General features: G+C 42.1%; 3 protein-coding genes across 7 annotated transcripts; 2 read left to right on the plus strand and 1 right to left on the minus strand.

The window, feature by feature from the left end:
• Positions 1 to 41479: 41479 nt before the first annotated feature.
• UGGT1 (UDP-glucose glycoprotein glucosyltransferase 1) lies at positions 41480 to 82018 on the minus strand. Its single transcript, XM_066556336.1, has 41 exons — positions 81974 to 82018; positions 79428 to 79563; positions 77584 to 77666; positions 76909 to 77039; positions 75941 to 76053; positions 74551 to 74725; positions 73152 to 73248; positions 72489 to 72567; positions 72183 to 72283; positions 71294 to 71393; positions 70138 to 70198; positions 67985 to 68076; positions 67190 to 67340; positions 66823 to 66942; positions 65960 to 66045; positions 65408 to 65543; positions 64341 to 64472; positions 62869 to 63033; positions 62561 to 62681; positions 61766 to 61864; positions 60450 to 60473; positions 59816 to 59910; positions 59005 to 59211; positions 58265 to 58396; positions 57148 to 57278; positions 56404 to 56499; positions 55951 to 56053; positions 55417 to 55496; positions 54810 to 54999; positions 52948 to 53106; positions 51210 to 51295; positions 50777 to 50861; positions 49671 to 49759; positions 49108 to 49212; positions 48451 to 48535; positions 47718 to 47900; positions 46436 to 46596; positions 45835 to 45949; positions 45478 to 45594; positions 45058 to 45217; positions 41480 to 44659 (listed from the first exon to the last, which is right to left on the minus strand). Exons 2-41 carry the CDS (start codon positions 79550 to 79552, stop codon positions 44634 to 44636), a joined length of 4596 nt encoding a protein of 1531 aa, XP_066412433.1. The 5' UTR covers positions 79553 to 79563; positions 81974 to 82018; the 3' UTR covers positions 41480 to 44633.
• A 1708-nt stretch (positions 82019 to 83726) lies between these two features.
• On the plus strand, positions 83727 to 103827 carry SAP130 (Sin3A associated protein 130). 5 transcript variants are annotated; one of them, XM_066556818.1, is made up of 21 exons: positions 83727 to 83809; positions 84281 to 84397; positions 85150 to 85385; positions 85880 to 86038; positions 87083 to 87194; positions 88724 to 88848; positions 89617 to 89741; positions 90322 to 90472; positions 90675 to 90765; positions 91042 to 91146; positions 92164 to 92305; positions 92500 to 92621; positions 94903 to 95205; positions 96176 to 96353; positions 97588 to 97692; positions 98452 to 98813; positions 100135 to 100383; positions 101067 to 101192; positions 101899 to 102002; positions 102672 to 102785; positions 102980 to 103827. In XM_066556818.1, exons 2-21 carry the CDS (start codon positions 84286 to 84288, stop codon positions 103136 to 103138), a joined length of 3180 nt encoding a protein of 1059 aa, XP_066412915.1. In that variant the 5' UTR covers positions 83727 to 83809; positions 84281 to 84285; the 3' UTR covers positions 103139 to 103827. The 5 variants fall into 5 exon arrangements, with proteins under 5 accessions (XP_066412915.1, XP_066412917.1, XP_066412916.1 ...); XM_066556820.1 differs by having other exon boundaries at positions 100138 to 100383; XM_066556819.1 differs by having other exon boundaries at positions 96179 to 96353.
• Positions 103828 to 106126: 2299 nt separating this feature from the next.
• Positions 106127 to 121561, plus strand: AMMECR1L (AMMECR1 like). The gene is made up of 7 exons (XM_066556840.1): positions 106127 to 106312; positions 108321 to 108765; positions 113853 to 113963; positions 114448 to 114562; positions 115277 to 115367; positions 116337 to 116433; positions 118166 to 121561. Exons 2-7 carry the CDS (start codon positions 108359 to 108361, stop codon positions 118275 to 118277), a joined length of 933 nt encoding a protein of 310 aa, XP_066412937.1. The 5' UTR covers positions 106127 to 106312; positions 108321 to 108358; the 3' UTR covers positions 118278 to 121561.
• The last annotated feature ends 335 nt before the right edge of the window (positions 121562 to 121896 follow it).

The following is a 121896-nucleotide window of genomic DNA, read 5'->3' on the forward strand; positions in this document are numbered from 1 at the left end:
AAACCCACTCATTTTATTTCTTACACTGCCTAGGGGAGGAGAGGAAAATACAAATGAAGTGGTGAAGGTGAGAGTAAAGACTTTATGGAACAAGCAGTGGTAAGCACAAGGAATTAAAGCTGTGGTAAGCAGAAGCTCCCTGTGATCAGGGAAGTGAAGATTTTCCTTCACCCCAGAAGCTCCTTCTTCTCACCAGCTGAGAAGGTTTATCATACATGTAAAAGAAAAGTAAAATAAGTTAGTTTTAGAAGAACTTGTGAAGAGGGAAAGAGCTCCCAGCAAGGAAATCAACAAGTGTAAATGCTTCATCTCTAATTAAACTCTGAAGACAACGCTTGCTGCTCCCCTGTGGAGAGGACAGAGAACATACCTGCCTGCATGCACTGCACAGCTGAAAAAGCTTCTTGAAACAAAGTTTTTTGCTGTGAGTCTAGTTTGCACTTGAATTAGGGCTGGAACTATTGTGTCACAAACAGTGAATTTTCAATTTTACCTACAGTTTTGCAGCTCTCGGGTTTTTTTTTTCCTTCTTCTGCCCCTATGCTTGCTCTGTGCTTACCTCTTGTGCATTCACCCTGACTGGACAAAAGGTGCCCACCAACCTCTCTATCACTCCCCTCCTCAGGTGGACAGAGAGACAAAAAATAAGAAAGGCTCATGGGCTGAGGTAAGGACAAGGAGACATAACTCAGAATTTAAAAGACCTTCCCCTCATCCCTCCCTTTTTCCCGGGCTCAGCTTTACACCTAGTTTCTTTTCACTTTCAGTTTCTTCCCTTGAGCGGTGTAGGGGGACAGGGAAGGTGGGTTGAAGTCAGTTTATCCCACATCTGTCACTCCATTCTCCTCACATTCTTCCCCTGTCCCACTGTGGGTCCTTCTCTCCTTCTCTCCCCTGCTCCTGCCAGGATTCTGCCTCAGTGCAGGCTTCCCATGGAGGTCACAGCCTCCTCCGAGGAGAACCATAGAATAGTCTTGGGCTCAAAGGGACCTTAAAAATCATCTTGTTCCAAATCCCTTCCATGGATGGGACACCTTCCACTAGGACAGGTTGCTCAGCCCCATGCTGAGCCTGGCCTTGAATTCCTCCAGGAGTGCAGGCATCCACCTATTCAAGGTCCTGCACTGGCTGCAGGTGGATGTCTGCTCCTCCCTGTCTGTACCACCAGCTGCTGTGGAATCTCTGCTCTCACTCCTGAAGCAGCTCCTGCCCCTTCCTCTTTACTGACCCTGGTGTTTGTCTCACATGTTGTCACTCGTCTCCCCAGCAGGCTGCTTCCCTTCTCCTTGATTGTGTTCTCCCAGACGCGCTCCCATCATCACTGGCTTTGGGACAGTGGCAGGTCCATCCTGGAGCCAGCTGGCAGTGCCTCCACTGGACACAGGGAAGCCACCTGTGGGGAGCTCCCCACCACGGAAACCTTGCCACACCTTTTGTGTGAGAATGTCAGAGAAGTGTTTGTGTTACTGCATGAAGCTTATCTCTACCAGATTTCTCATCAGTAGTAACATAAAGGATGCTCATCTGATGAATAGCATTTCCCACTGCAAATTTCACTATCTATACCACAATAGACAGTCCTTTATTGCTGTTCCTTCTGTTCCCTATTTAACTTTTGGACATGTCTCTGTCTGGTGTTTTCAAAAGGCAGAGGGTTTTCTTTAAATGTCCTCTGTCCTACTTTATATAACACAACAGGAGTCAACAAAGTTTCCATTGTCTACAGTTTTTACTTAACAGGGATTTAGAGGATGAATGCTTCTGCCTAAAGGCTTAGGTTGCTCTACCAACTATTTAAATTATTTTTCCCTTATTTTCATTACTGTATTACAGTAGGGCACCAAAATATATCAGTAAGTGAAAAATGATGCAGCATTTGCAATCATTTGGCTTACATTTAGAGGTGATGATAGTGGTGATTATAATTAACTGAATTTGCTGTTCATTGTTGGCTGCAGAAAATAAAGTGCAATTATTATCTAATATGCTCCATGTCTGCCTCAGATCCACAGACATTGTGGACTTTACTAGTTACACATGACTTGGTGCAAATAGATGTAGTATGCTTTCCATTTAAGAAACTTTATGGAATTAATCCTCTTTTCTTCCAATTAATTAATATGACTTGGCCAAAAGGCTTGTATTGCAAACTCCAGTGCATATTCCACCTACAAGCTGTTCACTTGCAGCAGGTACTCCTTGCTGGGAGAACATAATGAGTCACTTAAATCACACCTCCTTTCCCCCTCTCTTAACAGAAGACAACTGCCATAGAGATGGCAACAGAACACAATTTCAGACAATTTCCTTGTCAGCCCAGGACACCAAGGGATCCCCACAGGAAGTAGCAGTGGTTTCTGTGGCACTGAAGCAGCCAGCAATAGAATACTGACAGTGCAACGTGGGGAGCTGTGCTTGAAGAGCAGACTGAAACTTTAAGATGTCACAAATCTAGCTCTTTCTATATACACACGGGGTGTGTTTTGGATATTGCTTGGATAGCTTGATGTTCTTCTTTTTAAATTAGCAATCAGTCTTATAGAAGGCTGCACCTGATTATTTTATTATTAGAAATGGAAATTTGGCTCAATACCATACTGCAGTATTTCATACACTTCATGCTCTTGAAATGTCATGCAAGCTATGTACCTGCACAAGTTTTTTCTTTGGATAATCTCATTATTAGTTAAGAAAAAAATCTCCACATAAGCCAAACGTCTCTGAGCTAAGGAGCTAAATTTCATTCAGTGATGTGTATCATGTATGTCAGTTCCAGCAATGATCATTCTCCCTTTCTTTTACACTTGTCTACATTCAGCTGGCTTTTCTTTCAATCAATTTTTATCTTATCATACAATTCTAATAAAGAATTTGGTTCATGACTGGAATCTCAAAGGACCAAATTATGAAAGCTGATATAAATAATTTTTCTTTCAAATATGGAAAAAGAAAGGCTCATTTTTTCCTGTTGCTTGTGAAACTCCTTCTATGTTCTTACACAAAGCAGTTGGTGGCCAACTTACTTATGTTCATGGGCTGATCTCAAAAATTCCATCAACTAATGATGAATGAGTGGAATTCAAGCAGAGGGGACTTAACAGCACAAACTTCCTGGATGCAGCAGAGTGCAATGGGGAATGAAAATATCTTCCTTTTCCTGATCCATGATGATGAATGACAATTATTACCACGAATTGGAGACTGTTTCCCACAGCATTCCCCTGGAGAACCTGGAAGCTTATGGCTTAGACAGGCGTGTTCTTTACTGGGTGAAAAACTGTCTGGGCCCACGGAGGGGTGGGACTAAATCCAGCTGCTATAAAACTGGATATTCAGATCTTTTGAGAGGATACAAATAGCAGAATATGTTTTGATAGTTTTGTCTCGAGCATAGTTAGTCCTAGTCAGTAGAAGATAATCTTCCTTCTGCATTTTAGGCTGGATTCTTCCCTGCCTACTCTGTGATATCTGTGACTCCTTAGCATTGGAGGTGTTTACTACTCAAAATTTACTCTGGTTTCTTACAGCCAATTTAGTTTTATTGAAATCCTCCCTCTTTCCTTTTTTAGCTTTACTTTTATTTTTTACGATGCTTCTGCCTTAGAGGGAATAAAGCTTGTTATGCCTTGTGAAAATAAATTCCTTTTTTGTTACAAATGAGTTCCTGCAAACTCCACAGACTGGGAGAACACCAAAGGTGTTCTTTGTATTCAGTGGAACAAGAATAGTTTTGGCTTTAAAGGTGGCAAATTTGAGTGCTCTTTTTGTGCAGAGGGCAAGCCTGGATATTGCCAAGGAGACATTTCTTCTTGTGCTAAGGGAGCACTTGATTTCCTATTCACACATGATATTGAGAAAATGTGGAGTTGAACAAGCCAAGTTACTGCCCCAGAGTTGCAATTTGTGGTACTGGAACTTGACTAAATAGCAGATGTCAGATCACAGTTTTGTCTTAATTCTCATTTATTAGTGTTTATTTATCCCTAGAAAGGAATTGTCATAATTCTTCCTTTGTCCTAACCAGATTTTTTTTTTTAAGTATCTTGAGCTTTGTGAAGAAAAAGGTTGCCTTCCCACATAAAAATGTCAGTACTTTGAGTCCTTCTTACAAGGAGGACCAGAAGGGATTATTACTTTACCTAAATAGCAGCAGATGAAAAATCAGGCCAGCATCCATCACATGAACATATCTTCATTTTGTTGTAATAAATTTTTCCTTCTGCTTTCATTTTCTGCTGTGTTTTCTCTTGAGAATTGGAAAGCAAAGTTTTTGCTACCACGCTCAGAAAATCAATCTGGTCCACCTAAAGAAATAACTCAGACACCAAGCAACATTTACAATCATCTTTTTTCCTTGAGAAATCTGTTGGAGTCTTCAGACTATGATTATCATTGAACTTACAATTGGGTAAATGGGAAGATTCTTTTATTTTTGACGTACCTGGAATAAAAGTGACAAGTTAATACCAGCTTTGCTTCTATTCTGCAGACCTGTTTCTTGGGTAGCTTTGAACAGAAATTAATGACTTCAATGGCATCCGCATATGTGTCGCAGACATCTTTTCATTAAAAAACTTTCCTTAGGATTTTCTTCTTTCTGAGAAGCTGAGAGGCCTCAGGAACAAAATGTAACCAATGGTTATCTGCTGCTGTGGAATGCAACAGGTGCAGCTGGGATTGGGCTCATGTGGTTGTTTCTAATTAATGGCCAATCACAGCTGGCTCTCTCTCTGTCTGAGCCACAGACCTTTGTTATTCATTCTGAAGTTTTCATGTAATATATATCATAAAATAATAAATCAAGCCTTCTGTAACATGGAGTCAGATCTACGTCTCTTCCCTCATCCTAAGACCCCCTGTGACCACCATCACAGCATATGTTTATACTAAACTTCCCTTAAGTTTATTTCATAAAACAAGCATTATTTGGAGCAGAGAGGCTGGCCTGCTCTTTGTCCAAGCTTGTCATGCTCTACAAGACATATGAAAATGTGAGGAGGAATCACTGCATCTTAACCAAAAAACTGTGGGATTCTGTCACATCTGTGCTGGGAGTGAAGGCTCAGATCTCTGAATTCCCCCTGGAGTGAGCTGCAAGTCCAGACCTGAGCTGTAGAGGCACAGCTGCTCTGTTGCACTTGGAGTTCAGCCCTTGTCAGCTCCCAACACAGCTGCCACTGCAAACCAAGGTGTCCAAAGGACTGAGCCACTCAAACTGCAGTTTGACACCTCTAAGTGCAGATAAAGAGCAGAGGGCATTTTGGCCCTGTTAAAAGCTGCCAGCTTTGGAGTTCATAATTGGTTACCATCTGGGATACATTTTTTTTAAAACTACAGCTCAGTAATTTTACTTTGTGCATTTTAAAGAGATGACTGAGCATACAAGTGAGGTGTAGACAGAAGGTAAATAGAAAACAAAAAACATATATACGAAGAAAGTAATCAAAATAGAATGATGCAGACAGTGAAAGATAAAATAACATCACGATGAATAACAGATCAAAACATTATTCACTTGAGATTGGGACTATCAGGATTAAAGTGAATAATCCTCAAGGGAAAAAAGTGAGCATATCATAAAATATTGCCATATCTGGTAAAGATAATTGAATTTACGTAGTGTAAATCTAAATAAGAATACATAGAAAATGAAAAGAAATACCCCAAAACAACTGGAACAGAAAAAGAAATTGCAGAAAGAAACTGTGTGAGTGGAGAAAGTAATAATGATATATGGCAAGGCAAAAGACCAAAAACTCCCCAAGGAAATGGCTCAAGGGAGCAAGCTGTTCAGTTACAAGGATAGCCAAAAGTAACCCTGCAGAAGTTTGAAAGAAAGCTAAGAAGGTGAAGGTGAATAAGTTATTCTGTTGAACATTTTCCATACCTCTCCTCCATTGTTAATTTAGTTAGAAAAAAGTGAATTGCCTTCCATCGTGTTCTGGAATGTGATATGATTAGACAGTGTGAAAGCACAAGATGAAGCCATTAAAAACACATCATTCAAGGGAAAATATATATTGCTTTTGACAGTCAGAACCTGTGGAGCCAAGCTCTGGTGGGTAATGATGGGGCTGTCTTTTGTGATCTTCAGCCATCTGATCCATCTCTCGCTGGGACAAGGTTCTCCCTTCCCCTAGACAAGCTCTGAACTGCATTTCCAGCAAAAGGCATCTGGGTGATAGCACAGATCATCCTCCACAAACAGCTCTGATCACGCTCCTGAGGCCGAGGAGATAGTGAAGATCAAAGCAAGATAAGTCTATGTCTCTGTTTAAAAGCCAGGGGTCTGTTAGGGAAGGCAGGAACCTCCCTTGGAATGGAGAATACAAACCCCCTCCATGGGAATTGTGAGGCTGGCTTTGGAGCGGAGTGCGTTGGAGACAGAGAGACCACAGACCCCAATGGTCATGAGGCAACACAACGAGTTTATTCTCAAACAATTCCTTATAAAGGGCATTTGAAAAACCCAATCCAGATATTTTCACTGTTCTGATCTTTATGGCCCTTCAGGTTCTGGACCAGTGAAATGGCTGCAGCCTTAGGAGAGTTGTGATTGGGTGAAGCCCCTGTCAGCCCAGGGGCTTGTTAGTTTGCTTAGTACCAACCAGCTTGTACTGTGATATGTGGCAAAACTGAATTATTGTAATATTGAAATTAAGGGACTCTCAGGCAAAAACATATGAGAATAGGAATAACAGTTCTTTACTATTTACACTGTCTTGGCCCTGCTATAGTGGAGATGACCATACAGCCAGCTTTGCAGTCAAGATACTCCTAAAGCTGGAAGGACAAGCTAAATACAGATCTAACCCTGAACTGATCATATCAAGTCAGAGCTGCACATCAGGGAAGGCACAGAGCAAAGTTGACAATAAAACATGGGTGAGGCTGAAAACCTATGGATGAGCAAATCATGCAAATACACAAATTTAAAGTCCAACAATGGTCTTTTATAAGTGAAAAGTCTTAAAATGCAAACAGGCTTGAACCAGAAGCCATTATAGAAAGTTTCAGAATAGCATGAACATACTTCAACTTTTGAAGCAAGTAATAATTCCAGTAGTGGCATTTTGTATTAATTGAAATATTTTCACCAATTTCTTGGGCACTTCAATTAGGAGAAAACTGCAATATTCAAGTGGAAAAGTAATAAAACTATAAATCTCAATATATCTTAAAGTCACAGAGGCAGTCCCTCAGCAATTAAGAATAAGTTTTAAAGGGCTCTCAATTACATAAAGGAAGTTACTGCACATTTTATTGGAAAGATGGCAGATACTTGTCAAAGACAATATCAGAAAGAAGTTGGAAGAGGTAGGAAAAGGGTCATAAATTGGAATGGGTACAATATTTAAAAAATAAAAATATTAAATTCTCTAACTTTATTTGGTGCATTTAGGCACCAAAGTCTGAATTTTGGCTCATTATATATAAGATGACAATGAGTGTCAACTCTAAACAATGTTCATTACAGAGAAGAAAAGAAATTACAGAGGAGGAAATACCACAGTTAATTATGTCATTGAATGTAGATCTGCAAACTGTGCACAGTTCCTGAGACATCTTTGTGTCCTGTCCTAACATTGCTCACTATTCTTGATGTGGTGCAGGCAGAACATGATATAAAATGGATGTGGGCCTGCAGCAGCACTCTGCAGTCTGGTAACAATTCTCTTAATCATTATAAATAGCACTGATAAACTCTGCTATCAGCTGTATTCCCATCTCCACCTGTGCAGGGATGTAGAAGATAGGTTCACCACTTCTCCCATCTATCCTCTCTTCCCATTAAAAAGGGCAACACAAAAACCACCTTAGGAACTGACCATTACTTTCAGAATTATTCTTGCAGCTCAAAATGATTCAAAAAACTTTTCATAATATTCATTTGAAGTCACTCCCAAAATTTTTAAATTGTCCACCCACAGAATTATGTAACTGTCCTACCTGTGTAACTTAACACACATTAGAAGAAATTACACCTCTTTGAAAGACCCTGTTGTTCTGGAACCACTTTTCTATTTCTGACATGTACATATCTAAGTTAATTTCTATGAACACAGCTTTGACTAAATAAATTTTAATTCAAAACAAAAAATAAACAATAATTCAAACACTAAATGTGATACTAATTCTCATTAATTCAGTTGTATCATTCTAGTCTGAATGTCCCAATTCTTCTTATCACTGAGTAGCAGGTACTAACATATGAAAAATTTCATACAAAAGAAGAGTAGGAATATGGCATCCAAATAACAGCTAAAAGCATACAGATGGACTGTGGCTTCGGTGGGAGCTCTATCCATCTTCTGTCTCTCAGTTCAGGACATGCACCACTTTAGACAGAAGATCATTAAATTTCAAATTCTAAAACTCCAAAATTTAAAGGCCTGGAGAAGAAAAGACATTGCAAAGGAGAGAAAAAAATTTCACCTTAGAAGGTTGTGTCCAGCTGATGACTCAGCTCTTGTGTAACTGATGATAACCCAAAGCATGAAAAAACTGCCTGTACACGGTACCACTCAACAACTGGAATGCCTCTAGGAAGAAAATATTCATAAATACAGTCTTATTATCTGGTTGAGAAGATTATGTAAAGGAACCAATATAAAACATAGCAATCGATTTCATTTTTTCTCTTAGAGATTAAAACCCTCAAAATTTAGCCTACTGTCATGGTGAATTACATTAGATCTGTTAGAATCTTTCTGGAGATCAACAGTCTTGGAATCTATAATTAGCACAAACTGAAGCAGTCATGACTTTGGATAAAAATCCTCATCCCAAAAACTGTTTCTTTTTAAATTTCTACAGGAGAACTTGTGTGAATGAAGCATGGCTTCAGACAGAAAAAGGAAATGCCTAAATGAGAATTATTACTGATATGAAAAAACGAAATTCTTATTGAATGGAATTGCTGATCACTTCCATTATTTTCAGATACAGAGCTGGGAGGGGAAGGATAGCTGGATGCAGAAGTAGGAGAGACCTTTCTAAGGAAAGCAGTGGGTAACCAGACTCAGAGAGCCTTGTAACTGAGGGTCAGCCTGCAGGAGGATGTCAGAACTCAGTGCATCCCTCTGGGTGTCCAGAGCTGCCGGGGCCCCTTACACAGCCCAGAACACCTGGGGGTTTGATTATCACCTGTGGAGCAAATTACCAGCTTTGTATGAAGACCTGAAAGCCACAGAAGTTTAAGTAGTGTAATAATAAAATTATCACTAGGTGAAAAAGTAGATTTTGGGGTTTTTAGAATGGGGGTTTTGGGGACAAGATGGAGGGACTTGGGCATGTCCAGCCTTTCTTCTTCTTCTTCTTCTTCTCTATCTCCATCTTCTGCTGTGATGTTGGCACTTTTGGATTGGTCTAGAGTAGAAGCTCACTGTCTAACATAGGTGATAGGTATAGGAAAGTAATTGTAAACTGTTATCTGTACAAATGTTATCTGTAGTTTATAGTATAAAGAGATAACACCGCCCCGGGGGCAGGCAGAGCGCCGCTGTCTGTCCTGCTGAGCGCACCTTGGCTGGACAGGAGAAAAATTTTTATAGATAAGGAACAATAAACAACTCTGAGACGGAGAACTGAAGAACTCCGGCTCATTCTTTGAACGTGCAGGCCGAAACAGAGACTTTGCACAGGGTGTCTTGGGGCTGCAATAAACTGCAGAACTCCCGAGAGGAGGACTGGCTCAGAATGTCCTTCCATGGCGCCCCAAAGCAGGCACCGGCTGCGCTGCCCGGTGCTGCCCTAAAACAGCAGAATTGGGCAATCTGCCACAAAGTCTGGAGGAACTCCTCAGAAAGGTTAGCATAAGCATCTGATATTTCAACTACAGAGGAGGCTTTAAAGGTTGAAGGAAAGGTGACCAGACTTACCATTTTTTCCCATTAAAATGGAGAATTTTGGGACCTGGATGGCAGGGGTGCTGCATCAGTTATTGACAGATGATGGCTGATGCCTACTTATTAGGATAGATTTAAGGCTGGCTGTAGAGTTTATTGAATACCAGACAGGAAAATAAATTATTCAATGAACTGTAGAAAAATTAATCAATCATTTATAATAATATTTTTGTAATATTTTTGCAGATATTTTCCAGCTGTACTGGATATGATGTCATTCACCTGCAGGTCAGAAGTAGGAATCCAAACCAAGCTGCCTGTGTCAGGAAATGGTTAATGCTGATAACACTGAGAAAATATTTAAGCAGAATCCTGAATATAACATAAAAGTGGTAGAAAACTTGAATACTGGGAAATTCTAATCAGTTCCCATGACTGCCTTTTAATATAGAAGAGAAATATGTGTTTTGCCCAAAATGATTGTCAATTAATTAAATCCTGATAACAAAACATGTTTGAGGGGAAACTAACCAAATATTTCTAGTAAATTAGATTCAAAATGTTTTCAAGCTCTGAAGTATTTCCAAAATTCTTTCAGAAATTTGTACAAATACTTATATTTTTAATTTTAAAATATTGGACAAGGTTTATTATTTCTAGGTGCTTTAGATTTGCTATTTGAGTATTCAAAATCAGAAGTACTTGAAAAACACCATTTATATACCATAGGAAAAAATGTACTGTTTTAATATCTGGTTTACATTCAAATTAGAGTATTTTTAATTCAATGAAAATAGACAGGAAAAAAAGTCCTATCTATCAATCAGAGAGCCAAAAGCATTCCACAATCCTGACTGAAGCACGTATAAAAGTTTGAGTGTATGTAAGTCACAGTGAAGTTCATGGAACTTTCATATTTAAGTGGTTTCCTAAGTCAGAGAAAGAAATTCTGCACAGTATTACCTTGTTATTCAAATTGTTTACTTAGGACTGAAGCCAGAGATAACTAAACCATCTAAAGCATCACTAATTTTTTATTTTAGACCCAAATCCTTGTTAATTTCTAAACTTTCATTCAAACGGTCTCCTAAACCTGCAGATTTCTTCAAGTCTGTGTACTTATGTAGACATAAACAATACAGGTGTAACTAGAAATGTTTGTATATGTGTATTCACATGAGGGGTCTCAGACGCCTGCACAAACCTAGATGTTTTACTGTGGCCAGTACCCATGACACATAAACTGAGAATTTCTGTAATTATATCACCCACTGGCTTTCACTGAAAGACATTTAACATGCTGTGCACTGACTGTTCTTTACTTTTTTAAATCATGTGAAAAACACATTCTTTTCCTTCCAATATTCAAGATGCATGGCCAAGTTTGTAGAGTATGCTTAGTAGGTACAACACAGTCCAGCCATATCAGCCCTTCTGTACCCATGGTGCTCAGGCACACGCTGATTTCTCAAGCAGAAATTAGAGAATCCTAGATTGGGAACCCTCCTGGGCTCCTCCAGTGAGGATAAAATCCTGCAGGGCCTTTGTTCTGGCACCAGAACTTCTCCATCCTCTGACCATTGGCTTGGAGTCCTGTTTTTGCTTGTTCACTCTCAGGCAGAGACTCTTGGACCGCTTCACATGAGGTGAAACAGGTGTGATGGGAACAGACTGTATCTCCTTCACACACCCCTGGGGGGTGTTCTAGGCATCAAGGAACTGATCATCACAAGTCGGTGCAAATTGAAAGTGATGGGATCAATCTCTAGTCCGAAGGGCTGGGCACTGTCCACAGCAATGAACTTCACTGCAGACCAAATCCTCTCCTCCTTCATTTAGCCCCACAGCAGGGTGTTAATTACCTGGTTTGGGATGCCTGCACCCAGAAACAGATTAAGTGTCCACATACACTTGGTACACATTTTATAGCAGAGCTTAATTTTAAAGCAAATACCAGGCAGAAAACTTGGGGGTTTTTTCCCTCCTCCTTTGTTTCCTTGTCTCTGAATCCCCATAGCAGACTGCTCAAGTGAATAGGATCTTTTATTTAATTGTATGTGCACTTCATGAGGAACCCCATGCAGGTCTAAAAGGGAGGACAAGGTCATGACAACGAATTTATCATATGGACTTCCAGGTCAGAATGCAGAGTGTTCTAGTTCTTAGTTCAGTGCTTACTCCAATAGTAATTCCTCAACAATGAGGAAAATCCTGGTTCTTTTAAAAAAGTTAACAATTTTTACTACTGCTTTTCATGCAGCCAGGATTCCACCTTTACCTCTCAGGACTGAGATGTTCCAGTTTCACCTCTAAAAGGGACTCTGCCTCTGTAAAGACAAAATTCACTGTGCAACACTTTTATAAAAATTCCCTCTTACTTCTTGGTCAGTGTCTTCTCCCAGAAAAAATCTCAAAGTATGAATGGTAACTTGCCTTGAAAACAGTTTTCCCTCTTTCATAACTTCTGAGTTCAGTGAATTCTGTCCTTCATTGTTTGCACTTACTCGACATAGTTCATTTATGTAAAAAATTATTTCTTTTCCCTTGTAATCTTCTAAATGCAGATAAGCTTTCTAACTCTGGCCACTCTTACTGTGAAAGAAATTCACATTTCATATGTAAATGTGTGCTCATCCTCCCTTTCAAACAAGCTGAGTTCAGATATTCCCTAATGATTGCTTTTGAAACAATTACCCTCAGGTATTTTCCTCCTTACACCACAAATAGCACTTTTCACAGTTTTAAGTAAACAAGGGCAATTAACAGCTGTACTGAATTTCTCCTTTGGATCATGATATAATTGTGATAGAAGTTTGATATTGTATCACTTGGCTAAAAGATGTTGCAAAGAAAATTAAATTTCTTTACAGGTGTTGATTAAGCTGTGCTATTTATTCTAAATGGCTCTTCCCCTATCAAGGTTCAAAGTAATTTATATATTTTTAAAAAGTTAGAAGAAAGAAAAGACAGACATTACATTTCATCTTTTGCATGTTAGCCTTATTTCAAACATTTCCTAGGCCAGCATCTGAGTGCACTTGGCACAAATTGGATCAGTTCTGCACCATTGCAGGAACAGTGTGGCAGAGGGAAGGACAGTCTGAGTTACCTTTCCTTTCATTGTGTTCCTCTATCTAAACCCTGCCCCTGCTGCTGTGCCCTGTGTTGTTGCAGGATTGTCAACAGATGAATAATTTCTATAAAGACATTTTTGACCAGCCCCTTTCTCAGAAAAGCTGAGAATTTCCACAACAAACAAACAAACAAACAGAAGAGCTTTTCAGGACAAACAGAGTAACTTCAAGGAACAGAAGAGGATGACAGAATACATTGCTATTTAAAGAATTATCATCAAATACCACAGGGGACCAAATAAAATCCCAGAAAAGTGGTTGAATTCCCAAGTGAGCAAAGCTATGAGAGGATGTTGATTTTTTTCTTCACGGTAACCACTGCAGAAAAGATCAAAACCATTTCAATTCATAAAATATAAGTTTTAGTACATGACTCATGAAAATATCCACTTTTTAAGCAGTGAAAACTGAAAGCATGCAGAGAAGAGAGAACCCTGAATGGGGAGATTTATTATTTCAGAGCTAAAAATGGAAGAGAAAGGTATCTAGAGGAGCATGTGCTTTAATTAGTATAACTCTCTATTACTAGTCTTCTCCCAGTACCAGAATAAAGCCTTTAAAAATGGAGAGAAGGGAAAAAACTTACTGAGAGGAGAAAAATCTCCATCACTGGGGAAAGAGGTAGCATTTGGAAGTGACATTAGTGGTGCCAGATTGTCTTTGCTCAATCCACTCTTGCAAATTATTCCTCAGCCTCAGCAAGACTTTTACAAACTGTCTTATTTTGGTGCATAAGGGCATAAATAAATACTATTTAATTGCCTCATAAATACTTTCTAAAGATAGGCATCTTATGAAACAGCTCTTCTGAAGACAGAATACATGAACAAAATCTTTTCACGTGCAAAAAATTCTGTCTTCCTGCCAACAAATCACCTCCAGGTCAATTTGAGAATTATTTAGTCAAAGTTAGCCAAATAAATTATGCAGGAAGAAACCTATTGAAAAAAAATTAAACTTTCTGCATGCCAGTTAATAACTGACAAGTTGTGACATACAATTATTTATTATTAATTTGGTTAAAAGAATAAACTTGCTAAATTAACATGTGATTTGCACCAAATCAACTATGACTTACTTAAGTAATAGGTTTGCCCTTCCAGCATCACATATAATACTGAAGAGTGTTCAACCTATCATATTTTTCCACAGTGTTCATGAGCTTGCTAATCAGAAGCAATTGATAATATTAAATATTTAATTCTGTAATGTTTTATTAATCTCTGCTCATGAAATGTTAATAACAAAGTTTGGCTAATATAATATGGAGTTCTTGGTAAATGTAGCACTTTGTTTCTTAATGCTGTATATTTTGTGATGGCCATTGAGTAACAGAATCAAAAAGATAACAGCATGAGAATTAAATGCACACCCACTAGCACCAGAAAAATAAAATGTAGACTACACTCTGAAAAAGAGTTAATTTTTCTCATGTCTCTCCAAGGATCTGGAGGAAAGTTTAAATTATTAACTTCCTGCAACAAACTGTCCAGCATTAACTTTAGTTTAATGACATGATATGTAATTTTCAAGGAGTACACTGGGCTAATCTTCCTGGCTGACTAAATCTTCAATTAGCACAGCAACACTGGGCTGTGTGTGGGATGACTGTGAATTACACTGCAGCTAAAACAAAACCACTGAGGTGTATCAAAAGAAAACTTCTGAGTTTCTGTTTAAACAGGCCCTAAAAGACTCCTGTGTTCCTCTGGATGCTGCACTTCCTCATCTCACCTTCTCACTTCCTTCTTTAAAACCAAGCAGCTTTCAACCTCTTTGCCACTCCTTCTTGAACGATATTTAAACTCCCATCCCAGCCTTCTAAACTCCTCTATTCACTATGAAAAAAAGAAAACATTAGAGCTGATAATTCTGAAGTAGTTTATGGCCACACCCCTGGCTGTGGAACTCTATACCACTGCTTTTCTTCTACCCTCAGGAGCACATTTTGGGTTATTGGAGAGCAGGAACTCTTCTACTGATCCTGTCAATCCCCAGTTATTATCAGTAGTTGGTAATATCCAATTATTCTGGCCACCCAGAGGTAAAAGTCAGAAGAGTCTGTTAAACAACTTGAGTCTAGAGAATGAATTTCAGTCAGAATCAGGACATAGGTGGGATTATTAACAACAAGAGGTAGACTTGTCCAAAATAATACTTAGCTATGGAAACACACTGTATTTTCTGCAGTCACAAGAAAATAATGAAAATGTTTTGTTCTACTCATTAGCAGAGAGTTCTGGCACTTACAGAGCTGCTGCTTTTTGCACATGTAACAAACCCAGTGATTTAAACAAGTGCCAGAATAATCACAATAATAACTGGGCAAATCTTTCTTCATTCAGTTGATCTTACTGACACTTCATGAGCTACCAAAGGTCTAAAAGTGCAAGTCTTCCCAATCCACAGAAAACTACTGCATTATTAATTGGAATACTCAGTGTTATGTTTGGGTTTTAAACAGCATTACCTTTTTAGACTGAAACTTGTTTGATAATATCAAAATTAACACAAAAAAACCCCTTTCATACCCCCACTCCACTACTCCCAGAAGGCAGGATAAGTACAGACAGCCTGCAGAAACTGGTGAGATAACACCAGCAGTTTGCAATGTGAAGTTAAGGTCAAATGCTTAAACATCCTTGGCTACCCTGAGAAAGCACCTGCTTGGGCTACTATCCTGGCTCTTATCTCAGTTTCAAGGAAAGAATTCTTAAATTCTTTAACATAAATTGAAATTCTTGACACCTTATTGAGAAAGTCTCAAAGCCCCAGGGATCCAACTAAACACACTCCCTGGAGAAGTGTCCAGGGACTATCCAGCTAATATGCTTTTACCCTAAAAAAACTACCTATTTTACAAATGAAAAAAAAAATGGATTTATGACAGCATGATACAAGTTATGGTTTTGTTTCAGCTTCAGCAAGGCTCATGCAAGCACTGGTAGCGGATTCAACAGTAAGCCATGCACCAGCACTTTCTCTGCAGTGTCAGATCCCCTGGCAAAGCCTGCAGACAAATGCTACAGACTGCAGTGACCAAGACTAGGCTTGATCAGGAAGTTAATGAGACTGTGCAAATCACATCACAGGAGGTCACTCAGACCACGTTCTCACAGAGGCTGTTCCAGTGGTGCAGAAAGGCCCCAGAGGGGGAGGACAGCCTTGAAACAAGTGTCTGTGGCAGCTGGCAGAGGGAAAGCTGACCTTGCACCACGGGAGGACTGTCACCAGCTGGAGCTCAGACCACTAGGCTGGCTCTGTGTGAGACTTGAAGTGAAACATGCCAAATTAGTGCTTTATCTCCTTCAAGCAGCAGCATTCCCACCAGCAGCATTCCATCTATAATTTAAGGGAAAACCTACCAAAGTGCAAGAACATTAAACTCCCCTTCAGAAATCAATACACACAGTACAGTAACACAAACATTAAATATAAATATTTTTGAAAATAAATCCCCTCAAAAAGAAAGATCCAACGTATAGTACAACTCTTTCCCCCTTTGAAAGCTCCTCTCACATTATCCCTGTGTTAAAAATGCATGTAAGAATATAAATCTGAAGTAGTTGCAATATTGCCACCATACTCCCTATTTTCACAAGGGAGTGAATGCCATGAAAAAGTGCTTAAAGATGCCAGGAAAAAGAAGCAATCAAAAGTTTTATTAAGTGTGTCCCCATTCCAGCTCAGCTGCAGCCTGTACAGATAGGCAGATGTAGAGCCTCACTAATTTCAGTGCAGCTGCTGCTGTGCTCAAGCTCACCTGTGCACAGTTGTCCTGCATGGGAGAAGATGGGAGCAACAAGCTGAAAATGAGGTTGTGCAGTCTGCTGGAAAAATGTCACTTTAAAGATTTAATGTAAGAACTGCCATATTCTATAGCCTAGTGTTTGGTTGGGGTTTGTTGTTGGTTTGTTGGCTTTCTGTAAGGGTTTGGTTTTTTTCTTTTGTCTTTTTAGGATTGGGAGTAGGGGGCAGTATTTCAGTTGTGGTTTTAAGGTTTGGGGTTCTGGATTTTTTGCTTCCCTTCCCCCAGTCATTCATTAGGAATGTATGCCTGTTAGTGTATTTATGAACTGGAGTATTTTGATTTTACAAATAAAGCTGTCCCTCAGCACAACTCTGACCTATATTATCTACAGTTTCACATCCATTCTAGATGTATTTATATGCACCTTATTAATGAGGTATCTGCCTTCAGTCACAGGTGCATTTGCTACCCTCACAAAGAAATATCCTTTCTCTTTAAAAGCAGGAGCTGTAACCACAAACAGTAACCAATATTGACACAGAAAGAGCTGAGAACAGATCTCAGGTGTCTCATGTACAATTCACAATTAAATATATTCTTCATCATCCTCATTAGAAACAATAACATGTATATCAATTATTAACAGTATAATTTTCACCCTTGAAAGATAGCCCATGAGGCATAACTGGTTTCCTCCAGCCCAGATAATTACCAAATATCTTGTTTTTTCCATGATAAATCCATGTGCAAAAGGAAGCCAGGAAATCAGTGTGGGAGACTGGCAGGGAAGAGCTACGGTCCCACGCCAAGGACTGCATCTCATGGAAGCAAACAAACAAAAAAAGCATAAGAGCTGCAAATGTATGCTGAGCAATCACTTGGTGCACAAAATCTGTAATTAGTGTTGATAGATTTTTGGGATGATGCCCCAACTCATATATTACTCCAGTCACTTCTGTTTACCACTTTGAAAGCGTTGCCAAATTATTACCCAGTCACTGGTAATTGCTCTGTATTTGTCTCATCACCATAAACACTTGTGCTAAGAGACCTTGAGCTGTGTTAATACCCCGACAAAACACATGCAACCTCCCACAGCCCTCATCAGCCATCTCTCCCTTGCATAAATATCCTACCCCTCCTGTCAGCATCAGCAAAAATGCCAAAGAAACTGAAGCACTAAGTGCAATGACTGTGTGAAGAACAGAGTGCAGTAGTTGTGCTTCTCAGTGCTCTCCCTTGTTCCACACAATCCCTCACATATTCCTCTGGCCATGTTGCCACAAACCCCAGTGATGTCTCTAAATGTCTCAAGGAGCAGTGCTCCATTCAGCTTACCATCTTAAATTTAAATAACAGCTATAGTTCTGCTCTTTGCCCCCCAGCATCTGACCAATTCACACTTTTCCATCTTGAAATTTATCTGTTTGGGATTTTTAGTCATATTGAAATGTTTGCTCTACATTTTCCTTAGAAAAAGGTAGAATTATGGATTCTGCCAGAGTGGTCCATCCTACTACTTCTGATAAACCACAACTGTGACTAATTCTATTAAAGACAAGAATGATTAATATCCAAGAAGGGCCATCACATGGTAAAATGGTTTACAGCTTAACCATTATACAGAAATTTGCTTTGTATTCTTTTATTGCTTCTAAAAAAAGTGCGGAAAATAATCGGAAGGAATTTGTTGATCTCTTTTAAACACTGATATTCCTACCAATACTCTCTCAGAAGCTGATTTCTAGTATGCTGTAAAGGATGAGGACAATTAACTGGTTGTAGACTAAATCAAGCTTTGCGGGAGGCTAAGAGAAATCCTTTTCCTTACCTGTACTATCCTGAGAACACTGAATTGAAACAGGAAATTCAGGATGAAAAGAGAAAAAGGCTTTGTCAGGCAAAATGTTAATTCTGGTTAAATCCAAAGGTCTCATCACAGCAAGGGAAAGCAGAATTTATCTGAAGAGTAGATCTGTTTAGTGAAATTACTATAAACACTTATAACACTCTTAAATACTTTCATTTAAGTAGTTAAAATTCAATACTTTAAATAAGTAAATAATAATATGTTAATCAAAGAAGATTAATGTTATCTACTACTCTGCTGTTGAAATCCACACATGCACTATTTTTTGAATGAATAATTATGCAAATAGCCAAGCAATCAACCAAACAGTGTCTGTCCCATGTGGGAACAAAACCAGCTGGGATAAACAGTGGTTTAGCCTTAGTATCATATACAGGAAGCATCAACCTGAGGCCATGGGAAGCAGGGTATTGAAAAGGAAATATCTAGTCAGGCCATGGTGAGAAGAGTGTAGTTATGGCAGTCAAGCGTCACAGACATCTATTATGAAAATCCTTTCCTTAGGATTTTTCCTCCTGAGAAGCTGAGAGGCCTCAGGAACAAAATGTAACCAATGGTTATCTGCTGCTGTGGAATGCAACAGGTGCAGCTGGGATTGGGTTCATGGGGTTGTTTCTCATTAATGGCCAATCACAGTCAGCTGGCTCAGACAGAGAATCCAAGCCACAGGCTTTTGTTATCATTCTTTCCTATTCCATTCTTAGCCAGCCTTCTGATGAAATCCTTTCTTCTATTCTTTTAGTATAGTTTCAATATAATATATATCATAAAATAATAAATCAAACCTTCTGAAACATGGAGTCAGATCCTCATCTCTTCCCTCAACCTGAGACCCCTGTGAACACTGTCACAGTCAAGATGTCAATGGAACTATTCTATATTAGGTCATGTTTCTGGCTCTTGCTCTCAGTTAGTTCAGAACCTGTTACAAATAAGGTTGTGTTCTGAATAAGGTTTGTGTTCATGATTGGACCCTCACTCTCAGAATAGCCCAATACCAGGCTGTGTTCACCACGCTCCCTCGTCTCTGGATATTGCCCCTCAGACTGCACAGTTCCTGCATTTGTTATTTTGCTGTTAAAGATCTTTATTTTTGGGCAGATTCATCTATTGTTGTTCTATTTTATGCCATGCTCCCCCCGGCTGAGCCGGACCAGGGATGGCAGCAACATGGACTGTGATAGAGGACTCCTCTCAACAGGCAGTGAAAAAGCATTCTGAATCATCAGAGGCCCTCTTGCCAGCCACATCATTAACACTGAATTGAAGGATGAATGTCATGAAAATAATGGAATTAGAAAACATGATATACAAAAATCTCTATAGGTTGTGACAGCGTTCACAGGGGTCTTAGGATGAGGGAAGAGACGAGGATCTGACTCCATGTTTCAGAAGGCTGATTTATTATTTTATGATATATATTATATTAAAACTATACTAAAAGAATAGAAGAAAGGATTTCATCAGAAGTCTGGATAACAATAGAAAAAGAAAGAATGATAACAAAGGCTTGTGGCTCGACTCTCTGTCCAAGCCAGCTGACTGTGATTGGCCATTAATTAGAAACAACCACATTAGACCAATCCCAGATGCACCTGTTGCATTCCACAGCAGCAGGTAACCATTGGTTACATTTTGTTCCTGAGGCCTCTCAGCTTCTCAGGAGGAAAAATCCTAAGGAAAGGATTTTTAATGAAAGATGTCTGTGACAATAGGTAGCACATATTTTCTATTTTTCTGTATTTAAAAAAACAAACTAAAATGAGCATTTGATACATAATCCAAATAGCGACTACTGATTTTTGTCTAAAGGGATATTCTTCATTAGTTTCTTACATTTATTCTAATCCACATTAGTTTTGGAACAGTTCATGAGCTCCTAGAATATGGATAACACCAGTGTTCAGAAAAACATCTGCCAACTAAAGAGAATTAGAAAGATAAGTGAAACAAAAGGAGAAAAGACAAAAGGAGAGTTGGAAGAAATATGACTATATGTATATAGAAAGAAGTTGTAAAATACTGCTTTTGTGATGAGGACTGGTATTATTAAAATAAATAAATAAACAATTTAGTCATGTGCATGTGTATATTAATACTTCTATGAATGAAAGAGCTGTAGAATAACATGAGTTTTCTACCAACAATATCTTTGAAGTTACTTACATTGTGCAATACATTATAAAAGTCATGTAATGACACAAAAAAAAAGTTTTACCATTCCCTTTCCTGAAATCATCTTGGTTAAAGAGAGCTCAGCTGGCTCTTTGCTGTGTGTAGATATTACCCTTGGGGAACTTAGAGCAACTGGAGAGGTAAAGGCTTAAAAATATCCTGAAATTATTACTGACAATGTTCCTGATTCCAGTTCCATGCTTGCCTTAGCCATCCTCAAGTTATCAGCTTGATGGGGGCTTTCCCTTGTTCCAGTTACAATAAACAGCCTGGAGAAGGGAAATTAAATATTTCACTCTGGTAAGGTGACAAGGCACACGACAAGATTTTTGGTAATATTTTGCATTGTCCTGGTAGTTCTTCACAATAACTCTTCATGAGAAGCTCATCTGCCCCGTCTCTCTTGTGAGGTGGTGCTCATCTCAGCTGCATATCTGCTGTTCTTTCCAGGTGAGATCACTTAACATTTTAGTCCAAATACCAGAAGTAATCTAATTAAACCAGGCACTAATTAGCAGATGAATTTAATATTTAATCAGGAAACTGTATAAGCAGTTGTAATAGTTCTTAGTTCTCTCTCACATGCTAAAATTCAAATTAACCACCACCCCAGGTACTTGGGAAAAGGTACTAGAAAAAGCCACCTTTTCATAACTGGTGTTATCTATAGTAATTTTGGAAAATTGTCCTGAAACAATGATAAAATATTAGTAATTTTTAGGCATCGTGACAGAGGGAGAGAGACATACAGCATATTATTGCTTGAGTATATTTTTATTTTAACACATTTATAGAAATCCACAGCTCATTTGATATCACACAATTAACATGCATTCAGGATGTTCTCACTATAAAATGAAATCCAATTAAGAAGTAATAAACTTCTACACAACAGGAACTTTTTAAAGAAAATATCAGAGGATTTTCAAGGCAACACCCATTTAGCGATTCATCTTTGTCAAATTTATTTCACAATCAGCAGTAAAACAGCATTACTACTCCTTCCTCTTGCAGCTCTCCATATTGAACTGAAGTTCCTGGCATTTTGAAAACAATTTACCTGTCACAGAGACACCTGGTGAAAACTTTCCTAGGCTGAGCTCACTGGGCTAGAGCTGCAAAGTTGGTGAAGCACAAAGGGCCAGGAAATTGCTTCTTTGTACACACGAGGTTCAGCAATGCAGTTCACAATAAAGTGTGTGGAAAAATGAGTTTTCTCAGCAATGGGTTCAGCTCCTATTGTAGTGCGGTTTTATGCTTTCTAATAGTTTTGTTTTTGTATCCCCATGTTGTCATACATAGTGCAAGGGTTCTATTATCATTACATTGCAAGGGTTCCATATTGCTAGAGTTCCATGCCTCCTTGATGTTTCTGTAGGCAGCTCCTCTGGGCACTAACTCTTCCTTGTCCTCACAGCAGCCAAGTGACTCCAGTTTCCCCCAATCCACTCTTTTATAACACTCTGCTGATTGGCTACAGCTGTGGCCTGTTAACATCAGGCCTGCTCCCAATCTCTAATAATTAACCCAGCTGCAACTCTTTAGGGGGTAAGATTACATTCTATACCACCTTTATTTGCCTATATTCTATTCCCCTACATCCCCATATTTTTCCCAAATGGTTTACCCCAGATTGTACCCCCTCCCTTTACCTGTGCAATCCCTTTCCCTTGCTGAGATCATCCCCAAATCCCCACCCTGGCTCTCTGTCAATCTCTCAGCATCCCATGCCCTCCATCTAGAAGCTTTGGTCCAGGATGTCGAGTGATTAGCCAGAGGCCAGGGGTCAGCCCCCCGAGCCTTGCCCCATACGCTGTCCTAAATGTCCATCCCCCAGTACCCATCTCTTAGGGTCACTTATTGGTCAGTAAAATGTTCTCTACTTTGGGTTTCCACCTCCCTTTAAATGTAACCTTGGCACATCTCCCGGGGCTCTCAGCAGGAGCCCCCTGAGGTGTAGGTGATCCCTGGAGCTCCTGAAATAAACCTTGGATTAACCCCGGCCAAGAATCAACTCCTTCATCTTCCGCCATTGTTCCAGCATCTCCTCTGCTGCAGGCGATCAGCCTGGCTGTCCTTCTGTCCTTCTGTACCCCAGGGATCAGCCTGGCTGCCCTCTGTACCCCAGGGATCAGCCTGGCTGTCCTTCTGTCCTTCTGTACCTAAGGGATCAGCCTGGCTGCCCTCTGTACCCTCAGGGATCAGCCTGGCTGCCCTCTGTACCCAAGGCATCAGCCTGGCTGCCCTCTGTACCCTCAGGGATCAGCCTGGCTGCCCTCTGTACCCCAGGGATCAGCCTGGCTGCCCTCTGTACCCAAGGCATCAGCCTGGCTGCCCTCTGTACCCCAGGGATCAGCCTGGCTGCCTTCTGTTCCCCCCACTGCTGTTCACCATCTTGGGGCTGGCTGGGGTTCCCTCAGTGGCACTCAGAGAAACCAGAACAAGCTCCTACAGCATTGTCCAAAGAGTAGCACAGAAGCTGTAACCGTGGTTGCAATGCCCAGGGTAGATGAGTTTTGTGTCCCCTTGGCACCCATGCCAGGTGGAAACAGCCAGGGTGTCACCAACAGGAGTGTTTTACTTTATAAATAATACATCTATCAAAAGATTGCCCTGCCCATCAAACCATTTGATTTAATCAGGACATATTTAACTGTAATCAACCTTGATTCACCATTTTAAACCTTGTTCCAATAGGGAATGATGTGATAAGGAGATACAGCAGGCCAAAGGGACTGAACAGTAATCCAGGAGAGGTTTCACAGTGCATTAACCTGGCAAGTACCTCTCTTACCAGCCACAACACTAACTGCATAAAATGTGACATACACCAAAGTCCTTTCATTTTGCCACATCATTTGGGCTAAGTTTGTTTTGGTAATTCTTGTAAAAAAGGCCGGAATGGAGGTGTTGGAGTCCAAGTCCCTCTTTTACCAGTAGAGAAGGAAAGACAACAGCAGCTCCTGTGTACTGCTATGCTTCAGTCCAGCTCTGGAATGGCTGCCCCCTGGGCTGGGAATAACCTTTTATCTGCCATATTAATTCATATCCAATTAAATATGACAGTTTCATTAACCACCTTATTTCTTATTAACTTCTTACAACAATCTCATTGTTACCACAGTGGCTAAAACTAATGAATGATCCAATTTTTTGTCTGTTTAGCACTGGAAACCCTCTTATCCATGCTGCAGAGACGAAGGAGTGGCCTCCAAAGAACTTCAGCTATTTCTAAACTGGGGTAAATTCAGCTGTGTAACCTGTGTTATTACCAGTATCTCAAGCCATGTCAATGTGTCTACTCACCATTGCATATAGCTAATTTTGTGAATTCTTATGAGACCATAATTAAAAGAGGTTTTTCTTACATGTCTGCCCTCATTCAGCAGTGCCAGTGGCTGAGTATTATTCCTCTGAAGGAACTGCTCAGAGCTCATCAGTCATACAGCTGAGCAATGCTTATGCTTAGAAAATTCATTGGAGCTGTTTCAGGCAGAAGGTTTGCAAATGTCTGTAACCTCAAGTGAGGAGAATGACTCTTGAGCAAAACAAAAAACACAGAAGATATACAGAAGATGGAAAACTAGCACATGCCAGAAAAAGTTGATATTAAGTGATGCAAGCAGAAATGTTTTCTTTAAAAGATGCCATTCACTACAAGGCTTCTATCTTATTGTCAAAACTAGCAAGAATTTTAACAAGGGCTTCTTGAGAGTAATTATGAATAAACAGGACACTGTGGAGCTTTAACTCATGAAGCCACATTAATGGAGGAAACTGTTGTAGCCTCAGCTTCAAATATTTCAAATCCCATAATGTCAGCTTCTGAGCCAATTTGGATATCAGTGTGGCCCATCCACACAGAATTCTTATGTGTGTCCAAAAATATGTGTGTATAGCAGAGCAGCCCTCTCATGTGAATCTTCTGAGAAAGGAACAACACTCATTATGTTTAGTTCACACTTTTTTTTTACGATCTGGCCCGTGTTTGATCATTTTACAGTTTATTCACAGCAGAAAGAGAAGTAGACTGTGAATGAGTAATACAAACAAAACACAGGTACCTGTTTCTTGCAATGTCCTCTCCAAAAATGCTTACTGTTGTGAACAGCATTTCAGTTACAGCTGCGCATTTTAAGTGCTTTATTCCAGCTTCACTCCCATTTGCCACAACAGATCCATGGAGTCAGTGGAGCAGCACAGGCATAACCAAGGGATAAATTTACTCATTAGCAGTTAAGGCCATGGCCACAAGCAATTTTAAGTCCTGCAGCATGTCACAAATGATAATCGTACTGGGCTGCTCACAGCATCTTCTTCTCCATTTTAATTTCCAAGGATAAATGAAGCAGCACAGTCTCAGAGTTCCCAGAGCACTTCCTTGAACATGTACATCTCTCCTAGGATGCTTTTAAGGGCACAGCTCCCAGCCTCATCTGCCCATTTGCCAGCTTCTCATGCAAGCACGCCTTGCATGCCTTCCCTTCAGCCAAGCTGCCCTTACACAGAGAAACTCAGAACTGACTGATTTCTCCCAAGGTATTCTACAGATTTCTTTCTCTTACAATGACTTAGGAGGAAAAAAAAATCACCAAAAATTTACTTTTGGAGTTTAGAGAAAAAGCTGGTATTTAGATATAAAAATGAATGCAAAACTCATCAGCATATAGGCAGGAAAAAAAAAAGAAAACACAGTCCTAAATAGATTGTATTTTCTTGCTCTGTGCCATGTGACTTGAGGGCCACCAAGGTGATCCCAGGGATGGAGCACCTTGGCTACAAGGAAAGACTAAGGAAACTGGGGTTGTTCAGCCTAGGAAAGGGAAGGCTTTGGGGTAACCTGCAGCCTTCCAGGACCTGAAAGGATCCCACAGGAAAGATGAAGAGAAACTTTCTACCAGAGCCTGGAGTGACAGTACAAGGGGGAATGGCTTCAAACTGACAAAAAGATTTGGATTAAATATTTTGGGAAAATTCTTCCCTGTGAAGGTGGAGAGGCCCTGGCACAGGGTGCCCAGAGCAGCTGTGGCTGTCCCAGGCCTGGAAGTGTCCAAGCCCAGGCTGGATGAGGCTCTAAGCCACCTGGAACAGGGGAAGGTGTCCCCCCCTGGCAGGGGGTTGGAAGGAGGTGATCTTTAAGGTAATTTCCAACTCAAACCATTCTGTGAATTGTCCCCAGGTGTGAGCAACTGAGGGTACACGCTCAGCCAGATTCTCATATGCAGTCAGGTTTTTCATCCCACTCTGACAGTGTAAAATGATTTGAAGAATATTTATTGCAACATTAAAACACCAAAGAAGACTAAAGAAGCTTTGATGTAGATATGAATAAAGCCCTTCAGTTTCTGTGTAACTGTGATAGTGACAGTGATTGCATTTGCAGGTGAGCCAGCCTATGCATGACTGTGCTATCCAACAAATGCAATTATAAAGGAAAACAAGAACATTGCCTGGGAAAATATTGCATGTAAAAATCACAGCAGTTTGATCCTCAGTACGTCTCCCCAGCCATCAGGTGCTCCACAGGACATAGATAAGTAATCTAAAGGTTTATGTCTTACCAGCAGGGCATCATGTAAACAAAAATTATTCACCTTTTCTTTGTCCTTTCTGCTCACATTTCATAAAATAGCAGAACTAAATGCCAAACACCTTCCATAACTCTGCTGCCTTTGCTTACTTCCCTGCTCTTTTCCTTGGAGGCACAGTGAGTACACTGAAGTCAACACATTCTGACAAGGAGATGGGATTATGTGCTTTCCCTTGGCTTCATCTGTGGATGAGGCACCCTAGCACAATTCAGCAGACACTTCAGATAAGAGTAGGCTGAGAAGTAGGAGGAGATAAATGAAATTAAATGAAGAACAGAAGTGATGGTATTACATTTCTGCCAGCATTAACATACTTCCAGTGTGACTATGGATATCACAGGGTGAAATCCTAGATCCACAGCAGTTCAAGATTTGCCATTTCTGAAATATGCTGCTATTTTTCTTAAACTTACACAGTTTTTGGCGTTTGAATGCCAAGACTCATTTCCCACATGTAAATGGTGGGGTTTTTTGTTAAAAGCCAACCAGTACTTTCTTGCAATATCTTCTCAGATTAATTCTGGCCCCATTTAAAAATTAATATTTTGGCAATCCCTCAGCACAACAGGTTCAGTTGACTTTGAAGATGAAATGAGACAAAAATACATTATTTTGTTTAATTGTAAGAGAAAGACCTGAACTTTTTTTGCTTCATGAAGAAGGGAAAGTAGCTGGAGTTGAAAAAATTAAGTGTGACGGTGTTCACAGGGGTCCAAGGATGAGGGAAGAGACGAGGATCTGACTCCATGTTTCAGAAGGCTGATTTATTATTTTATGATATATTACATTAAAACTATACTAAAAGAATAGAAGAAAGGATTTCATCAGAAGGCTGGCTAAGAATAGAAAAAGAATGATAACAAAGGTTTGTGTCTGAGACAGAGAGTCTGAGCCAGCTGACTGTGATTGGCCATTAATTAGAAACAACCAACATGAGACCAATCCCAGATGCACCTGTTGCATTCCACAGCAGCAGATAACCATTGGGTACATTTTGTTCCTGAGGCTTCTCAGCTTCTCAGGAGGAAAAATCCTAAGGGAAGGATTTTCCATAAAAGATGTCTGTGACAATGAAGTGTAGGTGTCTCAGTCATACTGAACAAAGTCCATAGAAATGAGAAGAGAGGTAATGGTGATGTGTATGTGGCATCCCCTATTGCCCATTCTCACAGCCTCTTGTCCCCGTGTCTGTGTGTGTGACACGGAGAGACACAAAATACACAAGGAGGAACTGCCCCAGAATGACTCTGCAAGGCAGAGAACGTAGCTGGCAATGACAGAGATGACAATCCCCAACCTGGAGGGGAGGCTCCCCCTTCCTGGCTATTTGTATCAAAGCTTGTCTCTCCTCTAGACTTGTCATACCTCTGTCTGTTCCCACAAAGCAGAAGCCACTCAGCTGCACAGAGTTGGGGCAGTCCTGGTCCCTCTCACACTCTGAGCATTCCTCTTCACCCAAAAATTCTGTTTCTTTCTTGGGAAGCCTAGTCTTTCCTACTGTAGGTACAAAAACTTCTCAATCTTTCCCTGACACTTAACCACAAGACAGAAGACTTAAAAATATTCTATGCTAGACACCAGAGAAACTACATTAAATAAAGCACTTTATGTATATCTTTACTCAGTCTTCAGTCAGGGCTTCTTTAACATGACAGGCACTCAACTACAATGCACAACCCTCAGTTACAGCTCCAAAACCCCACATTTGAGTCCTCTGCAGCACTGGGAACAGCTCTTGAGCTCAGAGCAGAGCCTTCAGTTGGGCTCATGCTGGAATTCCCAGAGTTTTTGGTGGCTGCTGTGGCCATCCCTTGGATGGATTGTTTCTCACAGAGCCAGTGGTGAAGCTTTGGGCAGAGCCCACTCACACCGACAGCAGCCAGGCCTACAGGGCCAGCCTCTGATGTCACCCAGCTGGGAAGCCAGCAGATGCCTTTAATGCCTTTGAATGCAAATAATAGCTAATTATGAAATAATTCAGCTTAAAAGAGCTTTTAATCATAGGAAGAAAAACTTCAAAATATGCATTCATGGCTAAGGTAATCTGCATAATTTCAATGCATTTGACAGAACTGAAATTTTTGGAAATTTTTGAATGAACTAAAAAGCTGGATTCAAAATGCTGCCCTTTACTTTGATTAACTACCTTGCAAGCACCTCACTCATGCTCAATTTATACAGGACACAAAATCTTTGCTGTTCTCCAGTATTAGCAGAAGCTTTACCCACTTAATTATTTAAGATAATACAATGAAGTGGTCACTGACCTGGGAGAATAATTAGAGAGACACTCACTAAGCTTTAGATTATCAGCACAAAAACTAAATCTCCATATTTTCTGTCAAGATACAGCTCCAGAAATTTATTCAACACTGCCATCTGTACTTCTCAAAAGAGAAATACATTTTTTAAAAATAAAATGTGGAATCTTAGTGGTAGACAAGTAAAGCCTAATATTTTGCCTAAATTTGCATCAGGGAGTATTAAAATGTTTTTCCAACAACATTAACCTTCAGACTGTAGAATCTTACATTCTCCTGTGCAGTACTGCAACCTCTACCAATTTCTCTCATTTCTCAAATAGGATTTCCATTAGAAGCAATTACTAAATTAAACTATTTGTTTCAGAATGGCTCCTAAAAGATAAAAACACTCTTGGGGAAGCCTCTGAGAGCAATTGGATAGACTGAAAGGAGCTGGAGTTGAATTATTTAAGCCCTACATATAAATCCTTTTGTGCACATTACAATATTTTTTTCAATTTATAGACATGATTGTTTCTTAAAATTCTCATTCAGAAATATGTAGAATAAATGAAGTTTCTAAAATAAAGCTACCATTTCCAATGTACCTTTGCCAAAAGCACTGATGTGACTGGTTGATCTCCAGTCTGTTCTGTTAAAAGTTGTGGCTTTTATCTGCCCATTCTAAGAAAGTTTTGGGCCAGTGACAATTTGAGAGTGACTCTGCAGTCTGATGGTTACTTCAGAAGTGGAGTCTAAGAAGTGTTTTCCTTTATACAGAAACTGGAACAAGGGGAAGAACTGAGGTCTGTGATTATTTCCAGAACATTCTCTGCATCAGACATTAGATATTGTCAGGAGAAATGGAAGACCCACACCCAAAACCCCACTCCACATGCCTGCTCCAAGGCAGGACAGTTCTCATCTCCTTCCCAGAGGCACCACTGTACAGAGGTATTTTACCACTGTTACAAAGAGCCCCAGATCATGGGTACAAGGTGAATCCTGGCACATCTCAGGTATGGGCTGTGACTGTCATCAAGTAATTACACAAATACACAGAAAAAGATTTATAGGTGCTTCACCAGCAAAATCGTCACTGCTGAGGGACAACTGCCCCCATGGTCAGTCAAGAGCTGAGTAAAGGTTTTTGTGAATGCTAGTGACATCTAAATACTGGCATCTGAAAGAAGATTTAGTGTCTATTTGAGCCTGCAAATCAACCCTAAGGGGCCTTTTCCCATCCTAGGCTTTCAAAAAGAAAAGATTAATTGACCGTCAATAACGTTCTTTATCTTCCTGGCAAGCTCTTGTTGGATACAAAATGTAGCTAATCATGTCAATCCACTTTCTTCTGTTGTTGACATGAAATATCATATACCCCCAGGCTGGAAAGCTTTCGTCTTTTTCGATGTTGGAATAGTTTTAGGCAGCTGAACCTCCAGACAGAGGAGTGAAATTGCCAAGGGAAGGGTGCAGGAGGACCAGTGCCATTTTGCACACAATTCATCATTACTTTTTAATCCCTAGAAATTTAGCCCTTCTACAGCCTACCCTGCAATTTGTCTTTTGTTCCTTCAGAGTGAAATGAGTCAGAAAGTTTAAAAGTTCAGCAGAAAATCCTTGAAAGACAATGACCTTAGAAACAAAACCCAAGGTACTCTCAATAGACAATATTCTGATTGTTGCAAAACCACTCCTGTAAAGCTGATGGAAGATAATTTAGAATTTTGCCATTTAAAATACAGCCACTCTCTAATCATTCCCTTCAGCTTAAATTCCACAGGAACAGTTCTCTGAAGATGCACTGGCAAGTCTGCATTACTTACTGCATCCTTACTGCTGGCAGGCTTTACACGCACATGTCAAAAAAAGACTCTAGAGACATTTATTCACCCTTTTTTGTCAAAGTTAGCAGAGGTTTGGTAACTGTGTAAACTTCTCTGACAAGAAATTCACCCACCACAGTTCACAAATCCTTGTTAGAGGAGACTGTTGCTTCAGGACCATCAAATAGGTCCTGCTGTACTGTCCTACCCTCCTGCTGTACTGCACCTACCAGTTGTTAACAAAAGAGTTGCAGGATTCTGTCAAAATTCTATCAAGGCAACTGTCATCTAAGGGCACAACATCTGTGAGTTCCACCAAATGCTGTCAAAAATGTCCTATAGGAAAAGGCACTCCTCAAATACTCTTACAGAGATTTAATCTTAGGTACAGATGTCAAATAAATTCCGTAATACTGCCTTGGACTGCTATGCCCAGTATCTCCATGGAACTTTCCTGAGAAGAAATTAATTTCCTGCATGATACACAATCACCACTGCTCAATTCTGTTGTCTGCCTGCTTCTTCAGCTAGGGAAAGCTGTCCTGTCTCAATCTAAATATTTATTCATGGCATCACAAGGACTGAATAAGTTTGTCAGATGCAGCATGTTCATTAAATATATTTCTAAATTTAAAAATTAGTAGACTGGAAGTAGAGATAATATCAACTTACACCTAGCACAATAACTTAGGCCACTTGAAACAAAATTCTACTTCCTTAAATTTTCTTATCTCACTTTGCTGACAATACTGCTTCTGCAATAAAAAGTGTAATCCTATACACATTTTTTTACACAGAGTGTAACTGCCCAATTTATCTCTATTTTGGTATAGATACCAAAATATATATGGTTAGGATTTGAAAGTTACATAAAATAAGGCTTTGCAACACTTTGATAAAACAAGTGTAAGAATGCCTGAGACCACAAAGCTGGTTGCAGACTTTATGAAATTGTGAAGTATGAAATATTGAAGTATCCACTGACATTTCCTGGCCTAGTCAGAGAAACTTCCCTTCCTGATGTGAATATCCAGGCTTGGCACTTCTTGCTAGTGCAGAATTCATTCCCTTGGCAGCGAGTGGAAAGGTTCCTGCTAACAAATGCAGCCCAAGCAGGTTAGAAACTTCCTTTCAGCTGCCAGATGCAGGATGTCCCAGCAGTTCAGGAGGAGGTGTCTCTGTGTCCTGGTGGCACTCAGGGTGTCCCCAAGCACCACCTGAGCTGGGCAGAGAAGGCTCAGGAGGCCCAGCTGGAATTCCAGAGCTCCCAGAGCCTCCTGCCAGCAGGCTGGGAACAGCTCAGAGACAGTGGCAGAGTCCTGTGACAGCTGATCTGGAGCTGGGAGCCTGCAGGACCTCCAGGAATGACGCAGGACAAACCGGGAATCCCTGCTCCGCGTGGAGGAGATGGACTGTTTGAGAGCCAGCTTCAGGAATGCATTTCTCAAACAATTCAATTTTTCTTTAAATATTCTAAAATAATTGAAAGTCACACTAGAAGTAGGAGTCAAAATTTAATATGTCCTATGACTGAAATATTTAAATCATCTAAGAGTCCCAGAAAATGCCTCCTGAAATCTGTATGTATCATATTTGAACCACAATATTCATAGTGTTTATGAGGAAAGACTGAATATCTTCAGTCTTTCTGGACTGGAGTTCTCTGTCTGGACTCCTCCTTCCACTCCAGGCACTGCCCCGAGTTCACAGTTTGCTCTTGAAGGCAGGAACACATAATACAGGCAAAGGTGATCCCATTTCAAAATAACTCGAATACCTGGCATAGAATTAATCTTGCAAAAATGAGGCAGATGATAATTCAGATAAGAGCCGCTTCCCCCTCTTGTTCAGGACACTCGAGCTTCAGCCAGAGAAATGGGAATCTGTGAAAGGGTACCTTGCTGAACTGCAATGGACTATATCCAAAAGGAGATTAAGCCACAAGACAGAAATACCTTGATGGGTTTATTCCATTACTCTGCAGAAAAGAGGGACATTTGATGTGAAGAAATGCTAGTTCAAATCACTGAGCCAATTTTATTTTGTCTGAAACTAAGTTAACTGTCAATAGAGCTACAAGTAGAATAAATTTATCCTCTGGGATTGATGTTTTGATTTTGTGGCTTAAATACTTTATTATCTACCTGATAAGTTATTTTTATATTATACTACCTTTTTGGTCTAAAGTAAAAAGACTAACTTCTATTCCTGTGTTCAAAGCCATTATCTCCAAAGCATTTACTCAGATGATACATTTCACTTTAAATTTGATTCTAGCTTCAACTGGACTGTTTTCTAATTACATTTCTGGTGTAGGTTTCATCCTTATATCCATGTGAGCTGAGTTATTAACAGTTAGAATTTTATTGCATCTAAATTACAAGTTTGGAATGTTGCTTCATATGTAATTAATTTGAGTAATTGTCATGGGTCTGCTAAACAGCCCATGCTCATTGAGATGAGGCTTTATAAATCAGACAGGCAGTGGGGCTACCAGGAGAGTTGGTGCAGTAGAGAAAGACTGCAATAGCTGGTGGTGTTTTCATGTGTAATTAGAAAATGCATCATTCTCCAATTAAGGAAATTAATTAAAATCAAGCAGATGGTAATCAAAGCATATTGCAATATAATTTTCCCTAGTACATGCATTACTCTCAGGTGCTATCAATGTAAACTATTGGTTTTACACTGTAAATTTAGCTCCAAGGTACATTATCCTGATTATCTATTTCTTAAGATAATCTTCTCACTTAGTTTTCAATGTTTTTCATTGAACTGTACAATTAATCCTGTGCTACACATAAAAGGCAGTGGCTACAAAATTTTTATTATGGGATATTTTTCTTGTCCACAATAGTCCTGGGTCAAATACAAACTTAGATTAGCAAATATTTCGTCCATATACAAATTCATCTCATTGTTATATGTGATGTGTTGTGATAACATTGATCATGTAATATAATGAGAATAATCATCATATTGACTCTGGGAAACAGAACATGTTGCTCACTTTATAACCATTTAACATTCTCTATAAAAATAATTTACACGGAAATTGCACAATTTGTTATTTTCTTTTTCAACATCTCAGAGCTCCCAAGGGAAGGCAGGTAATAAGACTGGCAAGAATGGCAAACATCCAACAAAAGCTAAAAATTAAAAATGTCAAAACAACCTGTAGCATTTTCTTCATTTATCAACAAACAATTCTGAATAATGGAGCCACCTAGAAACCCAAGGAGCAGTTTCCCCAACTGCAAGGGCTGAAATTTCAAAAGATACAAGTGACAGTAGCTAGAGCAGCCCTTTCACTTTCAGTCATTCAAAAGGGCTCAATTATGTTACTCCCCTTAACATACTAAAGATTTACATGTACACTCCATGTACTTCTTCTGATGCATAACTGTATTCATATTTTAGTGAAAACAGATGGGAAAACATCCTTTCAAGCCCTTTTTGATCCATTCCAGTTGTTAACAATATCTGGGTCCCTGTCCAAGTACACTCCATTTTAAATGAGTTTGGCCAAATTTGTCAAGTAACTACAACAGACTTAGTGTCATGAAGCTAAATTGTTGCTCAGGGGGTGAGGCATGGCAACACCTGAGCTCCAATGCAGTTACAAGAAAGCAGTTTGCAGTGATAAATAGCAAAGAAGAGCTGACTGACAGACTTTGGGAGAGGCCAGGTCTGGCTGATGCAACCCCCAGGGGTATAAAACACTGAGCATCCATGTTGAAGGTGAACTGGTTATGTGGTGTGCAAGAAGGGCAGTTCTCAGCACTGCTGCTTTTTTGTTATGTAGCCCTTTGTTGTATTTTTGTTAAGGTTTAATAAACCTTTTTAAACTTTCAAACTGAGCAGTTGTTTCTCACAAAAGTTTCTGGATCGTTCTGGCAAGTGAAATTCCGCATTGCTCAGGATGCCTCCCAGACCCATGCAGGCACCAGTGCCAACTCAGGCTGGTTTGGCAGTGCCAAGAGTCTCCTGCAATCTGAAATCAGGAACCTGGGCTGGTGAGTTTTGTTTGCCAGCAAAAAGGGCTGGCATTGCTGTTCGGGGGCCTGTGGCCCGGAGTGGCCGGCTGACTCCTGAAATTCCACAATACGCAGGATGCTTCCCAGACCCATGCAGGCACCAGTGCCAACTCGGGCTGGTTTGGCAGTGCCAAGTGGCTCCTGCAATCTTGAACCTGGGCTGGTGAGTTTTGTTTGCCAGGGAAAAGTGTAGGGGGACACAGTATGGGTAAATGAAGGTGCTATAGAATGTAATCTTATCCCCTAAAGAGTTCAGCTGAACCAATTACTAAAGATTAGAAGCAAGCCTAATGTTAACAGGCCACAGCTGTAGCCAATAAGAACAGTGGCATAAAAGAGTGGATTGGTGGGAACTGGAGTCAGCTGACTACTGCAAGGACCAGGAAGAGTCAGTGCTTAGAGGAGCTGCCTGCAAGAAACATCGAGGAGGTATGCAACTCTGGTGATATGGAACCCTTGCACTATAATGATAATAGAACTCTTGATATATAAGACAACAGAAAAGGGTCAGCACTGGTGTTGGGTGCCTGTGGCTGGCTGGCTCCTGAAATTCCACATTGCACAGGATGCCTGCAGACCCAAGCTGGCACCAGTGCCAACTCAAGCTACTGTGAGACTGCCAGGTGGCTCCTGCAATCTGCCATAAGGGACCTGGGCTGGTGAGTTTTGTTTCCCAAGGAGAGGGGCTGGCATTGCTGTCTGGGGGCCTGTGGCCAGGAGTGGCTGGCTGGCTCCTGAAATTCTGCAATATGCAGGATGCCTCCCAGACCCAAGCTGGCACCAGTGCCAACTCAGGCTGGTTTGGCAGTGCCAAGTGGCTCCTGCAATCTGCCATCAGGAGCCTGGGTGGTGAGGTTTTTCTCTTATGGAAAAAGGCTGGTGTTTGTGTTCAGGGCCCTGTGGTTCTAAGTGCCTGGCCATCTGCTGGGGTTCTGAAATCCAGGTTGCCCCTGCCCCATCCCTCCCTTTTCTCACTGCCCACTGCTGACTCCCTGCAGCAGCACGTGGGCACCCAAACAGGAGCTTTTGGATGGCACACAGACATTGCAGGCTGAGGGGCAAGGACAGGGGGGGCTTGACAGGTGGAGAGGTGACCCTGAGGGTTAGGGGTGCAAAGGACACAGGGTAGCAGGTAGGGTTAGGGTACAGGTGCTGACCCTAAAGGTGGGACAGCCCCAGAACCCTCTCAGCAGGTGCAGGTGCAGCCCTAATGGTGGGACAGCCCCAGAACCCTCCCAGCAGGTGCAGGTGCTGACCCTAAAGGTGGGACAGCCCCAGAACCCTCCCAGCAGGTGCAGGTCATGACCCTAAAGGTGGGACAGCCCCAGAACCCTCCCAGCAGGTGCAGGTCATGACCCTAATGGTGGGACAGCCCCAGAACCCTCCCAGCAGGTGCAGGCAATTCCCCCAATTAATAGGTAGAGATGATGCTTGGAGTTACACACAGAGTTACAGGTAGGGGTTGAGCAGTTTTTAGGGTTTTGGGGGGTTTTTTTAGGTTTTTTTCAGGGATTTTTAAGGCTATTTTAGGGGGGTTTTTTTGCAGGAGTTTTTTAGGAATTCTCTGGGAATGTTTAGGACACCTCTAGGCTTTTTTCAGGTCTTTTAAAATAATTTTTAGGGTGTTTTAAGGGCTGTCTTACTAATAATCGGAATTGTTAGGGGTGTTTTTTGGGTGTTCTTGGGGCTTTTTTAGAACTACCTAAAAGTTTTTAAGGCTTTTTGAGGACTATTGAAGGTATATGGAGAACTTTTTTAGGACTATTTCTAGGGTTTTTGAGGGAATTTTTTAGGCTTTTTTAGGGTCTTATCAGGGCATTTTAAAGATTTTTAGGGGTATTCTCAGAGCTCTTTTAGGACTATGTAGTGATTTTTTTAAAGGTTTTTTGGGGATTTTTAGGGGTGTTTTAGCAACTTTTTTAAAGTAGGGTATTTTTAGTGTATTCTGAGGCTATTTTTAGGTATATGTGGGGTGTTTAGGACACTTTCAAAACTAGGGCTTTTTTTAGGGAATTGATTGGGGTTTTTTTTAGGGTCCTTTCAGGGCGTGACAGAGGCTGAGGGGGACTATGGGGGTTTGAGGGTGGCAGAGGCTGGGAGCTGCGGGAGGAGCAGGGAGAGGGGACAGTTGGTGACACACAGAGATGCTGAGGGTGGCAGGGGCAGCTGGAGGGTGACACTGAGAAGCTGGGGGCTGAGGGGCAAAGGAGGGGGGATTAAGGGTGACACCCAGGAGCTGAGGGGCAGCTGAGAGGGGCATTGAGGGGCATGGGGGGGCTTGAGGGTGACAGAGCCTGAGGGGCAGAGGGAGGGCTTGAAGGGTAAAAGGAGAGGGCTTGAGGGCTGGACAGTGCAGTGGAGATCAGGGCTGCAGGGTACAGCTAAGGAGGCAAGTTAGGGTACAGGTGCAGCACCCCTCAGCCTAAGGAGTCCCCCTAACAAAAGCTTCTTCCCCCAACAGCAGCACAACACAGCAACCCTAAGAGCAAGACCAGAGTGGAACCCACCTGGTGAGACAGGACAGCAACACTCACACCAGGACGAGGACAAGATCCATGGCAAAAAGGTAGGGAAGGCATCTGAGGGTTAGAGAGAAACAGGTGGGGCTTGGAGGCTGAGCAGGTTTTTTCAGAATTTTTCCACAACTTCTAAGGATATATAGGGGATTCTTGAAGGCTTCTTAGGATGTTTTTGGCTTTGTATTAGCCTAAGGCAGTGTTTACTGCCTAGGGTTAAGGTTTTGAAACCACCAAGCCCAGAGCTCCAGGCACACTGCAGCTGCAAAAGGCATCCCAAGGGCAACACAAAACTGCCACAACATGGCTTCCACCACAGCTTTTCCCTTGGAACACAGCAGAACTTTTGGGAAAATGTCCCTAACTCGTTATGCTTTATTAGTGAAGATGCCAAAATTGTTTTAATAAAAAGCAGAGTACATAATAGGGAATGCATGTGGGTAAAAATCTTTAAAATATCACCTCTACTGGGATACCTTCCATCAATCTGATGCAGTAGATGTTGAGTAGCTGGTATTTTAAGATTTTTCTAAAGGGACAATTCAATAGGTGGTATTTAGAAAGTCTGCAGAGATGGCTGGAGGAGTCACTGACCCAATGCAGTTGGCTTTTGATAAACTGTGGAAGATAAGGCACGTGTTCAGAGAAGCCCAGCAGAGAGCTCCTTGTCCAGACATTAATTTGAAACTAGAGGGAAGGTCCTGGGAGATCAGGGGTGCCTTGACAGCTAAAATTACTCTTGAGGGTATTTTATGGGACATCATTCTTGTCAAAGCAGTGTAACTTTGAGGAATGATAGGTTTGGGATAATAGCAACACTGAGTGTAGACATAAACAGCTCACAAAATCCTTGTTGCTTGTACCTTGATATATGTTACTGTAATATATTAAAAATGTTAATTATTATAAAATTAAATAAAAATAATATTTATTTTATAATAAGGAACAAATTCAAAGTATCCCAAGAATAAGGCAATCTTTCTTTGCAGCGGTCTTAATAAAGTCTAGGCAGCAATAAATTCTTGGAGTCAGAAGTGATTTTCCCAGTGTCCCAGTTAGGGAATGCTGTTTAATTACCTGGGTTCCAAGTGTGCCATTCACATTCTCTGAAAAAATCCCTTCACCCAGAGATTTTCTCCTGGGAAGCTGAAAGGCAGTGAGAGGAGCCTCAGAGAAAAGGAAAACAATTCTTATCTCATTTGCTTCTCCTCTGTTTTGCTCCTTTGGAATGTGTTTGGAGATTGTTTACCCACAGGTGATTGTTTCATTGGATTCTGGTCTGAGTTGTTTTCACTCTTTGACCGATCAGGGCCAGGCTGTGTTGGGACTCTGGAAAGTGTCACAAATTTTTCATTATTATCTTTTTAGCATTCTGTAAGTATCCTTTCTGTATTCTTTAGTATAGTCTATTTTTAATATGATACAGTATAATAAAGTAATAAATTAGCCTTCTGATAAGATGGAGTCAGATGCATCATTCCTGCCTTTGTCAGGCCATCCTGTGTTTACAATACCAAGGAGCAGCCAGGATACATGCTGCAGTCAGAAAGGGAGTGGGGGAGAGGTCTTTATCCTCTAGGTAGTGAATATCCACATGTTGGCTCTAAACAGATGGTTCTGTAATCCATTTGTGTGGTATAATCCATAAGCAGTACTCGTAGTTGGGTAAATATATGTCTTGGTTTGGACAGACAGGTGTCTGCTAAGGAAGGCAGGAGCCTCCCCTGAAATGGAAAATGTAAACCCTCTCCCTCTGAATTATTATGATTTTGAAATTAAGGGGCTCTCAGGCAAAGATATGGGAATAGGAATAGCAGTTCTTTACTAGGAAAATTAAAATACAAATGCAATAGTACAAATATAATAGTACAAAAAAACCCAACTACTGCCAGAGTCAGACCATGCCCTGTCCCCTGTGTGTCAGGGGGGTGGCCCAGCCCCATCCCATGGGGGCTCAGCCCTCCTGCAGTGCCAGCTGTGGCTCTGCTGGAGCAGGGATCCTGCACAAGGGGGGAGTTTTCCTCTGCAGCTCCAGGGCTGCTGGAGATGGGCCTGGGCTCCCTCTGGCCATGCAGGGCAGCAGAAGCTGCTCCTCTGGCAATGCACTGGGCAAAGGCTGCTGTGCTGTGCCAGGCTCACATTGGATCCAGGTAGGAATGCTTGGCTCCTGCCCTGGGCGCAGCATCTCCCCATGGGATGCTGGAATTGGATCAGCTCTGCAGGGACACTCAGTGGCCATGGACAGCAGAGATCTCCTGCAGGGAGGAGTGGCTGGGGGAGAGATAAAGAAAAAACTGCCCATGAACAGAATATATCTGCCCCAGCTCTGACAGATGGGGATAGGACACTCACCCCCATTTCCAACCCTGTAGTTATGTGGCAAAGAGGAGATGGGTAGAGTAAATGGAGAGGAATTTCCTTGTGGGTAGCTTTGAATGTTGGGGTATTTACACTGTCACTGCTAGCCAGGGTGGAAGCATGAAGTGTAAATCCAGTGTCAGAACAAATTTTTCTGTGATGCCTTGTGAGGCTGGTCTGGGGGAGTGGCAGGCTTTGGGAAGGTCAGTTCCTGAAGGAACCTTGTGCTTTGTGTCCCACTGGCCATTGCTGAGTTGGGGTGGCAGACTGGAGAGGCTTGGTTGCAGAAGGTACAGGTTGAACTCCTTCCCTGGGATGCATTTCTGCAGAGGCTGCAGACCAGGCTGTGCTTGTTGGACACAGCAGGTGCAGGTGTGTGCCAGAGGCACCGTGCAGCTCTGGAGGGCAGTCCCAGGACTGCTGAGTGCTGGCTCTGGATCCTCACTGAGGGTTTGCCCCTCAATCTGGGCACCTTCCCCAAGGACCTGGTAAACAGGGCAGAGCCTGCAGAGAACTTGCAGCCAGAAGGCCCTCTATGGATCAAGGGCTTTCCCTTGAAAACTGCAGCTGTTTGCTGGCCACAGCATTAAATCCAATGGCCTGGGCTCTCCAGGCAGGGCTGGCTGCAGGCAAGGAGTGCCTGGGGATGGGGCAGGAAGGGCTGCTGCACCCAGAGCACAGCTGGGAGTGCTGGTGTGTGCTGAGTGCTGAATTCAGGGATGTTTTTGTATGCACAGGAACTGCCAGGTGTGCCTTGGATGGGCCAAAGCAGCAATTTGGGAGCAAGACCCCTTCAGGATCAGCACAGTGTGCATAGGACAATGGCATGGGTTACCCCTGTCCCTCTAAGCCCTGGGGATAAGGACAGCACAGCTGGTGTTGTCTGACTCTGAAGTGCATTTCTGTGACTTTTCATCTTGTTCAATGATGACTTTTCATTTTGTTAAATAATACTTGCACTGTTAAATCAGTGCAAGTATTCACTTTCTTTATATCCCCACACAGCTAAATGAAAGAGAAATCTTCAAGTCTCATTTCTTTGTTATTTGCTTTTTAGTAAAGCAGTGGCATTTTCCTTTTAAGATAAAATACATGGAAATGGGCAGCAAGAGCAGCTTGTGGCCTGGTGATTTGTTCACCTGTAGACAAAGGGCTGCCTGCCCTCATATGGCTTTGTAACTTCCCCAGAAAGAGCCTAAATGGTACACAGCAAACCAGCAAGGAATGGGACAGTTTGCCCATCAAAGAAACCTGTTGTATCCAGGTTAATACAATTTTTTAAAATTTTATTTTAAAAAAAAGGATTCAAAACTACTTTTTGCATCCCCTCTCCCCACTCCCCCCTTAGAATTTTTCTCATTTATGCAGCTCTTTTGGGGTGGAAGATGATCAGTTCTTCAGCATTAAGTATATACAGTTACATGCTTCAATAGGTACTTCAAAAAGCAAAAGGGGAGGAGTGCAAAATCCTGTTGAGGTCATAGGCATATAATGTGTATTTATTCTTTCTGGCTGCTTCCTGTTCCTCTTTTAGTTGTCTCCTAGGATTTGGTCTCACTTTCCAAACCTGAGCAAGTTCAAACAGTCAAGTGCGGGTCTCTGTAGCATTCAGCTGGGCTTCCTGTGTCAAGCTGTCCGTTTTATAGATCTTTGATTAATAAAGATGCCCTGGAAAAGAGGCTTTTAGAGTCCCATAGGAGTTTGGAATTCATTCCCAACTCTGAAAGAACTTCAGACACATCTCTGTACTTGGAAGTATTTTGGGAGGATCACTTTCCCAGTGCTTACGGTGAAGTATCAGTGTAAACCCAAATCAAATGAAGAAATTACAAAAAGTTGACAGAAACATTCTTTTACAGTAGCAGTAGGTAGAGTTCCAAAAAAAAAAAAAAAGATCTATAAGGTAGATTTATATAAAATATTGCTATTGTTTAACAGAAGTTTAGGGGTTACTCAAATACCTTGATTAAGAAGACTGGCTGGGAGGAGGAACCCTTTCCTCTTTTTCCCTTTTAGCTTTTCAACAGCATCCCAACACCTGCATGCAACAAGTGAAAAATGTACTCCAAGGAACACTATTAACACCTCAGTTATCTGCCCCAAAGCAACTGACAGGAGAGACAAGGGTAAAGAACAGCAGAGGTTTTATTATGTTGGATCTCGTTCTTAGGGAAGTTCACTGTGATCTCAGTGCCATTCAGTAAAGAGAACCCCCCACACCTTGGATCACTTGCCACACAGAGTTATGGAATATTCTTGAGCAGATTACAGAAGATTTGGGTAAAACCAGGTCATAATTTAACAATGTTCTGATTCCTAAGACTGTTACTGGGTATTTACTGCTTTTACATGTCCCTTTCATTTTCTTTATAACTCCATATAGCTAAAGGAAAGAGAAATCTTAAAGTTTTGTTTCTTTGCTATTTGCTTTTTAGTAGAACGTTCCTTTTGAAATAAAAGTAGAGGGCATTTCTCAAGTGTGAACTCCTCACCAAGAGGTCAAGCTCCTTGTAGCAGAGATGGGAACAATGCCTTCACCTTGCCTCAGATGTGGCTTTTCTACTCTGAGGGATGCAAAACCCCACTGTGACCTCTGCAATCCCCATTTTCTAATTATCATCACTCTGCTGGTGACAGGACCAGGCCATCAGTGATGTGAGCAGCAGCTGCTCTATTTCATTAAGCATCTCACTCCAAGATGCTTTCTACATGGGGGTGACAAACTATTTGTCTTTCAAGGCCCCATTGAGCATCTAAGAGCAACACATGCACAGATCCAAAAGAAGTGGTTCTTCTCTTTTTGATTGTCATTTTTGGGTGGAAACAAATAGCAGCTTCTGAGGAAAAATGGGAACAGTTCACATTCAGAATGATCAATACCATGTGCATTTTATACTTTACTTGAGAACACCTTCCCATACTGCAAAGGTATAGAATCTCAGAGTATGTTTCTGGTTTCTTTCTGTATCAATTGTGAGTTAGATGACTTCTATTTCTTCATAAAAAATGAAGAGCATGGTGTCTGTTAACTGGAGACAACAAAATTACCCTCCATAGCCAGAGAAATCCTATCATTAAACAAACAATAGTTTGTGCTCAAGTACATACATTAACTATCAGAATGAAGGAGCATATTTAAAAAATCATTGTAACTGACATTTAATTTAGAAGTATTTTCTTATCCAACAAAGCATTGTAAATGTGCTGAATTTAAGAGGTGGCTTTCTTCCCAGTCTTGTGGCTCCTAATATAATTTGGGGGGAAAAAAGAAGCCAGATACAGTTCTAGAGAGGAAAGGGCCTCGTTTCTCAGAAAGCTGCTCCTGCTCTGAGGGCTTGAGCACATTCTTGCTCCATCCATCTCTGGAAGGAATAAGGGGTGTACAGCTCCTGCCCACTTCTCCCTGTGCCACTCCATGTGCTCCAGCAAGGCTGAAGTGATTTGGAGCTGACCACAGAAAGGACAACCTTACCTGTGCTGTCTTAGCTGTTTAAAAGAGGCTAATTGACACCACATGTAATTAATTTGTTGGCAGGTGTATTGCATTTTACACCAAAAAAAGTCCTGCTACTCTAAGTCTGCTTATCCTTAAGTGGAGCAGTTTTGATGGGAAGCATAAGGCACCTCACCTGTCATTTCCAGAGACACCAGACAGACTATCTGAATTTAAAACCCCACTAAGTGGGGAATACTTAAGCTGATAAACTCTGTCAGTTGCTCTTAATGTGCTTTTTTTAAGAGTTTGTGCCCTTCCTTCAGCTGGCTGGAGAAGAGCAGCTTTTTCTCTTAAACCACACTATTGAACAGTTTAAATACTACTGATGTCTTCTTTCAGATTCCTCCAAAACATAATAGGATTTATAACACAGCAATTGCAGAAGAATATTTCAATATTCTTATACTGAGATATGATTATTGTGTTGAAGGTCTTACAGCACAAAACATTTATCTGTATGAAAACAAGGGAGTCACAAAAACCCAAAAAAGTCTGGATTTCTCAAGCTGCATAGGTGACTATATTTTGTACTAGAAATCTCCTTTTAGTTCTTACTTTTCAACTCTTCAGAGTTACAGGGAGCAGACTATTAACCCTACAGAAAGGGGGAAACTGGGTTTGAGGGTTTTCTTTAATTGGTATGTTCATAGTACAGAACTATGGCAGCAGCAGCATCTTTCAAAATGAAGACATGAATGATAAAACAGCCCAGGGTAATTAACCCTCGCAAGAAGAGACCTCCTTTTCTATGCACAGAATGAAAGCAAATGCAAGTGAAATATCCAGAAACCCCAAAATCAAATGAGGACTGTAATGTGTGCAAGGAAAAAGGATGATCAAAGTGGGAACTAAGGCTTAAGACCTAAGAACTCTGAAGTTTTTATTGATGTGACAACATCTCTGTTTGAAGAAAAATAAAGTTAATGAAATTTACATGATGATAAACTTCCAAGTTCCACAGATTTTTCATAAACAAAAAAACATTCATGAATCAATGAACCACAGCAAGAGTAAGGCCCTGCCAGTTTTGCAGACTGATTTACACTTGGAGGAGGAGGAGGAAGGGAGGGCACTTTGATTCAAGTCAGAGGCTAGGATGAACTCAGCTGCCAAATTCTGTGCTCTGCTCACTTTGTGAGCTTAGGCATTTGCATTTGGATGGGTATTTAAAGAGATTGTGGTAGAACTTTACATTAAGCCAAACCATCAAAAGTTGGGCAATAAATGAAGACAGAAAATAGAAAATCAAAATAATGCTGATTGTGTTACAAAATCAAGGGCAGACTGAACAAATCCAAGAAGTATTTTCAATTGTTTGAAAACCTGAAGATGAAACAGTGTCCCAAACTCAAGGCATAATTTCGAGCTTTATAATGTTACCTGGAAAAATTTGTGTCCATCAGTTGAGGTTAGGATGTATGTCTGCAATTCCCAGACTCTCAAGTTAGATCTGAGGCTAGACTGGAGCTTCAGCAGTGGTGGAGGCAGCAACAGCTGAAGGAACAGGCTGTGGCTCTTCTGGTGGATTGTGAAGTTTTGTTTCTGAAACACTAAATTCCATCATGGGGTCTTTCATCTCCACCACAGGTGCAAAACACCAGGAATGCTAATTCCAGCAGTCCAGATCCTATTTCATATGCAGAAATTAACCCAAAGGCAAGTAATAGAAATGCATACATCATCCCATTCAATTATTCAGCAGTTTTGCAGACACACCGGAAAAAAACTAGCTTCCAATATAAAAATTGTCTATGAAAGAGTCTAACTTGAATTTGTCTCCATGGATCATAATTCCACATGTGCTGCTGGATCTGTAGAAGAGGAGAGAAAAATGAACACTCATTGGCAGGTTGGTTTGAGAATCAATAAAGCTCCCAAGAGTTGTTCTTTGCAAGGTACCAGTGCCTGAAGAACAATTCCCACCCACAGTGTGCAGCAGAACTTCTTTAAGGGTTAAGAAAAGGCCAAGCTCATAAAACTGCAAGAACAGTGAGGGTCTTTTACAGAACTAGAACAAATCTGTTCTCTGGCTTTCAGAATTAGGTTAAATTACACCAGACTTGCTCATCAAGTCCCTTCCATCTCATGACACTCCCTTAATTCAGCCCTCATTCCATCATTCAGCCCTTGCATGGTACAAGTGAGGGAGGACACAGCACAAGACCAACAGGCACAGAGAAAGTCCCAGAAATACAGAAAGAAAAGTTACCATGTGTGTGTTGTCCTGGCATCTCAGCTGGTGTTCCCATTTCTTTCTCCTTCTGGAAATTACTCTGGAGCAGTTTGATTTCTTGATCATAGTCCTGCCACTCTGGAACTATCCTCATGGCTGCCTGCAGCTTGGGCTCTTTGGTCATTGGGTTGTTACACTGCAAACAGAACAGACAGGCTACAAAAGGTTTCTGCACTCAACAGAGGTGTGCTCCCCTCTGCAGGGATCTTCAGCCAGAGAACAGTGCAAAGTCTCTTTCCAAGTTCACAACAATGCCACTGCTCCAGGTAAGAGAAACACAGAAGCTAATGGCAAAAAACTCAAGTGCTGAAAATGTGCTGAGGGAGGGAAGTGCCTCTACAACTGTTTGCTGTATTTTCATGTGCTGCAAGAGTGAGGGAATCATCCTGCACTCACCAGATCAATGGTTTTTGCTCTCTTCTTCGAGGAATCATCACACCATGTTTCACACCACAGCCACTCCTGGGGGAGGGACTTAATTGGTACTTGGTGGATCATGTTGTTTGGCAAATCCTGTTGTGCAGAGTAAGAGTTAGTAGCTGTTTCCACAGGGTGCAGGATGGGAGAAGCAACCCCCCTCCCAAACCAACAGGATTGTGAAGGTTAACTTCTGTAAGAGTTTTCTTTTTTCCCAATGCAAATGTAAAGTGATGAATCCACACTTCATCCCATTCCAAACAAAGACCTCTGGGAAAATCAGTCCCATCCTGACACCATAGCCCAGTAAAACAAAACAAACACAATAAAGCACACCTGATCAAGGTTGGACAGGCTGTTTGGATCCTGACTCAGACCCTGATACTGTCCTCTGAGTCGATCTCCAGCTGCTATCTTCCTGAACTTCTTCAGATCCACAACGTACAGAGCACTACATGGAGATGGTGCAATTAAGTAATGATTGCAATTAGTCATTTCACTGGGGGGGTAACACTGCAGCCCTACTAAACCCCTGAGACACAATACCCTAAAACAATCTCAGGGTGGCAGCACATCTATGATCAAGGCAGGAAAGCAGTTCTAACAAAGTCATGGCATGTATAAAAAAGAATTTTCAAGAAATCTGTCTTAGCTTTGCTGTCATGCAGTCCCTGTTCCAACATTTGTTATTAACAAAGGAAGATGTCTGTTAGCTAACACTTCAGTTCTTCATCTCTAAAAGCTGTAGCAGACTGAAAGTAACTTCAGTGTCTCTAGTGCTTCATTGGCCACAGAACCTTAAAGAGGCAACAGGAAGCAACAAATGGTTCATGCAGCACTGCATACCACAGCTGGTTTTCTGCTAAGTCTAAGCAGCAACAAAAATTTTATCCCTCTATTTTGAAAAAAAAAAAAAGAAAAAAAAAATTCTTCATACCTGATGTGGTATTTTCTTCCAGCTAAATGACTTGCCCAGTACCCTGATTTCCAGAACCTGTATCCATCCATCTCCCTTCGGCTGTCACAGAATGGGGTGTATCCATAAGGAGCACCATCCAGATTGAAATCCCTCAATTCCTTCAGATCTGTGCGCACAATCTGAAGGGAAAGCACATTTTCTTTTCATTTCTAGGAGCCTGCCTTTCTAGGGTTGTTTGCAAATGCTGTACAGGATTTCATTCCAACTGAGCAAATGGCAGGTTTTTGCATTATATGTAAGTGGTACAAAAATACAGCACAAAAGGTGTTGTCTCCCCTGCCCTTAGAGCTGGAGCAAATAAAATAGAACTTCAAATAACCTGATGGGGGTTGGGTTGACAGATGAAGTGCAAAACTGTTTCTTAATAAGCAGCAAGAATTCTCACTATACATGAACTGGGATTCTTGGTATCCCCTCCTATTCAGTGTTTGCAGACCTTTCAGGGATGAAAGCTTTTCAATGGCTTTTTGACACAGATGTGGCACTAGCACTGCTTTAAAAATACCACTCTAATGGGGAAATAAATGTCCTGGTATCTCTCACAAGCAGAGAAACAAACTGTCCAAAATCACAGCTGGGGAGCTGGAAATCTCTCCTAACTGATCCTTCAGCTTCAGTTTGACCTGGCATGGCTTCACACTGTACATGTGCCAAACCCCCAGGCAGTTCACAGTCACTTGTTGATAATCTGCACTTCTCATTTCACATGTACTTTTGAGAGCAGTTTTGGCAGTTCTCACTGTGCACATTTCCTGCCCTTCCCACCCAGGAGCTGAGGAGGGGGCACACACAAAGCCTCCCATGGCCTTGTGCACAAGGGATTTGCCTTCTCCTCCTCTGAAAGCCACTCAGATGTGGTCAAGTTAAAAGCAGGGGCCTGGGAGGGCAGAGTTGTTGGTGACTTAGGAAAATACTGTCTGTGGTAAGTGATCTGCAGGCTGGGAGAACAGACTGAACTGCAAAAATGGAAGGGTGAAATGAGAATCTGGAATCACAGTGAGTGAATGAGGAACCAGATAACAGTAAAAGACAGGCCAACAAAACCAATCTTGTGGATACAGGCACAAAACCCAGCCCTCAGTGAAGCATGCCATAATTACAGAATCAATCTCCAGTCATGCCTGTGAAGGGCTCAAACTTGCAACTCTTCCAACAATATGGAAATTGTATTCTAGAACTCATTAATTAAAAAAAAATAGGAAAAAAAGAAAAGATCAAATAACTGCAGCCTCTGTGTTACCTGATCAGCATCCACAAAGAGGATTTTATCAACAGCTAATGGGAAGAGCACATCTAGAAAGAGGATCTTGTAACCCCAGATGATTCTCTGCTTCTCTGTTTGTTGGTGCAGCCAGCGTGGCCACTTATACTGGACAAGCTCATACTGGAAATTGTACTTCTTGGCCATGTATGGGATGAACTCCTGCAGAGGGAGGGGAAAAAAGCAGCTTATCTCAGTTCTTTGTTCCTCTGCAGGAAAAAGAAAAGCACATTACAAGAGACAGACTTCAGTCAAAGGCACAGAACATCAGAAAATGAAATACCACAAAGAAAATCAGTTTCATTTTTAATTCACACAAAACACTGAGGCCCAAGCTGAACAATCAATATAAATTGTAAAGCAACTAACTATTTCAGCATTTTTGTCCACACAGTTCCTTAGGAGCCATTTCACAGTGATCCACAGATGAGACTGTATTACTCAAATCATAAAAATTCACAGATGGGACAATTGTTTAGGAGTGTACAAAGCAGTGTAAGTGGGAGCATGTAAAATGAGAGAAGAGCATTGGGAGAATTTTTTTACTAGAAAAACTTGGCCCACTGTCACATCAGCTGACATTCCCATCTGTGAGGCTTCCTCCAGCTTTGGGTGAGTTCAGGTTTAGCCAAGTGATGCTGGGAAAGGGAGGGGGAAGCAGCTTGTGGCATCTTTCCCCCACCACCAAATAAATTTCTAGTTAGTAACAAACCTTGAATGTAGGTGATAAGTAGTTCTTCAGAAACCAAAACTTTAAAGGAGTCTTGGTGTGTTTCAGCACAGACAACATCATTATGCTATCAAAAGAAAAAAAATAAAGCAGTTACAGGAACAAGTGGCACCCACAAAAGATGAGCTGTGTCATAGATTACAAATTGCTCAGCTACATGATTAAATTATTTGCAGTTTTGTGTCAGGTAACTGAACTTCATGCATAAAGAAAAAGTGGGTAGCTTCAGCCTATTGTAAGTTGCTTAATTTGAACAAAATTAGTAAACCCTCACCATCTCTATACTTTAACTAGGCAGATAATATACAACCTGTTGGCTTTCACAGGCCTTTGGGAACAACAGAAACTCAGATTCTTTCCAAAGCAACAGTGACTTATTCTGTAACTTCTTAACAATACATTGGTTATATTGTATTGAGAAAATTTAGGACAGCAACACACCATCTATTAAACTAAGTCAATTTTTAACTCATGAATGCTATGCAGACAGAAGTTCCCATGACACAGGAGATGCAGATTCTAGTGGACTTCTGAAGCATTGAAAAAGTGTGGTTTTTTATACTCTTGCAGATTGTAACCTTTCCCCTGGTGCAAGGCCACCACCCTTTGGCACGCTGGGGTCATAAATTCTCAACTAACCGTAGGAATCTCTCATATAGGTGTCCTGAAGCCACAGAGAATATGTTTAGTACATCATCTTTATCCTGTTTCACATCTTCATTCTTTTGTCCTCCTGTGAATCCCCTGAAAGGAAAAACATGGTTCTGTGAAGGACAAAGGAAAGGCTGCAAATACAGAAAATGGCTCCATTTTTGCTTTAACACAGTTGGTCTGTGGGCTTTGGGTGTCATTCCCTGCTGCCCAGGGCATCTTCCCAAGGCAGAGTGCTGTGCACAAGGACAGGGAAGGTCCAGGAGCTCAGACATGAACACCTTTGATTGAGAGAGCACTGGCTGAGGTGCAGCTCCTGGGAAGGAGCAATGTTTTCAGGATCCCAAGTAGCAGGGGGGTAAAGGAAGGTAAAAGCAGGTGCAAAGCAGGAGCCCAGAGCTCTAGAAACAGAAGCAGAGGAGTCCAATGAATGACAGCCCTGAATTCAAGCAGACTGAAGAGACAGCTGTGGAATTTCACAGCCACCATGGTATTGCCAAATAGTTTTCCAGTTTCAAGAAACTTGTAGGTTATCATTGAATTAGTTTTACCATTTCAGAGATTCCCAAAATCCAGATTCATTCTCATTGGTGCCATCACTTAGCAGATCTTCATTCATCATATCAAACTTTTTCTGAACCTGTGAAGCATGGCATGGCTTTAGTGAGTTGGAACCACATATTGAGTAGATGTTGTCAGGAGTGTTGTCCTGACACTGGTTCTGGTTTTACCTACTTGAATTACACCCCATGAGCTGACAGGTAACCTAAGCTCTCTGGGAAAACAGCTCAGTAATGAGTGACTTTTTCCAAACAGGTTCCAAAGGAGCTTTTAGACACCAAAGGCATGTTAGTCTGGATGGTAAAGAGATGTTTAATGAGATGGATGCCAGTGATCTTTCTGGCAAAGAAAGAAACCAATAACCCCTACCCCTCAAAAAAACCAACACACCAGTTCCACCAGTCTCTAATTGGTATAATTGGCACTGAGACTCCAAAGCAGGTACACAAATAAGACAGTGAATGGGGAGAACATCCCAAAAGTGTCCAGCACAAGTAAATGGTGTCAGGTGTGAACTGGCTCTGTTATAGCCATCACTTATCTATCAGGCATTCTCCTTGAACTTCTCAGCTATGGCATTACCTGACAGGCAACCCTAAGAGACAGCACATTAGTAATTTACCATTTTTTTTCTTTTTTTTTTCAAATGTATTCTTACCTAGCCTGTGTCAGAGTGACACAAAAAAAATGAATGCAATTTATCTGTGACAGATAAAATGCTGGCTCAGTGGACATACAGAATGTTTATTACTAGACATATACTACATACGTAATATATAATGTACATGTGTACATTACTAGACATAGGGCATACAAAACTGCTTTTTCCTGAAGTTATAAGCAGTCAGGAAAATGTGAGTATTATTGTAGCTCAAGGACATACACAAGGAACAGGACTTTGTCATTCTCTCCTGTATTAAAAACCCAAATCAAGGCTACAGGTGATGCTCTCTACCCCTGATACTGTGAGGTGAGCCTAGTGCAGACTGCCTCAAGTGTATGCTCATGGGAAGGGAACTTCAGGCCTTCATCCAAGTTTCTCCCCACTGCTGGTCAAACAGACTTCTTTAAGGGCACCTCTGGTTTATAAACTCACCTTCACTTTAATAATTTTGCTCTTGAAGTTATTGAGAACAACAATAACTTCATTAGCTTCAGGTGGAGAGTCCGTGCCATCGTGGCTGAAAATAGAGCAAGATACTGACTTTTACTACAAAGCAAAAATATTTTAAGAAATCTTTATTTCTTCTGGCCATTTTTATACATGTATTTAGCCTCAGCACTGCAAAACAGGTTTCAGACATGCCAAAGAAACAAATGCATTTATTTGAACACACTTAATGGGATTTTAAATTAATGAATTTCACCTTGCATAACTTATGTTCAGTATGAAATGTAATTTGCTGTTTAATTTGCTGTTCAGGTCACCACACTTTGACAAGGAAACCGTTAGATTCACATATTACAATGCCTACCTACTTCAGATGTTTTACAAGAAAAAGACTGAAGTATTTCTTATCCTGACCTACCTGTAGATCCTGTAAATATCTTCAGATCTGCCTTTTCTCAGTCTTAGAGTCCATGCACCAGGATTGGCTTTTAACTGGAAGTAGCCCTGTAAAGTGAAAAGAATATTTGGCACTTTCCAGAAAATGCAAATGGAGAAAAATTAGCTTTAAAGTTATGGGTTTTGACTCACTGTTTTAGATCTAAAATGTTACTTGCAAGCCCATTGATTAAGGGCTTTAAACCCAGACAAAAGGAGAAAAGCCCCAGAAATCATTCCATTCAAAGTTGTTGGGTTTTCCCTATGAGATAGAAGCTTGAAAAAGTCTGGCATTATTTGTTAGATCAAAGTCTTCACTGTCCTGATGGGAGCAGTGCAAACCCAAAGTCTTTTCCTGCAAAAAGTTGCCTTCATGAAAGAATGAGGGAATTTCAAAACACTAATTTGTGATTATACAAAAAACCTAAAGGAATTCTGAAGCTCTACAGAGTGGTAATTCACCTACAGCAGAAGCAGTATCATAATTTACCTATTACAAGATATCTCTTCTACAGAACTTAAAAACTCAAATATTGTGTTCAAGTCTTTTTAATTTTTAATATTCAGATTCCAGATCTGAATATTTTCCTCTGTGATTTAGATTATGAGGCCTATAGAAAAAACATGCAACTGTAGAGATGCTTTAGTGTCCCATTCGCTTTTGTACTGTGGCTTCAAATGCTTGCAGCTCCTATGTGAGCCAGGCTGCTTTAAAAAGGAAATTAAAAAATATTTCTGAAAATTTTGGTATAGTTAATTAGAAAATTTTGGTATAGCTAATTAGAAAAAGGACACTTCTGAGTTTTAGTCCCTAACATAAACACACCACATGTAAATTCACATGTAAAATGAGGCTGATCACATATAAAATAAGGCACATCTTTCTTTCTACAGTAAGAAATACTACATCACTGTAGGATATACTCTGGCTAAGAAAAGGCACAAATTGAAAATGAGTTAGAATTCTAAAATAAATATTTAGCACCAGGAAACAAGGAATATTTTTTCATTGCTTTTATTTTAATTCTTTAAATAAATGTAATAACTTAAAAAAACTTTAAGATTTAAAAAAAAAAGGGTAATTTACTTCAGTTTTTCAGTAACATTACATATCAAGAAAACACTTCAGTGGCAAAATTCCTCTGCCATAATTTCAGTCCATATCTGTCTCCTGTTCCAGTGTGGACACTGAGAACAGACATATCCCTTCTGCAGTGACATTACAAAATCAGCTGTAGGGAACAATCATACACTTGGATTTCCAGCACTTTTCCTCACCTAAAATAAGCAAATCCCATTCTTTCACACTTCCTTTATTTTCCACAATGCCAACTATCCTTGCTGACTCTCTCCATTTATGCCATAGATCTCCTGAAGAAATGGGTCCCAAAAATGAGACAGCCTGAGGCTCACAGCACCAGAGTGGATGGCCCAAGGAGGACCCTGTCCCAGGAAAACAACTGAGCTCCCCTGGAAAGGGGCTGCTTGAGAATATTGGCAGCATTTAAAGACATTCCAGAGTATCTCAGAAGGGAAAGGAGCTCATCTTGAAAGAGGTGAGAGGCTTCAGACACCAGTGTGAGGAATGATGGGGTTCTGGTGCATCTGCAAGCAGCTGTGGAGTGCAAGTTCCACCCCAAAGCCAGAGGCCATGCTAGGAAATAGCCAGGGGTGGCAGGCAGGGGCTGTGCTGGCTGTGCCAGCTGCAGGAGAAGACTCACCAGGTTGGCCATGACAATGGTATCCACGATGACAGGGCTGCTGGAGGTGCCCAGGGTGAACTGGAGTCCCCGAGGTGGCTGCCCAGTTGTAATGTCATAGCAGTGGCCCTCCAGCAGCAGGTACTCCAGCTCATACTCTGCAGCTACAACACTCTCCACCTGAAAGGAGCAGAAACTGCTGACTGCAGCATGAGCTTTAAAGTGCCAGCTTTTATTCTCTAGAATAGCTATAGTAATTAAAAAAAAAAAAATTCACCAGAGTAATTTTATTGTTAGACAAATACCTAGAAAACCTCAGAGCTCAGCTCCTTCAAGTGATAATCCTCACAAATATTGTTAAGAGTGGCCCAGACCAAAAGAATTTGAATCTCAACATATGCTAGGATAAGAAAAGGGAAGGATTCTTGCTCTATTCCACAATTAATTTTTTTAACATTTACTGGAGAATGGAGTTGGTATCTCATAAAAAGTATATGATGGGATCCAGAATTTTGACTGTAAATCTGTTTAAAGCTGGTCTCACCTAATATCAGCCATCTGAAATAAACATTTTGTTTTGCTCTTACACTGCACTAGGGTACTATCAGGACACACCCATTCCTTTTTTTCTATACTGAACAAAGGTGCCAAGGAATGAGAAGAGAAAAAATAACAAAAAAAAAAAGAAACCCACAACCCCAAAAGACTTGGGTCCCTACCAGGCCAAATTCAGATGTAGCCTGAGGACAGTACATAAGCAGAATGTTAGTCTAATCCCACAAAGCATCTCCTCTCACTGCACATCCAAAATGACAGATTAATTGCTACAGCACCAACAGACTGCACATTGGGAACTGGAAATGGTGCACCTGCAAAAGTAAAGCTGCTGTTTATTCAGAAGCTCAGGGATGCACTTGGAATGCCTGAAGCATTTAATTCCCCCCTCTCTCAGGCTTTCAATAATCAATGGGGCAGGCATGGAAATCAGAGGCTTGAAATGTAGTATTAATGCTTCATTTATGCCTTCACAGTTAGGTTAAGAGAAGAAAAGCAAGAAACTCCCAAACCAAAACACACTAACCCAAAACCAAAACCATAAAACACACACCCAATTTCCTAGATTTGTGAATAACTAGTACAGGATTAGCAATACCAGATATACCACAATACCACATCATATCCCATACAATATCAGAGAGGTGCAGAAGTAAGAGGGGACTAATAATAGGGACTAATAATACAGTGATCAGTGAGAAGGGGCCCCACATTTGTGATGCCCACAAGGCTGCAAACACTGTCACTTTTCTAGAGGCCTCTTTGTAAAGGCTTTGACATCTTGGTACACACACGTGTGTGGTACCTTTACAATAAGGTAAATAAATAAATAAGGGATTTTCCCTTTTTCTCCCTCTGTATGTGGGGCAGCACTGCCCAGACCCACAGTTCAACAGTCTGAGTCAAGGTCTGCTCAAGCAGCAGCAAGCTCCTGAACCTACAGCAGCTGAGTGGATTTCTGCTGCATGGTTTTACTGCTGCATTGACACTGCACATCCTTCTGTGGAGCACAGCAGTGTTTGCCAGTTAACAAGAACTGTGAAAATAAACAGTAGCTGAAACCAGCTTGATGGCTTCTAGGAGCAAGGGAAGGACCTGCTCCAAGCCTATGGTGTCAGGCATCCACAAGTAATTGAGAACAGCAATCCTGCTGTTGGGGAGCTTATGCTTCCCTCCTAGAAATCATTTAGAGGTCTGTAAAAGCAGTAATATCCACAGCTCTATGTTTATTGGTATTTTAACATTCTGCATTTCTTTCCCATTAAAAAAACAAGCCCTGGAAAAGCACCACCATTTAAATGCAGTAGGAACATGATGATTTCTCTTACCTCCTCTAAGAAGATATTGTCGAGGTCATAAGGGGTTCTAACAGACTCCACCATCCAACTCTCAGGAGTGTTTAAATTCAGAGTGAACAGTGGAGACTGGGGCATATCTAAAAACTTGGCAATTGGTCCTGGAGCAAAGTTATTCTCTGCTGTGAAAGAAATCTCTGGCTCCAAAACATAGCGGTAAAAGCTGAAATTTCAGAGAGAAAAAGTTAGAACACCCATCTGCCAAAATTTGCTAATATTTCACTCTCATTGTATTTGCAGATGGCATCAGCCTTTGTCCAAAGCAATGCAAGTTGTGTTAATCTTAGGACAGGTCAGAATTTCTATCTTGAAGGACCAAAACAAACTGTGCAACACTTAACTAGCAAGTTATTTAATTTTATATAAATACCAAAAAAAAAAAAAATTAAAAGCACCCAACTTGTAAAATAGCAGAATTACTTCATGCCACACAAATTCCCAGATTCTCCATGGGAAATGATTATATAAATGAGCTCAAAGCAGTTATTGAGATTTCCCATGGCACAGCTGACCATGCTTCTGTGCTTGCACATTCCAGCAGGTTTCTCTCTCTGCCCACCCTGTATCATGAACTGCTTACCTTTTCAGTGGCATGTCAGAAAGCTTAGACTGGCAGTTCATAAACACTCTCAGGTTCATATTTATCAATTGGTTCAAAACCTAAAGTAATGAGAAAGAGACATCCCTTAAAATGCTAATGAGGAGAGCTGACCACTGTTTTATAGACAGGACCTCAGGGTGAATGTGATCTGCTCATTCCAAATCCTCCCTCCTTGTGGTTTGCTTTACCACCCCTTTCCCCTTTTTAATTGGTGGTTTTAAGCACAGTTACCTGCTCCTCATATTTCAGGCATTCTTTTTGGCATGCTGAGACTGTCCTCAAGACCAGAGTTACTGCAAACTAAGCTGTTAGAATATGAAACTAAAAGCTCTCTGGACAATACCTGAGTATGATTTTATTAGTGTGTAATGCAGCTTAATTAGTATTTCCACTGATAAATGCATTGTGAAACTCAGACACACCATTAGAAAGCCACTGGTCACCACACAGTCAAAGTGAAGCAAACATTCCAAAATGATGGAATTTGAAGTTCTCACAACCCTGCCTACGTACCAAAAGTAATGGAGCAAGTCTTTGAGCATCTCTGGTCACAGGATCAACAATGGCCACAACATCAAAGTATGTCTCCCCCTCTTTTGGTCTCAGTTTAACTGCACTAAACAGAAGAAAATACAATTTTAAAGTACCAAATACATGGATAAACACTTGAAATGCATTACACCCCACTGTTATCCATCTCATCCTGAACTGAAAGTACTTCCTAAGTGCTGTGCACCTTCAGAAACTTAATAGAGAAAAAAAGCAGGCATATACATGTTTATATGAGATAGGTGGAGAGATAAAATGTTTATAGAGATAGGTGGAGAGATAAAATGAATTTCTGGAATCTTTCTGAAAACTGTTGGGGACTTTCCTACTGCTACTTAGATTTTTTTTAATTAAATGCAACATAGAACAATGGGGAAGTTAAAAGACACAGAAAAGCCTTGTTCAGTAATTCTATACCTGTATCGTTCTTCAAAAAACTGATATTCAATCCTTGCCTCTCCTTTTGGCTGAGCAGAAAGCAGAGCATCCACTTTCATTACCAAGTCACTTGCCCTGAAAAGAAGGAAAAGAAAAAGGCTTGCAGATACCAAGAAAAAAGGCTGTAGTTATCACATTTCTGTCAGGCAGCAGCAAAAGAGAAGGCAAACAGAATCCAGATACCAAACACTCCTACTACCTCTCTGCACAGGCTCTGAAGAATTAAACATATTTAAGGGTTAATCCACCAGTAATTTAAACTGGTTGCAGCCTTATTACTGAGTATACCAAAGGATTTAACTCCAACAAATATAGAACAGCTGTATTTTAGGGGTCACCCATGTTACAGGAACTGCATTCCTGATCTTCACCAACCACTCAGACCTGAAAGCCATTCAGAACAAACCCTTGTTCCACTACTCTTCCCATCTTACACTGCAACTCTGAGCACTAGGAAGCAATCCTCTAAGTGGAGAAACTTTTGAGAGGGGTCCTATCATAAAAGATAATTATGTTTGAGCACTACTTCTTTTTCAGTATTTCCATAATTTTTCAGTCTAGTATTTTAAGAATATATTCAATCTTTAAGGTGTAAAACCTCTTGAAAGTTCAATGAAAATAGATTTGTACATCACACCTTTGCCAAGAAGCAAAACTGTAACCTACAGGTCTGTGAGCTTTTCTTGAATTAACTGAGATTTCTAGTGACAGCTGTTTACTTACAGATCTTCTTCAAATCCCAGCTGCTGAATCTGAGATTTGATTTTCTGTCCCGATGTCTTTAGGATTATATTTTCAAGGAGATGAAAATCATCCTGATTGAACATCTCTCCATCCTCTAATGGACCAATAATCTACCAAAAATAGCAGAATCAGCATTATTAGGTGTCCTGGTTTGAAAAGGAAGTGAGTTTTTTGGGAGTTTGGTGGTCAAGGCAAAGGCTACACTGAAACAAAATTCAAAATGTATTAAATAAATACTCCAGCCCAGTCTCAGTGGAAGCCAACCATTTAGGCTGGTATTAATGTCAGTGGCAGCAGAGTTTAACAGGTAAATCCAGGTATTTAGAGCCAAGAGCCCCAGACTAAGGCATAAACTACACACTTAAACTTTTCACTGGGTCAGGCACCTAAAATTATACATGAAGTACCACATCTGGAAGGGACAGCAGAAAGCCAGGCCAATTCTAATAGTCCAGCAAAACTCCTTCCTGTAGCCTTCAGAAGCCTAAAAGCTACCTAGAAAAAGTCTTGTTATTCTGCTAGTGAGAAAAATAGAACAGAACAACTCAACACCTGAGATTTTAACCCACTGAAATATCCAGCAACCACTGGGACCTGAATGGATTTGTTCCCAGCCAGAAACAGATGACAAAAGAAAACCCAATGCTGTACACAGCTGTGTTTCATTATTTGCAGTGAAATACTGGTAACATCATTTATCTCATTTCAGATAAACTATAATAAAAACAGATGGTAGAAGAGACCAAGGAACCTTGGTCAGAACAAAATGCAGCAGCATTTTGCTCAGCAAACTGAAGCAGCATAATCTTGCAAATTTATCATCCCCTTCCACCCCTGGATTCAATTCACTACGAGCATGAAAGGAACTTTGTTATTGAGAGACTTGAATTTCTATCAAATGCCAGCAACTAACTGCACACAGTGAAAAGAAAAGGTCACACAGGTGTGAATAAACCAAACTGGAAGTGATCCTAAAGACTGCTGAGACCTAAACCAGGCTGGCACTCCTGTGTCTGATCCCCACCCAGACTCTGCTGCTCAAATCTGTTGCTTTCTCACATTGCAAAGTCTCTTTCCTTGTCTGTTATCATCTCACCCGTCCATTGCTGATCACAGCCCTCTGCCCCTTCTTCAGCTTCAGGACATCTCTGCAGTAAACAGCATGGGAGAGAATAAAATCCACCTTGGGAGATTCAAAGGCTTCTTTGAAAATATTGGTATCCATACCCTAAAAGAAAAGAATACTTGACATTGGAATAGGAAGGAAACTAGACCTTTTGCACACTTTTTAAAAGCAACCTTTTTGTTTTCATTCAAGAACATCTTTGAATCTTGCTAAAACTGATCCTTGGCCCCATTTTCTTTGTGGCCTGAAACCTAATTCTTGCTTGTCACCATCAAACACTCTCCCAACTTCTGCTGTGAAGGGCCACAGCAACTTAGACCAGTTCCAATCTTCCTGCCTAACTTTTTAAAATCTACTTTGAAACATTCACTTGTATTTTTTCCCATCTTTTAAAAGAATATTATTCTCTTAACCACCCAAGAAACAGCTGACTCACTTAAACAGATCCCTGCACCCATGTTCCTTTTGCCTTTTCCAAGTTACATAGCTCTGATGAGTATGAGGATTTATTTGATGTTTAGATGGATTGTTCTATTTAGGTAAGCCCTTCAGAGATTAAAAAAAAAGCAAACTGTTCTTTTTTAATCTCAAACCCAACAGTGTTATTTTTCTGTACTGCACCTTCTGGATATGAACATACTACACTAAAAAATGAATTTGAGGAACAAGCAAAGCACCCTCCCCATGAAAACACCAGCAGACATCCCTACCCCAACAGCAAATTCCAAGATGTCAGCTCCTGCCTCCAGTGCCTTCACAGTTTCTTCTTTTGCCATCTTGGTGATGAAGTTCTTGGCATTATTTGAGGTTTGTGTCTGCAAAGCTGCCCATATGGCTTTCGCTACAATGGTATTCTGGCTGTTGGGTTCTTCACTGGGATTATTAATCATGCTGATTCGAATGTTATTGCTGGATTTCTGTGTTTGACAAAACAAGTGATGGGAAAATTTAACATTTCAGATACCATAAATATATAATAAACACTATGGCAGAAGCTTTGCATTTCTTAACCAGAATATCAGATTCCAAATTGGGTAAATAACAGCACAAGGTTAAATGAAGAATTAACTGATTTAACATCAAGCATTTAACTTATATATAGGCACCACTGTGACAGCAATCCTCCAGATAACCCTGTGCTACCTAAGAAATCCAGGACCATGGCCACCACTCAGTCTGGCAAACCACAGCTGTAAGCTGTGCATTTTTATGTTTCAGTTATCCTCCCAGAACCAATGAGACAGAGCAAAGAGCAATGCTTATGTTTATCTCCAAACCAAAACACAGATATTTCAGTTTAACACCACGGGTTTAAAATAACATTTATTGTATTCTGTCCTAGCTTAAGATCAGCAATGTTCCAGTCCCTACAAAAGAGATGAGGCTGGAAATTAGAGACCCTGCAGGGAGAACCAGTCTCTGCAGGTGATACCACAGGAAGATGCACAATTTGTGTTTTACAAGCCTCTACCAAGGGCTTTGTTAGCACTGCTAACCCATTCCAATGAACGTGTTACCTACCTGATGTTTAATGGCATCATACAACAATTGCCTCCCTGAAGGTTTATCAAAATCCCCAACAATCCAAAAAGTAACTGGTCTAACAAAGGAATCATCTGCAATTATTAAAAAAAAAAAAAAGAGAAATTTGAGAGTGAAAGGAAGGAAAGCTTCAATTTTTTTTTCCTCATTTAGAGGTAAACTGCAAAGACACACATGCAAAGACTTAAAAAAAGTAAAATTCCATAGAAAAGCAACGGGTGAACCTAAGCTATGAAGCCTGGTAAGACAAAATTAATAGCATTGGTATATTAGTCTTTATTAGGTCATTCAGAAAACCCATGTGGCACAGCATGCATTGCTCTAAGCTAGATTCTTTTAGTATTTTTGTTTGTTTGCTACTTTTTCAATTACCAATCATAAAGAAGCACATAAACAACTTGGAGATTCCAACTGGGGTTGGAATCCAGCAGACACATCACTTCTTTGTATTGAAGCTGTTAATTTACAAAATCAGTTTTGTAGAAAGACAAAAGTGCTGGAGCAAACATGCATTCCAACAGCTTCCTTCACTGCCTGCTGGTTCTAAAGCCAGTGTCATAAAGGAACCAGAAAATTCCAAGAACAATATAAAAAATGCCAAAGCATGAGTTACCATAGATCTCCTTGGAAGACATTCCTGGTCAAAGAGCAGAAAGGAAAGGGGAAAAGGAGAGACACATTAATAACTTGATGGTAATCCCAAAGTGTATCAAGAAGCTGCAGCACTGTACTGGGCATAACTGAATCACTACAGATCCAACAGCAACAAATTTGTGTTAATTTTACAAAGCAATAAGCTTTGACTTTTTCTTCCCCTCAAACAGATGGATACTTGATTTTCATGCTTGATTTTCATTAATTATACTACAGATTACCAGTTTCATACCACAGGGTGAGGACATCATTCTGAAGACCGTTTACAAACACTGCTGTGCCATTGTGCTGTTATCTTCCCTCTTTAAAAAGCAGCATGGCAGTGCTGTATCAGTGCTGATGCTGAGCCAGCAACACATAGAACTTCTCTATTACTTCAGAAAATAAATGTGTTACAGCATTACTGTAATCAGATAGCAGCTATTAAATATCTTAAGTGACAGAAGAGGCAGTGACCAAAAAATGTCAAGCCATGGAATTGCAAAGTAATGCACTTTCCAACAAGCATGCCAAGGTGTGGATTTAATTAATGCTCTACACCAGAAACTTGTTCAAATCCAAGTGACTGAGCATGAATGAAGAGCAGGCATGAGACAGGAAGAGCAATGGGAAATTTGGGACAGTCTAGTAAAGACAGGAGATGGGAACAGGAGGATTTGGGTCAAATTATAGCAGCTTATTTCTGGAATCTAACCAAAATGGATAAAGGAAACACCTGATGGTGTCTGGTTAGACCTGGTTAGGCTCTGTATTGTATCTATGCATGCATTTCCTACACTTGAGAGGTACAGGCAAGTTTGAACACTTTTATGTGCAACTGTGACACCACTGCCATTGGAAAAGCAGTGCATGCACTGGAGCAATAAAAACAGCACTGACCACGTTAGGTGATGTCTTATATAATGGGCAGTTGGAATTTTCTTCTGAATCCATGTAACTTCTAGCAATTTTGAATTATGGGACAGAGAACTAAAACCTCTTTTATAGTTTTCTAGTCACTTGCTTACACTGCTGCATTTCTAGGGGTCACTTGCAGAAGAGAAAGAACAGTTTGGTTGAGACTTTATTATTCAGTAAGAGGTTGGACTGGGTTTAAGAGGGGAAAATTCTTGTTCCATACAGATGTCATGTCTTATTAAAGAAAAAGAAATCTTTAACAGACTATGCTGTTACCTACAGGCCTGGCAAGGCTCAGTGAGTGTGTGAAGATCTGCACATGTGCTTGGAAAAAAACATAAAAGCAGACTTGGATTCAGAATCCACCACAGATGTTACCTTTCTTTGTTAAGTAGGTCATGCTGTTTGCAACAGCAGCTGTCTTATCTTTAGACTCCAGTGTGGTAAATCGAGCAAAGTCATCCACAAAATGATTATCTGAGGAAGAGAACAAGCATTAAATGCCAAAGCAACTATTCCATGTAAACTGAAAATAAAATCACTACTATTACCAGAACATTAAGAACACATCCCATTTTGCTCCTTGTGTCTCATTTTCACTGTTAATATATAGGCTGAGAAATGAATTTTGCTGTCTCAGAAGTTACATTAACAACTACACTGCATATTTGATAGGGAGAAGTCAGTTGAAAGAATTTCCCAAGTCTCACTTAGTTGACACTAGTGTATGTAAATAATATACATTGAAAAATCCACTCTGTCACTATTTTTCAAGCAACTCAAAAAAGGCAGGAGTAATGTCATTGTACTGCAGTCACTGTATTGGGTGTTCACTTAGCAAGGGAACATTTTGCTAAATCTGAATTAATTCTAGAGATGACTGTCAAACCTGTTCAAAAGAAGGTCAGAACTAAGAAACAAACTGCTGCTTTATGCATTATATAATTTCTCAGCTTCATGAGTCATATTCCCCTTAAGGTCTGTATAAAAACAAAACAAATTCCCATCTTGAAAATCAGTAGACATTTAATGTTGTACATAAACATCTGTCTGTACCAGGCCTGGGTCATCACTTCAGGTGCTGTTAATGCTTTGCCACCTGAGCTTTCCACTGGAACAGTAAGTCTTTCACTCAGACATTTCAGGTTTAACAGAATTAAAAGCATCCCTTACTCATTCCTGTCAGATCTAGGTACTCTCTGTCAGACCTTAGGATTCTTGAGTTAATTCTTGGAACAACATTAGGCTGATTCATGATATACTCAACCACATCTTGGTCATTAGATAGTTCACCCTGAAGGAAAGAGGAAAGAAGCATTATTTCTTATTTGACATATAAAATTGCCTTACATAACTTAAAAAAAAAAGCTAGAAAGCAATTCTGAAAGCTAAGTTGTCTTGTATAATATGTAGCCAGGGACTTGTGAATCAGCTTTTCCAAATCTAGTTTCTCTCAAGCCTCAGAGGAGCTTAGCACCCACCAGGTACACGGCTCGCTGGAAGATGCTCGTGGTTTCCAGGATTTTGTGCATTGTCACAGTTTCCAGGTCATCAGGATCCAGCTGATCTTTTTGGAAAGGCATCCCATTGAACAGGACAACAGGGAGAGGGCCTACACCAGTTTGCTCATAGTAAGCTCTTGCTGCCTAAAAACAGGAACAGAAGCAGCTTTAGCCCTTTGCCACAAAGGTTCCTAACAAGTCTAAACACACCATGAGATCCTTACCACTTCTGTTAGACACAGACAATGTATCTTTGAAACTTTCAAAGCAAAAAAAAAGTTCCTTCACAATACAGAAGTGCAAAATACTCCTTTAAGTTCATTTTGTAAATGAATTCCAATGAGCGCTTTCTGGTAGTGGCAAAAGATGCACCACAGGAAACATCACTTTGTCTGTGGAAGCAAATGCAATGCAAGCAGTGGTAGCTGTAATGTAAGACAGGGTAGGGAATTTTATTTTTTTTTTAAGAATGTATTTCTTAAACCTGTAAGAAAACAGTTCCTTGTGAGGCAGGGAGTTACTTTGCCAAGACAAATTCCCCTGTTTCATGTAACCTCTGAAAAGTACACCAGCATTGACAGATACTCTGTTAGAAGTTAAAGTTAACTAGGTTCTGCTGATTAGAGGTTCTGGTTGAGGCCTCTCCTCTCATACAAAAATGCCTGTCTTACTTTTATGGATTTTAATTTCCTTAAAATGTTTTTCTCTTCACTATCCTGCATTGGAAGACTCATAAGCATAGGAGCCTATTTTCTGTAACCCTGACTGCATTCCTTACATTTGCAGATGGAGGCAGCATCGTGTGTGTTAAGAGCTATTGGTGACAGTATTTTCATTTATTTTAGAACAACAAAAAATAAGAAACATCCCCCCATAAAACCTCAAATAAAATCTGCTTCATCTCACATATAACTGGTTCAATAGTGATTTGCCCTCCTAATTTTCTCCATACAGAAAAAATCACTTCAAGAATTATTTGTAGAAATCTGTTGGATGTCTTGCTATAGAAAAGGCATTTTGAATTCATTGTCATGGCTTTATCTCACTCAGTATTCAAATACTGATTCAGAAGCCCCACACTGATCTCTCCCAGTGTTAAGCCTCTTGGTTTTTCCATGAACCATTCCATCACTTTGATTTTTTTGCAAACACTAATAAACTCTACTGAAGTCTGCACTCCGTAATGAAAGCTTGAATTATGAGCCACAAGAAAGATATCTTGGTTCTTTACACATAGATTTTTTTAAAAATATATATTCCATTATATGTACTATGTATAATACATAAAGCTTGTGCTGAACATAAAGTATTACTAGAAATCCCCCAAAGTGGTAACAAAATAGTTCCCTGGTTAGTAAGAGAACTGGATCAAGAAATTGTATGTTATTATATTTTCAGAACTGTTGCAGCAAAGGAGGTGGAAAACAAAGCTCTATTTGATGAATTCTTACCTTTCTGTTTTGATCATAGGCAGAATCAATTCCCAGCACGCTGTTGATTTCCACATAAGGATACTGTTTCTCAAGAACACTAATAACATGTTCCACTTTCAGCTGGTCTCCTGTTTTCACTTTGTTATAGATCTGAAAGGGGAATACAAGTTTACAGCTGCAACTGTAAAGGCTCTGGCCTTATCAAAGGTAAACTGACCTGTCACCTGTATTACAGCAGTAGTTATAGTAAGGCATTAACAGCCAGACTGCAAAACTTATATTCATTTTTATCAGTTGCAATAGCTCCTAAGCACTTGTAGCCATCTTGTTATACCTTGTAGTCATTCCAGTGAGGTATATATACTTCTTTAAATAATAACTTGCATTTTTAATTAGAAAAGGTATTTGAGGAGGGAAAAGAGTTCTCTGGGGAAAAAAGCCTCAAATAAAGCATATTCAAGGAGCTACCTTCCCTTCAGAACTTGGGATATGCTTATGAACAATACAACTTCACAGGTAAAGCAGGGACCTCTTTCCCTCTTGAAGGCACAAGATTTTACTTTGAGCTACAAATACACGCCCAAAATAATAAGAATAAAAGTAACTGTCTTTAAGTAACCAGCAATTCAATGTCACAGTATGCCCCAGCTTGCCAGTTTGTACAAGTATCAAACCACAGGTGAAATTCATTTACCAGCACCTGTATTGTCCTTGGATGTGGCAAAGGTGCACAGCTGGAATGGTTCAAACCCAATTATAACATTGAAGGGATGGGGCAGCTCAGAACTCAGAGACTGAATGAGCAAAGGGACAAGATCAGAAAAACATGTAAAAGTGTTAAGTGTCACCATGAAACCTGTGTCACAATGAAACCTAGTCTCACTTGTTAAAGTTAGGTAATACTGGGTTAAAGAAGCACATTACAAGGACACATGTGTTCTGTGGTACCAGTATTTGGAGATACTCTGCATACTACCCCAGCCAAAGAACAATTCCTTCCAGTAGCTACATATTAGTCCATTAACATAATCTTATGTACATGGAAAATATTAAAACATTAATTTCCCTTTTAAATGAATACTTACAGACATGACAGTCTGAAAAGCGTAATTATTGTCCATTTCCTGTGCCACATAATTGTATGTTCTCAGGAGGGCAACACCAGGATCCTGCAGTCCATCAACATCCTCTGAGTCATTAACCACAAAGACTAGTCCTATCCTGCAATCACACAAATCCCCAGGTCATCATTTCTAGAAAGAATCCACTTTTCACACAACTGCTGGCTGTGATCAGCATCTTAAACACAGGTTTCTTCTAGAATAGCCTGGGAAGATGTTGAGAGAGCAGCCAGGAGTCAAAGTTAGGACATGTAATGAGCCCATCAGAATCTTGCTTTTCACCTCTCTCCCATCCAAAACTTTCGATTTCTTTTGGACTGTTAAAAACCAGAACTCTGTTTTGCTAGTATAGAGTACTGGAAGTTATATTCAAAAAATATACACAGACCTCGAACACAAGGAATGTAACATTTCTGCAGTGTCCTAGCAATGAGAATTTTACAATTGCAAAAGACACATGCATAAAAGCTCATATTAAAAAAAACCCAAACATTAAAACACTTATTTTATTATTACCTCAGAGGGATGTGGTTACTGAAGAACATTTCTGCCACATTCAGTAATTCTGCTGTGGTCTCATGAGTAGGATCTACTATCAGCACCTGGATACAAACAGCAAGTGAGAAGTTTTCATGCCCTGGAGAGCCAGTGTTGCCAAGATGTTCTCTGCTGTCCCAACCCAGACAGAACTGTGCCATTCAGACTGCATGTAGGGCCCTTCATTCATGCAACTGTTGTCTTCCAATTTTAAAATTTCTATGCTAGAATTATTGAACTCCAGAGAAAAAAGTAACACATCCAAGCTCCCAGAGTTTCAGATGGTTCAAGTCCCTGTTTTCCCCTAATCAGAGTTCTTGTTCTGCATAGGGCTAATTTGCCACGTGACAAGAGTTACAGAGCACAATTTGCAAACTCTTCATCAGATTTAAGTAATTTACCTACAGACTAAAAGGACACTCAGGGCTAAGCTGAGGGCTGTTGATCATCAAGTCTTGGTGCATGAATGCTTTCTAACTGAAACAACTGAAGTTGGTCTTAACTCTGCCAAGATGACAACAGTTAACAAATTTGATGGATTCCATTAACCAACTTCAGGTATTATCACAAAGTTGAAACACATTTATCAGATGATAATTTTGTCCATTGACAAAACAACTCCTGACATTTAATAGATGCCACAGAATCATGCTCAGGAATCTCTGAATCTCAGCCATAACTTACTAATACAAGGAGAACAAAACCTTTTAGAAAAGCATCCTCTCTCTCAAGCTATTTAAGTGACTGGGAATCCAGTGTATACATGAGGTAAGCTGCAAAAGCTGATGCTCCTGCTCTTGACAAAACAAATGCACATTTCATCCAGTCAGATTATTACTTACAAAATTATGGAAGTTTTTTCTGATTTGCCTGATCACACCAGGAAACGTGGGACGCAGCAGTTCCTGCACGCTGGAAGGCCAGGAATTGTACCGACTATCAACTTCCAGATTGTTGATCCACTAAGGAAAAGTAAAGGCATTTAAATGATTCACAATCCTCCTGCTCTGGTCTGAGACTAACATATTTTCAAATCAGACACTATATTGAAGAAATAAAGCTTTTAACAAGTGCTAATTATAACCTTATCCTTTTTACTTCACTGCAGTTTCAGAGCTGATTGTGAGACAAGGACACAAGCTCCCCTGACAGTTTAAGAATGCACTGCCCAACAGCAAATCAAGTGTTTCTATCAAAAACCAAACTCACTGAAATGGCAGGGCTTCGGATGTCCACAGCATAGTCAGAATCTGATGGCTGGATGTTCAACTTCAGGACATTGTGTAAGGAAACTCCCTCAATTCCCAAGCTGTGCAGGCCTTCCATAACTCGGGCTTCATTGCGGAGCACATCAATCAAGCTGCAAGGAAAAGCAAAATGGAGCTGAATTTTAACCCCACAGCAAATAACTTATCTTAACCTAACAGATGAAAGGTCTAAACAAGACATTAGTTCTTATTTATCACCTATTTCTTACCGTCCTAAGAAACTTGAGATGACTTAAATCTATTCAATTAATATTGTATAACTAGGAAAAGCAACGTTAAATCAGGATAATTAATTCATTATATATATATATATATATATACACATATGTAGTATTGAAACACATCTTGACAAAGGTATAGGGTGGTTTCCAGATGAACAATTTACAGTGGTTTATCCTTTGAGAATCACTCTGCTGTCTTCAGAATAAATCTGTATGCTGACAGCTGAGAAAACAAAATCTTGCTAGTCACAGCAAAAGTCAAAAGAACAGCACAAAGGTGACTTCTCATTCCAATCTTCAAGAGTATTCAACTTTTCACATTAGAATTTTTGTTGGAAATGCACTTTGAATAAGACAAGGAACCATAATTTTCTTTTTACAGTACTTAACAATTAAACCTAGTCTAGATTATGAAGAAGGTTCAAAACTGTAAAAATAACTTTATCATTCAAGCACAAGCAAGATGCAAGTTTCTAAGCAGGATGCAATTATTGTGAAAAATAAAACATTCCTACCTAAATATATCCTGAGTGTCTAAATCAATAAGCAATCCATTGATGAATAGGGCAGAATCTCCTGGTTGCAATCCTAATGTTCCTTTGAAATACTGAAAAGAAGTAGGAAGCCATTAGAAGAGTGGTCTGCACAGAAAATATCATTAAAGAGTTTAATGTTGTTTTTTTTCCAATAGGTCTTGTCTTGCAGCACCAGCTACAAATTTCTATTTAGAAACATGATGAACACTGAAGGAGAAACATTGTGTTTGGATATTTTACAACACTACCATCATGAATACTGTGAGCAAAGCAAACAGAGGAATAATAAGTACTAAGATTAAGTAGCAAGTACAGGAATAATAAGTACCACATGAAGTACCAAAAACAGGAAAATAGCTTCTGATCAGAAAAAATTTACATTTTTTATTAAATTAGTAAGGCTTCCAAAGAAAAGCTGAGTGTTAAATTGTATCTTTCTGTGGATAATTACATAGTAAATTCTAATGTAACAGTAGCAGTGAACTTAACTATCAAATAATACCCACACAAAGTGAGTAGTGCAAAGAACAGCTCTGAAGGGCATGGTTGGATATAGCCTGGTCAGGATGTAGCAGCCCAGGTATCCTCTGAATAAAAATGAATCCACAGAATCATGGCTTTACTTGTGGAGCAGAGTCTGATCTAACACACAGCAGAAAGGCCACCAGGTAGCTTTAGCTTGGACTTACATCCCATACTTTGTCCCTTCCAGAACCACATGAGACAAGTGTCAAACCCCATCCCTTCTCTGATTTTATCACTATTGAACAACAAGGCATTTCTCTCTCAGAACAGGAACCTCAGGGGACTTGTAAGTAGCTCTGCATTTACTATTAGACTGCCCAAATAGATTTCTAAACAATATGTGTGTACTTAACATACAGTGCCTTTTTTTCTGATAATACTAAATGAGACTGAAATGTGTGAACAGGGCAATGTAGCTCAAACAGCAAATGCTGCTGTTTGACTTTTTTTCATTACTATCCTTAACTTTTGTTTTGGTCTCTATACAGACCACACTACCTGGCATATTTTAGTTGCACAAATTTCTGTACAAAAGCCTGTACAAAATTCCCAGGTGGCTGTTGTTGTTTTCAGTGCTTTGCTAATGCCAAGGACATAGCTGAGCTGTCTGAAACACTTCTGCAAATACAGAGCCTACTCAGTGACCTCCAGAGGCCCCTCATGACCTGGGGAGTTTTATGATTCTGTTTCAAAGCACATCTAGATTTAGTTGGTAAATTTTATTCCTTCACTAAGCACCAACATTGAAACCATTTCCTCCATTTCCTCCACACAGAATGAATCAGTCTAAAGCCATGGCAGGTTCTGAATCTATTCTGTGATTTCCTAGTGATCACTGATGTACACAGATATCCAAGCACCATCTCAAATTGGATGAGGACAACTACTTGTATTATGTTTCTTTCTACAGTTAAAACTGTAGGAAGATGCTTAATATGGCTGCTTTCCAAGCAATAAATTTCTAACCAGAGCAGTATTTTCGTATTTGAGTAAAGAAATTTAATTATGTTCCTCCTCCATGTTTGAAAATCCACCACTTGTTCACTTCCCAGATGCATACTACAAAGTTGTGTGTGAAAACACTGGGTCATTATCTTGAGCAACATGACAATCTCAACCAAAATTCTGGCACACATTTTCATGTCTCTAAAAAGCTTGTAGCAATTTCAACAGCTGCTAACTTTGACCTGACTGGCTTTGGATCTACTGTGAAGAAAAAAGAAAAGCCCAACAGAAGAGTGTAATGTGATAGAAATAGGCTGCCCAGTCTCTTCAGCAGTAGTAGGACCAATTTCCTACTGCAGAAACATCATAAGACTTTCAATTCCCAAACAAATGATGGGCTACTGGTGGTTGATTTGCCAGTGAGCATCTACAGACAAGGTAATGGTGAGACAGTAGGAGTATCAGACTGCAAGCTTCAAACCTCTTGCACATTCTTGTTTTCACACTCAGCTGAGCTGTCTTTATGTCTGTCAGTGTTTTAGTGTTAGCCTGGTTATGAGTGGATGAGATAGTTCAGGCATAGAACTATTCTTAAGTGCACTATTCATAAGTGCAACTATTCATAAGTGCAAAGGCACTGTGTTACTTTTTGGACACATTACCTTCTGGTTCTCTTCAATTTCTGCTCTGAGTTCCGAAGAAACGACAGTTTTTGTTATGGCTCTACAAAAATAAAAACATCATGCTATGAATCCTCTTTCTGTTTATCTACTGGCTAGATATCTACTTACCTATCTTTTGTACCTTACATATTAACATCATTAACCTTCTAGTATAAAGAGGTGCAGCAAGAAGCAGTTGCACTTGGTGACACCATAAATAGTAGGATGCAGCATTTTTCTTACACTCTATAATCCAGCAGCACAAAAATGTTAACCACATGCCAACTCTCAGGGTCTAATTTCACATTAACCATAATAAAAGTGTGCAGCTGCCAAAAATGTAAAGATGGAGGCTGACAAGAGAAAATAGGGGATTTCACTGCTCATGGTGGGTTCCCATTCCTTTCCTGACTTTGGATGCAGTGATTGCATCATCAGAGTGGGTGAGTACAGCCCACAGATCAGCCTGAAAACACACTGAGATGCAATGCCTGCCTTAAGAAGCTCTAAATAACAACTTAACATCATGTAATGGGAAATAAGATCAGAAATCAGTTTATTTTTACATTCATCTCAAGTATATATCCCACCTACTCAAAAAGGCTCTGTAATACCATCTTCACAATGCAGGCAATGGAATTTTTCAAGAGAAATATATCTCTAGGCTGGCCATGCCAGGTCATATTGAGTTTTTTAAACTGATTTGAATATGTTACAGACAGTCACTGACAAAGTGCAAAAACCAGTGGAATTGCACATCAGCCTCTGACATGAGACTGACTGGGCTGTTTGGCAATGTGGACCCCAGAAGAAGAGTGGGACCCTGTAAACAGAAAAATGCTAAGATCATTAAACAGAAAACCCAGCCAATAAATTCTTGATGACTTCATGTAATAGGTTTAGATGCATTTCACAATAAAATAGCACAGGCAATTCTGGCAAATTTCTGCCAGTCCACATCAGCTGCCATCCAAGAAAAACACCATGAAATCCTCTTTGTAACAGTAGGCTGAAGAACTTCCCAGCATAAACATTCCCCAGTGTTTGCTTCCACCTAAATGGAAGTCAGAATTAACCCAACCAATGCTGCTTGTCTCAGGTCCTGCTCAGGAAAAGGAGAGTAATAAAATTTTTTAGGAGTCAAAATTAAAGTTACCTGGCCTTTGTAGGAAAGTTCTGACTAAGATCCTTCATGACCATCAGGGCATCCACAGGGGGAGCAGTCAAAATGCGAGCAGCAGTTTGAAAACTCAGATCTTAGAAGTGAAAAAACAGAGGTCAACAACTCAAAACTGAAAACAAGGCAATGCAGAGACATCTTAACTTTATCTTGCAACTTTTTTGCATGTTACCTAAGGAACTTCACTTTCTATCTGCACCTATAGATACTTTTAAACTCATCTTTGTATTCAACTTGTATGTGTTGCCTTGAAGGAAGTAACCCTCTCCAAGTGAAGCAGTGTATGGTGCCTGCAGGTTGTTTAGGTAAGTCCAGACCAGCCCTCTTTCTTTGGCTGAGCTGGGAGCATCTGCCCTTCCACTGATATAGGTAGATTCCCACAGCTACAACATACATTCAGCTCTTTGAATCACTCTCTTTGAGAGGATGAAAAGCTTTTGCATAGGATTTGTAGATGTTTTAAGGGAATGAGGCCAGAGCAGCATGTAATTGAGTTTGAAATACAGTTTTCCTCTGGTCTTGAGAAATCTCAAGATTTCACATCAGAAGTGTGATCATGGAAAGAATCTTTGCATTCCTTTCTTTTCTGCATTCAGCAGACCATACAAGCAGTCAGTTTAAGAGCAAGTAGCTTATTGTACTTCGTAATATAGAAAACAATCCAAGTATCAGAAGTCCTGTGAAACAATGCCAAAAGCTATTTCAACAGGAAAAGGTACTTTAAAAACCAAGTATTTTCCAAGTGAGACTGAATGCAGGAATTTATAGTCAAACTCTGTCAACTGTATGCAGCCAGTAACAACCTCAATAGTGTAGAACACATTGAGTTTTTTAGACCATAACTGAAAGCCTTAATCCAGATTACCTTGCAGCTGCCATACTTTCAAAGGTGCCATTTCATTGGTACTTTCCACGAGGTGTTTTCTGAGCTCTTTCAGCTCTTCTGACAAGTCAGGATACAGCTGCCTGAAAGGATACAAGGGTCAAACAACTCCTGTGGTTTCCTGTAAGAAAGTCTGCTGCTAATTTAAAGAAACTACCACATAAAAAAAAAAAATATGCTGCTAACACATACAGAAAACTCAGACATGTAAAAAATAATAATAAAGCAAAAGATCAGCATTTCTGAAAAAAAAGTTTTTTGGTATGACAAAGTCCAGCTGTGTTTTACCTTAGTTTTCCAAAGAGAAATCCTTGCACTTCATCAATAGGGTCATTTTCATCTATGACTGTAGCATTCACATCTGTGCCTATAAACACACAGAGAACACCACTAGCATCAAGCCATTCCCAAACAGAAAAGCAGGAAAATGTTTGTATGTGTATGTGTACATGTAAAGAAAAAGTACACACACTGATTACACTATCAAAATAGTTTTGGCAGATGCATGGAAGTTTGTAGAACAGAGATCATTGCTCCATAAAAGCAGCAAAAGCAAAAAAAAAGCAGAATTCTGAGAATTCTGTCCCCCCCCCGAAAAAAAACACCAAACCAAAAATGAGGAGCAGGGAACACAGTCTGCTCTAAGGATGGATAGGTTAAGGCAAATGAAAGTAGAGAAATTTGCTTTACACCTGCAGAGTAACTGGTAAAAAATTAGCTGCATTAGTAGGGCCATTGCTAAGATCCAGTCCATGGCCATGACTCCAGGATTGCACAAATGTGGAAGTGCCATGGCAAAGATCTGTTTCATAAGGAACATGCTCCCAAAAGGGATTTCAGAGCTAAGGAAAGAAAAATATCTGCAATTCAGACATTCATAGCAAAACGAGTATAAAATTACCTTGGCGAAATTATAACGTTCACATTAAAATACTTCAAATAAAAATTCACCTTTCACCTGGGTATCATCCTTGGCCTTATATTCTGTACTTTTAATAGCCAGTTCTACACCATAACCAGAGAGGTAGACCTTCTCCTTGCTGGGATTCTGTAAGGAAAAGCCAACAGTGTGATATTGCCATCTTTGTTTGATCCAGAAAAGAAAAACTACCACTTCCCAAAGCTGAGAAATCTCAGTCTGGGATTTCAGACATAATGGGTAGAGAGAAACAAACAAAACACTGTGAGTGGCTCTGCAGTAACATACTCTAGTAACTTTATTTCCTACTGCTTTTCAACGTACTTCATGAAGTTCAGCAAGCAAGAATTACCTCTATGAACCAAAAAACCATCAAAATCCACAAAGCAAAGAGGAACACAAAACAATGTTTTCAGGATTCAGTGTGTGAGCAAAGCAGAGGGAGATAAGAGTCCAATCAGATGATTAGATATCATCAAATCAGATAAAGGGTGGAAAGGAACTTCAGCTCAAAGTTCAAAAATGAAACATTCACTGAAGAGCTACCACAGAGAATGGCTAGGAGTAAAATAATGACAAAAGATAGGTGCATAATTAGTTCTGCCTTTAATGAGAGAAACATGACCACTTTCTAAAAGTATTTTGAAGTATAAAGGAGTCACATAACAGTACCAAGATCTAAAGTGCAATACACTGAATTTTGAATGTATTCCTCCCAACAAACAACTATTTCCTTTTATTAAAGGGAAGTATTGTATGCAATGCATGACTTTATTTTATTAAAAGTACAAGTAATATTAGAAATTAACCAGCTGATGCTCTTTTTTTTTTTTTCCCACATTCAAGCCTGACTGCTACATTGCAGGTTTTGGCAATACTTAGTAATATTCAAGCAACAAATCAAAGAACTCCAGTTCTTCATACCTCTTGAAATGTAGTTTTAAATACTAATCCAGTGGCTATGCACAATTTAGTGGAGGAAGATGGAAACCAGGAAATGGTAAGTGGTTCTGTAAAAAAATTACTACAGAAACAATGTCTTTCTTTTGAAGATGGTACCTAAATGTTAATCCTTGCTTTTTATATCAAGTGACTAAGTGGCCTGATTGTGAAAGATCTGACTACTTCCCATGCTCTAATATGGGTAGAGAAACACTTTTTTTACACTGAAGTCTCTAATTAATCTGGAATTTAAGTCTGGATTTGTGAAATCAAACAATCTTACTTACACAATCAGGAGATTTAAAATATTCTGTATTCCTCAGCTACATGCAATAAAAACATAAAACTTTGAGTATTCCAAGAAAATTAACAATGACAGTAGGCAAATGTCAATTTAAAGGGAACTAACTTGGGTCAGTTTTCTTTTTGAAAACCAAGGCCAGTTACTCAATTTCAAATGCCTGTGTTACAATGCACAAATATACTCACAGCAATGTAGTGTCTGAGCACATAAGTGATTTCTCCTGCCTCAGCCTTTGCAACAAGGCTCCTGTGCTGTCTGTAGAACTCCTCTGAGCCAATCTCTGCATAAAGTATGACCACAGGACTTTCAGGGTTTGCTGCTGGGTACTTGTGGTCCCCCTTGAACAAAAATGGCTTTGGCCTAAGAGGGAACAGTGAAAAGTCACAGTGTGAGTCACAGCATTTCCTCACTCAATGCAAAATGCACATTTTTTTCCCTGTTTATTCATTTTCCTGAATACATTTGTTGAGCTATTCCTACATATTATCTCAAGGCTGGCAGCACTTTGTGCACATTGACAAAAGCTTTGTGAAAAATGAACATATGAAAAGAAATAAGTGACTAAGAGCTATTTTGAATCTAATATGATCCTAATTTTAAAAATGAACAACTTCCCTTAGATTTCCAATTAACTTTCTCTCCCCGTGGTGATTCATAAATTCTGTATGAAAAATTAAAAAGGCTGATAGAACAGATGTGCTAAGGGCACAAATTCATGTGAACCTGGTCCTTGGCTTAGTATGCAAACAAAAAAGTGAATGAAAAGTCTATTTTCAGCTTCTTTGCTTACATTTTGTCCAAAGTGCAATAAATACTTAAAGTATTCCCAGTAAGTCAGACGAACAGCATGTGAGCTATAGATGCCATATGCCTGCACATTGACAGAAAACTCTTTATTCTTAAAAGAACCAAATAACCAAGATTACAAAATTGTATTGAAAACAAAAATGTTCTCATATTATGAAAACAAACTGAAATGTAAGGATTTGGGTTGGTTTTGGTTTATTACTTGGTTGAGGTTTTTTAATAAGTATTATATTTTATACCTTCTTTTTGTTATTAGCAGTTACAATCAAGTTCTGTTCTTATAGAGAAATCTGAATTTTAAATATTGTGTGGTAATGGTTTTCTTTGTCAATGATGAGAAAAGTATACAGAGAAAAAATACTGTGCATGCTTTCAGCCATTCATAAAACAATTTTTTACATTAATTCTCATTTGAATATGCAGCCCAGCTCCTTCTATTTTCCCTACACACTGAAGGTTTTACACACTCCTGAGAATTCCTACTGTCCTTCAACAGTTTCCAGCTATTTCCAGAAGGTGTTTCCAAATTTTCCTGTGCACATTCCTCTTCCTAGTAGAATTATCAAAGAGCAAGTGATACGAAAACCATCACTGCAATCTGAATTAATACCAAATAAGAGACTGCCACTCCAGTGCCAACAATGGACAGGAGAAATCAACACTGAAGGACACAGAAACAAAAACTTTATTACAACCTCTTCACAGCAGTAAGTCTAAAGTTAGGTTAAATTTTAAGACTAATCCTGTAATAGGAAATTAAACAAATACCTGTCTGAAGCTGCCTGTAAAAGGTTTCCAAGAGAGTCAAATTCACATGTTTTCTCCCCATGCACAACAAAAAACAGGGTACAGCCCTCTGGTGGAGATTCATCTGCTGCTATCTGTATAAAACATTTGTAATAATGTAGGTTAAATGTTTGCCCTTAGAACAAGTGAAAAGTAAGAGTGTAGCTGTGCAGCAAACAGTATTATTTCCTACATTCCAAACTAGTATTTCTTCCTTGTTTTTGACATAATTTAAATGCAAGGTGAAATTGCAAGATGGAGAGTTAAGCCTTAATTTATTTTTCAGTCTGTTATTATTAACTGTAAGGTTAGGTGCAGGTACAGAAAGCAAGGCTTGCAATTGTAGGGGTTTTGGTTGAGGGTTTCTTTTTGTCTTAGACATCACAAAAATCTGTATTTGTTAAATATCAAACAACAAAATGACTCCACATGAACAAGCAAGATGTTTTACAGTATTACTTAAATAAAGCACATTCTAATGTGAGACAATTTCCAAAGAATTAAAAAGATTAAAAAATAACAGAGAACACAATGAACTTTTATTTATGAGTTCTAATCACTCTCTCTATATATATATATATTTATATACACACACACACATATATATGGATTACTATCTACAAGTTAGTTCAGCTGAGCAGCAGGAGCAGCAGCATCCCAAGTACCAATGGAGCCATAGAGATGGTCCTCCCAAAAATCTTTGCATCAATTCTTAGTGCAGCAGGCACAAAGATATGCAGACATGTCAAAATGCCAATTCTTTAGTCTACTCTAGACAAAAAATTCAGCACCTCATGAAATTTTTATACACACCCACTCTGTAGCTCAAGTGTGCAGAGCAGTTAATCAGTTCAGGTTTTTTAGATCTCAAATGTTTCCTTCCACAGGTCCCTCCTTCCTGAGCATTGGTAAAGTGCTCTGCACCTCACCTGAGCTTTTCCTGTACTCACCTGTTGAAAAGCTTGAACTGCTGCAGAGTAGGAGTGTAAAGACAGAGAAAATTTCAACAAATTCTGCTGCAAAGGTGACAGAGTCTGGCAGGCCACTTTCAGCATTTCCTGGTAAGAAGAATAATCACTACCTGCAAAATCAAAGTACAAGCAGTTATCTTTCTATCCCATAGTCTCATTGAAGAGGGGCTTCTCATGCTAGTGTGATTTATACCAACAGAAGCCCATGACATGAATTCTGAGCATGCACCATTCCTCCTCCAATTTCATTACAGCCAATTCTACAGCTGGATGAGAGTGAACTTCAACAGAGATCCAGGAAAGTACACTTGAATTCATTCTTGAGGATGTAAACATGGGCAGGGGAGGAGGGAAACAGTTTAGAGCTCCCATTTAATTTTGGCTGAGAAATAGTAACACAGAGAAAAGGCATTTAAAATATTTCATACTTCATGTTGAAAAAGAATCTGGCAAGCAAAATGTTTCAGACTCAGCCACTACAGCTTTTGTCAAATGGATATCCAAAAGCCTTGAGCACATTACAACAAAAAAAAAAAACTACTGAAATAAGTATTTTATAGAAGTCAAATGAGGATTAACATGATGGAAGACAGAACACTGTGGTATACTTTTCAACTATTAGTCAGCACTGAGAAAAAAACTATAAAATCTTACCATCATGCTCAGCTGTCTTAATATTCTCACTAGCTTCAACAAAGCTCCAGAATTTTTCTTGACCTTCTTCTGATAAAAATTCACTAAGTAAGATGAGAAGAGTGAGTTAGACCTACAAATTTTCTCTCAAATTATAAATCTGATACCTTGCAATGCTTTACAGAAAGTTAGCACCTACCACCTGTATCAGCAAACTGTGTAACTAGCAAAAGCACTGCAGGAAAGCTAAAAACAAACAAACCCAAACAAATAATCACTGCAGACCAGGACAAACACAGAGTACATGCAAGCAGCTTGTAAAGCACCTCCTGATCCTTTAAATGCCACTAACAGGCAGCAGGGTCCATCCTGGGAGCTCTCCTCCCTAATGCATTTCCTTGCTATCCCTCTTTTATGAGAAACACACCTTTTTGTTTATTTTACTGAAACCAACTGGAATTATGAGCTTTGGTGGGCTTTGGTGGAGGTTTTCTGTTTGCTTGTTCTTGAACAAGCAAAAGGAGAAGTCACAGCTTCAAACCACGTTATAATTCCCACATATGAAGCATATAATGGGCAGGTATAGAAGGCTAGATAATGAAATTCATCCTCTGAACATTGCTAGGCACAAACACTGTATCACATCTACACTTGTAACACACTTGCCATGCTAAAGGATGCTACAACAGGAGGTTTGGAGCCTGCTCAGTGCCACAGTAACTGTGTGCTCCAATCCAAGGGTAAGTGCTGCTGGAACACCTGGGTGCCAAACTGCAGGGCTGGGTGAGTGCAGTGACCAGCAGGAGGATTTTACACTGCAGTGCTGCATCATGCTGCAGTTCATCCCAGGTGAACTACCCTGCCCTACCCAAAGCCTCTGGCTACAACAGATCAAGTCTTTGGCACGTTATTTTGATTATTTGCTTACTGTTTCACACTCTCTTAGGTTGAGTTCTTCCCCAGTAATGTCACATTGTAACACAGTCTCGGGGTATCTAAAGCCTGGCATTAAAACCTGTGTGTTTTGCATTTTACTGCTTAAGGAACTTTCAGGCTTCAGCTTCTCCAGAGAAGGTTACAGAAAAGTAATTTCACCTAGGACACACCTGTCCTCTGAATGAAAGCCATGCTCAACTATTTTCATGTGAAACAATCTGCAGTAAAACAGACAAAATTCCACATTTGGCAGTACCCTTAATTGATACAAAATTAAGCCCATACTAACTTGAAATTCTAAAAGTCCTACTGACATCTCCAAACTAAAACATGACAAAATTAAACAATGAGGGATTTCAAAAGATCTAAGCAGAGTAGCACTGAAAAGACAGCATGGTGCTTTCTTTTTACACAACATCTTAGAAATAAAGTCTTTAATACCATAGAATAAATGTTCCCAGGGTGACTTGCACAATTCTTAGCAAAGCAATTGACTTTAATCAATGCAAAATTCACATGAACAAAGTTAAAGTCAAGTTTTACCAAGCTAAATACACACAAGCAGCAGACATGTATCAAAAGCTACAACACTGAAGTAAAATACATTCAGCAACAGAATCTTACAATACCATGCTGAACTCTCTATCTAATGCTTTGAGTAAAACTTCATAAGGCAAAAAATACCAACTATGTAATTGTTTCTGGTTATTAATGTTTGTTCTAGTGCAAAATGAAACAATTTATCACACAAAACAACTACTACTGCCTCCTCTAAAATCCTCCTCCTATCTCCCCATGCACAACAGGGATCACATTCCCCTGTTATTACTGTTGGTAGTGACCAGAAACTAAAGTGCCACATAACAAAGAGAACACTTTACTTTAAGCATATTCTGATTTGACAATGAAGAAAATCACAAAGCACTTACCTTGTCTCAAGGAGTAAAGGAGTTGAAGACCACTTTGTAGTTAGAGATGTTGTCACAGCCTTAGAATCTGCTTTTACAAGTGAAGAGCTGAACCAGACTCCAAGAACTGCAATAAGTATTCCCATTTTATAGGACACTGAAAATTATGAAGGAAAATAATAAGTCTTGCATGGTCTCTTCTTATAAATACAGGATCTCAAATATATTGAGAGGTATGTTAAGACTTTAAAACTGCATTTAATGCAATACATTAATAAGATTATCATCCCCTCACCTGGGCTTACAAAATCACAAACTTGAAGAGAGGCAAGGAATTTACAAACTTACTCCTGAGATGCAATTAAACCTAAATCAATTCCATCTTCCTCTGTGTTTATGCTTTCAAATAAGCTTGCTTCTGTTCCAGGACACCAACACCACATATTTCTTGTTCTAAGAGGTTTTACAAAGTGCATGCATTTCAGATTGGGAGGGAAAGCAACCCACTGTTCATAGTATGGGAAGGAAAATCACACTTTATGTCAGAACAGACCCAGCAGCTGTGGACTGATCCAGGCAAGGGTGAGGAACCCCAGTCAGTCCTTTAGGTTTTTTGGGGAATGAAGAAACAAGTATTTCCTGACTGCACCAAGCACCAACAAATTTAAAAGCTGAAAAATGAATGACATCACACAAACAGACTCAAAGGATACAACCTACTGTGAGAAGTGACCAAAAAAACCCCAAATTATTCCCTTTCTTTATTGTCCTTCCTTGTGTGTATTTTCAAGCCTTTGTATTCTCTGGCCTACATCCCAAAACAAAGCAAAGGGGAATTTCCTTGCCCACAACTCTTAAGCTTATGGAAGACCTGAATTCTTTTGTTGGCTTTCCATTAGAGTCTCCAAAAGTTTAAGCTTTTTTTGCCCCTCTCTGACTATAGTATATTTATATTTACTACACTCCCAATATGCACTCAAGTACTCTTTCATTTCTTTATCTTTTTTTTCCTGGATAACTCATTTTCCATGTCCCACCTGCACCTGAAAAAACGTCCTGCTGCAATTCTAGATATATCACAGCCAACAAGCTGCCAGGATCTAACTTCTGTCTCTTTTTCATTACCATCTCAATATAAAGAACAGGGTTATAAATCTGTAGCTCTAAGCTACCTGTATATATACATAAATAAACGAACCAAATCCTCCTCTCTTTAAAAGTTTACACCCCTCCAGCCAAATGTTTCCCAACAATAACTCAGGCATTGTTCTTTCTCTGGGAATAAAACCAGAAATTCCTGCTGTGATCTCCAAAGAGCAGCCTGGTGAGCTGCACACGACATTTGCTTTATGCCACACCTGGGAAGCAGACAGATGGCATCTCAGAATGGGCACAGCCATCACTCCCTGTGTGCAGAGGGGGAAGCTCAGCCAATATTTGTGGAGTGAAACATTGGCTTCTGCCAAGTGCAAGGAAAAACCACAGTTCACAGCTCCTCCCAAAGATGGGTCCTTCTTTTTCTCTGAAAATCATACACTGGAGTTTGGAATAGGTAAATGAATACACCCAGCAGCACTCTCGTGGCTAAAGCTCCTATGCTGCTCTCTTGTGCTTGCTTTTCTGGGAAAAACTGAATTAAAGGCTTTTTTCTGTATGAAACAGGAAAGAAACCAAATGACATATTTGTCACCTGACACAGTTTAGCCAACTGAAAATCCGCAGATTAGAAATATCTACAAGTCCTCAATAATAACAGCCATAAAACAAAGGAATGACCGATATCTCAAGGAAAAATACACCACGGAAAAAGAGGCAAGAGGCAAGGCAATGAACAAAAGTGACACAAGGAGATCCAGCTCTGTGCCAGGTAACAAAGCAAAACCCAATCTGATTATGACACCTCAAAGCAGTGTAAATATTTTTCCTCCTTATTATTCTTCCAATTACTCCGTTTAAAACACTCCGGGCAGCTTGCACATCCAGTCTTGGGGGAAGGAATAAACCAGCCCACACTGACAGTCAGTACCATGTCCTGCGAGGTCAGTCTGGTGCCAGGCGGGTGCAGGGCAAAGGGAAGCGGGAGCGAGGGGCAAGTCCTGCAGCAGGCACCGCGCTGGGGCACCGGGACCGAGCCGGTGCACGGCAGAGATCACCGAGAACAGCGGGCACCGATCGCACCGGGGGAGCACGTCCTGTAAAGGGCTCCCGCTGCCTGCTACGGCCGCTGACACCAAACCACAGCGATTTAACCGCGACTAGAAATCAGCCACTGAAGCGCTGAGCAGCCAGGGCTCAAAACACACATTAAACCCGGCAACCTCAGGTGCGGAGCATTAAACCCGAGCGCAGCCTCCGCCGCTCCCCGGTCCCGCTGACCGACCGACCGACCGATCGACCCCCGCGGGGCGCGGAGGCCGCTCGAGGGACCCCGCCGGTGTCGGTCCCTCCGCAGGGCCCGCCCCGACCGCCCGCTGCCCCCCAGCCGCCGCCGGCGCCCGCCGCGGTCCCGCCCCGCCGCCGCTCCATCAGGGCCCCGCCGCGCGCTGCCGGTGACCGCGGTACCGCACCTGCGAGCGGCCGCGCGCCCGCCCGGCTCCCGCCGCCCGCGCCGCTTCCGCTTCCGCTCCGAGCCGGCGGCGCCGCGCAGTGACGGGGCCGGGGCACAGGCCGGGGCCGCCCGCAGCCCGGGCCTGGGGCAGGGCCGTGCCCGCAGCAGAGACTGTGCCCGGGCTGCCGTGCGGTCTCGGTTTAAGGAGGTAGCGCCCGAAGCAAAGGCGGAACCTGTGGGGGTTTTGTGATATTAACTGGCCCGTGAGCAGTGGCAGCCTGTGCTGCTGGAAGGACACGCTGTGCAAACAACTGCTCGGTTATTCACAATGTAGGGACGGGAGGGGAAGTGAAAGCAGCATACGGCAGGTTAAAACCAGCCGTTCTTTATTTATCTTCTCTGCACCCTTTACACGTTCTCCATCAGAACTGCCCTGTCCGTGCCGGGCTCCGCTCGGCTCTGGGTGTTCTCCGTGCCCCGCTGCCCCCGCCGCCCCCTCTGAGCCTTCCGTGGGCACCGGGGCCCTGCCGAGAGGTGCACGGAGGTGCAGCAGCGGCTCTGGGAGTTCAGGAGAGACGAGGAAAGCCAGAAGGACGCTGTAAATCCAGCCAGGCACGGGGGAAGGGAACGTTTCAGGAGGGAACCTGAACCGCAGGACAGGCTGGCTGGCGCGGGTCCTGGAGAGTGACACCCGCCGCGACAAACTGCTGCTCGTGGCACTAATACAAACATTGTTTCTGCTCCTGTTCACAACAAACACGAAGGTTTGCGAGGCAGACCTAAGGATTACTTACATGTGATCCTGAAATTTCAAATGTTTTCCTCCTGGTTTCGTTTTAAAATATTAAAACTCTGAAAGTGGCAGGTGTCTGGCTGAGTTCATGTCTGAGCCTCAAATCATGAGAACAATATCATGAAGAATGATGGTGTTCTGATGTGTCTGTAACCAAACGCGAGGCAGCCCTGCACTGTGGTCTCTCAGGGCTGTGATGTGCGTCGTCTCCGAAGTTTGTGGGGTTTATTATTATTGTTATTATTTAATTTTTCCCCTCTATCCCAGTGATAGGGGTACCCCGCCCATATCCCCTTGTCCCTTCCCAGGATGAGGGTTGGGGACTTCGGGGAATCCCCGGGGTGCTTTGGGTACCCCCCCGAATTTTAGGGGGTTAGGGCTACTAAGCGCCAGAGCCCCGCCATGTCCTTGTGTCCCCTTCCCAGGACTGGTGGGAACACTTTGGGTGGCCCCCAAGGGAGTTTTGGGGGACCGCCCGAATTATGGCAGGTTTGGGAGGTTTTTGAGATGCTGACAACCTCCGTGCCCTCCTCAGGGACGCCCAACGCCTTCCCGCCGTGTCCTCTTGGCACTTCCCAGACTGGGTGCTGGGGACTTTTAGAGTGAGTGTGTGAGGGGGGAAGTGGTTTGGCCGGGTGTGGAGAGCAACAACGGGGTGCGGAGCTCGGGGTGCGGGCGGAGCGGGTCCGAGGGGGCGGTGGCGGGGCAGTGGCGGGTCCGTGGGGGCAAGCGCGGCCCGGCGGTGACCGCGGCCTGTCCCGCCCACCCCGCGTCTCCTCGGAGACCTCGCGGCGCGCGGCCAATGGCGCGCTCGGGCACAGCGCCGCCCCTCCCGCGCCTCGCGAGATCTGTCCCCGCCACACCCCCAGGGTGGACTACATCTCCCGGCGGCCCCGCGGGGCGGGCACGACAGCCAATGAAACGCGGCAACTCGGGATAGGCGGGGCTGGCCGGGGCCAATCGGGTGCGGGCAGCTACAGCGGCGGAAGCGGCGCTCGGCAGCGGCGGCGACGCGGGGCGACCGGCCTCAGGGACCGGCGCACGGCACCGCCCCGGGCACAGGTACTGCCGTGGCGGGCGCACGGCATCGCCCACATCTGCGGGCCGGGGCTGGCGCCGAGGAAGGGCTGCGGGTAGGGGGCGGCGGCCGCCGCTTCACAGCGCGACGGCAGCAGGGGGGCAACGAGCCTCCGGCCGGCGGAAGCGCCGCGGAGGGGGTATCGTGAAGAGACGGCAGCAGGGCAGAGCGGCGCGGTGCGGCCCGGCCCGAGGCGGCGGGACCGTCGCGCTGCCGGGCACATCCGGGCCCTGCGGCCCAGCGCGGCGGGGCGGGGCGCGCAGGGCGGGCGCTGATTGGCCGGCGCCGCCCCGCCGCCATTGGCCGGGCGCCGCGCGAACCCGCCCGCGCGGGCGCGCCGGGGTGGGTGGGGCCGCGGGGCCGCGCCCGGAGAGCGGGAGGGACGGAGGGAGGTCGGGCACGGCGGGGCTGGGCCGGGCGTGTCGCGACATAACGGCCGCGCTGCCGACCCGCAGGTGACATGAGCTCGCAGCAGTTCCCCCGTTCGGGCGCGCCTCCCGCCGCCCTGGGACCAGCGCCGCCACCCATCCCCACCAGCGGCTCGGCCGGGATTATCGCCCCCGCCGCCACAGGTAAGCGCCATCCTGGCCCCGCCGCTGTCGGCTCCGGGGGCGGGGAGCGATCCCGGGGACCCCGCCCTGCCCATCGCGCTCTGCCGCTCGCCTCGGCGGGAGGAGCGAGGCGGCCCCGGGGCCGGGCTGGGAGCTGCCGCGGGTCCGCGTGCGGAGAGCACCGGGGCGGCTGCCGGCTCCGGACAGCGCCGGCGGAACCGGGACGCGCCACGGCTGCCCGGTGTCTGCGCGCCGGTGCCTGTCCCGCTCAGCATCTCGTGGAGCTGGAAATGGAGCGGGAACTGTGATCCCAGCTCCTGCTGTCCGTGCCACGGTGACAGGTTTTCAAAAGTGACTGGGGGAGCAGCTTCATTTTCAAGAGGTTTTGTACCTTTCTTCTGCTCGATATTCACATACATACTGCATTAAGTGTGCAGTTTTTCATGCGGTTTGATCTGTGACTCAATGGCAGTTACTTAGATTATTAAATATTTTTCACTTGAAAGAAAACTTAGTTAATCAGTGTTTGAAGAAGGTGTTTAGTTGGACTTCAGGGTTGACCCCAGGTTGCCCCAGCATTGCCCAGCCCATCAGTTCTGAGGGGAACAGATAGAAGCAGTGCTAGAATTCCCAGTTTTTCCTTCACTGAAATATGTCTAATTGTAAGACTCAACTTCTTTAATTTAGATATTTCCAAAGTCCCATCTCTGACCTAGTGGGTGACCAAAGCGAGCTTTCAAACAATTCTGACCTTTTTCTCTGTTTCTCCCTAGTGAGTGAGGAATCCAGTCGTGAGCCAGAAGTTGCTCCCAGGGAGCACATGGGCCCCAGTGGCTCCATCCAGCCCCGGGAGGAGAAGCAGGAGCCCGTGGTGGTCCGGCCATACCCACAGGTCCAGATGCTGACACAGCACCACCCTGTCCAGTCTGGGGCCCCAGTGACAGTGACAGCACCACCAGCACATTTGACTCCAGCTGTGCCACTTTCTTTTTCAGATGGACTTATGAAGGTAATGAGAGGATTCATTGGGGAAAAAAAATCCAATCTGTATGAGTAGGTGTTGAGAAAAAGTAAATTACACCAAAACCTTCCCTGCTTTTGTTTCTGAAGCTTTCCTTGCATGTTCTGCTAACTGTGCAGTGTCTTGTGGGTTTGGCTGTTCCAGATGATACACTGAGGACTTGCTAGTATTTCAGCAGTGATTTCAATCAAATTTCATTTTTCTCTGCAAGATATAAAGTTAACTGGTAATATCCACTAGGGAAATACCATACCCCTGACAGATTCCACTGATGACCCATGCCAGAACTTGCATATTTCCAGGACAATATATGCCCTTTCTTTGTTTGGAATAACCAAATGTTCAGTATCTTTGCTCTCCAAATATTAAGCCATACTCACATAAACTTTCTCCTCAGGCTTTGACCCCACAGAATGATTACTGCTTCAACACTGAGCTCTCATTTGAAGTTGCCAATGTTTCTGTCTTTCCATTTCTTGTAGCCTCCCTTGAAGCCCACCATGCCCAGCCGGCCCATTGCTCCTGCTCCACCCTCCACTCTCTCAGCTCCCACAAAGGTCCCTGGGCAAGTGACTGTGACCATGGAAAGCAGCATCCCACAGGCTCCAACAATCCCTGTGGCAACCATCAGTGGGCAACAGGTTTGGTTTTTTGGTGGCTTTTCTGTTCCATCTCACTGCATGCTCAGATAATACCAGTACAGCTGAGGTGGGCTTTTGCAGCAGGAGGGAATGTAAAGAGAGCAGGTTTCCCTGTTCAGTGCTGCCTGGACCATTAAACTTCAGGCTTGGTTATCACCATCTCTTTCCAAAGCTGCTGATTTGCTGGGATCATCCAGCTGAGATAGCACAGCCAGGCTGTGATGGCAGAGCCATACCCAAAAACTGGGTTCTTCCTTAAATGCTCCTGTGTGTCCAGTGTGTCACTTGGAGAATTTCTACTGTAGAGAAACTGCTGGGATTCATTATTGCACTGTTCTTCAGCTTCCCTGGGAGGAGATCAGAGGAGACCAGTGAACAGTTCATGGGTTTGCACTGTGTTCTTACTGAACTAGGAGTGACAAAATTTGAGCGAGTCTGTGTAGATAATTATTTGAAATTTCTTTTTCCTCTGACTTGGCTGTAGAGCCAGCCCTGTTGGTTTGAAAATAGTTTGTCAGAACAGTCATTACTAAACCTCTCAGGGTTTTGATGTAAAGTGCCTTTAGGTGGACTTGAGTTAGTCTGGCTAAGGATATGCAGCAATTTCAGTGGATTTATCTTATATTAATATCCCCAGGAGGTCTAGAATTAAAAAAAAAATAGAATTTGTTCCAGCATTTGCCAGGTTTTTACCATTCTCTCAAGTTTATTGGTATGAAACTATGCCTTAATGTCACCAATGCTAGAAGGGACAACTCTGGTTGTTTGTGGGTGGCTGCTGGGTGACTGTCACCCAGGTACCAACCATCAAAACACACCAGTGAAACAGAGAAGTGTTTGCATCTTCCAGTGGCAGCAGCCTCTGTAACTTTATCCTGTACAAACACCTGCCTCTTTCTCCACTCAGCTTTTAATGCATGCAGCCTTGGTACACCAAGTATTCCTCCAGGATCTCTTTTCTGTCTCTGAGGCTGAGATATGGTGATTCTGTGGCCACTGATTTTTGTCAACACAGCTGACTTGTTTTGTTCTTGAACTCTGCAGGGGCATCCCAGTAACTTGCATCATATCATGGCCACCAACGTGCAGATGTCCATCATCAGGAGCAGTGCTCCTGGGCCTCCACTGCACATTGGAGCTTCTCATCTGCCCCGAGGTAAAGATCCAGCTGTGCTGTCCCTGCCTTCTGCTCACAGGCTCTCAGCTGCTGCATTTAGCCCACACCTCTGAAACTCTCCTCACTGCTAATGCAGCTGTTCCTTCAGATTTTCCTTTCAGATTCATGCCAACTGCTGGCATGAGTGAGTGATTGCTGGCCTTTTAAGAATTATGTTGCCTTCAGCCATTTAGGGCAGAACCACGTGACAGTGTTTAAAATGCTGGCAGATACCAGCACATCTGTTATTCTAATTCTTTGGTGTTAAAACAATCAAGAATAAACATCCACTGGCAGAGACACACCTGCTCTGCAAAATGTCATGTACATTCTGGGTAGCAAGTATTGCTCACCTATGGCAGTTGTGAGCCACATTCTTGTGTCCCCCTGTCACAGGACCACTCATGCATTGTTATGCATGCTAGCACATCATATTATGTGCATTTGCATTTTCCCATGAGTTAAATGCTGGTGATAACTACAGGCTCTTGTTTCCCAGCATTTTGGATGCTACAGCTTGTAAAACAGGAGATCAGCCCTTTAATGCAGCCCTGTGCTCAGTACAGCCTGGCAGATTTCTGACTGCAGCTTTGCTTTCAAAGTCTTATGGGTTGGGTTTGCAGTTCAGCTTTAAATTGATCTGAATTCCAAGTATCATTTGTCAGTTTTATTTCCTTTTATGCTCAATGTTATTTGCTGGATCACTCAAGAAAAATAAATTGATGTGAGCAAAAACACAATCTTCTTTAACTAGAGCAGGTGGAAGGACTGTAGAGGTTTATCTGTAGCTACAGTAGTGTTGTTCACCTGATTCTGAGGGGACAGCTGCCACAAACTTGACCTCTCAGTACACATTTTCTTTTTTTACCTCCCCTTTTTCTCTGAGTTTGAATATTAACTTTTGAGGTAATTTCAATGGAGGACATGTACAGAAAATACACAATCCAGTCCATCATCTTATTGCAAGGCTATTTGCCTGCTACTGTGATTCACTATGATCAGGAGTCATCAGACAGGAGACAAATTAATCAGTTGCAGGTTTAAATAGTGTGGAGTTTTGGTCTTGGTTTTTTGGGGGGAGGTGTAGCTCTTTGTTTTGTTTTGTGTGGTGTTTCCTTGTTCTTTTGGTTTCCTTCTTTTGCAAGTGTATTTTTCTTCTGAACTTCATCAGCTGCAGTGAGATCATTGCTGGTATCAGATGACTTATTTACACATTGGCCCAGTAATCAAACTGAATTATTTCTATTGACTTCCATAGCTTGGAATAAGAAAACATGGGATGTGCAACACAAGGCTATTATAGGGGAATGAGAAATACTTCTAAAGCAAATTAATTTAAAATAATACCTGCCCCTCCACACATGCTTTTTTGTAAACCTTAGGTATATTTGTTGAAAGCCTTATTTTTACACCAACATCATGAACTGCCCTGAATATGAAATGCATTAGAACTGAAATACCAGCTGATGTCAGGGTGTGTCTGTGGTTGTGATGGAGCTGAATCTTAACGTGCTTGGTTTCTTCCCCAGGTGCAGCAGCTGCTGCAGTGATGTCCAGTTCTAAAGTAACCACAGTCCTGAGACCAGCCTCCCAGTTGCCAAATGCAGCTGCAGCCCAGCCAGCAGTTCAGCACATCATCCACCAGCCAATCCAGGCAGGTAGCAGCCAGGCAGCTCTGCACATCACTGACCTCCAAATCCTTCCTGGCACTCAGCTGTAATGTATAACCTCTAATTATTTGTGTGCACTGGGCTGCAGCCACTGTCAGCTCTCTTCCAGCTCTATTGGCTGTATTTCTTTCATAGACTTAGTGGGTTTTAATCTAGCTCCAAAGTGCTTAGAAACTGGGAAGACAATTTCTTTCAGACATGCTCAAGTTTTAAAGTCTGAAAGGTCCAATGTGCTGGTGTTAATTTATTGTTTAGTATTTGAATTGATGTAGAATTTTTGAAATCTCACTATAATATGCTTCTGTATATCTTGGCTTTTGTACCTGTAGAAGGAGAAGATGGTAGATCTTGTCTCCCTACAGCAGTGCTAGTGTTTAGCCCTAGGACAGAGAGTTAAACATCTTCCCACTGTGCTTTCGGTTAGGATCCCAATTACCTCTTCATGTGTACTGGAATTTCTTTTCATTCTGAAGGGAACTGACTTTTTGAGGTTTTCCTAAAGACCTTCAAGGTCTTTAATGTTAACTTTGTTGGTTCCTGTGCTGTATGTGTGTTGAAAACCAAGACAGTTCTGCTTAGGAGCTTGCAGATCAATTCAGAAAGACTGGAAATGTCTCAGAATGCCAAAACTTAGTGACGAGGTGCAGGGAAGCGAGTTTTAATCAAGTAATTCCTAGTTGTCCTCTAAACTGCAGAATTTCCTTTCTGAATGTTCTCTCTGATGTTTTGTTTTTGTTGTTTTTTCTAAATAGTCACGTCCTCCTGTGACAACATCAAGCACTATTCCTCCTGCAGTGGTGGCAACTGTCTCAGCCACGAGAGCTCAGTCCCCTGTTATAACCACAACAGCAGCACATGCCACAGAGTCAACCCTCAGGTAAAGCCTACAGAAACTCTGAATATGAGAGAAATTGCAGCAAGGGGAAAAAGGGGAAATGTTAATCAGCCTGAGCTGATAATCCTCTACTTATGGGAGGATATAAAATGAAAATAGTAATGCTTGCACAGTGCAAATCCTTGAAGTTCTGTGAATAAAATGGGCATAAGCATGAACTTCTACACATTTTTAAGGGTAAAAGGGCTTTATAAGGGCTCTGTGTTATGAGAAGGAAAGACCTTAAGGAATCATTTTTGTAGTCCTGTTCCCTGGATAGCAGAGTTTGTGTTGCAGGAACTTGTGGGTATTTGGCCTATATTTTTTACAAAGACACAGTGAAAAGTGACACGAAATGCTGAGATGAAGTTCAGCTGATAAGAGTTATCATAACTCCTGGCTGGGTGCACAGGGCACATGGGGACAGTGTAGCTCAAATTCCTTATGTTGCTTTGCCACGTGATTGACAGCAGCGCTGCTGTCCCCGGGGAGGGCACTGAGGCCTGATGTGTGTGCCTGTGTTGTATCTCCCACACTCAGTCTCCAGAAGGTTCCCTTGCTGAGTTCTTTTCTTGCTCTGCAGCCGGCCCACGCTGTCCATCCAGCAGCACCCCCCCTCTGCAGCCATCAGCATCCAGCGGCCGGCGCAGCCGCGGGACACGGCCACGCGCATCACGCTGCCCTCGCACCCTGCCATAGGCACCCAGAAACCACAGCTCCACACCATGGCCCAGGTAAGCTGCAGCCAGCACAGCACCTCCTGCTGCTTCTTGGGACTTGTTTATAGCCTGCAGGCTGAGATCACCTTTTGGAGAAGAGTTAGTATGAGTTAGAAATTAATGTTCTGTATGGTTGGTGCAAGGTGATTCCATACTAACTATAGATGTTAAATGTAGTAGTCTTCTAACTTTAAGTTTTTTGGTTTTTTTTTCATAGAAAACCATTTTCAGTACTGGTACTCCAGTGGCAGCAGCAACTGTGGCACCTATTTTGGCAACAAATACCATTGCTTCAGCAACCACAGCTGGTGAGTATTCATAATGCTGTTGTGGGAGCATCATGAGGGATGGGATTTGTTGCTCTGTGTTGGCTTTCTTTGAATTTAGAACCCAATAATTTTTGAGCAAATATTTTTTTCATAATAAAGGCTGCATTTGGAGGTGCATGGCTTCAGGAGTGAAATTACTGAGTTTTTCAGGGAGGTTGTCTGGTTTGGGGGTTTTGCCCTCTTAAGGATATGGATACACTGGCATGGTAGGGCTCCATAGAAGGATCTCCTGTTAAGTTTGATTTTTTCCTTCAGGTTCTGTATCTCACACCCAAGCGCCTACAAGCACCATTGTTACCATGACAATGCCCTCACATTCTTCCCATGCTACAGCTGTCACAACCTCAAACATCCCAGTTGGTGAGTGATTTCACTTCTCAGACAAGTGTGTAACTCATGCTTCAGTTTTTCTCTGCATGCTGGAAGTGTTTGTGCATGTTAGCAAATTAAGGAGGGAAAGAAAATCAGTTTGAGCTGGGAGAAACCAATTAACACATCTAGTATTCAATGGTTTTTTTACATCAGGAAGAAATAGATGTTCTAAGAGGAGCAGGTAACAAAATGCCTCATTTTCTCTGTTGAATTTTTAGACAAACTTGGGCCTTTTGACATTTCAAAACCTGCATTGGATACTCTAAAAGTTTTAACTGCTTGGTGATAGACCATGGCTTTCATAGTTGATTTTGTAAGTTACTTCATGTGCTTCTTGAGGTGTTAGGTGTAGCCTAGCTGGATTTGATTAGTGTGTTCACTTGAATGTAAAACACAAAGGCCCAAAGGTGGGGGCTTTATTTGCCTGGATGCCTGTGGAATGTGCCTGAGATGTTTCCTACAGAACTGCATAAGTTTCCTTTTGTTCATCTGTTTCTCTGCTGACCTCCTTGTTCTTTTGTAATCTTGTAATCTCTTCCCCAACCATAAATTTCCAAGGAGTGAAATTGTATCTCATACATCAGTGTTTCTTGTAAAGTTCTTGTAGGTGTTTTCTTCCTTTTCATGACCTCTGTCCACAGACACTTGTCTGCCTTGGGCTGATTTCCAGTGTTCTTGTTCTTGACATCAGAATGGTTTGGGCTGATCCTAAAAAAACTAACTTAATCTGAGCACTGAATTGACTTTGTTAGCAAGTATCATTTATATATGTATTTAGAATATCCATCCATTCTGATATAAGTTGATGAGAAATGCTTTGTTCTCCTTTTTCTTTTGGCCTGTTGTGGGCAGGAAATAATTTGTGGATAAGGGTGGGTTGATTTGGGTTGAGAGGGAAGGGAGTAGTGTTGGTTGTTTTGTTTGACAAGGTTATTGATCTTGCTTTGCAGTGTTTACTTGCCTTTCCTTTGACTGCCAGTTGATGACATGTTTGTCTTTATGCAGCTAAAGTGGTTCCCCAGCAAATCACCCACACTTCTCCCCGGATCCAGTCTGACTACACAGCAGAGAGGAGTAACCTCATACCTCTGTCCAGCCACAGGGCATCTCCAAACCCAGTAGCCATGGAAACCAGAAATGACAACAGGTGAGCAGAACCAACAGTTCTACCCGTGAGAGAGTGTGTGAGTAGGGTGTTTGAGCGTCCTGTTCTGCTGTGGTGGAAATAACATTGTAAAAACTGAGGGGGAGGATGGGATTTGGTAGTTCAGGGAGTGCTAAAGGGCACTGAGGGTCACCTGTTGAACTCTGTGTAACACTTGCTCTTTTTGATGCCTGCAGGCAGTCGGTGCCTGTCCAGTTCCAGTATTTCTTACCCACCTACCCTCCCTCTGCCTACCCTCTGACTGCCCACACCTACACCCCCATCACCAGCTCCGTGTCCACCATCCGCCAGTACCCAGGTAAGCCCAGCTTGGGGCAGGCAGCCTCGGGGCTTTGTTGAGCTTGCAGCTTGCTCTAGTGATGGAAGGAACTCTGACAATTAGTCACAAAAAGTCTCTGATGATTTGATGTTTTTTCAGGAGTTTTGTATTTGATATCCCAGGGCTTTGTGTCTATAAGTAGAAGTTTTGAGTTTACAAATCAAAGCAGTTTGGCTCCTCCAAACTAAGCCAACTCTTTGATACATCTTCATTCCCTGGTGTTCTGATAAGCTCTTTTAATATCTTTTCACGTGAATGTACAGTTTGAGATAGAAACCTGAACCAAAAAAGGAAAAACTAATTTGCATTGCACACTTGCATTAGTGTTCTTTTTAGAAAAATTGAGAAATTAATGCATTTGAACAGTCACAGTATATTGCAGTCCAAAAAATTATGCACAACCCAAGCTTATGTGATTCTGTGACAAAATTTGGAACACTTTACCTTACCAGGTTGTTTAGGGCTGTTCTCTATAATGTGATAATTTCCAATATCCAGACTGCAAGAACATGCAGATTGTGGATGTGGATTTTCATGGAATATCTGTGTCTCCTGGCAGCATGATACCTTTGAGCAGTACAGAGGAAATTTAGAAGGATTGGGAGGTGGCAAAGCCCATTTGTTGAACAGGAAAGTATAACATCATTGGATTCTTTAGGTTGAGAAAGATCTTTAAGATCATCGAATCTAACTATTAATCCAGCACTCCTAAAGCCGCCACTAAAACATTTTCCCAAGTGGGAAATATATTTTTATATATTTTATATATATTAATATATTTAGTATATTTATATAAAAATATTTTTTTTTAAATACTGCCAAGGTTGGGGACTTCACCACTTCCCTGAGCAGCCTATGTCAGGGTTTAACAACCTTTTGTGTGAAGAATTTTTTCCTAATATCCTATCTAAACCTTCCCTGACAGGACATCATTGCACACAGTCAGGGGTTCCAGTTCAGGAGGGATATTGGGGTGCTGATAGGCTAATGATCATTTGTATAAATGCAGATGTATGTTCTTCATCAGGAGCTTATTGACAGAGACATTTTACTTAATTAACTTGTTAAATTGACTTGAAGAATCCATGGAAGGTATTCATTATGGCAGCTGGTGGTGGCAACATAAAGCAGAGCATTCAGGGTATGAGGAGGAAGGTACATCTATGCTGAGCACAGCTGGGTAAGGGCACAGAGCATTTCAGAGGAGACTTTTTAAAAGATTACTGAGATAAGGAGAGCTAATGCAGAATTTTGGTTTTCCAAATGCTGGTTGTGCTTTACTTAGTATCCTAAAAGGATTTTGTTGGATAGAAAGTTTTGCAACAGCAATGTTTTGACAAAGAGAATAAATGTGCCACACTTTATACAGAGCCATTTTCAGGGACCTGCTTTCAGTTTTTGATGCCTGTTTTTAGAGTGTCTTGTCAGCATAAGATCTTGATGGAAATCCTGTGACAATGATAAAACCAGCTTGTTCTGCATTGTTAGCAATCAAGGCCATTGTTGGGAAGTTCACTCTTGCATTCTGTGTGTGGCTGCAGAAATCCTGGTGCAGCTCTGCATAGCCTGGAAATCTGGAGATCCAGGGTCTGCAAGTGTTATTTAAGTGCTGCATGGGAGAACTGTAATGCACTGTATAGTGGATCTGAAAAGGTGGAATCAGTTGTTTAGAGCTGTGAATTTATTTAAATGATTGAGCTGCTTAGAGCAGGTGTATTTTTGGGAACATTGTTCTGCCACTGAAATATAATTTTGTTCATTTGAGCTGTGGGATCCAGCCTATAACTGGATCCCTGTTATATCTGGCCTGTTCTGAGGCCAGATAAGGTTGTGTTCAACTTCAGAGTTGAGTCAGCTTCAGAGCACAATAAATTACTTAGGTTTCTGATTACTTTTAATCTATTTTTAAGGAGGGAAAAATGCCAAGTATTGGTACTTACAAGCACTGTAAAATAAGATAATGAACAAAAATAGAGCACAGCATTCTGAGACTGTAATTTGAGTCTACCTAAAAGCAGAGTTAAACTGCTCTTTTCTCTCTTGCTGCAATTAGAAATAAAAAATTGAATTAAAATCAACAGTAATTAATTCCTCTGGCAGACAATCTTCCCTACTCTCGTATTTACTACTGCAACAAGCAGATGGGCAAATGAATTTTTCAAAGCAAAAAAAAGTCTTCAAAAAGTTAGTATTTTTGAGCAAGAGGTGGGAGGGGGAACTGAGGTGACCTGCTGCTGCTGAGGTGTGTGTGCTGCTCCAGTTTCAGCCCAGGCGCCCAACTCGGCCATCACGGCTCAGACCGGTGTGGGAGTGGCCTCCACCGTGCACCTGAACCCCATGCAGCTGATGACAGTGGATGCCTCTCACGCCCGGCACATCCAGGGCATCCAGCCTGCCCCCATCAGTGCCCAGGGCATCCAGCCTGCCCCCATCAGTGCCCAGGGCATCCAGCCAGCACCCATTGGGACCCAGGGACTGCACCCTGCTGCACCCATGGGCGCCCAGGGGCTGCAGCCAGCGCCCATCGGGGCCCAGCAGCCACCAGGAGACACCAAAACCTCAGGTAAGAGCAACCAGCCAAGTCCTCACTCCAGAGTGAGACAAAGCAGCTGAGCTGCTGTCCTGCACATCTGGCTGTGACTGATGATGTTGTTACAGTCTCTGTGGTCCAGAGGTGGACACTGAATACATCCAGGCACATACTCTCCCAGCAAATACTGTTGGCTGTTTCTGAAGTGATTTATTTTTAAAGCGTGCTAGGTGGAGCCTGTGGGTAGCCTTGGATGGGTTACTTCAGTGGAAAAGACTGGCAGTGCCTGAGCTTAAACAAATGCCTTCAGTAAGGCCTTGTAGCAAAAGTAATTTACAAGTGAGTGATGTTCTCTGGCTGTGCATCAGATCCCAGGAGCAATCAGAGTCCAGCCAGGTACCTTCTGCTGCTGGTAACCTGATCTTGAGCTGTGGCAGAAACCATCTTTCATTGTAGGTGATTGGTCTGATGAAGCCCCAAGAACTTAGAGGAGGAATGGGAGATGGCATCCAAGAGAAGAAGCTGTTGCACAGCTGGCAGGCACTGCACAGGGACTTCCTGGCTGTGCACGTGCTCTGCATCCCTCAGCTGGCCAGACAGGCTGGCAGAATGCAAACACAGCTGATGTCACTTACATACAGCTGGCGTGTGTTGCCACATGGGCTCTATCAGAAGGGTTGCTCTGTTGACCCAGTTGTGTAGGTGATCTCCCTAGTGCTTTCTGCATTTCCTTGTCTTCTGGAGAAGATAATTTCCCTAGAAGTGGTTGTCAGGCAGGAAGTATTTTCCTTCTTCCCTGCAGAAGGTTCAGTGATCAGATTGCTTGTGGCAAAGGCACTGCTTACAAAGGAGTCTGAAAGCACTGCAGTTAGAGACTGAGGGACTCAGAGAGTGTACAGCATTTGCTCTGCAGACACCTGCTTTGTCATCACATTCCCTTAAGTAACTGCTGCTTTCCACTCTCTGTTTTTGTCTCTGCCATGTCTGTGTCCATCCTTCCCAGCAGTAGTCTTGGCAGATGGAGCCACCATTGTAGCCAATCCTATTAGCAACACATTCAACACTGCATCTGCAGCAACTACAGTTGTGCAAACCCACAACCAGAGTGCCAGTGCCAGTGCTCCAGCCCAGGGCTCCTCCCCACGGCCCAGCATCCTCCGCAAGAAACCAGCCACGGATGGGTGAGTGGAACTGGGGGTGACACGTGGGTGACACTTCTGTGCCATCCACCCAGCCAAATGGAACCATTTCAGTGGAGATAAGGAATACTCCAGCAGATTATTCAGTCAGCAATGGTTATAAGTAACCTGCTGATCAGTGAAACAATTCTTTTCCTCCCCCAGGGCAGGGTATAATTTTCTGTAGTGTCAATAATAAAATGAGAAGGACAGTTTGTCTCCTAGGTCTTGAAAGTGACCTTTGGAGAGAAAGTGGATTTGAGGCTTTCTTGCTTAGTGTGATAAGAAGAAAGAGTTCATAGTCTACTAAAATTAGAATTGGGTGCTTTTTCTTCAGTGCTTTTCTTGGAAGAATATGTGGATGAGTGGAAAGGATAGGATTAGTACCCTGCTGTGAAAACTGATTAGGAAAAAGGGAGGGAGTAACTTAAACTCTTAAAATATTTTATGTTGCCCGTCTATTTTTAAATGCCTTAATATAAGAGGCAAGAGACAGCTTTAGAATTAACAATGCATTTCCTCCCAGCTAGCAACTGAAAATGTGTGGCACTAATGTGTGCTGTGAGATTAAAATTGCATACTTTTTATGTGGGTAGAAACCTTTTTTAAGGCAGAGAAGCTGTAGGCTGTAAAACTGAAAGAGAAGTTAAAGAGTCAGATAGATCACTAAAGACTGTTTCAATTTGTTGATTTTTTTGGATAGCAGTTTGACTTTTAGTCCCATGGGAGACTAAATAGTGTCTAAAAGATCTTAATCAGCCTTATCATCCTAATATCCACACTCTGGCCTTGAGGTGCTGTAGTCAGGCTCTGACAGTCAGGTCCAGCTAAAGGGAGCAGATGCCCATCTGAGCCCTGTTTAGCTCCAGAGGATTTGCTCAGTCTTGAAGCAGCAGTGGCATGGCCAGACCCCTTTGTCCACTGCTGGAGCCTGGCAGTTGCATCAAAGTGTTCTCACTGACAGGATGAAAGTAAAGCTGGCATGCTTGGAGAAGCCCTAAATTGGGTGAGACTAGGCCAGAGCAACTTATCTTTTATTTTAAAAGAAAATAAAATAGCTAATTTGAAAAGTAAAATGAGACTCTGTGTAGCAACTTGGTTACACTGAAGACAGAGAGCAGTGCTACAGCCATAACTCCTGTCCTGGTTTGTGTAAGAGAGCTGATTTCTTTGCTCTCAGGGGTGTTTGTCTTTGCACCAGGGAGGTGGGAATCCTGGATCTGTCTGTCTCTTTCAGGCTGGCAGTCCGGAAAAGTTTAATTCCCCCTCAGCCCCCTGAAGTGGCCAGCACACGTGTGGAGAGCACGATGCGAAGCACGTCTGGGTCACCAAGGCCTGCTGGGTAAGACTTTAGGGAACAGCCACCTGCAGCATAATAGTTCCATTATATTTGCTTGAGTTGTGTTCCTTGACTATTGGAGTACTTTTCTTTCTTTTGGGAAACAATCTATTTTGAATTTGTGACAAACTTGAACAGGTTTGACAAGTTCTGCTGTTTGTGAAGCTGAGGAAATTACCTTTAAAAGTTGTAGTGATGAGCTTCCACAGAAACAAACAAAAACCCTCTGCTAGTGTTGGGGAGATAGACCTCAAAACTTTTTTCTATAGTACTTGAAAATTAATGCTAAAGAAATGTAAATGCAACTTCAGCCCTGCTTCACTTGAGTTCAGTGGCTTTACAATTTGTTGTTTTATAACTGTAAGCCACAGTGGGAGCTCCTGCAGAGGATGGGGCCAGCACAGTTTTGGGTAAAAGCTCCTCTTGGCTGCATTGTAAAACTGTTTTAATCCTTTTACAAGCATTTTGAAGTTACCTGGAATTCGTCATGAGATTTGTTTGTCACAGTGAATGGAAAAAAGTTGTAATCAATACAGATAGAAAGATTAGATTAATCTGTAATCGATACAGATTGGAAGGGGAGAGGAGGAGGAATTATAACTGAGGTTAAACCTTCTCCTGTTGTTAAACACTTTACTGAGCCAGGTGGGTACAGGAAAAACTGAATAGTCTGATTGCAGTTTGGCTCATTCCTTTTGTGCTGGGTGCTCCCAACCGAGATACAGTTCACTTCATTTCTCTTTGCTTTTATTTGTGCTACAGGGGCAAGCCAAAGCCTGAAATCCACGTGTCCATGGCCACCCCAGTGCCTGTGTCTATGGAGGCAGTGTGTAACCAAGGTGGTGAGCAGCCCACCATCACAGTGCCCCCGAGCTCCCAGCAGCCCCCCTCTGCCATCCCCACCATCATTGCGGCCGCCAGCCCCACCTCCCAGCCTGCAGCAGCCCTGTCCACTATCCCAGGAGCTGTGGCAGCTGCTCCACCAACCTCCACCACCATCGTGGCAGCTCCTGCTCCTCCATCCACCATGAGTGGGGCCCTGTCAGCAGTGCTGGGCCCTGTGGTACCAGAGATCAAAATCAAAGAGGAAATGGAGCCTATGGACATCATGCGGCCGGTATCTGGTACGTGGCTGGGAATCATCAGGTTGCTCTTTTTGGTTTTGAGACAGTGGAGGGATTAGGAGGGTTTTTCAACAGTTTCATCTTGAAAATGAAAGGACATGTCTTCCATGGTAGCACAGAGCACCAGAGTTCCCATATGCTTTATAAAGATCTTTTTTGCCTTTTTCCTAATCTCCCATGAATCCACTTCTTATTGTGGCTGCTTTGTTCATGTTCAAATGATCCAACTCCAAAGAGTCTTTGTGAATTCCTTGCCTAAAATGCTCATGCTCAGCAGTGGTACTGACATATGATGGAATAGCTTGGTTGAATTCAGATTTTTTACAAATCCTACTGTGGTCCAGTGGCCTTTCGTGTATGTGAGGAATTCATGGCCAGAGCAAGATTTCCTAGGGCTCTTGTGTGATTCATGCATATTTTTCTCTAGAACTTTACAAAATGTTCATTATACTGCCTTACTTTTCCAGCTTGGCCACAGTTGCTATCAAATGGCATGGTCAGTAAATTCAGATCCTTACAGATCTTATTGGGCACTGTATAGTGGCAAAGTGACAGGAATGCATCCCACATTCATGGGTTTCAGAGTGGTTTTATCACTCTCCTTGAAGCTGTGAGTTGTCCTGTGAGAAAGCAGCTCTTTGCTGCAGATGTGTCTGGAGCATGGGCAGATAGCATTAAGCTCTTTGGGGCCCTTCTGTCTCTTCCTGGCATTTGTGGCCAAATTTTCAAGAGATCCCACCCCAGAAATTTTGTGCTGCAGCCTTATGATGGCTGATTGTCCTTCCAAGTTCAGGGAGTGTTCCCTCAGATTACCTGCCATGCTGCTGCCAGCTGCACAGGTGTGTTGGTTGGTGCAGTGACCTGCTGAGCAGTGCTGAGGGCTTGGCAGTACAAGCAGACCCCTGCAAGCAGAGTGCTGCAGTCCTGCTTTGATTCCATCTGACTCCCCTCTCATGAGAGAGTAGGGATTTGCTTACTGTGACAGTGACCTGTGCTGGTGTACATACAGAGGGGTTTTTTACAGTAACACAGAGAGATGTTAGCGTGACTCCTTTTTGTAACATTGAATTAACATAAGCTTCAAATATGAAGCAATTGAGGGACAGACAATTAGCTCTGCTCTCATTCTTTATGTATATGAGGCACTAAAGACTTTAGCTTGTAGGCTTGTCGTAATAATTACTGCTGGCTTAATATCTGGTGCACATCACACCCCTCACACTGTGCTGAAACAGGATCTACTGTTGGAGGGTAGAGTTCAAACAGTGCCTTATCTTCCCACTGATGCTGATGATTGGGTTCTTGTCTTTCTTCCTCTCAGCAGTCCCTCCTTTGACTACAAGTACTGTGTCTCCATCTTTGGCACTGCTGGCCAACAATCTTTCCATGCCTCCAAGCGATTTGCCTCCTGGTGCCTCACCGAGGAAGAAACCCCGTAAGCAGCAGCATGTCATCTCCACAGAGGAAGGGGACATGATGGAAACAAACAGCACTGATGATGAGAAATCCACTGCCAAAAGTTTGCTGGTGAAGGCAGAGAAGCGAAAGTCTCCTCCAAAGGAGTATATAGGTAATGACATCTCTGCTGTCTTTGTTGTTATTCAGTATTTTCTCTTCTGTTTGTTTCTCAGAGAAGGTGCTCTGTCACATTCCCACTTCCTAAATATGAGTAATAGAGAATCCATTTATCTGTTCCTCACCACTTTTTGTATAGTGTGGTGGTGTTCACAGGGGTCCCAGGATGAGGGATGAGATGAGAATCTTGACTCCATGTTTCAGAAGGCTGATTTATTATTTTATGATATATATTATATTAAAAGAAAATGATATATTAAAACTATACTAAAAGGATAGAAGAAAGGATTTAATCAGAAGGCTTGCAAGGAAAGGAAAGGAATGATAATAAAATCTTGTGACTGACAAGAGAGTCTGAGACAGCTGGACTATGACTGGCCATTAATTAAAAACAACCACATGATATCAATCAAAGAGGCACCTGTTGCATTCCACAGCAGCAGATAATTATTGTTTATGTTTCATTTCTGAGCCTTCTCAGGAGAAAAGATCCTAACAAAAGGATTTTTCATAAAATATGTCCGTGGCATCATAGGGCTGGGAAAATGTCAGGAAAAATGAATTTTCTCAACACACATTTTGTATGAGGCAGCACTTACTGACCTGCTGCTGGCGTTCTTGAGGATTCCAGCCTGCTTTCACTCCTGGATGACAATGCAGTTGTGGCTCCTTTTGCAGATGAGGAAGGTGTGAGATACGTCCCCGTGCGTCCCAGGCCGCCCATCACGCTGCTGCGGCACTACCGCAACCCCTGGAAGGCCGCTTACCACCACTTCCAGAGGTACAGCGACGTGCGCGTCAAAGGTCAGTGCGGGCAGGGAGCACGCGAGGGGGGAAGGAGGCTGCACTGAGTCAGCTCTGCTTCTGTACATGAGAACATGCTCTGCTTATTGATGGATCTGCTTTTGTGCAGGGATAGAAAGGTGCTCACCAAGGGTATCCTCATTAAAGTGATGTGCTGTGGTGATAGGCTGCAGCTGAGGGTTCTCATTGGCCACCTAACGCTTGCCAGTTACACCAAATACAGAATGTCTGTGATTAACTTGTCAAGTAACAAATGGTCTTTTAAAGAAGACCTTTTTACCCAATGCTAGGAAATCAGAGGTCTGATACTGTCTTCCAGACTTTTCAGCTAATATTTTAGAATTTTTAAGCAGACTGGGTTTTCACAACTGTGCAAATACATCTAGGAGAGAGTAAAAGTTGTACAAGATGGACCATTTACTTGTTTGTGCAAGGTGTTTGAAACATTGAGCACTACATTCTTTAAATGAGAAAAAATGGATTGTGATATAATCTTTCAGAAAGTACAGATAACCTGCTAGTCAGTGAGACCAGCAGGCAGATAAATGGCAGATGGGAAGTCACTTCCCTGTCTGAATCAAAATGCTGCTCATTGTCATGTATTAGGTAGTAGGGGGAGCAGAACTTGGGTTATTGTTGTTTGAGAGGAGAGGCCTGGCCAACTCCTGAAGTTTGAGTCCTGTATTCTTGTGTTTCCTGGTGACAGAAGAGAAGAAGGCCATGCTGCAAGAGATTGCCAATCAGAAGGGTGTGTCCTGTCGTGCACAAGGGTGGAAGGTCCATCTCTGTGCAGCGCAGCTACTACAGCTGGTAGGTGCATGGGGCTTGGAGCTTCCTGCAACTTGGGGGAACATGAAGCTGTGTAAGGCAGGAAGACATTCTTACAAAGTCAGTACACTGGGATTCCCTAAAGGAGCTGGTGTATAGTGCCCAAAGGGAGTGGGACATGCTTTCCCCTTTCTCAGGAATGTGGCATAAGTGGCTTGGAAACTTGGAGTGTTGGTTTTGATCCAGACATAAGAGCTGATGTATTTTGTACAGATGATCAAAACTGGCAACTCCCTCCTGCTGATGCACAGGTCTGAAGAAGCGTCTGTTTGGGATGGTGCGGCTGATCTGAGGAGGCAGCACTGATCCACATTCCTGGATGCTTCTGTTTCAGGTTGGGGGTGAGGTAGGTGCTCTGCATTTTAGCACCAAACTCCCCAAAACCTCTGCATTCCTGGAATAGTATTGTGAGCAGTAGGGGAAGCAGTTGTGGTAGGATCCATGTTTCTTCAGAAGAGGAGCGATCCTGTAAATAGGATGTTAAAAGGAATGATAGTGCCACATTTTGTCAGAGGCTCCATCTTCTGAATCACTGACAAGAGCAGCTGAGAGGGGAATGGATTGTCACTGTTTCTGTGGAGCTTTGTTAACATGGGCGAGTGTTTGCCAGCTTGGCAGTGACCCTTCTCATGAAGGGCTGATGTCTTTTAGACAAACCTGGAGCACGATGTGTATGAGAGACTGACTGCCCTGCAGGAGGGACTCATTCCTAAGAAAAAGGCAGCGACCGATGATGACCTGCATCGAATCAATGAACTGATACAGGTGGGTCCTGTGGCCAAAACCCAAAACCATACCCTTGGTTACAGGGCTTCCTACTGCTGTTAGTAAAAGCTAAAGCTGTCCTAAAAAACCCCATGTGGGTTCACTTCCTGTGTCATCAGTTACAAGGGGCACAGGTAGGGAAGGCACTGCTCAGAGCAGGCATTCTGTGGTTAATAACAAGTGTTTCCTTTCAGGGGAACATGCAGAGGTGTAAACTCGTGATGGATCAAATCAATGAGGCTCGAGACTCCATGCTAAAGGTCTTGGATCACAAGGATCGTGTTTTGAAGCTTCTAAACAAGAATGGAACTGTCAAGAAAGTGTCCAAATTGAAGCGAAAGGAGAAGGTTTGAACGGAGACTAATGACTTTGGAAATGGAGAACGTGTACAGAACGGAGCTGAACCTTTTTGTAGTTTGGGTTTATTTTTAAGCAGAGCATCGGAATAAAAAAGGATGAGTTTAGGGAACAGATGGACACGTGAAGCCTGGTGACCTGAAGGGATTGTCCTTGATCTTGTCATAATGAACAAAGATTTCTCTCAGGCTCATCCCTTTTTAAAGTCTTTCCAGTCCCACTGTTTAACTCCTGATGTGTCAGGTATGGAGACACCTGTAAGGCAGGAGGTTGTGCAGGGGACTCCAGGAGGCTGACAAACAGCTATGGACCCAGACAGCAGCCAAGCTTCCAGCAGTGGAAATGGCACCTCTTTCAGTTACCCCATTCAGTTCTCATTCTGACCTTCCAGTGTCTAAAGCAGCCTTCTTACACCAGTGCCACTGCACTAGGGGATCTGCCACAAAGAATCTCCAACAGCTCAGAAGCCCTAGCTGTCAAGATTAAATAACAATGAAATAAAAAAAATAAGGGGGGAGGGGGGAAATAATTTCAAAGTGATATTGTAGTGTCTGTGTCTGTGTTGGTGCTCTGGGATACTTGTGTTGAGGTACCTCTTGCAAGAGGTGCTGTAGCTGGTGTAATGTTAATTGTACGTACCACATACATCCTGAAAACATGAATAAAGGAATTGGAGGGTTTTGTATGTGAGCAGTTCATGTACCTTTGTACCAGTGAAACTCTTCAAGCTGTAAACTTGAAAATGAAGCTTTGGAAGGAGCCTGAGAGGAGAAGACAGGATGTTGGGAAGCAGCCAGCACCCTTTGCAGTGGAGGGTGAGTAATGCAGTTCAGGTCCTAAAGATGAAATATGGATTATCCCCCATGCACTTGTGCATTTAACCTTCATATTTTAGAGAAATTGCTAAATCAGTTCATTTTTAGTCTCCTCAGCAGGACACTTCAGTGTCATGAACTAACTCTGTTAAGAATATATTATTTTGCTCCTCCAGTTATAGTGCTGTTATCTTGCCTTTACTCAGAACTGAGTTCTTTCAGAACTTAGATTAAAGATATAGTATTTAATATACTTATATTCTTATTTCCTGATCTTTATAATTAAAGAAGTAAGGAGAATGTCCATATTCACACTGGTTTTGTGTTTTTAACACATGCAAACCAAGTTTATTTCAGCTTTGGATGGTAGTCTTTCATGTTAGCTTGATTTTGCTCATTCAAATGAAACCCTTTCCATTGTAAGATACAATTCTTATATAACGATATTGTAACTTTGATATTAGGAAAGTTACAGTAGTTGTGTGTGTATGTTGAAATTAAAAGCAGAGGTAAGACCAGAAAAGGTGGGAATTAAACTGCTGCTATCACCTCACATTTCTTGTGCTGCAGGAACAGAAGAGCATGCACAACTGGTGAAGTATTTGTTTGATGTTGCCAGGGTAATAAAACACAGCGCCGACACTCCCAGGTTCCTAAGGACTCCACAAGAAGCTCTGTGGTGATTATGAAGTGGACTTTATTAGGGTTGGGAACTGTTTCATATCTTGGCAAAGGGGTTTGAGGTGCAATCTAAGGCATTACCAGCAGAGTGAGGTATGTGGGGGGAAGAAGGGAGGGAAGGATTCTTTTAAACGCTGCAGAAGTTAGGAACTCCCTCTTGATCTATTCTGGATATTCTCACCCAATTCTTTGTAACCTTAGTTTTCCTAAGTTTCTATTTCGGGCTGCCATCTAGACATAAAAGGATGATGCTGTTCCATAATCTTAGAATGACAATAATTACAGTGCTGCTCTTGTGCTGTGCAAACTGTGTAGATTATGTAATGTTGAGGGCCAGGAGCAAACTGTAGAAGGTGTCCCAGCCCACAGCAGGCGGTGGAACAAAACAAGCTTGAAGGTCCTTTCCTACCAAACCATTCTGTGATTCTATTCTATAGGAGACAGTAAGATCCACTGACATTCAACCAGATTTTTCCAGCTCACATTTTTATGCCTCCTTTTTACTGCTTAAGCTTTGATCAGAAGTGGCATATATATTCCATTTTGCAGTCTTGAAAGGGTTCAGCCAGTTTGTCTCTTGGGGTTGGATGTGCAGTGTGGGTACTCTGGGCTATGCAAAGTTTGCTCTTCATCGTGCCCAGGTGTTTCACCGGTGTTGTCAGAAGGGATTCAGGAATGGGCGCTGTGGTTTTCTCTATCCCATCCCTTATGTACCTCATACAGCCACAACAACCCAACCCTTGTGCTCCCCACCGAGTGACTCCAAACTGTGCACTGCCAGAGAATTCCCTCAGGGTGGAATGCAGAGCCTCTATTTCTACAAGCTGTCCCTAAACCCTTGACGAAGTAATTACTCCTCTACTTTGGTTTTTATGGTGCTGTGAAGAAGGGCGGAGGCGGAAGGATCTGGGTGCCCCGATGGCGATTGGAAACACTAAAAGAGTAATCTCTGCGCTGGTACCGTTGTGCTGTCTTGGCTCCTGCCCTAAATCCGTTACACGGGGCTCTAATTAAAGCCGTCCCGGGCCCGGAGCTCCCTCAGGGCTCAGGCCCGGCCGCCGCCCCGCTCTGGCCTCACGACGCCCGCCCTCAGCGCGCCGGGCAGCACCAACGCTGCGGGCACCGAGGGGTGGACAGACTCCCCCGCTTCCAGCCGCGCAATGGACGCTCCCTGCCTCGCGCTCCTCCCCTAATGTCGTCATCGCCCTCGCTGGCCAATGGCGGCGCGGCGCTGCTGCCGAGTGACGTCCCCGCCCCCGGAACTGTTTGTCCCCGCACGTGCGCTGCTCACGTGACGGGGAGGGCGCGGAAGTGCGCGTCTCTATGGTTTCTGCGTGGGGCAGAGCGCCCGCCCTGGGGCCTTGGCTGTGTTGGCGCCGCCGGGAGGCTGGCGGACTATGAGTGTCCGTCCCTCATTACCTCACGGCCGGGAGGAGGAGGAGGAGGAGGAGGCTGCCGGGATAGCGGCGGACCTGCCCGCGGCCTCGCTCCGGTCCTCCGGCCGCCCCGGGAAGCCCCGGCCGCGGCGGGCCCTGCCCGCTCCCCCGCCCGCCGGGCCCGCTTCTCCGGGGAGCCTCGCCCAGGCCCATGGCCCCATGAGGCGGCAGAAGGCTGCGGGGCAGCAGCGGCGGCGGCGGGGCTGAGGCGGAGGAGAAGCCGGGACGGGTGCAGGAGGTGGGTGACCCCCCCGGGGGTGTGAGGGAGGCGCGGGTGGAGGGGGCCCCGCCGTGCGCCCGCCCGCCCTGGGCTGGGGGAGGCCGCAGGGGGGTCCCGCTCCGCGGCGCCCCCTGGCGGCCCCGGGGCCGCTCGGGGGGGTCGGGCCGGGGGCACGGGGGGTCCCCGGGGTATCCCCGGGCCGGGCCCGGCGGCGCTGCGGGACCCCCCCGAACAGCCCGCAAAGTTTGTGTGCGGCGGCCCGGGGCTCGTCCCGCCGCCGCGGTGCCCCGGTGTGCCCCCGGCCGCCCGCCCGCGGGGCGCTCCCGGGAAGCGGGGCTGGAGCCGAGCGGCCGCCTTTGTTAGGCCCCTGCTGCAGAGGAGGGGAGAAGAGAGGGAAGCTCCCCCCTGCCCCTGCCACGTCTCCGATCTTGAATCAAGTGTTGTGCTTCCAGATAAATAAATAACGATTTATCTTCCCCAATGCAGCTGAGCCGTCAGTGGTAACCGGGGAAGGCTCATAAAGCTCAGGAACCTCAAAGAGCCAGACCGGGTTACTTTTAATAGACAGTGAAGAATTTACACGGTCGCTTTGGCAAAGTTATGCTTTTCTTCTGCCTGGTTTCCTTCCTTTTTTGTTTTGTTTTTTTAAATTTTATTATTATTGCAAAAGTAGAGCTCAAAGAAAAGATTATCATTTTCTTTCGGCCATGTAAATTGTTCCTTATGGTCTTTCTAAAACCTCGAGGTGGAGGATTCCTAAGCAGAGCAAGCACTGCGGGCATGCGAGGTGCACCTCTCGACACCCTTCCCATCAGTTCTGGTTCAGTTCAGAGTCCTGTGGCTCCTGCTGTGACCGATGAAACTTCACGAACAAAGTTTACCGTCTTTGCATGTGCAGAGGAGGGAGGGAGTTGTCACAACCTGAATTTCAGTGCGTGTCATCCCTCACCCCCAGCACTGTTTGTGCTCTCAGCTTGGGAGGGTTGGAGGGCTGCTCTGGTGGTCACAGTAGTTCCCTGGTGCTGCTGAGAGCTGAGTGTGGCTTCAGTCCCCTGTGGTGTTCCCTGTGGCTCACGTGCCCGTGCTTTGAGCCCCGTTTGACGGCCTGGTTTTCTCTCCCCTGTATATTCAGATCTCACGATGATGCTGGTGCTTAAGCTCCTGCCACTGACCTGTAATCCTTGCCTATCATGTTTGTTCATCTCTGTCTGTATAGCCTTTCCTCCCTGTGTTTGTTCCGCCCCTTCTTGTGCTGCATGAGCTAATATTCTCATCTTTGCAGGCAGAACACTGCTCTGGGTTGTTGGGGTTTTTATACCATGCCTGTTTCCTGCTATTATCACTTTCTGTGCTGGCTTCAGCTCTTCCTGTCGTGAACATCTTGCTTGTACCCCCTGCATGTTTATTTGGGAGCTGTATTCATTCACCCAGTCCCAGAAAGTAAACACAGATTCCAGTCTGTGGTCTGGAAAATAGTCTGTAGTTTAGAAAATGGTGGTTTTAGTGCTTTTAGCTCTTCTTTGATGTTGCCAGTGCTAAATCAAGGGCAACACCCCTGGGAGTCCAGCCCCAAAGGTGTCATTTTGGGCTGCTGGCACTCTCTCTCAGGAACAGGTAAGGGAAATGCACTTTTTTGCCACCGGTGCAGGCATTGACTGAGGAGGAATGGGTGACCAGGAAAAGTAGTGGACAGGGTCTATTTGTAGTCCCAAGTCTTTTTTCCTTCTGTTTTCCCACAGTTTTGTTCTTTTTATGGGAAGTCTGGTGACAGTTTTTTGTGATGAGCCACCCATTAAAGTATTCAATACCTTGGAAAGTGTGATTGCATGCAGGTTGTACCCATACTCTCCCAATCTATGTGTGAGAACACCCATTCTGCTGAGCTGCCTTTACTGCTGTGCTTGGTCCCCTGCTTTGGAGGGTTTTCTTCCTCTGTTTGCAGCAGAAGCACGGAAGCAGCTGTTGGTTTTTCACCTGTAACTCTTTGTGTAATGCTCTTCTCCAACCCCCCACCCCTCCATGCCAGGGTTCTGCAGTGCTCCAGGCAGCGAGTTTTGAAGCAGGATGGGAAAAAGACGCTGTGTTCCTCCACTTGAGCCCAAGCTGGCAGCTGGCTGTTGTGGGGTGAAGAAGCCCAAATTGTCTGGGAGTGGAACGCACAGTCATGGGAATCAGACCACAACTGCACCAAGCTCCAGTTCAGGTCCTCTTCAGAACCACCAGCATACAGATGGGAATAATGGAAGGGAGAACGTATCTGACTTGACTTTGGGCCCAGGAAATTCCCCAATTACTCGAATGAATCCCACTTCAGGAGCTCTGAGCCCACTTACTCGGCCCAATGGAACTGCCAACAGCACCAAGAACCTGGTGGTGACAGCAGAGATGTGCTGCTACTGCTTTGATGTCCTCTACTGTCATCTCTACGGGTTCCCTCAGCCACGGCTTCCTCGATTTACCAATGACCCCTAGTGAGTACAGCCCTGTGGGGGAGCAAAGCTTCCAGAGCTGGGGTGTGGCTGGGGAAGGGTGAAGGGTTTCCTTTGGCGAGTGGGAAGAGTGGTGTGCAGGGAGAAAGGGGAGGACTCTGCTCCTTGCTTTGTCTGCTGGGATCAAAAGGATGCACTGTAAGTGCACAAAAGATTGAAGGGCTGTTTGTTGGTGGAGGTGAGTGAGCTTTCAAGAGTGTCCTTTGAGACAGAAAGAGCTTAGCTCTACAGAAAGAGCTAGGCCAAGTGTGAAGAGGTGTGGTGCTTCTTCAGCTCACAGTCTGGTGTGTTCCATGAGGCACTGTGTTCTTTGTGGAGGAGTGCAAACCCACTTCATGGAAATGTTCTGGTAAAGTTTGCCCCCTCCTAAGTAGATTCCTCTGTGAAAAATTAACTGAGTAGTGCCACTACAAAACTGTATTAAAAAAACAGTTAAATAATGTCATTAATTTGAAGAAGCTCCACCTTTTAATGTGGGACACTGACTTGGAGAGGGGAAAAGACTTCCTTCTGCAAAGCAAACAGAAAGGGAATAAAGTAGGAAGTTGAAGTTGGAACAAGTTTCCAGCTCATCCTGAAACAAATGTTGGCCTGGTGAGGGTTGGGCAAGGACACTCAAGGAAGTTTTCAGCTGTCCAAGTGCATGGGTTTAGCAGGGAGGGGAATCTAAAAATTACCAGTTATAGAAGATGTGTTAGGGAGATAACACTAGCTGGGCAATGTGGGGAGAAATCCTAGAATCATTTAGGTTGGAAAAACCTTTGAGTCCATCCATGAGGGCAGCACTGCCAAGAGAGTTAACTTTCAAGGACGGTACCAAGGTTAGGAGGAAAGGAGATGTGTATGAGCAGAAGTGAGGAGAAGGATTTATGAAGCTATTTCACTTTGGTGAGATTTAACTAATGTTTGTCTGAAGGTTGACTGTGTAGGTGTGGAAATGTTAATGTTGTTAAAATGTTTGTTAAAAGAATTATATGGGAAAGATCAGTGACAGATGGACCTCCTGACACTCCTCCGGGGCCTCCTCCAGAACAATAGATAAAATAAAAAGTTGCTGACATCCTTCATTTAAGCTAATGAATTTTAAATTGATGTAAAGAACAATGGCTTAAACAGGTCAAGGACTTCCTTTCTGTGTACTCGGTGTCTGCCCACCTTTCTGCTGTCGGGGTGGATGTAGGTTGTGCTTCCTTGCAGTTATTATTCCAGCTGGATTCTGGATACATGTTCTGAATGCTGCCGCAGAGTAAGCTCTTTGATACTGTAAATACAAATGGACACAGAAATGCTCTGCACTGGGATATCAAACAGTTCCAGGGACTCCCCAGGCTGAAATATTTCTGGTATTGATACCCACACTGGGTGGGCTCCCTTTAGAGCATTTGGTGTCAGTCTGCTGTTGTTTGTCACTCAGGGTGCAAAGGGTTATTTGCTGTTGCTCTCTTAAGCCGGTAAGAGATGGTTTTATAGAGCTGCATTCTTTCGGTGTCAGAGGAGATTTCTGGCTGGATTTTGTTGCTTTTTCTGTTGACTAGTATCAAAAAGGATGTCCTCTGGGGAATAGCAGCTGGTTGAATTTTATGCCCAGATTTGAAAAGTTAAAAATTGTTCACTGGTTATTTCAGTGCTCATGATTACAAGTCTTTTAGATCAGCACACCAACAAAGCATAACCAGCCCTTCCCTTCTCTTCCTCTGTCAGCAAATGCTTACCTGGATTTTCTTGTGTTTCAGCATTTATTCTGCTCCCAGGAAATTGATGTGCCCCAGGGAAAAGCATGGGGTTTGCTCTCTTGGAGAGCAGCACACAAGAAGAACTGCCCCACTTGAGATAGTCTAGTAATGAACTTTAAACCAAATGTTATCAAATACAAGAGTAAGCAAAGTGAAAATACAGAAATAATTTGCATTGTGGCCTTTTGTGACATAATTAATGTCAATATAGGAGATCTTTGGACAAAACAAAGGTTTATACCAGGAGTGTCTCTGGACAGGCAGAGACAAGAGTGTTGATTGAATAGAAAGAGGCACAGTGGTTTTTAAACTGCTGAACTTTAAAGTCAAGCTAAAAGCAGGTGTGAAGGTCAGGATTTGGCATGACCAGTGTAATAAATGCAAGTTACAGGGTTATGGATTGAAAACCACAAGAATTTCAGTCACCAGCCTGGGGGGATATGCACATGGACATATCCATGGGAATTATGGAGCTGGTAGACACCTGAAGTGAAGTTCCCTTATTCCAGTGTTAGCAGTGATGGTCACAGCTGAATGGAGAGATGGTGGCATTGCAAGCCTTGTAGTTATGTCTGAATTAACTTGGCAAAGGAAGGAAATATCCCCTTTACTATTCATGTCACTGCAAGTAATTACAATTTGGAACCTATGAAAGTAGTTGATTGGTTACTTTTTCCACTTTTGTACTTCAGTCTGATTTTTTTTAATAGTAGGTATTACAAACTGGTGCTAGAACTATACTATGGAAGTTTCTAGTTGCCATACAAGACAAATAATACTTGCATCATAAGATCTGTCTATAACAGGTTTTTCCCTAGCACAAACTAAAGCCTGATTCAAGCAGACTGTATTTTTCTACTTTAAAATTCCCTTTGTAGTTGCAACTGATGAAGCTAATTTTTAGTTGCTGTTAGTTTTAGTTCCTCTCAGCCTAAAAACCCTCATCAAACATATATAAAGTGGGATGTTGTGGCTGGGGAAGGAACAGTTGACATAATCTGCTGAGGATATGGCTGCAAAGTACCAGTAAATGCTCTTGGGTGAGCATGGACAAAAGATTGTTGTGACTTTTCTCAGTACATCTGGGAAATAACACTTTTCAAGGAGGGGCTCTGGAACAATGGCCTTATTGTCAGCTGCACCTGCAATTTGCTGAGTGCATTTATTCTTCAGAGACAGAAACATCATCTTCTCTGCAGTGAAAATAGTGAAATTTTATCTGTGTGTACAGAATCATATCTTTTTCTTATGCCTCAGTTGTTCTGACCACAATGAAAAATGGTTTTAAATGTGCTTTAAGGTATTTTAAAATATACAGCCTTCTGAATGCAATTATCCTCTCCCTTCTGATAATATCTCTTCTATTATAGATGCATAAAGCTGTGCTGCAGCTCAGTGGAAAGATGGGTTCTGGGATTTTTTTTCCCTTTGGAAGGGGAAAGAGATAAATTGAAAATGTGAACCTGCAATTTGAATTGAAGGGGAATTTACTTAGATTTGTATTCTCTGTGTGATGGTTTTTATGTTCTCCCTTGCCTTTTCTCTTTGGGGTGAGTGTAACATGGACTGAACAGTACTTGCAAAATTTTTATTAGATTAGGGTAAATTTCCACTGAACTTGTGACAATTGTGTTTCTCAGAGATCTCCTGTCTAGGTTTAGTGTCTTCTTTTTTTTTTAAGTTTTCCAACGTATTTTCTTACACTCTTTTTCTGTTTGCTCTTTCAACATAAAATAGATAGATGAAAATGTAGGAAAATTATATCCTGTAAGCAAATCCCCTGTCTTGGTTAAGCCAGCCAGGAGGTTGTTGTTGGGTGTGGAAGGATGTTTCCACTTCCTCTGTGGGCAAAGTCCTCCACAATTATCACTCAAGGGCTAATTGCTCTTTTGGGCAGTACTTTTGCTGTTGGTCACAGCTGGTGTCTAGATCCTGAATGATGAATTTATGCTGTGATGGATTTAATTCCATTGTTGCTCTGAGGAACCTCGCTGGGCATTGATTTATTGCTACAGTTTAAATGATGTTCTCACTACTTAGACTTAAGAAGTTTTGTTGCTGTGTTTGAGAAATCATCCACACTCCATGCTGGATTTGTTGTCTGAACAGAACATCTTAGTATTTTTGTAAGGTTTGCTGCAGAGGTGCATTGCTTACAAGAGCTTCAAGAGTTTGAGGAAAGTAAGTGTCTGAGCCATGTTGTCAAATCAGGCTTGATGGTTCAAAACTCCTGTCAATGTTTTTTTAATCTCAGAAAATCATATGCTATCATATTAAAGTTCAGTGGAAATCCACAGACTGATGTCTTGCATTCAGTTCTCTGAACAAGGCACAGAATCACTCATCCTGTTTTTATAATTAGGTCAGCATTATCAGTTGTCTTACAGAATTTTGCAGATGTTTGGACATTCTTGTAGAGCTGCAACCACCACTGTCCTTTTAGTGCTCCTCTCTACAGCTCTTTGCAATTTCACTCCTGTAGAAGTTAATTTTTCTGTATTTAATGTTCAGTCATCTTTACCTGTTTATCTCTTTGTAGAGCTCTATTATTCTGATGTTGTTGTTCTTTAAGGCCAAATCAGGAGGTGTAGTTTAACAGCTTGAAATGAGCCTGCTGAGTTTGAGAATCTACTGTTGTGCCTGTAAATTTGTCATGGTGGACAGGAAAGTGGAAATCCAGGTGATGTTTGAGTAGGAACAATAGTGGTTTAGATATGTGTTCAAAAGGAGAAAATGTGTGTAAATACAAATCAAATGTAAGGTAAGCAAAAGATGTGGACATAAACTGCTTGAGCCTTAGGGATGGACCCAGAAGTCAGATCCTCATGGAAATAACAGGGAGAAAAAATAATTTGGATTTCTTTTCATTCCTTAAAAAGCAAAAAAGAAAAGCTTTTATTGCAAATCTGATTTATAGAAGTGGTAGTCTAAAGAACTAACTTGCATCATCTATATTAATTTCTATATGACCTATGCTGGAAACTAGTGGGTGCTACAATGTGAGGCCAATACTGACAGGTAATCAGATCAAATAACCATTTCAGTCATTAGAAGACAGCAGAGTCTGGCCAGGAAGGTGTCCATGGAGGACTTCAGAGTCCTGCTGAGCAGAATGGAGTGTGCTGGCAAGGTGGAGGGAAGTGCTGGGGCTTGCATGTGGGGGGGTGGGCATGAAGTGTAGTTCTTGCTAGATAGCAGGTGAGCAAACCTGCCTGCTGGGGTTTACTGCAGGGAGAGAAAGCAAAGGCATGGGGCTCTTCATACCTTGGTTGTCTCCCCTTAGCAACCAAATATCTGTAGAGGCTGGAGGGTTTCTTTCTTGTTTTGCCTTTTCAGTCCACTCTTTGTGACGTGGAAGACGGGGCGAGACAAGCGGCTTCGTGGCTGCATCGGGACCTTTTCAGCCATGAATCTTCACTCAGGACTCAGGGAATACACATTAACCAGGTAACTGTCAAAAATGAAATAATTATGAAATTAATATGAAACTAGTTCATTCACTGAAGATCTGTAAGGATTCAAGGTTAGGTTGATGTTGGATCAACACAGTTCAATGTAATATGCTTCGTAATGAACTATACCTGAGTGTATGAGAGTTACAGTGAAGGGATGTATCAGGATGTAGTGGAACATCTTTGCAAAAGGTGAGTTGCAGTTGGCATTTTAAGGCTACTGTCAAATCTATCTTGCATACCTACAGTTTTGACATCTGTAGCACATAATTTCTCTCAGCCTGCAGTAGGCACTGGATGGCATCAGGAAGCTTGCCACTGGTATTACAGTTCATTAGATCAGGGAGAAATGCAAATCACTTTCTCTGCAGTAGCAGAGAAGCATGTTTCATGCAGGCATAATCAAAAGGGGAATAATTGAGCATCTGACACTTTATTTTGGTGCTTGTATTGGGTGATGTATCTTCTGTTCCCTTTAGTGCACTTAAGGACAGCCGATTTCCCCCCCTGACCCGCGAGGAGCTGCCCAAACTCTTCTGCTCTGTCTCCCTCCTCACTAACTTTGAGGATGCCAGTGACTACCTGGACTGGGAGGTGAGAACAGGTGCATTTGGAACTCTGCATCACTCTCTCGTTCCATTCGGGTTCGGGTTAGTACATGGTGATGTATCTCCTTCCTTACAGGGGTGTATGGGCATAGAAGAAATGGGGATGAAAAGCTAGAAGGAAGGAAGCAAGGAAGAGGATGGCCCAGCAATATGCTTTTGGTTGGGGGGGATCTGAATGGGAATAAGAGAAACATGAAAATGGTTCATGGACTTGGCCCAATAGGAAATGGGTATAAACACTTGTATAAAAACCTGGGAGGTATTTTGATGGTGTGGATAGGAACTGGAAATAAAAAGTAGTTAAGACCAAAGGTATGAATGGTTTTTAGGACCTTGTACATTGAAGTGTATTTCATTCAAGAAGAATATATATATGGACTTCATAGTCAGGTAATTTTAGGCATCATTCTTGCATGCAGAGATTTTATCTCTCTTGCCTGACACAAGAGATGGAAAGCTGACAAGACTTAGCTCAGGAGAACTGGAAGGGCCACTGGTGAGGCTTGTCTGGGAAAGATGGCTGAGAGCTGCTTGTGAGACCTGCCAGGCAAGAGCAGAGAGTGGGGAAGAGAATGACCTTACCCAGGCAAAAGCCAAGCTGTGCAGAGAGAGAGATGCACAGTGTTGTGGGAATGACAACTGAGTCATGGGCTCAGTGCTAGCAAACACCTCTTATCTGGCTGTTCATTTCCATCTATAGGTTGGAATCCATGGGATCAGAATAGAGTTCATCAATGAGAAAGGTGTCAAACGCACAGCAACGTATTTACCTGAGGTTGCTAAGGAACAAGGTGGGTTTGAGATGGCAGCCAAACATGTCAACACATTGTGTCACAGAATTGGATAACAATCTGTCAATTTGGGGCTTGGAATACAATGCTGTCCTCACAGTGGTGCCATGGAACCACCAGGCTTAATCTGGACAACTGACACCTGATAGAATTGCTGCTGGGTTTTCAACTGGCCTGTGTCTCATCCCATATCTTTGCACAGCTGTATTTTAGTGCCAGAATGTTTTAGGGCTGAAGAAACAGAGGATCTCAAAGTATGGATCTTCCAGCTTCATTCAGCATTGCATTTTTCCTCTTCTATGTTTCTCCCACCAACTAGGATAACTGCACGCTGCACAGCACCAACAGGAGAGTCACTTTCCTCCTCATTCTTGCTAAAGTAGCATCCTCCAGAGGAGGGCTAGAAACACAGCCCCTCTGGAGCACACTTCCCACTCAAATAGAGTAGTGGTCACCATGGTAACTGCTCAAAATATTGCCTCCTCCTTTCCTCCACCTAGCAGAGTGGAGTGGTCGCATCCTCCTGGCTCTGGGGCAAAAGACTAAGGTAGGAACTTTAACTCTGATCTCTCACCTAGCAGTGCACTGTGCTATCACTAGAGCATCAATCCCAATTTGTCTCTGTAAAGAAATTAGTATTATCTTCTTTTCAAGGGAGCTAAGTGGCACTTGATGAAAAAATTTGGGGTCCCTGCAACAGTAACAAGGCACAGACCTTTATAAGAAGACATGGAATGGAAAATGGAATTGCTCTTTCATAGACCAGCTCCTGTATGAGTTTAAAGGGGTAGGCATGTACAGATGGTGTGCATGCATCAGGCCATGTATGTCCAGTTCAACACTAGGATTTCTAAAGCTCAGAGTTTCCTGTTTAGTTGTTTGTTTTTCTAGAGTTCTTTTAATGCATCTCTTGTGGTTTTGAAATATTTTTTATATTGAAAAATTTGCCTTGCTTCTATTTTTCAATAGACTGGGATCAGATCCAGACCATAGACTCCTTACTCAGGAAAGGTGGCTTTAAGGCTCCCATTACCAATGATTTTAGGAAAACAATTAAACTTACCAGGTAAGCAAATATATTTGTTGTCTTTTAATTTTACTTTATAGTGTTTTCTGGGTGATTCTAAATATTTGTGCTTGATGTAAGTCTTTATACCTCTTTCAGAGGAGATGTAGTGTGAAAGACCAAATCACAAATGCCACGTGTTAGGCATGTAATGCACATGGAATTAAGCACAATGATTTGGCCCATGCAGGATCAAAGTTGGCATTTTTCTAAGTGTCACTGGTTTTAATATTACCATATATGTGAAAGATCAGAAGCAGAGCCTTTGAGAGTTTAAAAGGTTGATTTTTTTTGGCATCTTTTCAATGAACTTCCTTTTCTCAGTGTGCTCATCTGTGAATGCTGTAGCTATTAGGAGGTGACACCTGTCTTGAAACCAAACCACACTCAAATTTGGCTGGTTTTCAGAATTTGCTTGCTTTTCTATACCTCCAGCTGTCCTACTGGCTTCTGCCCCCTTTATGTTAGTAAAAATTGGGACTTTCTGGTTTTCTATAGAAACACTAAATTATCAGGTCATTCTTTACCTCTAGAGAAATGAGGTGAGTGTGCAGGGTTTTCTTTAACAGGAGGTGACAGGATGAAGGTTTTCATTAAAATCTCACATGAGAATCATGTGATCTTAGTGCAACTCACAACCACTTTGTAGCTGGCTGTTGTTTAATGTCCTTTAGAAGAACTTGGAAAACTCCAATCTCTCCAAAGGAACTTCACATTTTCTGAATTCTGATTGTGCAGCGTGGACCAAGTCGTTTATGTGCTGTAATAAACCTCTCTTTACCCACCTCTCCATTTCTTTCACTACCTTTTCAAATGTGGAGATAACCACAAAAGTAAACAATACTGAAATACTGATTATTTAGTCACTGTAGTTTCTTCCAGCAATTTTTCATGCAATATGTAGATAAAAAAGAATACAAACCAATCATTTATTTCCTGTGTGCTACTTCAGGCATCCCTTTAATTATCATCACCTTGATTAGGACTCATCTTTCAGGACCCTGGAGGTAATTCAAGCTCACATACGTTATTCATACCAGTGGGTTCCTCTTGGTCATCACTGGCTGTGAGCTGGGTGAATGTTTTATGTCGAGTCCCTGCATTTTCACATTTTCTGAAAAATCCCTTTGCCCAGGATTTTTCTCCTGGGAAGCTGAGAAGCCTCAGAGAGAAAGGAAAACAATTCTTATCTCATTTGCTTCTCCTCTGTTTTGCTCCTTTGGAATGTGTTTGGAGATTGTTTACCCACAGGTGATTGTTCCATTGGATTCTGGTGTGAGTTGTTTTGACTCAGTGCCAAGCTTTTAGGCATTTTAACCGGTTTTGTGTATTTGCAGGCTGACAATAACATCTGTCTTTTATGTTGCCCGCCTCATTATTTGACTTAACAAACTAACCTATAGTGGGATTGATATCCAGCAGTGGGAATATGATTTGAATACAAACCTTCTGAAGACAGATGAGCCAAATATTAGTTCAGTAGCTGTGTCGAGACTCTGGAAAGAGTCACGAGTTTTCATTATTATCTTTTTAGCATTCTGTCTGTATCCTTTCTGTATTCTTTAGTATAGTTTAGTATAGCATTCTTTAATATAATATAGTACTATAAAATAATAAATGAGCCTTCTGAGAAGATGGAGTCAGATTCACCATTCCTGCCCTCGTCGGGGGAGCGCAGATGCGATGCTCCACGCTGCTCGGGCTGACGTTGTGTTTCTGCCTGTTCCCGCAGGTACCGCAGTGAGAAGGTGACAATCAGTTATGCAGAGTACATGGCCTCCCGCCAGCATTGTTTCCAGAATGGCACCCTTCATGCCCCCCCCCTCTACAATCATTACTCCTGACACACGGCTGCATGACCAGTCCCACTCCCCAGTTGCTGCCAACGGCTATGACATCATCGGGGCAGACGCCTCCTCTTCCTGGTCCAGTTACTTCTATTACTGCACCATTTTATGATGCTAGCTTCCGTTGCCAAGTCTGCCTTCCCACTGACCTGGGGGGAGGGTGAGAGCGTCACAGGACTTCAGGGGCCCAAGCCTTATCTCAGCCTTCCCTCCCAGCGGGGGTTCAGTTGGATTGGGGCTCCATGCCTACGAACTGTCGTCAGGTGCAGAAGACCTTTAGGAGTGAAAGTGCTGCTTCGGACTGATCTGTTCCTGGGTGTTACTGACGCTCTGGAAACTGGAGCTCTTTGTTATGGAAGCCCCCCAGATCAAGTAGGAGCATTCCCCTGGCAGCCTGGGCAACGGAGTCCAACAAAACATTTTTTAGGTTCTTTTTAATTTTTTTTTAACCTCTGGTATCTGTTATGTACTGAGAGCTGATTGCAGTCCCCACGCATCACAGGCGGACATCATGATATTGGGGAGGGTTGAACACCTGGATAGCACCCCATCCTCATGGACAGAAAATATGTGAAAAATTAATCCATTATTTAAATAAACCCTTGAAGGCTTTAAGGCTCAGATCCTTAGTAGGTTGGATTCTTGGTGATGAAGCCTGCTATGAAATACAATGGTGTTTTGCCTGTAAGAGCGACATGGCACATGCTGTGTACGCAGAGGAAAGGATCCTCGAGTGTCCCTGGACAGTCTTTGTTTTGACCAAATTTTGTTTCCAAATATTTGTAAGAGATAGGATTAGGCTGGGGAGGGTTTTGCAGAGCATTTGCTGTAGTTGTACACGTGAGACCAGTGACTGAAATTTGTTTTAATTTAAGCTAACAGTCTTGGGGACCTTCCTTTTGATAGAGCAGCCACTTTGGCCAGTATGATTGCTGATCTTAGGGGCTGTGGGTGTTCCAGTTTATTCCAGGCCTATGGAATGGTGCTGTTCTGTTTTGCTGGTAAGATTTATCTTACTCAGCTTAGTCATTGCCACATGCAGGCAGTGAGTGGGGAAATCTGTATTACCCAAATGGCATGAAACTCGTGTGCATTCTGTATTTCTTCTCCCATGGTGGTTGATGATCACAAGGAATATACTCTTTTCTGAAAGGAAGTTATCAGTTGTTATTCTGCAGCATCATTGAGGGATGTCATAAACTCTAAATTATGGCACTCTTTCAGTGAGATAACTGGATTTCAGCATGCAGTTTGGGGTGGGGTTGGTTGGTAGGTTGGTTGGTTTTCCAAGCTTCTGGAGGGTCAGTAATGATTGGGGAAGAGAACACGAGTGCATAACAGAGTCATGGCTGTTTGGTTGCACACATCTTCTGAGCCTGCTCGTGTGTTGTAATTGGCTGGTGTTTGAAGCCTGAAATTATGCTGTGGTGTGGCAGGGAATAGGGCTGGTAGGAAGCTGAGAACTGCAGCGTGCTGCTCCTGGTCCTAAGGAAGCAAGGCACAACTTGTGCCTTTTTGCTTCATGTTGGTGTATGGAGGAGAGAGATGTGAGGGGGATTCCTCTGGATAACGGTGCAATATTGACCCAGCTCTCCTTCTGTATTGGGTCATTCCTACAAATTGCCACTTTTCCCTTGTGATGTTGTTGGAAAGAATTGAAGATGAAAAGATTGTTTCATGACTTCCTGCTGCTGAGAATAAATGAGTCTCGTTACAAACCACTCCAGTTTGTAGTTGCTCCCCCAGGTGCCGTGTAGTGATGGGGGAGGGTGGGGTCAGCTCCAGGCATACCACTCACCTTTCAGCTGTCAAACAGTATGATACATAGGGCTACACTCATTACTGTTCAAGTGTTCTATGTTAGAATTTAATTTCTAAAAGGTTTAAAAAAAAAGGCAAAAAAATGGTGCTAAAACTTCACCCCTGAGCACGCTCGGTGAGACTGGTCATGCAGGCATACAGTGCCAGGCTTTTCAACTATACTGTTTCTTTTTCAGGTGTTTGCCCTGTTCTGTGTCTTCAACAGTGTATAGTGTTTTCCTGATTTCAGTTTCTTTGACTAGGGGATGACTAAAGGGTGGGGTGGGGAGGGTTAGTTGTCATTTTTTTAAAGAACAGAATTTTAGGATTGAGTAACTTGGTTGGTTTAAGCCTGAAGTGGGACAGGTGGTTTGGGACTGGGGAAGTCTTGTCCTCTCCCACTTCTATTTCCCCACTCAGTCTGTTTAAAAAAACACAAACAAAACATAAATGCCTCTAAATATGTACTGTGTTCTTGTCTTGTTGCAGTGAGAAGAGAAGCTGGCAGATCAGAAACACTGGTCTGCTGCCTAAGGAACAGGCCCTCTCAGCTTTAGTCCCATAAGGGTCCAGCTATAAAATCAGTTGAGAACTGTGTCAGTAGCTAAGTCAGCTCAGAGAAATGTATGACAAGGACAGGTGGTCTCAGGAAATAATCCCGTTTCTAGATCATTACATGGCAGCTATGCATAAGGATGAAAGAGGTGAAGTGGGCACAAACTGCAGTTTGAATTTCCTCAAGATGGAGACAACCAAAATCAGTGGCCAATTGATGTGAGATTTTCTCTGTGTTTGCTTGGCTGGGACAGCTGGTTAGAACTACTCCTCAAAGCAACTGTTACCTGGTTTGATCTGGATTAACTCATCCTTAGAAGCAAGTGCCTTTTGGTCTAGAAGGGCTTATTCTCATGACAACCACAACTGATAAATAATCTCACTGCAATGATGAAATGTCTTTGTTTTATGGTAACTACAGGAGAATGTCTTTGATCACTGGAGTCTGTCAGTGTTGAAATGTTTCCACTGTGAGGTTCTTAATTTTTTTTTCATGTTGTTTAACAGTCAACCTCAACTGAAGCCATTTCGGTTTGGGAATGTTATATGGTCAAAATATCACATATCTACAATTTATCAGAACAAAAAAAAAATCTATAAGGAAATCTAAGAGTTCATTTTAACCTTTGCACAGAATAATTTGTTTTCATAGTACATTAACAAACCTCTGCAGTCTTCACTGACTATTAGTGCTGTTTTCTGTTTGTATTCAGAAACTACATGTTGTTTTGTTGGGGGTTTTTTTGGTTAATTTATTTCCTTAAAGCAGGAGACCTCTTTTGACCTACAGTGCAGAGACGTCAGACCAATTCTTTATATTACACTTGGTTGCCTCCTTACCTATATAATAATTTCTGAGTGTAAATAATTGAACTCTATCCTCTAATGAAGTATTGTAGAGAATAAATCATAATGGATAAAGATTATTTGTACTGTCCTCTTTATTTGAGTTCCCACAGCCTTTATGGGGGATAAGATGAAATTGTTCTCATCTACAGAGACAGGCAATATATTACAGGTATGAATAGCAAACCTGTAAATTGCACCACAGATTCAAAACCAGGGAGGTTGCCAGAGTGGGGAGATTACAGCTGTCTGGAAACAGCTGTAATCAATAATTAATAATTATTGACCAGTAATCAAACCAATAATCAAACAGGCTCACTACAAGAAAGCAAGGGAAAATAGTAGGAAAATTGAAACCAAATATTAAATATATTTTGTTAATAATGACATAGCAGTGTCTTTGTATCCTGGAATA

The sequence above is a fragment of the Molothrus aeneus genome, chromosome 10, assembly GCF_037042795.1.
Source record: "Molothrus aeneus isolate 106 chromosome 10, BPBGC_Maene_1.0, whole genome shotgun sequence".
NCBI lineage: Eukaryota > Metazoa > Chordata > Aves > Passeriformes > Icteridae > Molothrus > Molothrus aeneus.

Coding starts and splice junctions, on each gene's coding strand:
- AMMECR1L (XM_066556840.1), top strand. CDS start 108,359: ATGGGAAAAAGACGCTGTGTTCCTCCACTTGAGCCCAAGCTGGCAGCT. Junction 114,563..115,276: donor GTGACTACCTGGACTGGGAG/GTGAGAACAGGT, acceptor TTCCATCTATAG/GTTGGAATCCATGGGATCAG. Junction 116,434..118,165: donor AAAACAATTAAACTTACCAG/GTAAGCAAATAT, acceptor CTGTTCCCGCAG/GTACCGCAGTGAGAAGGTGA.
- UGGT1 (XM_066556336.1), bottom strand. CDS start 79,552: ATGGGAATACTTATTGCAGTTCTTGGAGTCTGGTTCAGCTCTTCACTT. Junction 65,544..65,959: donor AGTAACCACATCCCTCTGAG/GTAATAATAAAA, acceptor GTGTGATTGCAG/GATAGGACTAGTCTTTGTGG. Junction 46,597..47,717: donor TCTTTGTGGATGCTGATCAG/GTAACACAGAGG, acceptor CTTTCCCTTCAG/ATTGTGCGCACAGATCTGAA.
- SAP130 (XM_066556818.1), top strand. CDS start 84,286: ATGAGCTCGCAGCAGTTCCCCCGTTCGGGCGCGCCTCCCGCCGCCCTG. Junction 88,849..89,616: donor TCATCCACCAGCCAATCCAG/GCAGGTAGCAGC, acceptor TTTTCTAAATAG/TCACGTCCTCCTGTGACAAC. Junction 96,354..97,587: donor AAGAAACCAGCCACGGATGG/GTGAGTGGAACT, acceptor TGTCTCTTTCAG/GCTGGCAGTCCGGAAAAGTT.